Below are 120,334 nucleotides of genomic sequence, written 5' to 3' on the forward strand. Positions count from 1 at the left end.
ATTTGCATTATCCAAAATGTAAAATAGGTTGAATATTTTGCTAAGTTGTGCTGTTAAAATAGCTTACATTATGTTATCAGTTTGCATAAAACTAAATCACTGTAATTACAGAATGTTACCTAGTCAGTTATTCTGCCAGCAATGGCTAGTGTTTGCTAATTAAGTCAATTTCATACACACAAGCAAACTTTTCCATATATGCTGTATTAATATAACGTTCATTTTGGTAGATTTCTCATATATCAATAGATATATATAGGCTAGAGTAAATTTACCTGATCACAATTAAATTGTCTGTCTGCAAAGAGAAATTATGACGCAGACATTGCGAATAAAAGGAGAACAGTGCATGTGTTTGTTTCTATGAGAAAGGAAGAGAGACTTCAACAGCTATAGACTACATTTGTTTATGAATCAATCAATAAATATCACTAAATTGACAGAGTTAATCACTATGTGCTACATTGACAGAATAAATCAATACATTTAATATTTACATTGGCTAATACTGCTACGGCATAGCCTATAATTATTGAATCAATGTGTATTTTTATTTGTTATATCGGTAGAGTCAATCTTTGAACATGGTATGTTAACAGATATATATAAAGTTACTGTGTTTGCAGAACTATTTAATGTATATCATTGACAAAATCACTTTAAACAGCAACATGTATTTTCCATGATAGCTGATAGCTCTGTGGTCTTTTTCCTGACAGAGGAAGTATCATCTTGTGCATTTTATTTTAATTTGGTGGCATTTCCTGTCCTGACAGTGGAGCTGCCTTGAGAGTGGAGCCTGCACCGGAAGTGTCTTCACAGAGGAGACCTGCAGGCAGACTGTCTTGAAAAGTTTGAACCAGAAGACAAAAAGAAGTAGACGTGGAGAGCAGGAACAAGAAGAACTGAAGTAAAAGGAAGAAGAAGAAACCTGCAGGTAGATGATGGAAAGAGTTGTGTCACTGCAGTGAACGCTGGCTCTTGGAGCAGCAGCTGAGGGCTTATTAGACTCCAGTATTTTTGTGGCACAACAATAGGCCCTCAGGGCCAGGCAGGGTCATGTTGTGATAAGAGATGACATGACTGCACAGAGCAGGGATTACCCGAGACCTGCACCTTTTTCAGGCCCTCACTGCAAAGCATAACTGACAAGTCTAATACTACACAGCGATAGGCATACATGCCAGTAAACCATATGCTCAAAAACATGCATACAATGTGCAAGGAGCATAAATCATGCGTGAGCATGGGAAAGCGCGTTAAAGCGTGCAGACATATCTGAACATGAAAATTGCTTGTAAATATATAGCATATTAAATTTCTGACCCATGAACATATCTATTCTGTCATGTGAAAATCACAATTCCAGTTTTGTTTGATTTTGATGTAGAAGACTTCAGTGGATTTGGAAAATTCAAACTCAAACTCTTTGTCATAACAGGATTAAGACACTTCAGCCATGCTAGCATGCTCACAATGACAATACTAACATGCTGATGCTAAGCAGGTGTAATGTTTACCACGTTCAGCATCTTAGTTTAACATGTACATTTAGTAATTAACGCTAAACAAAAAGTCCAGCTGAGGCTAATAGGAATGTCACAAATTTTTTATGAACCTGAGTATTGGACAGAATTTCAACCTGATCATGGCGCTAAATGGAAAGTTATAGGGTCACCAAAGTGATCACAATTCATCCTAAAGGGTACATGAATGCCTATATCAAATTTTAAAGCAACCCATCCTTCAGTTGTAGAGATATATCAGTCTGGATCAAAGTGGTGGACCGACCGACCGCCAAATCAACATTGCCATCCGCACATCACTAGCATGGCTAAAAAACAACAACTTTAAAACACATCACTTTTAAGAGCCACCATTCAAGCCTGAAGGAAGTGAGTATTTGACACTCATTAGCAACAAGTTCTCCAAATTAAATGACAAAATATGTTGTTTGAACGACACATGAACAGATCCGTTTTCTAATCTGACACCCAATAATCTAACGTTGACTACTCTCTCTCACATCTTAAAGTCCGATATTTTGTCTATCTGAATTAAAAAATCCTTGCACTACAGATCAATATAAGCCAAGATAAAGCTCCATGGGACACTGTAACATACAAAATAATTTGTAAACCTTGCACTGACCGTGATAATTACATTTAAGTAAAACAATATTGAGGGTTACTGGGACAAAGACCGATGGGGTATCTTCAGCCAACTGTGGAGGCAGATGCTCAGTCATGGTGCTTTAGGTTTTTGGTGCCACAGGAGAACTCTACCTCATAAACGCTATAAGTTTATAAGTACTATAAATGTTTATTTTCTATATTGGCTGCAATGACCTTGAAAGCTTGAAAGATATTGTGTGTGATGCACAAGGTGATGCAAACTGACACATTTTTATATCAATGCACTGTGAGAAAGAACTGAGTTGTTACCAACAGCACTGGACACCAAGAAAATTTAATATGAGAATGAACACAGCTTTATTTGAAACTCTGCTTTGCTGATTCTCTGCTATGCCATATCTCTCAATGTTGCCAGATTTACCCAAGGGTGCACCCACAGAATCAACACTGTTCTTGAATTTACTTATTCATTTACAGTAAGTATTTATTTGTGACTCAGTGACTAACTGTTCTGCTTAAATTTCTCTTGATGTTCCTTGAGCTCTCTTAGTCCGTCCTTCTCAGCTTTATTGAACAAAGCTCCTCTCTAAACACTTGCTGCGGGGCTTGTTCCCCTTGACCTTTCACCACTCAGCAAGTGACCTTTGACCCTTGGCAGGAATCAGCCATCGCCTGCCTTTTTTATGCCCACTTATAGCAACAATAAAAGGGTGTGTTTGGAGTGTTTTGCTATTTTCAATAACTCATCCTATCCTCTTGTCAGCTTTAATTACTTTGTTCTCGATCATTCTTTTTTCTTGTTTCTCCCTCTCTGCTGTTTTTAATTTTCCCTCCTACTCCTCAATCCAGCCAGCAAGTTTTGGCTTTGAGACATTATTTAAATCTTGCTCATTCTTGGGCTTCCACATTCAACTACCTTGTGATGCACTTATACATGAAAATTCATTTCTAGCGTCTTTATTTTACCTTCCAGTTTTTTTGTTTTTAATTCTTCCCTAATTTCTCCTTCCTTCTTATTTTCTCCCTCCCTCCTTCTGTTTGTTCCTCCCTGCTCTCAGGAAATGTCTGGTAAGCCTCTGGGCTTTTCCCCTCCCCTCATCAAATTGATACCAACTGAGTTATTGAACTGCCACCCCCGTAACAAAGGGCCCTGCTTTATTGATGTTTGTCAGACCAGATGTGAAGCAGGTTTTGACATGACCTGGCAGGAAAGAAGGGGTGGGGAGGGGGCAGGAGGATGAGGAGGAGGAAGAGGAGGAGTACATGTATTTTGACAGCATCAGACATGTTGATTTCTGGTTTGACATTGTGTTTGTTGGGTTTAAGCGGTTTACCGTAGCTAAGGAAACCAGCTAGTCAAAATGAACTGACTCTGTTACAAACTTGCCACCGAAAGGATTTTTAGATTCCAGTTCAGGACCATATATTTAAGCTTCTTGCTGCATTTTTTGGGACTTAAAATATCGGGTGCACGTACAAGAATGAAGTTTATAGTGGAATAGATCATTCCTTTCCAATTTGTTGTTCCTAAACTTAGATAAGGCGCTTTTAAGGAGTAATGTTGGGAAATGAGGAAAAACAAATTACAAACACAACCCTGCTGATTTTTCAAGAATGTTTTAATTTTCATACGCCTTCTCTTGGCTTTGAGTCTGGATTCCAATTTCTTCTCCTTCATTCCTGCTGATCCATTCAAATCTTCTGCCAGTTGAAGCCACATACAACCCTTTTATCTTCCTCTTGGCATTTGCTTTCCTGTCAATCAAAACTGAACCAAAAAAGTCATTAAGTGACAGAGGAAGATGAATCAGGGATTCACAACAGCTGCTGGCAAATCTTATGTCAGATTATTGTCCACATTTTCAGTTATGGATCAAAGGACTGGCACTATTTTTTATTTCCTTGCTAACACTATTGGTTTTCATGTGAATTATTTCAATTAATGGTTAAATCATCTCGCATCTGGTAAGAATCTATTACAGTAGCTTTTAATGTTGGTTTTGGTTACCGCATTTTAATAAAATCCTATTATTGTAATTGTTGCATTCAACTTAATTCAACCATAATGTAAACAACTTGTAGAGGATTTGCATTAAATTCCCAAATTTCAGCATGACCACATATCCCCTTAAAATTCAAACATATGTGCATTTCAAAGAACTTGCATTTTTGACATGACTTACATGAATAGTTTGGTATTTTAGAAAATACACTTCGTTTTCTTGCCAGGAGTCAGATGGGAAGGTTGATACTTCTCTAATATCTGTCCATCAAAAGTATAAAACAGTCAGGAGACTGTTAGCTTAGCTTGGCACAAAGACTGGGAGTAGGGGGAAACAGCTAGTCTGGCTCTGTTCAGGTAAGAGGAAGTCACTGTACCTGGCCAAGAAATAGACAATCACATGTAAAACCACAACTTGTTTTTACACTTCGGTTTTTGTATTGAAATATAAGAGACGAATTATAAGAAATGACACAATAGGTCATAATGTCAGTCGCCAGACAGTGACATATAGTTTCACTTGAGTGACAGATACCATCCAGTGCTGCAGTTGAGATGATCCCATTTCTAACCACAAGTGTCACATTTCCAACTGTGAGTTGGAACAGTTTTTTCAGAAAGAAAAACAAAACACGTAACTACGATCGTCCCCTAAACTTAACCCCCTGGTTATTATTGTAGCCATGACATGGAAGGTCACCTGACTTTAAGGAAGTAACTTTATCCCACATCACGTTCCTTTAACCTTAACAAAGTGATCATTTTAACCAAAACTCAACCCAAAACTTTCCCTAAACCTAACTAAGTGGCTTTTGTGCCTAAACCTAATGAGACCTTAACCATATTCATTATCACATCATAAAACATTTTTACTTTTATTTTTTTTACTTTTACAACTTATTCTTTAACAGTGATTTGTAACAGTTGTAGAAAACACAGACATCTGGTGCTGATAGCGGCACCTAACGCTCCCACAGTATGTGTCATTCTGGAGCGCACATGGTCAAATGACCTATTCTGTCATTTCATTTGGAGGACTTGTTGAAGTATAACGTGTCATTAAGTGAACTTTACATATGCTGGTAGCAGTTTTTTTTTATTCAATTGGCAGGTTGAATGATTGGGCTTCTTGTTTATCCAAGAGGAGAGAAGAGAGGAGAGACTCTGTTCACTCCAATGAACTCTTGTCAGGCTGTTTTACAAGCTTTGGACTTCCCAGGGGCTTCTGAGATGGGGCAGCCATCATAATCCTTATTTGTTTTTAACTCAGGGAGGATTAGCTATGTATTTTCAATGTGGTTTCTGCAACCAAAGTCTGGGTCTGTCTTCTCCAGAGTCACCATTTCCTACTGGAGATGGTTTGGGCTGCTTTTTCATGGCCCTGGTGAGTGGTGTTTAGTGGAGGTGAGGAGGAAGAGGGAAACTGAATGAATGACAATTTGCAAAATCCAGTGGAATACAAAATTAGTTTATGAATCATTCCTCAAAGGGCAGTGAGCAGACGTTTTTGAACTTAACTTTTAGCAAGAGCAGGAAATGTAAGATTTCATATTGGGTGGAGTATGTCTCTTGTCTGCAATATTTCATGTAACCCATATTGTTCCCTGCACATTTATGAGCATTTTCTTTTACTCTTCCTCCTTAAATTTAAAATAGTTTTTAATTTCTCTCCTGTGCAAAAATGACCCCTCCTGCATTAAATCCTCTCATGTTACATTGTATGTTGAAAAGCAGCCAAATAAATTCAGGATGTTTAAACTATCCAAGGAGCGATGTTGAAAACATTAAGAGAGCTGCACCATAATGATAATAAGAGAGCCGCACAATAATGATAATACCATCCACTTTTAATATACGTTTTTTTTTTTTAGAGTTTACATCTGCGCTTCTGTCATGTTTGGCTACTTTGAGCTTGTTGAAGGACAAACACCAGTTCATTTCCTTTCACATAGATAAATCCCCAAGAGCCTCTAAATAAATAAGTGACCTCCACTCTTAGTTATGAGTTTTTCCTCCTCAAACAAAAGACATTGTGTCTCTCTCTATTGAACTCACTGAGTGTGATGAAATGTTTAATTTTGTGAGACTCAGTGAGGAACAGACTTGGTTAGCAGGTGCAGGCGAGGGCACAGTGATTTCACCTTGGAGACGAGACAGACAAGGTCAGCTATGCACCCATTGGGAGAGAAACACACACGGAAAATACAGAATGAAAGCACATACACACACATGTTCATCCTCTACTTTACTTTCTCTGTTACTATATGTTCCCATATATAACCATCAAGCAGGATTCATGCAATCTATTGAAGCACTGAAAAAACACAGCCATTTGCGGGTCTCATAGAAACTAGTTTATTACATAAGTTTATTACAACTTGAGTCTTATTTTTGCAGTTTTGGCAACATTTCTATTATAATCACTACGTTAATTCTTGAGATCTGGGAAATGGAAATATGGCAACATCGCTACAATGAAGTCTGACGAGGCAAGAAACACGAGCAGTATTTACACACTTTACAAGTTGTAAAAATGATTACAGATAAAAATGATTGCCAAAACTTTGAAAATAAGACCCAAGTTGTAATAAACTGCAAATAAACACCAACATGTTTAGAATGTAGGCCTACTGAGTGTCCACACACACACACACACAAGAAAAATGGAGCCTCTCAAAACCTGATGAGTTATGTGAGACATATTGTTGCTGTTAAGTTTTTAAAATATTTCTTTTTGTGGCATTTTTGCCTTTGTTTGATAGGCAGTAGAAACACAGACAGGGAGTGGGAGAGAAAGAGAGAGGGATGACATGCAACAAAGGTCCCAAGCCTGGTTATTTGTTATGTTTATAACCACTTGGCTACTGGACGCTTCGACTGATGTGAAGTTTAAGGTATCCTGTTAAGTATTTGAGCAGAACTAGAAAAAGTATCCCAGAATATGGACAATCCACTGGGCCGATACTACCAAGTACATAATTATTTATATGACAAATATCTTTTATGACACTTTTTATTACATATTTTGTATTGAGTGAAAACAAGCACAAAGATGCTTAAAATGTTATAAAATAGTCATGGATACAAACTCCAAACAAACTCCCCTGAATTTCTCTCTGAGTGCCCTGTGCCAAAGACAACACACTCACACACATACACACACAAACACACACATATGCCCTCCCTGGACAAACTAATCACATTGCAACACTCCCTCCCTCTAACACACAGGGAGATTAGGATTGTGTGGGATCAGCAGTGGGCTGTATGAATACTGAAAAGTTCGCAGGTGGGAGATTGAGTATTAAAACTCAGCGGCAGGCTGTGTGGATGTGTGGAGCCCGCTGATTGGAGATATGAGAGGGTGTCGTACTGAGAAACAACCAGACCGCGTGAAGTGATGGTGAGATCTGTGTGTGTGTGTGGTGATAGGTTGTCCTGGAGAAAACGGTGAGAAAATGTTTGAACCGGGCACGGAGCAACGAAACAGATGTGTGTTTGGGAGAAGAGGAGGGGGGTTTGCGGGTGGATATTGATGCATGCATGCATAAAAGTAGAATTTACTTTGAAACATGTATCCTTTTATGCTTTTATTTGTTGTATGAGACATTTTCCTCATTAAATTTGGGTGAAAACACTCTAAGGTCACATGTTTCTGTTTGTATGACCTTTCATTTCCTCGCTCAAACTGCAGCATCCTGCCAGCCTCATATGAATACAGTTTAATGTCTTAAAGTAAAACCTTTACTGATCTCCAGTGTGTCATTTTCAGTTAGCCAAAGTTGCGTGACTCAGCTCTGGCAATGAAAGAAAACGAAGCAGTCAAACAGGAAAGACAGTAGTGTGTTCCAACAAACAGACGTTAAAACCAGAACTTTGTTGACAACCTAATCTTAAGGCCTATGGCAAAGCTTTGTTGAAATCTGACTCTTCTTCTTTGGTATTCAAACTTTTTGGCAGTGATTTCAACACCAGCAATCCGGTGAGCATGAAGACACGCAACACACGTCTTTCAATACAAAATAGCATCAGTGAAAACAGCTCCTTCCATGATGTTGGTGCCACAGAGTCTCCAGGCTTTGTTAAAGTTTAAAGTTAAAATAAATTTGTTCAGTATTATATTGTTTTCAAGTCTTCAAACCTGTGTTTCATAATGTGAATAATATGAAGAGTATGAATCTGGTGTTTGTCAAATGTAGCACAGTTTTCAGTGTAGTTCTTAGATGAATTTCATGCATAGAAAGCAGTCAAAATACTGTGAGTTTGACAGGAAATTTTAAATCTGGTAAAACTTAAAGTGAGGCGTAAAACAGTGAGTAATGCAAAAACCTGTTCATAACAGTAAGTTCTGGTGAGTCATATTAGAGCTCTTCAAAAGATGATGATGGACATAACAATCTCAACCAAGCTGTTCTGAAGACTCAACGCCCTGTTGGCTATGAATCTTACAACTTAATAGTACTGAACTCTATAAAAGTCATATAATATTGTTGTTTCTTGTTTCACTTTGCCATTTTTCTCCAGGGATAAAAAACAAAACAAAACAAATGTTGCCAGCTGGCCGAGATTTCCAAATCATGTACTGTTGTATAATGGTTAGAAGGTGTGTTATGAAATGTTTTAATTAGGTTTAGAAATTACATTCAGAATAAATGGATTAGCGCTTTAACAAAGGAACATGAGCTAGTGTTACACAAGTCAAGCTAATCAAAACCACTGCTGCAACTGCGATTCCCATGATGCAATCTCCCTAGGTGGAGAGGACTGTTAGATCTTAGTGAATATAATAAATAAAAACTGAACTGACTCGCATGTTTTCTTGTTTTACTGCTCTCTCTTCTATTCCCCCTTTTTTTCTATGACTTGTAGTAATATCTGCTTACTGTTATATTGAATGTCTGACTCAGCAACTCAGTAAAGAAAGAAGCACAAGCCAATAAGGTGCTGACAGACTGATCCACACCCTATCAGCATATCAGCAAGTGTGCTTCACGGTGTTCTTATCATGTAAGAGCTGTTGATTTTCACCAGCAAAGGGCTTTGTATGGAATTCAAAACAACTAACCACAGACAGTAGATTTGGTGTGGTGTTATTCTGAAACTAGGTAGCAGAAACACACACACATGCTGTACCATTGGAAAATGTGGACACATTTTCTCATTCAAGCGAACAGGAAGGCGTGTCCAAACTTTTGACGGCTACTGTACAGCACATTAAACAGTGGAACAATGATTCAACTATATACCCCATTTACATCTGGTATTAGCATGCTATTCTTCTATTTACACCCAGCCAAGATCCGATCACAATACGAGCCAGATCACCTCCAGATGTGGTCTGGCTGTAAGCATTTATACCTGAGTATCTTCCTTAACAAAATACAGGTCATGTGTTAATGCAAAGTGTGAATTTGCTGTAAGTGTTCTCGTTATCTTCATTCTGTTGTTACGCAGAACTGGTGGTCAATAAACCGGACCAAAAGTCAAAGGAGGCAGTGCAGCTGTATGACCTCTAACTTGTTTTTTACTTTGCTGAGGAAGGAGCCTTTTGCCAGGCTCGCAAGAGATATCAGAAAGAGGCAGAGTTAGTTCCAATCATAATGTGTGTCAGACCACCTACAAATGTGGTTGGGCCAATTCGCATTTTAATTGCTGTCTGTGTGAATTTACAGCTGCAAGCACTGGCATGTGTTTTTCCTCATACAGATATCCCAATACGGATCACTGAAAATACCAGGTATAAACTAGTGCAAAGTGACAAAGCTGAGATCAAAATCCTCCCAAAAACCTTAAAAAATATAGTATTTCCTTTATCAGGAGAGAAAAAAAGCAGATTGAACTGATTAAAACCAATGCAAATACCACTTTGAAGTACCGAGGTTCACTTGTTATTGACATTGCAGAGAGCCGATGAAAGTGAAGCCTTCAGGATCTACAGTTTCTGAACAACTAAACAGATTAAAGTCAGTGCTAAAAGTGCTCCAAAAATGGAAATTTGAACATCTAAAATTCCACTGAAAATGGGCAAACTTCATCTGCGGAGGAAGATTTTGTGATATAATCAAAAGCTCTACTTTTTTGTATTTAGATTTTCACCAGAGTCCCTTTTTTTGCCATTCAAACTCATCAATTAGCTTGGTTTAAATTCACCGATGAGATTAATACTCCATGTGAGTAGTGTTCCTGTAGCTGATCTGTTTTTCTCGTTCAGTGTCTCCGTCCTTCCCTTTCTAAAGTACGAGCAGATTGAGTGCTGACTGATGGCCGGAATTAAGAATGTGCAAACACTCTGGCAATGCTCCCTGCAGTACCTCATAAAGTTTAATCAAAACCATGCCCAGCACTTGCCCCCGACTTTCCACTGCAGCTCCTCCAGTATTCTCAAACAGAAATTAAAGTAGTCCCTTTTTTCCTTGTTGATCTTTTTTCATACAGTGGAAAGTTTACACAAAGGAGAGCCTTATCCCTGGAGCCTGCCTTTCCCTCTCCTTTCCAAATACCTGTAGGATGAAATCAAACTCCCTTTTGAAAATTACATTATACGTCTCTCTCTCTCTCTCTCTCTCTCTCTCTCTGTCTTTCCTCTGAGCTCGTCAGATCAGTCCAGCTTTCCCACTCTCCAGGAGAGGATCAGTCATCATTCTGTGGGCGTCAGACGTCGATGCAGGTCTTAATTAATGAAAGGGGGGGGGGGGGGGGTTTCACAGGGGGAAGGCTGCAGCAATGAAGGTTCTGCCAAGAGAAAATACAGGAAGCTGGAACAGGTAAGATATGTTTTAGATGGATGGATGGTGCATTCTTAACATATGATGCATGAAGCTCATCCAAAGTCTCTAGCACCCCTCTGCTCCAGGCCATAAGACCAAAAATGATCAGAGACTACAGTTGAAGAGTTTGTACATCCATTTTCAGGGACAAAAACTGATTAAAACAAATATTAAATGGAGAGTTCAGTTGTACCATTTTGTCTTTGAACCATATGTCTTTCTTTTTCTTGTAAATTAAAAGTAGTCACTGCTTTTGCATGAAACTGACCAATAAAATGACTATGTGCTGTTTTTGTTTTTAGTATGTTGCTGTGTTTGTGTGACCTCGCATGAATCACAGTAAAACCACTGATTTCCTCTCAGTAAAATTTGAAGTGAGTGGAATTTGCTCTGAAAATGAATAAAAGAAAATCTATCTGAGAGCAGGTTTCGTTTTGACGGAGCTAAAATCACATGGAAACATATTATATACAATATTAAGCTTCAATTCACAACTTTCTTTCCTTCATCCTGGGAGGTCAAAGGTCAGGATCAGCTCCTAAGCAACTGGAAGACATTGAGTACAGTTAAGCACAGAAGATAGCTGCCGATTACCAATCCTTTACACACTGAAGTGTAGCCTCTCTACGATTTAAACTTAGTGTAGCATAAAGACTGGAAGCAGCTCACTAATAAACACATACCTAGTTTGATTAGTCTGTATACAAAAAGAAAATGGAGTTATATACTATGAATTTTTTATTTGGACGAACAAAGCATAGCATAGCACATAACTCAATACTCCAGCAAGTCACTGCTCTTAGCATTTATTCACTAAGGATGGTTACAGCACTTAACCCCCTAAAATCACAAATTGTTGTTTTTTGAATTTTTTGTTTGTGCGTGATTTTAACAAAAAAAGATATAATGTGTTAAGTAGTGAGCTTTACAGGTGCTTGCAGGCATATTTACAACTTTTTTGCTTTTTTTGCTTACACAGCAGATCGCAAATGGTGCCAGTGCCCCATTTCACAAATAATTTTCTTACTCGCAAATTGCAGATACATTTGCGAGTCCGAGAGTCCTCTCACATGCTCATGTGTGGGTTACGATTATGGTGTTTCTTTTGATTAGTTAAGGGTGTCGAAATCAACACAATTACAGTATCTTATCTTGCGAGTAACAGCTTGTATGTTGCAAATTTGGTGAAAGGAGCCTTAAGCTAGCTGTTTTCCCCTGCTTCCAGTCTTTATGCTAAGCTAAGCTGATCCTCTGCTGGCTTCAGCTGTGCGGTTAACACAGACACGAGAGTGGCGTTGACCTTCTTCTCTAACTCTTGGGAGGAAAGCAAATAAATGTATTTTCCAAAAAGTTGAACTCTTTACTTTAAACTCACAGCGTCGCCGTCTGAAGACAATCAGACAAAATGGAACATAGGAAAACTGGACTATCTAACAGAAAAGACCACAGATATGTAGACAGTCCTGTCCAAAATCGGTGCTGGATATGTCCAGTATTGAACAGAGAAATGAGGACACCCACAAATTAAATTTTACTCCTAGTAAGCTTTTCTGGACGCCAGCAGGACTGATGAAGACCCATGATTGGCTTAAAATGATGCATGTGGAACTTACTGGGAGCCAGAGTTCCTGTGTCACAGTATGTGTGTGTTATTATTCTTTATTTAGTTAGGGGTTTGGACAAATCATTGAAGAACAAACATGTGTGAGAGCCATGCAAAAGTGAAGGAAGCGGTTAAAACATAAGACGTTCAGGAAACCTTCTGGGATTAATAAAAGAAAAAGAGGGATCATGCTGAACAGTCTTATCGATGGACTGAAGCAGTTTTCCACTGACTGTTCCTGCTGTAAATCTAAGGTGTAAACGCTGAGGGATTTACAGCAGCCCTGCCCAGTGATCCCTGGCTCTTGTCATAATTTGTTCATCTGAATGAAGGTTTTATTCTAAGATGACGAAACAATTCCTGGGTCTGTAGTCTATTCCTGTTAAATTTATACCCCATAATCTAAAACTCATATTTCTATTTCCTTCAAGTTCATATCCATAAGTCTTTTTATGGCTTCTTAGGGCTGGGCGTTTTTCCCTGATGGATTTTTTTCCCCTCCTAAACACTATGGCAACCATTCAAGATAGGAGGGCTCCCTGTAATTCATGTTTTGTGTAGTCAAAAGGAAGCTTTAAAGAAGAGGAGGGGTAAAAAAGATGACAAATTTTCAGCCATGGGCTCTGAATATGAGTCCATGTGTACATGTGCGTGTCTGCTGTTACTCTATATGTAAACATAAACAGCTCTCTACAGGGGAGAGACATCATCTGTCTGTGATTTAAACTGAGAGAGAGAGAGAAAGAGGGGAGGGAAGTCACAGGAACAAATATGAGAAAAGAGCTGAAGACAATAAGGCAAAGTTACTTTCACAAAGCTTCCTCACCCACTCATTTTGACCCATTTCACTTAGGAAAACATGCCGGAGACCAAAATAACCCATTCAACTTTGCAACTCCAAACAGTATCAGTTGACTTTCAGTCAGATTTTACTTCCTCCTTAAACGGTATTTGCATCTAACATATGATACAAAACTTAGCATTTGATCACTGTACCAGTAAACTAAGATATTTCAAATGAATGATGAAACAATTTTAATGTGTATCAATTTCCAGATCTGAATAAAAAACTGATAAAAGATGAAAAAGAGAAAAGACAATTAAAATCAAGAGTGGCAAGGGGGAAGATTAAGAAGGAGAGAGAACTAGAGTCAAATGTGCTAATATATGTGTGTGTGTGTGTGTGTGTGTGTGTGTGTGGTCCAAGTATTCCTCACATTGTGGGGACGTAAATCTGTTTACACAGTCATGTTGTGAGGACTCACCTCCCTTATGGGGACAAAAAGTAGGTCCCCTCAATGTAAAGTCAATATTTTCAGGGTGAGAATTGGTTTAAAGTTAAGGTTAGTTTAGGGTTATGTTAATGTTAGGGTAAAGGTTAGGGTTAGGCATGTGGCGGTCATGGTTGAGATTAGGGTAAGTCTCCAGGAAATGAATGTAAGTGGATGTAATGTCCTCTGAAGTGATGGAAACACGATCGTGTGTGTGTGTAAAAGAGATGTTCATTGCTTGTTTGCCAGGCACTGATTACAGAGGTGTGGATCGATTTCAATCTGCGAGACGGACGCCAGTCCCAGTCAACCCTGTGAAGGCAAACAGCCAGGTCAAGACGTCACATGACCCTGACAACCTGAATCAGACAGGCGGTGTGATAGACAGCCTCCCCCTCACCCCCAAAATTTCTGACAAGACTCCAGCACTGGGCCACCCACTTCAAAGCACCCACCCACATTTCCCCTCATCACCACCTTTCCCGTAGGAGTCAACATGTACTGAATAAAACACATATCATTCGTGTGAGTGTGTGGACGTGTGCGTGTGCCGCCATATATACACAGATACTGTGGTTGGTGACAACAGCACTGAAACCTTGTATGAACATCATAACACAGCACTCAAGAGCAAGGTTCCTGCTGCACAAAACCTAATCAAACCTATTCCAGTTCGACAAAAAATCTTACCTCAAAATGCTCTTTCTACCTTTTTTTTGGAGCTTTTACCAACAACTCATGGTCTTCATCAGAGGATTGTATTTGCAATCCTCTGTACTGTAAAGTACATCAAACAGACAGAAACCGTTTTGTAAAGAAAGTTGGATCGTTGGTTTCAGAAAGTTACAGAAATGGCCCCACACTGCCCCCCCAATGCAATGTCATAAAGGTGTTTGGGGAGGGGGTTTCCAGAGCTACCCAGCTGTCCGACAAGCACGTCTAATGGAGTATACTGGCCCCTTATTTCTATTAGATGAATATTCATCCAAAAGAGATCATCTCATTTGATGTTTTGTTGATAGTATTTAGAGCCCTGTCTTAACATGTGGATCCAAAATTTCCCACAGGTGTTATACATGGTGTGACTGTGAAGGCCATAGCATATGATTCATATCATTGTCCACTTTTATTTGTCACTCATCTTTACATATATTATAGTAACACATTTTTTGAACTGATGGACAGAAAGTAATTGAGTATGATATATATGAGCATGTAACAGTGTGAACGTGAAGCCTGCAGGAGTAGGAACAGAAAAAAATAAACTTTCAAATTTTATTGGTTGCTGTTAATAACGAAGACTCCCACTGCTGTCAGTCCTGTCACGCCTCATCTGCAACACAGAATGTTACTTAACTGCTGCAGGACTGTAACATACTCCCCTTCCCACACACAGGAGGTCATAGGTCTCTCTCTCTCTCTCTCTCAAACACTCGCACCAAACCGCTTCCATCACCATTTTCATCACTCTGTTTTTTTCTGCTCTGTTAATTACACTCACTATTCACACATGAGCATCCTGCCAAAAGACCACCTTTTAGTGAGACAGAAAGAACTGCTCACATCTACAGAACCTCGGCCAGAAACTGAAGCCCAATGTTGATGAGTTCAAATGTTCACACAGTGAACTGACCAGAAAAGCCTGGCTTACTGGCCTATATGGATTTGTCCAAACACCATATATTGTACCTAGCTTGCAAAGTTGGCACATAAATAACTGAGCACTATATGCAACCGTGAACGAAGAATAACACGTTTGGAAGTTAAAGGGTTAGTTCAGATTTTGTGAAGTGGTGTTGTATGAGGTACTTATCCATAGTCCCAGTTTGGAAAAGCAGGCAAGAGTACTGGCACGGAAGCTAAGAAATTTACTGCTGTGGACGAGGGCAACAGCAAAACATAACCTAAAAAAGGCCCACCTAAAAAAGAACAATGTCATTTTAAGTGTATGCTATATTTAGAATATTTTCACTGCTTTACCTTGCCATCAGACAGCCCTTTCCTTTGGTGCTACATTTTCTTAACCATAGAACTTCCCTATTCCTACATATTGTGCACACTGTATTATGCCGCAGATCAGCTGTTTGGGTCAGAGAGCTGATCTGCAGTGTAATACAGTGCACGGCACAGCTGCGCTTATTCTGGTGCAACATTCGTCAGCTGAACAAGATTCCCTTTATTATAAATCTTCATTAAAGGGCCAGCACTGACAACATTATTTACTGTAAAACACACAAATCATCATGCTTTCAGATGGGTTAAGGCACTCATATTCATATGAAATACACCCTGTGTTGTATATTTACACCATATGGCCTAAAGCCGATACAGAGTCTCACAATTTTTTGGGAGATCCGTGGATAAAAAAAGCATGAATTGGCATTTTCATGGGTGTCACATGAAAACACTTAACATTTTTATTTAGAAAGTCTTGCATGAGTTGAGGATTAAACCCACGTCATTGGGGAAAAGGTTTTCCTCAGTGCTTAGGACATCCACCTCATGAACCAAAATATCCTCACTGTCCTCTGTGCAATGATTTTATTGTGGGAAACTGACTTTTTGTTCACACAACATTAATTGTTTGGATGCAAAATCTGCAAAAAATTCCTCTGTGGAGTGTTTCTGTCAGTGACATCTTGACCCTGTAATTCCCCATTAATGATATCATTACATTCTAATCTAGCCCTTGTATCAAGCTTGCAACATATTTCTGTATGTATTTTTAGTCATGCTAGTGGTGTGGCTCTAGGGATGGAAGTATCGGCCTATTGGTCCACCACTTTGGTCTAATAAACATGTTGTGCTGCAAGTCATTGCAGACTTTTTCTGTATTAAACCAAGACCATGATCATTCTCTAACCTTAACCAAGTGCTGCCAGCGCCTTAACATAACCACACAAAGTTTAATGATGCTGTAGTTTCTTCTAGTGGATATTGTACTACAAGATCAGAGTTTTTGGTGGCGAAAGAAAGAGACTACGTTGACCATGAATATTTCACTCATCCATTCAGCATCCACATTTTTGCAGCTTGCCAAATACGTTATCATTTTGTCATTATGTTGAAAGAGAATGTTTTTCAGCCAGCGTTACATTTCTAGCAAATTGTATTTGTTGTTGCAATTTAGAAGTGTATTCGTAATTTCTAGGAGACTGAGTTGGATCAGAAAATACTATATAAAACTCCAGATGGGTGGGAACTGCTACAAAGGAATCAGTAATACTTGATCAGCATGACAGAAAGTAAGCTGACAATCTAAGTGCACAATTGTGATTGTCTAAACGTAATGCTCTCTGTTTGATTGCACCAGGCACTCAACTCCACCCAACTGTCAATGAAGTCAGCTATAAAACATTAAACGTGTTAATGTTTTGACTCAGGTCTAGTATGTGGAAGATATTAAGGTCCATCAGGCTCATTACATTTGCTGTGGTTGTCTTTATGCAGACAGATCGCAAGAGAATCACAGAGGAGACGAAATTCTTTTGAGTCATGTGTTCCATGAAAACTAATCAATTATCTTCAGACTTAATTTTTGGATCTGTCTTTCTCTTCTCTTCTCTTCTCTTCTCTTCTCTTCTCTTCTCTTCTCTTCTCTTCTCTTCTCTTCTCTTCTCAACTAAAACAAGATTTATACATCTCCTACACTACGTGGTGCAGCAATGGAAAAACAAATATTTCTCTTCTTTCTTTTTTTATCTGCTTCAAGCTTGCGCAAGGCACACATTTCAACACCTCATTTTTCATACTAAAAATGAGACCCTCTCTCAATAAAACGTTAAACTGTAAACTCTGCAAAGTAATCATTTAAGACTTTTTTGCCAACTGAGCATGAAGCCTTGACGTACAAGTTAACATGTTTTTTTTTCTCTCTCTGGCAGAGTCATCCTTTAAAACAAATGGCTGTTTGTCTGTGTCACTTCTCCACAGCCTTGAGGAAATATGCTGTGGTGGAAACAGTCATCCTTAGCCTTGCAGGCACCACATTGAACATTACTGCTGCAGAGAACATATTTGAAAATGGTCATTTTCTCTTTCTTGGTTAAACTGATTCTAAAACCCTTTCAACCACTATGTGTGATTTATTAAAGTTACTACAAAGAACTTTCATTTCGTGCTGGTTTTGGCAGCCCCTGTGGATAAAAGCAGTAGTGTTTCCTGGAATGAAGACTGCATTTCCCATGAGCACCACCGCCTCGTGTTGTAAAGATCTTGATCTGGCTAGTGTGTGCATTTTAAATTTAAATTTAACAGTTGTTTGCAGGATGCATAGCGATGACGTAATGTATCTATTTCTGGCTATGTAAGCAATACTTCACCAAATTCACCACCAAATCTGAGGTATGGACGTGTTTATTTGTGCTTTAGAACGTAACTGCAGCGAAACAATCAGAAAATAACGTTTTGTTTCTCTGATTCACTGCTTTTTTCTCACTCCCTCTCTTCATTCACTCTCTAGCTCGCTCAACCACTGCTGCTCTTTCACTCTCTCATGCTCATGCTCTCTCTCTCTCTTTCCCTCCAACTTTACTTTTAAACGAAAAGAAATGTCCTCACCTCGTCCTAGTAACGTCTTTGTACTCCCTCATGCTACAATGCTACATGTAATGTAAACAGGGAATCTGACCCGGTGGCAGACATTTAGAATAACTATATAGAAGAAATAGCCAATCTTCTCACTGATGGTCTTGTTTGCTTATGTATGGTCATATCGAGGCATCAGTATTAAATTGAGACTATTTCATAACCAACTAAAAAACTCCTTGTAGTTGCTTTAAATATGTGATGACAGTGGTTTTATAGACTTTTAGCAAATTTCTTTGGTTTGTAGTCGCTTTAATTTAAAGTCCCCCTCCACTCAAATATGGGTTTTGCTTTTTGTTCCTTCAGTTGTTTGTTTGAGCTTCACTGACAGAATGATGTATGTGCAGGGTTTGACACTAGAAGGCTGTTTTCACATGCATCTGCTGAAGGGGAGAAGTTGCAAATTGCGAATTTGTCATCATAAAGATAGAAGTAAACACACACATGTACATGCTACTGGGCTAATGTGGCTATTGATGAGGCTAAAGTGAGCCTGCAGTTCTCATTAATGTACATTTACTATATGTCACTTACACTCCAGTGCTGATGATTTAGGTACACCTAGCTACAACTAATGCAGTCTAATCCCAGACAGCAAGACTGCTGTGGCTCAGATCCGGACCACACCCGACACTTTCGGCACTTTCATCCGGCCCACATACCGCATGGAATGATGGCACTTGGGCGGTCCGCTTCTGTTTCCCAGATTCAGGCCACAAGCAAGCCATTGCAATGCTGTATGTCAACCAAGAGCAAACCAGATAAACCAGAACTGGCCTACACCCAGTGAGAGCACCACATCTTAACCAAAAAGGGCCTACATTTGATTTGGGATATTTCGGCCATATTTGCTATTTTACATGTGAGCCATTTCAGGTTCACATCCATTTTGTCCGGGGCAGAAGATGTCAGTCTTTGTTAAAACTGTTTTATATAGTTAATATCATGCAACTTTATGGTCAATGTGGAGGCTGCAGTTTGTGATTTGTGAAACGCAAATACTTTGTCCACCCCATTTATACCAATGAGAGAAGACTAAATATTATGCTTCTAATATTATCTGTTGATATAATATTTAGCGTACCATTATTGATATAAATGGAGTGGACAAAGTATAATAAACACCACAACCAGACACACTGAATGACAACAGCACTACAGCATAACAAAGCACAGTGCTGCAGTGATGTGGGTGTGTTGCTACAGAGGATTTAAAAAAAAAGAAGTCAAACTTAAAGTCCTGTTAAATGCCAAGACGCCACATGGTTGTATTTTGAGGTAGGATTTCCCAATCAGAAAGTATTCAGTCCCACATATTTCACATATACAGTATTTCATACCAAACCATCTCAATCCATCTGTAACTTCTACCAACAGCTGAAAGGTCAAAGCCACACCACCTGCAGGGTTATCTCTGCCATATTTCTTGGTTGCTTTAAAAAAAGGATCAAACAGGGAGGGTGGAGGTTTGGTGGTAGTCTTTTTGTCTACACTTAGAATGATCAGGAAAAAAACAGCATTCCTCTATTTTTATCTCGGAAAACAAACTGGAGCAGCAGAGCAGCAGATCTGTTTTCATGGAAAAACGCTTTCAGAAACATCAATCTGACAAGCCCGTCAACCTTCATACTCCCTAACCATCGTCTGATCTCATCTGCCGCACGGCTGCAAAAACAATACAGCTCCTAAAATTAGGTTGAACACAGTAAATTGGCAACATTACTGCAATGGCCCCGAAAATTAGGACCATTTTGTAGGAATAGTCAGAGCTAAAATTGCTTAATGACAACAATGATTTTGCCATTTGCGTCTGAACCGTTTTGTTTTGATTTATGTGCTTTATGTCACACAAGAAACTGGAGATAAACAGAGAATTAAAGCAATCATCATTGAGATCAGTGACAAGTATTTTTAAAATGACTTATTTATTATGTCACATTTTATGCTTATTTGGACGAGTAACAACTTGCAGAAGAAAACAAATACATAAGAAAGGCATTACACATCATGTCATCATGCAAAAATATTTTGCTGTTTCTGAAAAAGTGATAATATACTTTATATCAAACAGATGTAGATGAGAACTATCAACGGTATGAATAAACGCAATGATTTTATGGCTTTCCTTGGCCCAGAATTTACATCATAAAAGTTTTTTGAAACATAACATGGTCTTTAATGCGAGCAAAAACATGACAGGGATACCTTCAGGAAGACCCAACACAGACCTAACAGACATCCCTACAACAGCTTTAGCTCATTAGTGTTTATGAACAGGATGGGAGAGAACGAAGGAATGATGACAGCTTTTGTTTCATCTTCATTCTTTCTCTCATCCATGGTCACTTCTTTATTGGTTTGAAGTGTCAACACTTCAGTGTGATTTAACATACAGGCCAGAGGGGTTCAAGGAAGAGCACGGGAACAGGCATGTAAGGTCGGATGGGAAAAATGAAGAAAAGTATGATAAGAAACATGGACGGGGTTTAATGTGGTCAGATGGATGGAAAGAAGAACAGAGGTAAAGAAAGATGGGAGGAAATTATAGCAGACTTAATGTCTCTGAAAAAAAATGGAAAGAAAAGAAAAAGCCAATTCATGAGGGGAAGAGCAAGATTAAGATAAGTATTTAATGAAAGACAAGGAAATGGGAAAGTGGATGAGAGAGAAAAATCAGACATATTTTTCAGCCTCTCCTGGCCCCCTCCTATAACCACTTTCCAGCATAGGAATCTTTTTAGGAAATAAATTTGTGTTTTGACCAGAGGAAAATGAAATTTTGCTCCCAAGCTGTAGTTTCTGGCCCACAAAGAATCCCTACTTCAGGAATATTACTCTCTGATGAACGTACAGTAGCTGACTGGTCAAACAAAAACCTTGCTGCTGCTGCTACACATTTATTGATGCAAATTCCCAACTTGTCTACAAAAGAACAATAAGAGTGAGAGCATCATTTGAGAGAATGAGGGAGTGAGCAAGAGAAACAAAACGTTATTTGCTGGTTGTTTCAATTCCACTATTACACAAAGAAGCTGAAAAATGACCAGATGGTAATGGAAAAACAGGTATCATCAGTCTCAATTTAAACATCTGCATAACTGTATAACAAAGCCATTGCTTTGACAGTGAATCTAATCTAGTCTAATTTGACTAATCTTCACGGTTGAAAATGCAGAAAATGCACAGAAATGTGCCGAAAGGGATATTAAAGCCTCTATTCACTCAAAAAATTGTTCTGCTTATTGTTCCTTCACTTGGATGTTTGAGCTTTACTGTGTAGAATGATGAATGTGCAGAGTTTGACTCTTAAAGGCTGTTTTCACATTCATCTGCTGAAGGGGGAAAGTTTATCTGTGCTCACCATAAATCTGCGTTTAGGGTGTGTACTTACGGGCATGATTTGTGACATCACAACTAGTTTGGAGCCAGTCGTGGTCTAGAGTGCAACTTGAAGCCTCCAGTCCACAAACACTGAGAATCAACTTTTCAGTCAAGTGGGAGACGTCTTGGGTACATCAGTTAAACTTTTGAAATTAAAAATATGTTTTTCAACAAGTGGGAAGAAGTAGATGTTATTAAAAAAACAAAATCCGACTGGGTTATTGAACTTTTTTGAGAAGTCATGTTTTAAGATACATGAAAATACTCTGCTTTGAAAAATAAGTTGTGTCTGATATGGCTTTAAGTTCCCGATTTGGCTCTTGAGTTTAATTCCCAGTGGTCCTCAGCTCCTGGGACTATTTTCTCGAATCTTTCTTGATTTCCCTGCTTGTGCATTGCTTCTGTAGCTGCTCTTTATCTTTATTGATATTACCCACAGCTAAATGTGATCCACTTCCATTCCCTGGGAGCTATCAAAATGCATCAGTGGAAATGTAGTAACTAGTCATTACATGCAATAAGGCCTACACAGTGTTAATTCAGAAAGACAACACAAGTGCTGCTGAGCTCCGGATCAGCTGATATGTTAGTTGAGGGTCTCTGTCTCTGCATGTCACCTCGCCATCAAAATATCATCCACTTGAGGTCTGTTTCCTCACAGATTCCCCTCATCAAACTTTTGGTCCAATTTGGTCATATCAAACTGTGAGTCAAAAACATAATCTATACTTAATTTGCCTTTAGCTTGCCTGAAAATGCTCCTAATCAATATGTAAATGCACTGGCAGAAGTCTCTATAGAGGCAAGTTGAAAGAAAATAAGAAAAAGTACTATATCTCACAAAGGAAGAGTATATGAGATTTTAATGAGGATGAAAACAGTATCTTTGTCGTTTCCTTTGTGCAGCTCAGATGAAACGTCCTTCATACACTGACAGTAGATGAACGTTATCTGCCACCATCTCCTGCTGTGTTCTTTACTTCTACACAGAGATTTGTAAATAAATTGCAGCTTCGGGGCATCACAGTAGGTCAGGTTTCTTTCATCTCTGCAGTGGAATGAAACAAGTATGTTTTTTTCCCACATTCGGGACAAAAAGGAAAGACCACCAATGTTGTTTAACTTGGCGTCCATTCAATATGCCATGCAGTCTTCTACAAAGCCTTTTTTTATATATTTTCAGATCTGTGTGTGTGACTGGCGTACAGGACACTGAGAAGTTTACAGTGACAGCCGGATAATACATACAACGGCCAAAGATTCAAATTTGTTGAGAGACATTTTCTCTGGTGAATCTGCTTTGAATGGAGAACTGTGGTTTGTGGCTGAAGTACAGATGGTTCTGAATAGTTTCACATTTTTGATAACAGCACATTGTACCAGATTGTGTACAATTATGCCAACAGCCACATACTTAGAACTGCATGAGTCAAATTATAGTAAACTCACATGGAACCACAGAGAATTCTGGGTATAGAGGATGGCACTAAGATTGTAGGGTTGAAGGTTTGATTCCCACTAGAGAGTTGCTTAAAGTGTATGCAGTCACTGAACTTTGGTCAAAAGCAATTGCTACATGATTTACAGTGTATACATTCTGTGCTTGCATCAAGCGGCAACTACCACGGCTTGAGGCTGAATCCAATGCAGAAGTCCCATAAAGTGCAATGTACCGTAAAGCGCAACAGCCACTAGATGCTGGCTCCAAAAAATCCTTGGCTCCAACTGACTACCATTCAAAAAGGGCTCATTTCTCTCTGAAAAAACTTAAGTCAGTCGTTCTTTCAAAGAGTCATCATGGTTTCAATTGCTACATTCAGGACCTCTAATAAGTGTGCTGGTGGTCATTTTGGTAGTTATTGCATCGTTAATAAGATTTGAAGACTTATAGTAGCTTTGATGTCTGCTGTGTGGACTTTGATTGACAGCTGTGATTGACAGTTGGCTCAGCTGCTTCTCTCCCTGGCTCTGGGACTCACACTGAGTTTGACTGTTGTCGCAATAAATTCAGTAAATTTAATGTTACTTGATTATGAGACCTGCCCAGTAAGCAGAATCTAGCTAAAGTAGCTAACATTAGTGTATGCACTACTAGGTGTTCCCAGTAAGCTAGCATTTGCTTCAGTCTGAGGTAGCAGGGCGTGAAAGTTTCCAGGGCATGAAAGGCAACACCCCGCACTCCTTATTTGGGAGATCCTGGCTTCGAACGGAAATCACGGTGCAGACAATAGGCTGCAACTCTGGGCTTCAAACTGGCTCAATTGTAAACCAATGTGTGATGTCACACCTCGCTATGTTCATCTTTATATATAAAAATATACACATGCATGCAATAAACCAAGCTAATAAAATCTTATATATTGAATAATAGAAATATTCAGTGTAGGTGACTTTTTAGCAAAAGGGGCACAAAGACAGCACAGACATTTCAGCCTCAAGCCTTTTTCAGTGTGCTATCATGTCTAGCAATTTGCATTCAAATGGTATGACTGCCAGCCTCTTCACAGCTGCTGGCCCTCAATCGTTTGGTGATTCAATTAGATGATACAAAAGGTCAAAACAGCAAAATTACTGCATCATACATGATGAATATAGAACAAGGAACAATATTCTCATTCACTGAGGGTAGAAAACCATTGAATTGCATGTTAACTCAATTGTAGTCAAACATATGACAAACATTATAAGGTACTTATAGCCATATGTTGATGCATACATGAGGGTGGGGCTATCATAATCGCAACACTTCCAGTAAACAACCGATAAGTACAAAGAACCAAAGTCAGACGTTGTAGTGTCCTGTGACCTATAAAACTAAAAGGTTAAGTTCTTAATTAAGACAAACAGGGCTCATAGCAGACAATTCATTTTCATCTTGAAGTTTCTCATTGCAAATATGTCCACTTTATATCATCTCTTCTGCCATGTCTGTGCTGTCTTTGCTTTCCCTTTCTAATAAATATCAAAGGTAACTGGAGCCCCTTGGACCAGTTTGATGAGTGTGGAGTTTCCTTAATAACCACAAAACAGTTCCTGCCTTTTTGTATTTTCTTTATTTTTTTACCTCTTTCCAATGCTTTCACATATTCTTTTCTCTGTGTTCTTTGTCACCATCTCTCTCCCTCTGTATCTCTTCCATCTTCTCATACAGTCTCTATCAACAAACCTGGTATATTTTTCTGACTCAGCTCAGTCTCTGCTCGGCTCTCTTCAGTCAGACTCAGTGTCCTGAGGTTGTTGACGTTGACTGGTAATGGCTTCTCCAGAATGAGCATTATTCTCAATGTGCTGTGAAACCACTGGCCAAAGACAACAACGGGCCCCACAAGCTTCCCAAATAATCACTTTGATCATTTCGAGAGCCGGTCTTAATGGCCATTAAATGCTGTGGTGTGGAAAACTTTTGGCATCCAGCCAACAGTTTGAACCTAACAGGAGCGAAGGGCCTGGATATTTTGGATTGAGGAGCAAATTGTGGTGTTGTGACCCTGTTCTTTAGCTTTATTTTTTCCAGGAACAGTTTTTGCTAAGTGTGCATGCTTGTTTTAACACCATACTGCTTCATACAGTTAGATGAACACTTGGAAGCTGCCCAGTGCAACCACAGTTCTCTACTGTTGGTTGTTGAACTGCTTCCCTGGAGAAACTGGAGGATAAAGGGAATATTCCACCACCAGAGAAGTCGTATATCATTGATTCTAATAGCTACTTTGTGAAACTTGAAATCAACCGTTCTACCTACTTTCCAACCTGCCTCATCTGTTTCCACTTAAGGTTGTGATTTCATATATCTTCCAGAATATATTGAACACACTGGGATGTGAATTTACTGAAATTAGCTGTTGATTACCTGTAATTGGAAAGGGCAGTGGGTGTTTTCCCAGTTGATGCCATGTATTCAAACCAAGGGTCTTATGGCTGCATTGCATTCTGGGCCATTAAAGCTACTTTTGGCAAATACATTTGTGTAAAGAGTTTATTTTCTACAATTGTAGAATACCAATATGTGTATGGCACATGAGATGCAAGTTCACTTGATGAACAAACCTAAAAAGCAAGACATGAAACATGCTGTACACTTCATACAGAAACTTTTACTTCTACACCAAAGAAATTGTTGTAACAGCTTCTCCTACAATGGATTGTTGTTGTTAAACTGGTGGGTGTACAAAGATACCCTTGCTTGTTGGTTCTGAGTGGCTGAAACCACAAACTAATGTTTACTGATGATGATTTTAACCCATTTTAGTCTTATTGCTATGTTGAAAATGCAACACAATTGCAGGGCTTTGCTAATACCAGTTTTTTTTTTTATTTCTATGATGCTTCTTTTTCATTTAAACATGCATTAATTGATTTTGGCCACTTGTGGCAGTGCAACAACATGTAAACACAACACTGACATAAAGTTGTGGTAAATGTGTTAATGGCCTGTCTACCCATCAGGCAGACAGTGGTGTTTGGAGTCATGTTTATGTCCACCTGACAAATGTTAAGTCCAGCATTCACTCTCCTTTTAGCTCTCTTTTGGTCTCCATCAAGAAAAATATCTGTCTATCTGCTAGCTGCCAAATGATCCATTATGTTCACCAGCTAGTTGCTAACTTTATCTGCTGTGTAGTCCAGGGCAGGTAGCGTATAGTGGGTTTTTGCTGAAAACATCTGCTTTCCTGAGGTTAATGAGAGTGGTGAGAGTGAACCAAAACAGTAAAGCCGCGGGACGGAAAACTAAAGCAATGAGTTAAAAATTTGCTAAAATGCTTGATAGATCCAAGGGGAGCTAGGTTCAGTGGAAAAATCCTCACCATGAGCGACACCTGAGACATTGCATGTAATCACTGTATCCAATGTTCATATAAAAATATTGCTACATGTGCTGTAGCTTTGAGTGTTTTACTCAGTTGACACCCAGTGGTGCAGTAACCTTCCATTAACAAACCCTCCCTCCCTATTTACCTTTCAGCTAACCTGAAAGCTGAAAAGAAATGTGTATTTCTTGGATTAGCCCAATGAATGCAGCACAGACAGATGTTGATCAGCTTCAGATCGCATGCAATGTGAAATTGTTACCCTCAGTGAGAAGTGGACATCTTGAGCCAGCAGTGGACATATGTGAGTGCTTAAATTGCTTTTGGCAGCTCTTTGAGTGCAGTGACTGAAAACAAAACAGCAGAGCTGCAAGCGAGAGACTTCATAAAAAAGTGCTGAGTAAGCCCAAGGAGCAGTGGGTTGTAAAAGATGAGAAATGAAAGGGGGATTGGATAGCCAAGTGCAAACTGACAAGTGAGAAATGTTTTATTTATACTGGAATTCATTTGGGTCTTTGTGGATTATTTGTTTTAATAGCACCAGTGAAGCAGAGAAGTGATGCAGAGGCTTTGTCTTCATTGTACGCTCTTTTTCTCCACATCTCTCCTGCATCCTGCTTGAAAATACTACATCCAGTTTGTATGTGTTATCCTCTCTACCAGTCCTCTAACACTCAGAATATTCAAAAGGAAACGATGATAGGAATGAGTATCTAGAGGCTGGGAAGTGGTATGTATTTTACCCTCCCTTCTCCTCAGCCACATAACAGGGAAAGACTTGCATTTAAATGTGCATTTTGTGGTAAAAAGGCTTATTTTGTCCGTCCATCCATCCATCCATCTATCTATCCATCCATCCATCAATTTCTAAGGGTTAGGGTTAGGGCTATCAAAGTGTGCGGTTGCGGTCAATCCGCAACCTTGCAGCAGGCTTAACAAAGTCTCTCAGATGTGCTTCTCCCTCGCCGCATCCTCCAGTGCTTCCTGGGGAATCCCAAGGCTTTCTCAGGCCATATAGGACGTGTGTACCCTCCAGCATGTTCTGGCATCTACTCATGGTCACCTCCCACTTGAGGATTGGGGTTGGGCATCTAGCATTTATGGTTAGGTTAGGGTAAACCTTCAGGGAATGAATGTGAGAAAATACAATGTCCCACGACTGTAATAGTTCTTGTTAAATGTCAGAGAATTTATCCTTAAGTTTTATTAGAGTTTGAGATATTTGGACTTGTTTTCCCTTCAAAAGAAGCATGAAAAGCACAATAAAACAAATCCCACAGGGTATGATAACCATTACAGACTATTTATCCTTACACTCTTCAACTGTTAAACACCTGACATCACCATTTTTGGATGTTATGATTACTATAAACCTTTTAAAAAAGGAAACCTGTTGCCTTGTCAAATCTAGCAGTTTATTTTGAGCTATTTCTAAATCTTTTGGGATTGTGGAAATGGAAACTAGATGTACAAGAGTAAAAAGACATTATGGCTAAACTTTTAAAACTTTCAGTACTTTCATATGGAAATGCCACTACATCTATATCTTCTTATTGTCTGTCCAGGATAAAGCACAAAGTCAAAGTTCTGCTTCTGATCGTGTGCGGTTTGTTTTCCCAGCTACTCCCATCTGATGAGGTCATCACTCTGCGTCAGGTTGGCGGCGCGCTGGGTGCCGTCCTGCAGCTGTGGAGCATCAAGCTGGAAATCCCCTCATCCTCAGTCCTGGGCCTCCAAGTGTGTGTACATATGAACATGAGCATACAGAATCTGGGGAGCAGTATATGTGTGTATGTGTGTGTGTGTGTGTGTGTGTGTGTGTGTGTGTGTGTGAGGCCGGCTGTCCCTGTTGAGCTTGGCTGCCAGTGTGTGTATTTAGGTGCAGGCTTTTTGTATTTGTAGATAAGGGATTTTGTAAGTGTTTCATTTTGTGTGTTTGTGAGACTGTGTGTGTGTGTGTGTGTGTGTGTGTGTGTGTGTGTCAGCATGTTTGTGTGTGTGGGTGGATGGTTTGAATTCTGGATTCTTGCTGCACATGTGGGCCCAGCATGTGGTTGTGTGTGGCCTACTGAGAGGAGGCGTGTGGCACTGTGAGTGTGTGTTTGTGTGCGTTAGAAAGATAGAAAGAGAGAGAGAAATTGGATCGAAAGAGTACAAAGCCAGCTTGTGTTAACTTTCATAACTGTGTTATCTTTTTCTACCTCCTGTGTGTGTATGTGTGAGATAGAGAGAGAGAGAGAGAGAGAGAGAGAGGAGTAGACAGAGAGAGAGAAAATGAGGACAAGGCCTGTTTGCATAATAAACTTTCCTTACTTATTTTTTCTGCTTCCCTCCATCATCCTTGTCGTTCTCGATTTCGCCCTGGCGCCCCCGCACACTTTCATACACTGGCTTAATGTTTACAGAGCCAGATTTCCCTCTCTTTCTCTCTCTCTCACCTCCTAATCACTCTCCCCGCTGCACTCCCTCTCTCTGCAACCTCCTATTCCTTCACTTTTGCCCTTGTTTTCTCTTCTCCTCCTAAACTTCCATACACTCCCCTGGAAAGTTGTTGCACTCCCCTCGAGCTGCGACGCCCACGCTTTCCCCACTGCTCGTTCACACAGAAACTCTCCAACACACATGACAAACACCGTTTGTCTCTGCTGTGTTTTTTGCTCCTCTCGACCACCTCTCTCTCTCTCTCTCTCTCTGATTCGAACAAGTGAGTGAATGGTGGAGAGTGACTGTGAAAAGGACAGATAAAATTAAGGGTTTCTATAGGATGTCGTCTTTCAAATTCAAATCTGTCTTTAAAGTGGCGATCCATTATAGCCTTGTTTTTTTTTGTTATTTCATCCCCATCTTTGGTGCCAGAGTCGCTTTGCTTTGGCACTGCACTTCCCATCAGTCATCCACCAGTCAATCAAACAGTGTGGGTGGTAATGGGACAAGTTCGAATGTCTGTCTTTTTGTGTACTTAACCCACTCGCACAGTGGACATGTATATTATTCAAAATGAACAGCTGTGTGAAAATATTGTGGATTAATAGTTTATTTTTTTAATGCACAATGTTTTAAAACCCTTTGAACCCTATGATCTTCTTGCTCAATGTTTCTCCATCCATTTACAATCTCAGTCATAGGAATGTCTTAGTTTGACACTATTATTTTCAGAGAAAAGTTAGTTTACCCATGAATGTCTTTATTTGCCATATCAATGGTACTACACATGTATAGGACAGCAAAAATTGATTGGGTTGCTTGTGTGCCATTACCACCCCCCCCCCCCCCCCAACACTCCTATATTGTTTTTCCTCCTTATTTTAGATTGATTGCTTTATTGCCATGTCAGCATAGTTGATAAGAAGTTGGTTTGGTGAGCTCATACAAAACAAACAAACAAACAAACAAACAAAAAAATCATTAAAACAAGGGTTCCCATACAGATACAATCAGTACCACAAACCAGCTAAGATGTATATCATTGAATACATACCCTTAACGTGTCTTATAGACAAAATATAAACAGTACATTCATGAATTAGGACTTGAGGGCATGGATGGCCTCTGGGTAAGTGCTGTTGTAGAACCTGGTTGTCCTGGTTCTTTTAAAAGAGGGGAGGAAGTAAAAAAGATAGGTAGTAGGATGAGAGGAGTCATGAAGGATCTTGTGTCCCTTTTCCATAGTCTAATCGTGTAGATTTCAGCAAGGGACGGTACCTCCTGGTCTATCATTTTTAATGCATCAAAAATCATATCTCAGATTGATATGTGTTGGGTTTTGACACTACAATTCCCAGCGTGCATGCCTTGGGTAAAAATTTGAAATTTGTAATTTGACAAAAATAATCCTAACACAATGTCCACTTACTATTTCCAAGCTCAACAATGAATTTCATGCTGAAGGAAATGTAATGTTGGTATGTAATGAGTGAGTTAAAAAATGTTGCTCAGTTGTAGCTGTAGGCCTTTTTTATGCTGTATATCTTATTATTAAAAAGTAAAGCTGAATTAGGCAGTGGTGTTGCTGTTTGCACTGTAATTGGATGTGCAAACAATCAACTTACTTTTGATACTGAAGAAAAACATCATGATTATGAGGCATAAAGAGCAATTTTCTTTTATACTTGTAAGTAAATGTGTGCATATTTATCCTCAATGGACATTGGAGAATCTGCTCTTATTAGAAAGATTGCATTTATTCCAGCAGTACATATGTTCAAGTATTTTGACTCTGATAATGGGGTGTGATCTTTGATGCAAAATGCCTAAAATCAAGTGTTAAGGATTCAAGTGTATAATGCAATATCTAATATAGTTGACAGCCAACTACATTTTTCAGCATGTGAACAATAAAAGCATGTTATAGATTGAGTTCTCTAACTTGGAAACCCTGTGTAGATAGGAATCTATATGCACACCGTACGCTTCAGTCATTCATTTCCTCTCTCGGTCTCCCTTTAATTGGAAACAGCGCTCCACTCTCTCCGTCTCATTTATCCCTCATTCCTCTCCTCATTATTTCAATCTCTGTCTCAGTTCTCACCTCTACACCTCTGCCCAGAGTTTCCTGCTCAAATCCCTGTTGCCAAGCATCATAGGTTACTTTTGATGAAAGCTACTTCTCCCTGCAAGAAAAAATTGCCTTTTTGCTCGCACACCTCACACAGGGCGGTCAAACCTTTGGGTGAGATGGATCCAATACCTTCAGCAGGGTGGTGTGTTGTTGTCAAGGCTGCTGGATAGCTCTGTTTAATTGTAGAAGGTCTCCTTACTCAATAAGCCACCCTGGAGCCAATACCTGACCCCCTAAAATACGATACTATTAAGTTTACCCTCCGCAGTGCTGAGCTGCCTCTTGTAGAGGAACACACTGGAGAGTAACAGTATGTGAGTGGAAACTGACTGATGAACTTCAGCAGGGTCACGGCTGAGCAGTTAAAGAAAGCCGTCTTCCTGCCTTTCCTCCTGACTCCCTGCAGTGTTTGGGGAGAAACATGTTAAAGTATTGAATCTAATTAGTTTTTTCTTCTTTCATGTTGTTTCTGTTTTAGTATTTTAAATGTACAACACACATCTGGTGGCTGACAACGAGCTGGTACTATGAAAATTACTTTAACAGAGTCATTTTTAGAAAGAAAAAGTTGGTTATATAACTTGTACAAGTAGTACAGTAGCTAACTTACTTATACTTACTTACTTACCTTATACTTACCTCATTTAGATGCTGAGAATTTGTATGTAAGTATGTTTGTATTTTGTATTAAAAGTGGTTAATATGCAGTCAGTATAAAACAGATATGCAGCATACCTACATACATACATATGAAGAGACAATTCACACGAATGACAATAAAGACACAATGAGAGTGAGGGTCTCCCTCCTTAACTGTATCTAAATATAGCATTGATGGTGACTTGAGCATTTTGTTCTGTTATATCTTGAATTGGTTTATTTATCTTATCTTACTTTTTTTATCTATTTGTTTTTGTTTTCAGGCAGGAGTATCTTCCCACGATCTGGCTGGAATGGAGCCAGAGAGACGGAGAGCCACGGCTGTCAGAGGGGAGGAGACAGGAGGACGAGTGTCGCTAATACTCGCCTCCTTTCACCCCTAATCCCACACATACACACACATACACACACACACACACACACACACACACACACACACACACACACACACACATGCTGGCTCCAACTCATCATTCCTCCACTTACGACCAATAACATTTCAACTGTATAAAAAAATACTGGTCTACACATCATATTTCATATAACACATGACATGATATATGACATACCCCTGTGCAGCTGCTCAACAGCAAACACAGTGATGACATGATGGTGATATGATATGATGTAATAATTTTGAATAAAACGTCTATTTCTCAGACTTCTACTTCTCAGATTTCCAATACAACTCGGAGTCCTGTCATCTGCAGAAATTTTCAGATGAGTCTGCAGTTGTGTGGTGTGGTGGACAGGAGACTGAGAACAGGGAAGTGGTGGACCGCTTTGTGGTATGGCGTGGGAACGACCACCTCTTTTTAAATGTGACCAAGACAAAGGAGATGGTTGGGGATTTTAGGAGGACCAGGACTATGCTTAACATTATTTTCATCCTGGGAGAAGAGGTTGAGATGGTGAAGGTCTACAGATACCTGGGCGTTCACCTTGACAACAGACTGGACTGGAAATGTAACCCTGAGGCTGACTACAGGAAGGGACAGAGAAGACTTTACTTCTTGAGGAAGCTTAAAGGTACTTCAATATGCGCAGCAAGATGTTGCATATCTTCTACACACACCCTAGACAACCTTCTGGTCAGACAACAGAGTGTCTTCAGTTGGAGGCTCCTTCAGCTCCACTGCAATAAGGACTAGGGATGTGCAGAGGGCCCAGTATTTGTATTTGTATCTCTATTTGTTGAGACAGCAAAATTATTTGTATTTGTATTCGAATAAAAGTGGAATGAGGCTTAAAAATCCTGTTTTTGTTTTTATTACGCCTCTAATTTTATAAAAATTAAAGTGTTCATTTGACATGTTTTTTTTTATCCTGAAAACAAATCATTTTTAAAATATTTGTCTGAATGAAATATTCGTATAAAACCCACTATTTGTGCTTTGCCGAATGATCGATCGATCTATCTATCTATCTGTCTTCCATCCATACAGTATGCAGATGTAGGTAAGTACAGGAGTAGGTAGGATTTTACTTTAAAGGAATAGTATGTACATTTCACTTGATCTGGTCACATTTCACTTTTCTATATTTTTCTTATTGTCAACAAATCTCATGTGCAGATCCAAATCAACAATGATCTGACCCACTTAAAAGTGTTGTGTGTCTATCCAAAGCCTGATATATCTGATTCTTCTGTGCCGTAGACCTCTGTCTACTATTAAAACTATTAAAAATCAGTCACACCGCTGCACTGGATGACATGTTCCTTTGCCATGAAGAGTTCGGGTACATTAGGTTGTTTAGAGACAGCTCCAAAGAATAATAACAGTGATCTCATTTTCAGTCTCTGGAGTATAGTTCAGTGGTTCCGTATACATATCACAACCTCTTGACTTTATACTACATTTTAAATTTCTCAAAGAACTTAAATACAAAGTCAAGAGGTTGTGATATGTGAGTTAGAGTACGTTAAGTTTTTGGACATCAATGGAGGTCAATAGAGGAATAAGCTATATCAGGCTTTGGATACACAATACTTGTAAGTAGGTTCATTGTTGGTTTGGCTCTGCACATGAGATTTGTGTACCTTCATCCTTCAAAACTAGAAAATAGACAAAAACTTTTGTAAGACAATACTCATTTAACCTCAGTTATCAGATAATGTTAACCCTTGATTAGACAGTGTCTAAGCAAGGGTTGATGGCAGGAGCATCTTTATCAATCAAAAGGAAAGTTGATTACTGTATAAAGGGATCAAACCATGTAGCTGCAACCACTTGGTTGCTTACAGTATGTTTAGTTCATATGGAATTAAGTGTGCTGCAAAAGTGAATAAGGTCTAAGCCGTCGACTTGCTCATCACCACCACTGATTTCATTAAAATGTGTGAAGATTCCTGGTCACTTCTGTGCTATTTTCAGATACAGTACAATAACATGACAGCTGTCTATTGGGTGCCATACAATTCTGCTGCACAATATAAGTTAAGCCAGAGTTTATTTGCCTTGCAGCAGACCTCAGGGCGACTTTCAGCTTCTTACTGTTGTGCTAGAGTCCATAGAGGAAACACTTGGATATTTACTGAGTCAGACAGGTTAAGTGCTTCTTGCTGTCCAGTAGCTAAAGTGGAACTGATTGAGAGGGCTGAGACGCAAAACCACTGGAAACTAACTTTCCCTGTAAATTGTTGCTTTTGGAAGAACCCACAGCTTGTGGGCTGAAGTGCAGGAGTGAAGAATATTTCGTATTTAAGTTAGTAAGTTAGTTATAGTTCAGAGGGAAGCTGATGATTTCATCAGTAGTCACAAAACAGGAGGGGCTGACATTTTCTTTTTTCAAACTGGAGATATTTTAAGTGTGAATGAAACCCTTTCAAACACATGCTGGGCAGAGACGCACGGAGAGAAATTGTCTTGAAATTTTACTGTGCTGACCTTACTGTCCAAGCCTGAAATTAAAATGACAACTATTAATATTTAGTGGGGAGCATGAACTATATTTGATAGCGTATACTGGAACCACTTGTTTACCAGACATCTATTACGCCTTTGGGCGAGTCAGGCTGTACATCTATTGTTCATAGATTTAACCCCAGATAATACATGACCTGTTAGGGAAAAATAATGTTAAAAGGGGAGAAGATGGGTGGAGAGGGTTGCGTTGGTGAAAGGAGGGAGATTTCCAGAGGGAGATTTATCATAAACCAGGATGGCGTTTGGAACGAAGGAGGATGAGGAAAAGTCCCGAAAGGTGGAGATGAAGAAAGAGAGGCAGGCAGGAAGGAGTGAGTCAAGGCCTGGCCTTGTTATTGTTGGAAAATGAGAAGTTTGAGAAGGAGACGAGGGAGAGACTATGAGCAAAGTGTGTGTTTCAGACTGTGTGTGTGTTCATGCATCTGTATGCTGTCTAACTGACTGCCAATTTACCTGATACAATCTACACTTTCCTGGTGGTGTAATTCCCAGACATCTACTTCAAGCTGGAAGCAAGAAAACATCTGCAATTAGACACCAAACACTGGAAGAGAAACAGAGAATAATCAGTGGAATTATCACTTTGGATCGTTTCCTCTGTGACAATCACTTCTGCTCCTACTCTGCCTGGTCTGGTTGTCTTCTCTCCTCCCCTGTCAGGAAGTAGCCAGCACAGGATATGGAGGTCTTCAGTGGGAGGAAGTTCACCTGGGTTGCTGGTTGGGAGAGCTTAAATAGCTGGCTAGCTCAGTCTACTATCCTCTCTCTCAGCTCCCACATGGTCTCCTGGTTTTGTTTTATTTGATTTGTCATTTCTTTCAGCATCCAACTTTCCCGCATTATTTTCCACTCACCCATGCACCCACGTAGATCACTGATTTTACGGATTTTGTCGCACCTTATTTCATTGACCTCTAACCTTCTGCGTGCTCCCTCTCACAAGTTCATGACACCACCATGGAATAATCTTTTGGCAAAGATATAGCCGGCATGTCAGACGTTTTGATTGGCAATGTTGCTGTTTGACCAGTTCCAATTTCACACATGGCTGCTGTTAAAAGAGCCATTCTAAACTGCAGTGAGCTTGTTTTAATATTATTAAAGATATATTTTACCTACTCTTATTACTAGACTGCACTGAGAAAATAAAAACGACTATATTCTCCACGTCTTCCCAGCCTGCGACCATCTGTGGGTCCGTTTCATTCACAGTAATCACACAAAGTAATGCTGCCTCTTTCTTTTTGTCAACATTGGAATTGTAAATGGACCGATCCGTAATGTGTGACCATACTAATCATATATTTTGGGCATGCAGAAAGGGTGATTATGTAGTGTGAATTAACCTAACATACAAGATTGCCCAGCGTTAGACATACATGCAGTTGTGCTCATGAAACCATAATACACAATTTTGGTCTCATCACTCCAAATAACTTTGTTCCAGAAGTTTTGAGGCTTGTCTAGGTGCTGTTTGGCATATTGTAAGCGGGCTGTTTTGTGGCATTGGCACAGTAACGGCATTTTCTGGCAACTTGACCACACAGCCCATTTTTCTTCAAGTAGCTCCTTATTGTGCATCTTGAAACAACCACATGCAGGTTTTTTCTTTGCAATCTGAGCAATTTTCCTGGCAATTGTGGCTGAAATCTTTGTTTGTCTACCTGACCATGGCTTGGTATCAACAGAACCCTTAATTTTCCATTTCCTCATCAGAGCTTGAACACTACTGATTGGCATTTTCAAATCTTTGGATATCTTTTTATATCCTTTTCCTGATTTATAAAGTCCAACTACATTTTCTCACAGGCCCTTTGGCAGTTCTTTTGCTTTCTCCATGGCTCAGTATCCAGTAAAGTCAGAGCAGCCCTGGATGAAATGTGCAGGGTCTCTCAAGAGCTAAGAAACTCATTGACTATTAATACACAGACACCAATTACAATCAAACAAGTCACAGGTGTTGAAACTTACCCTTCATAGCCATTTAAACCTGTGTGTGTCAACTTGTGTGTTTATTATCAGGCCAAACTTTTCACAAATTCTACCAGGGTATGTAAACTTATGAGCACAACTGTATATTTAGAATAAACAAACAAAAAGTCTGTAAGTCTACCAGCTTCTACTCTGCATAAATTATGTGTCATCATGATGGACTTTGGAGGAAAAATGCTGTATTCATTTTCACTACAGAGAAGGACTCATTCATGCCACAACAAAGGGGTTTTTATTCTTCAGGTAAGTTAATTCTAGTCTACTTCAATGCATTTTTGTTTTTAGTATTAGCTGATTTCAGCTGTATTTGTTCTCCAAAACAAACTAATTTTGTGATGCAAAGAGAAAAGTCTGGTAACAAAATACTCTTTGTTGCAGGAAGTTAGAGGTGATGAGAGAGTTTATGGAAAATGTGGTCTTTATTTTTCCAAACTACACATTCACAGGTGTCAGATGTAACTGACTATTACACTTAAGTTTGACTTGGCTTTGAAAGACTCGTGGTGTTAAACTTGAATCGCTATAGTACTCTTGTGTGATACTGCTTGAATATAAAACAAGCATTATATCAAATGTTTTATGTAAAAAAAAAAAAAAAGTAAAGAGAGAAAAAAGCAGTTTAATAAATTCCAAGTGTGTGTGTGTGTGTGTGTGTGTGTGAGAGAGAGAGAGAGACGGAAGAGAGGGAAGCCAGGGAACAACGTTGAGCAATCAAGGGAGCTGAGGTAAGATCCAGGCCGTATTTCTTCCTAAGCTGCTAAAAATACCTGTTCGTATGAGAGCGGGCGGTCTAGCGGAGGCGGGTGGTCTGTGCTGCTGATACGGCGGCCGTGCCAGAACTGCTTTCTCACCGGTGTTGTTTTTCAACAGTTGGCACAGAGCCCCGGAGTTGACCCCCCGATCTCATACTGCTGAGTCACTGCAGCGCTGTCAAATGCCTCCTTTTTCCTCGTCACAGCACTGATCTCACTGGAGACGTGTGAGTGTGTCGAGATCTGTGTGGAACATCTTAACGACAGATGAAAACACCGGTGAAAACAACTTCACTTATCCCTTCAGTGTAAGTGTGTGTGCGTGTTTGTGGGACATGGTGAGAGCAACAAACTCATAAAATTGGCCAGTTCGTCATCCCACTTTGTGAGTCATAAGAAGATATACATAGACTGTGATTCATGACATTTAAATAAGCAACAGAAGATAAAATTAATTGATTTATTTGATCACAAGTGTTTCCACAGATTAATTTTGATTAAGATTCAAATTTGAACCTTTTTAAATATAGTTAAGAAAATATACGGATATTAAGGTCGTCAGAATACCCGACTGTGTTATTCCTTGGTAAACTAAATCAGATTGCTACAGAAATGAGAAAATGCAGACTGTTGACTTATCACAAAACATTCGGGAGGGAAATTACAGCAGATTTAAGTCTCTATGTGATTTGACTGTGGCAAACAAACGACTTCCACCACCACCACAGAATCTGATCCAGGACATGAAGAATGAAGGACTGAAAACCTTTAAATTAACTGCTCCTAGCCAGTGCTACCACAGCTTCCATGAGGATGGAAAATTAAATGGATGGGCTGGATAGATCGCTCGCCACTGACTATCCATCTATCCAACCCATCCATGTTCTGCCACTTATCCGGGACCGGGTTGCGGTGGCATCAGACTGTGTAAAGGAAACCCAGACATCCTTCACCCCGGCATCCTCCTGGGGGATCCTGAGGCTTTCCCAGGCCAGAAGAGAGATGTAGTCCCTCCAGCGTGTTCTGGGTCTGCCCCGAATGAGCAGCGGCTCCACTCCGAGTTCCTCCCGGATGTCCAAGCACCTCACCCTATCTCTAAGGCTGAGCTCTCCAAAGGAATCTCATTTCGGCCACTTCTTATCTGCGATCTCATTCTTCCAGTCACTACCCAAAGCTCGTGACCATAGGTGAGTGATGGGATGTAGACCAACTGGTAAATTGAGAGCTTTGCCTTCTGGCTCAACTCTTTCTTCACCACAATGGTCCGGTACAACGTCCGCATTACTGCTGATGCTGCACCGATCTGCCTGTCAATCTTATGCTCCAGTGATCTAGTGAATAAGACCCTGAGATACTTGAATTCCTCCATTTAGGGCAGCAACTCAGCCCCCCAACCTAGACTAGTTAGGGAAAAACAAAGGGAAATAACTACCCTAATATAAACATCATGCCAGGCTGAATGACTGAAGTGAAATTAAATGGCAATCATAGCTCGCTGTGATAACACACAGTAAGAGCTCCATATTGAGGGTGTCAAGAAGAGATTTGAAGGCAACAAGATGAGCCAAAAGGCGTTGATTTCTAACTAGCATATATCAAACCAGAATCTTGGTGCATTTACAGTCCCACAGACTGATTACTCCTCTACACCGCACCACAGAGGAGCATGAGAACTGTGGGATGTGTGGAGCCACATGAAGAGGGACTGAGGGAGGACTCTTGTGAGGAAAAGTGTGGGAGAAATATCTATTAACCTCCCTGAGAGCAGGCAGAAAGGGGGGTGGGGGGGGGGGGGGGGGGATTGAATGAGGGATTGAAATGAGAGACCGTGGATATATCTGTATTTGTGTGTTCTTTTGCTTCTGTCCTGGTGAGACCCGGTTTGAACTTTACACTTTTGGAATGAGGATTTATTTTTTCAGTTTTGTTTTTACTTTTTAAAAAATGTAATTATTTACTGTAAGTTTTGAGAAAATGTTATATCAACCATAAACCAAAATTCTGAGCTAAGATTGAAGGTTGGTTTGTGTGAGAATGAAGCTCAAGCATGTGTTAGTGTGAGTTAAGGTAAGGGTTAGGGGTACAATTTTGTCGTTTATAGCTCCTCTGTAATTGAATAAGTTACACGTCACCAAATCTCACGTTTCCAGAGCAACATCAGATCAGACCAGTGAGGAGGAAACAGGTAACATTGAGAGAAAAACACATGGAGGAAGGAGAGAGAAAAGGAACAGAAAGAAAGCACTAAAGAGAATTAAAGCAATTAGGAGCTGAAGTGAGAGGAAGGGTGATCTTAAGTTTGAAACCACTAAACATGACCTCAGCAAGATCCAAATGGGCATTAAAACATATAAAAGTCATTAGAGGTCTTACAGCTCTTTGTAAAGGAGACCACTGACCACCACTGGGGATATAAACAGCGCTGCTGGCATGCTGTTCATTATGTGATTAAATGGCATACAAACAAGACTCAATGATTTGTAGATACTTTTTTGGTGAAACCACTAATTGAACCATGCAAGCTTGTTGCATTTAGCCTTAATTTATCAAGCAGATTTTTCTTTTTCTTTTTTTTTTTTTTTGAGAAAACTTTCCCAGCAACATCATACTTTATGTGTGTACAGTTCATATGTCACTTGAACAGTTGCACACATTCGCTCCTGGGAGCTGCAGCAGCAGGACTTATTTATCTCACATTCCCACAGTTGTCATCGCGGAGGCAGAAGTCTCCTATACTGTGAACAAGATGATCAACAAGTCACTGGAGCTCCATTCATTTCCTCCAGTGAGCAACCTGGGAAACTTGTCCCATGTGTGGACAGAGACAAGTCATGTCGTCATTAGGAGTCATTTAGATTTAAAGACTTTTTCTCCCAATGTCAGTGTGTTTCATTAACACTCTCTCTACATGAGATATGGATTACAGTATCTCCAAGCTTCATTTATGATTTACAGTGTATTTTATAGTCTACATGAGTAAGAAGCCACAAAACAATGATTTGAGAACAGTTACATTCTGTGTTGGGGGTGATGGTTAGCTTCCAGTTCACTATCTTTAGGAGTTATGATTATAATGGACAATTCTGCACCACACAATTTATGTCAAGTGGCAAAGTACATTGCCAGTACAATGCATCAGAGTGCTCTTGATGTAGCAAAGTGGGCGTCAAAGTGGTGAATGGGTGCGTGGCACATCCAGAGAGACCAGCAATCAATCCTGTAATTAACCATAACAGATCTTTCTTCAACCTCAAGTGTTTTAGTCTCCTTACCCAAGTCATATCTTAACCATAGTTAACCATATATTTCTTATTAAGTTTATTTCTATAACACCTTTCAATAACAAGGCAATTCAAAGAGCTTCAAATAAAACATAAAGGCATTACAAAAAGAAACGCAATGCAAATTAAAAAGACAATTAAACAAAGACATAAAAATGGTATTTAAAAGCAGTAAAATAAAATAGAAGATAAAATAAAGTAAAAAAGTATAAAACAGGTTAAACAGGAGAGCAAAAATTACAACAATATCTCCTCAGCCTAAATCATACATTAACTATTCTGGAGTGGCCATACCTGGATATGATGGTTAGAAATAAATCATTTTAATCTTTTCAAAAAGAGCGCTGGTATTGGAAGTTAATAAATGTTTGCAGAATTGTCCAATATTGATGTTCTGTGTGGATTGTAGAATCTGATGAGCTCGAATTTCCACTACCCAGTCCATACAGCATATGTTATATGACATTTTAGTGCCATTTTAAAGTTTATATGTAGTTTAAGAAACAATAACTAAATTGTGCCGTGTGCTAGTCAGTAGCACCAATAGTCTAGCTTGCATACACTTGCACCTCAACTGTGTAAATGTGTGTGCTTGTGTGTATGTGAATAGTGTAGCGTTGGATGTTTTAAAGCATGGAAACCAAAAGCCAAATAAAAATCAGAAGGGGAGTTCCCAGGGCAGGTAAGGGCAACATCTAAGCTGATTGCTAAGGCTTATTGTATATATCCCAAAAAGCGCTAGGTATTTAGTTTGCCACCTCCATCCAATCAAGGCTCTTCCACAGAATACACACACCAACAGTTAGTGTACACACACGAGCAAGACTGAGCCTTCACAGGTTTTAGTCTGGAAAACATCTGCAGAACTACTTCGGTTTATTCAGAAACTGATTTAAGCAGATACATTTGACAACATAAACATTTCTAGAGCTGCCTCCATTTTTTTCCCAGTTTAAAACTGTTATATAAGACCCTGCCATATTTAAAGTAGTATTATTCTTTTGTTTATAAATGCTTTCATTTGGTACGTAACCATGAAAGAACGATGTAATGCATTTAGAATTCATTTCTAAACAAAAGCCATCCCTTTCTTATTAAGTGTAACTTCATCTTCGCCGATGTGGAAGCAGTGACCCCATGCAATTATCATGATAAGGATGTGTATATTCTGTAAGTGTATGGATAGGGATGTGACATAATGTATAAACACACACACACACACACACATATGCACAGACCGCATGTTTAAAGTAGACACACACACGATAAGCCCACACCCGTCAGATGACAGATGATGAGTCTTTGTGGAGAGGAAATGAGCTGGATCAGTCGTAGCAACAGGCCTGTTACCACGTGAACGCCCAGTGTAAACACACCAGCACCATGCACACACACACACACACACACACACACACACATGCACACATATATGCAGACACACAACACATACTCCAAGTCTGTAATCAAAATCTGATGCCAGAAGTTCTACACGTGGGTCACTGACACACTCTCCTCATTACCCATTACTGAACCATGATATGCATATTTTTGTGTGGTTTGTGCCTGCAAATGTGTGTATGTGCACACGCTCATATAATCTTATATATTCATGTGTCTGTCATGAACCATATGAGAATGATTGAACTTGGCAGGAAAGTTTAACATGAGGAAAAGGTGATGAAAGAGTGAAAGTCGAAGAAGGTTTACCAAAGAAGGGAAGAAAGATGGGCTGAGAGAGAGACGAACAGCGGAGAGGGGCAACGGTCACATCTGGCCAGAGTTAGTGTTTAAGAGTGGAATGGATGGACCAACAGGAGATCTCACACACACACACACACATACTCAAAGACACGTTTTTATTACAGTTCTTGCATAAAGGTTCTTTCTTTTCCAAAATATTCTGATGGGCACACACATATGTTGACATTCAGCCTTGTCATATACAATATATCCTGAAAAACACTATATTCAGCATTCAATCCAAACTCTATTGCAGTGAGTGATGGAAATGAGCATGCTGTAACTGTAATACCCTCATCATTTGGTCCAGTATTCTCAAAGAGATTCACAGAGGATTTTTCGATTCAGCAGGAGTTCAGAGAGAGATCAGGGTCAAGTCTTTGTATATTCCATTATACGTTAAAGCCGACCCCCAAATTAGTTGCCACTCATTTTTTGAGCTCTTCACACCAGTCGTTACGTCATTGTGGTTGCATAGGTCCTGTTTTGGTTTTCATTGGTGTGTAAAGATCTGAAGCCACGTGAAAGGTTTTATTAAGGAAGTTCTTGCACTCCCTTTAACCCAAAGATCTATCTGACTGCATCACATACAGTATAATTCCTGTATCATCTTATTGCAGCTCTTCCTTGAAGCTCAATGATGTATACACTGAGGGAGATACTTAAAATCCATGACTGTGTTTTTATGGCCGTACCATTCAATCAAATGTAAAATATTCTAAATGCGCAATATTTCATAACCCTCTCCCCCAAATTTCAGTGTAACACATTTGGTATCTTTGGAATCTCCAGGATCCCTACCAGGGTTTAGAATAAAATTATGTGTGTTTGAACAATGCTTGACAGCACAACACGAGTTTGTAATGACTCACTGGTTGGGCAAGTGAGTTTTGAGAGGTTAAAGCTACACTGAGTGATTTTTAAGAGCCCAAAAGCAGCTTCCAGATCCCCAAATTTCCTCCCAGATACTCATGATGTTTTGAACTTCAAGTTAAATTAAATCAAGAGTGAGCTGAGGTTTGGGAACTCAAGGGTGCTCTTATGCACAATAAAACATCAGGGAGTATCATCAACACTAATTAATAGAATAAATTTCAAGCTATGTATAATACTTTAAAATATAGTAGCCAATTTTTTGGTTGAACAAACAATAAAATGTCAAAAACCTGGATATTTATTCGCTGGATGATGTCACCTTGTGGTAAAAGTTGCCGCTGGACCGCCCCCATTCAAATGAATGAGAGTGTGAATGAATGTCTACAGACATGCTAGCAGCTCTGTGGCTCTCTGAGTGTGCCTTGAGCTAAGTGCTAATGCTAGCATGGCAACATGCTCACAAAGAAAATGCTAACATGCTTGTGTTAGGCAGGTACAACGTTTACCATATTCATTATATTAATTTGGCGTGATGATGGCACTAGAGGAAAAGAATCACTGAGTTTATTACAATTCATACTGTGGAGAATTTCTGAACCATATTTAATCACAATCCTCATGACGTGAAATCATTTCATTTAAATACAAATGCACAGTGGTGCTACAGGTAAAGTCAGAAGATCATCAAAGTCATTGGGATTCATTCTCTGGGTACCATGAGTGTCTAAATAAATGTGGACTGATCAAACAGTCCATGATGCGGCAAGTTTGGCTAAAACTCTAAGAGATAAAAATTTTCTATACGTTTGGCTATATACAGAAGTACTGGTATTGACTAGAGAATGACCTGCTGTAGCAATGTGAGAAACCATTGAGACTTTAAAAAAATTATAAAATGGATACATGTTAGAAAAACAAAAATATGATCCTCCACCTACTTTGAAGCACTGAACCAGACATTCCCCCAGTGCCAACATAAAGATCCCCCACAGCTCTGAACACGTTCGGCTCATTTCATTTCAAAGTTTCTTTTAACTAGTTCCTCTTTCAGACACAGACAATCCCACCTGTTAATGGACCATCAGCCTGCCTCAGTCTTTCCATTCATATGTACCTGTAAATCCATGCAAAGCTTTACAATCCCCAGACAAAACACCTGCAAATCCTCTGAAGGGAATCATAAAATGTCATCGGCAAACACAGACACTTGAGATAGGCACTGTTAAGGCAACGTCATTCATCCTACTTTGCGTGTGGTCTGGCATCAAATGAAACCAGGATTATTTGGGCAAAGCAAACAAAACGATGGCTTGGTAAACAGTAGACGGAGGTGTTGTAAACTCTTGGGTACGCTCATCTCTCGTTAAATCTGTGAGAACTGTTGTTTCCTGGTGTTTATAGCTGGCTGGAAAGAGGAAGGACAGACGTTCATGTCACAAACAGGAGGACAAGGTGAGTTGTAAATCTGTTTGTTACAGTCACTATGGCAACAAGGACTGCTGAGCTATGTCTGTGGAAGACATTGTGCAGCCTTCTTTTTTTAGTAGAATGCCCAAAATTGGTCACATTAAAAACAGATGTTATTTTTAAAAAGCATATGAGTAAAAAGAAAAACAGCTTAGTCCCAACTTGTTAAAAAAAAAAACCCATCTAGCTAAGTTGTGTGAGTGCTGGTTCACACTAATCCATCACTTGGTGCTGTCAAAGCAGAATTATAGGTACTTGTGGTTGGAGCTTTACATTTCTCAACTGAGACGAGGTAGAAGTGTAAGAACAGGGACTATTTTTACAACCTTTATAACACACAAATGTTTCTCATTATAGAAGATGAACTGGGTCTTGTAAGCACGATGATGCATGAAGCAGCAGGAGATTTGGAACGGCAAAATATACTAGAGTCAGCGTTAACTATAGTAGAAGAAAAAAATGTCCATCATGGGCCAAATCTCCTGTTGCTTTCCAAAAGTGGAAAGGTACTGCGTGTCCAAAGATCTGTGTTATGACTTCAGGGAGACAAGAGTCCAACTGAATCTCACATTCACATCTCTTGATTGCAGCAACAAACCTTTATCCAAGTTGATTCAAGGCAGAACTTGGCAACAGTTCCTGCAGTCTGAGCTGGAACTGTACCGAGCGTAAAGGTTGTTCAGCCCTCAGGACGGAGAAGTGAGAAAGCCTTGAAAGTCCAAAGATCTGTGTTGTGACTTCAGAGAGACAAGAGTCCAACCAAATCTCGCATTCACATCTCTTGATTACAGTAACAAACTTTTATCCAAGTTGATTCAAGGCAGAACTTGGCAACAGTCCCTGCAGTCTGAGCTGGAACTGAACCGAATGTAAAGGTTGTTCAGCCCTCAGGACAGAGAAGTAAAAAAGCCTTGTCAGCTTTTTCTTAAGGGTCAGCGTTTGAGTGTGCAGATGTAGTTTGGGGAGTTGATTCTGGGTTTGTTTGATTCTTACTTTCTTTCTTTCTTTCTTTTATTTGTTTCTTTCTTTCAGCCTTTCCTGGATCTTGGTGAGTAATTAACATGTAGCCTTTGCACACTCCATTTAGAGAGCCAAAATCATCCACTGCTGGGAGTTGGTGGAATGTGCACCGTATAAACATCAAATTACACCGTGTGTGTGTGTGTGTGTGTGTGTGTGTGTTTCTGTCTGTGTCTGTGTGTGTATATGTGTTTCCCCTCCCTCCCTATATGCAATCATGATAATCAGCACTTCTATCACATAAAGGCCCAGTGCAGTGATATAATACTTAGTGATGACTTTCTCTCTGCATGGCCACAGCTGTTACAACAAAAGAGGAAAATAAACCCACTCTGTGTCCAGTATGCAATGCATATTTTTCTCCTCTCTCATCCTCATGTTTTCCTTTCTTTCTTTCTGTAAATCTCTACATCTACATCTGTTATTTACTTTTGTGTATGCTTTTTGTTCAAGACATGCATTCAGTTGTGTTGTTGTGTCTTACATAACAGGTACAGGCAATATGTGCATAGAGGCGTGCATTTACACATTTTCTATCTATCTATCTATCTATCTATCTATCTATCTATCTTAATTCAAACACAACCCACATATAATCCTAAACTATGTTGTAGAATTGACATTCTGTTCATTCACCGTGCCTCCGCTGCCTCACAAGTGACAACCTAATGTCACTGTTAGTTACAGTTGCATTACAACATCAGCAAATAACTTTATTACCTTTGTTTTTCCATTTATGGTGTCAAATCCAAAATTCACATTGTCAACAGCATGACTCGCAAGTTTCTGTCATGTTGTGTTAGCAAAGAGAACAATAGCCTAGTTTACTAAGGAAAACACTTCCTCAGATGGAATAGTTAGACATTTTGGAAAATATGACTATTCGCTTTCTTGCCAAAAGTTAGATGAGAAGGTCGATACCTCTGTCATTTCTGTTCAGTAAATATTAAGCTAACGCCCGCAGCTGCTTACCTCAATTTAGCTAGCCAAGAAATAGTCCCACACATAATTTCCCATAAAACCACGATATGTCATGTGTATGCTTGATTTTTCTACAAAGGAGACAAACAAGATACAAAAAAGTGTTAATTAGTGAACTTTAGATGTGCTCGTAGGTGGATTTTATTATCTTTGGACACAGCCAGGTTAGCCATAGCCCCCTGTTTCCAGTCTTTGTGCCAAGCTAAGCTGGCGGTAGTTTCATATTTACAGACAGATATATCATCTCATATCATATCATCAAACTCTCGCCCAGAAAGTGAATAAGCTCATTTCCCAGAATGTTGAACTGTTGCTTTAACATCCATGTGAAGTTTTGGTTTTACAGGGCCAATCCACTGAACTGTTGGCTATAATGGCTTCAGTGCTTGTTAAAGTTAGAAGTAAAAAAAAAAAAATATGCCTGTTGATGTAATCAGGGTAGTCTCAGCTTGGGTTTGAGATTTCATATTTTAAACAGAAGGCCTGTGTTACAATCTGGAAGTGAGGGGGTTTGAAAGAAGTGGGCATTTAGCAGACTAATGGAACACGCTATTGAGTTTCATTAACTCCATAGCGTGTATTACTAAGAGACCTTTTAGCAAGGACTAAGAGTTAGGATATCTTGGCCGTTTGCTGCTTTGATTTTGACTCTGTTTCTTGTGAGTCCCTCAACTTTATGGGAGACCAAAACTAAATAGCTGAAATACCCCTTTAACTTCAGAAGTATTTGGAGAAATAAGTCTATAAGAAACCTTTTTTGGAACACATTATTTTTGTAACCTACCAGAACACACAAATTTACAAAAAATGAAATAAATGAAACCGAGTTACTATCCAACTCGGTGCAAGAATACATATATACACATATGCCTGCAACATGAACTCTTGTTCTGATGCCTAAGTTTTTTCTCTCAACTCTGTTCTGTGAAGGAAATAGAGATGGATGTTGTAATCAGTACCACTGCTCTCTCCAAACACCACAACACTTGCCTGATTTTTCTCTCATTCTTACTCACTCACTTACTCATCTCACTCAGTTACTCAATCAGTCACTCATGCATTCCCACTCACTGTTTCTGCCTCTTTGTCTTTCCTTACCCCCTCCTCCACCTTCTTGTATTTCACTTAACAAGCCCCAAAGCAGAGCGGCAGAGGCGGTGGAGAAATGTCGAAATCTTGGGCCAGGTTTCAGAACTTATTCCCCGGCTGCCTCCCTCCTCCCACCCTCTGTCCTCCACCACAGGCCCTGTCTCTCCTGCCAACACACAGCTCTGAACAGTGTTTCCAGCCAGTGTAATTTAACCACGTACGCACACACTGCAGCTAATTAAGTTCTCGGTGATACGGCCATGCATGTAAAGACTAATTTGTGGTCATTTGATGTGTTGACAATACACACAAAAGCACACACATGCTCATGTAAAAGAGGCACTCAAGCACACACACGACAGACGCGAGCCTTCTTCCTCCCCCCGCTGAAATAGCAGTGCTCTGAGTTCACCTTTTCCGGCCAAGACCGGCTGCACGTCTGGAACTTCACAGCCCAACAGGACAGACCAAAGCCTGGGGAGAGAGAGCACAGACCGTGGGCGTCCAGTGGAGAAGCGAGACAAAAACATTTTATACAAATTGTTCTCAACCATATAATGTCACAGATCAGAAGCTGACTGGTTTTCACCAAAACCAAACACTACAGCAGCTACTTTCATCCATTAGAAAATTCAGACATAAGAGAGTGAAGTAAGTAATGAAATCAGCTGCTAATATTTGCTGAAAATGAAAACTTGCAGATACCTGAACTTCAATATCTCGTGACTAAGAGCTGCTGTTGTGGATAAAGAGGAAAACTGAAAACGAGGCCACACCACAATATTTCTGAGACATTTCTCTTTTCTATAAACAAATTTAACTACTGCCTCTGCCATCTTGTCCGCTGCATTTCGTAAGATCTGTTGTGTTGCTTTATGGCACTGACTTTCAACCTGAGGGTCAAGACACCCACAATGGGCCTAAGAATCTAAGAGGTTTTGAAATGGTTACTGGGTTAGGAAATAGGAAAATATTAACGGTTGTCACATTATTTTCTCTAACTTGTGAAATACAATGTATTTTTACATCTTCAACCTCTAAAAAATTGCAAATTAAACAATCTTTGATTAAACTGCCCACAACTTGACATGTAACACGTAATCAAGGGATTACAAGAAGAAGTGGGTTCATTATTATTACTATATATAATTATAGTAATATAAGAGACTGCTGTTCTTCCAGGGAGTGAGGGTTTTAATTTCTTGTAGTGACAGATGGTGGGATGGATGTGAAGCCAGAGGAAAAATAACTTATTCCACTTCAGAGGATAAACATTGTCAAATGTAAACATCATCAAGGAAGAAGATGGGAAAGGAAAGCATCATCTATGTGACAAGAAGCAATATGATTTATGAAAAGCTTGGTTCTAATTCAAAGAGACACTTAACAGTACCACTTGTGTCAGATAAAATCAACTACTTGTCTTCAGAGTGGTCTTTTAATGTGCTACTTGTAGCATGATGTTTGTTTACATACAGCGATGATGATTCCAACATTTCCACATTATGTATGACACAACAATACAACAATAAAAATTGATGAAACGGTTCTGTCCTCCAATGCAATAACACCTCTAACACAATAACACAAATGTCAAGTAGAGCCAAGAAAATGTAAACTTTTCCCCTTCAAGGTGTTCCATAATTGACTGCTTATTTCATCCATTTGGAAAAGGCTAGTAGGCACTTGGTTGCCCATTTCCACATCATCAGTACCACACTCATTACTCTCTGGGTTTTTAGTGCTTTCACTTGACTTTCCACGGCTGTAAAGTGGCCACAAGGAGGAAAGAGTAGGGAGTGAGAGAAAAAGCATTGCTCTCTGTTCATTGCTATGATCTTTCTGTTCTGCAATTGTTGTTTTTTGAGACTTTGTAAAAAAAAAAAGTTAGTTTTATAAGAGAGAGAGATTACATCATGCTGGTGAGACAGAAAGAGACAAGGACATTTAAGTAGAAGTAAAAGTGTTGAAGTGATGGTGATGGGGGTGAAAGAAGGAGGGAAAAAAAGGTGGTGATAGGGAGAATTAGAAGAATATGAATATAAAGGATAAAGATCAAGTCTAATTGATCATTTAAAGTTGCACCTCGATATTTTTACATTAACAATGGATCAAATATGTAATGTGGAAGGGGTTGTTCATAGAGAAAAACCTTGTGAAAATTAAGCAGTTCTCAGCTTTATGAGGCATTTTAGCGTCTTTCAGCTTTGTTTTGCTTTTGCAGCACAATTTTACTGTTTTGCTAATGAGCTGAGAGTGAATATTGGACTTACTGTTTGCAAATACCATATCAACTTTATAAGGTGATAATATGTCAGTGTTGTTTTTACAGCTTGTCGTGCTGCCCCCAAGTTGCCAAGAAATGTATTAATGCAGGATTAACTTCCAAACTCTCCATTGTCTCAACAGCTACAATCAGGTTGCCCTTAAAATACACTCAACACTAAACTGGTCCAGTGGAGCAGCTCAGTAGTAAACTGACAGTAGTAAAGTAGCTCCCAGGTGTAATACTGTATGTGATGCTGTAAATGTGAATGCAGCAAAGAAAGTCAGCATCTGTGCTCAGTCAGCTTGAATCAGACCGCCTGTTGTCTTGCATATTGCACCTCCCTGACACGACCACCTCTGGACCCCTAGTCCAGTTGTGTTTACACTGCGGTGTCAACATCTGTGTACATTTCACTTAAACAAACACTGCGCTGAGCACTCCGCAGAGCCGAGATGAAGGCAGGCGTCTGCTGTAAAAGTGACAGCAGAGGAGAGAGAGAGCAGGACCCTCTTAACCTCAACTCATACAGCTTCTATAGACACTCGCATACTCACACATACACACACACACACACACACAAATACACTTTGATCACGTCAACAGTGGGAAGCCTGCAAGCTTGGAACACTCACACCCTCCATTTGCACCAGTGACATTTAGATTGGTCTAGAGGAAGAAACCAACACACATACACACAATGCCCACACAGGCATGCACACACTGAATGGTAAACAATAAAACCACAAGTGCTTGGAGTGTTTATGTTTTCTGTGCCGTAGTTACTAAAGAGGCCATAGTGGACTGGTAGTCACACCACAGTCTAAACATTATGGTCATGGAAGGCAGACGAGGATGCCCGCTCAGTCATTATGCCTCCAAGATGCCTTGGAATTGAAAATGTTTTAAATGTTACTGACATTCTGTACTCTTAAGTGTTGTATAGCAAAGGGAGGTAGGTAAGTAAGCCGATTCTCAAGTTTAAAAAGTATGTACTGTATATTTATACTTTGATATGAGTGTGTCAAGTAGGTTTTAAAAATATATTTACTTTTTTAAAGTATTCAAACTTAAGTAAACTTGTATTAAATATCAACTTAAAGGACCAGTGTGTAGGATTTAGGGGGACATATTGGCAGAAATGCAATATAATACTCATAAACTAAGAATCATTGTGTTTTTGTTACCTTAGAATGAGCCCTTTATATGCACATAGGGAGGGGGTCGCCGTTTTTCACAAGTTTTGTGGCCACTGTAGGTTCTCCTACATGCTTGAAAGGGGAGGGTGAGGGGAGGGGTATTCATTTGGTTGTAATCTGCAACTTCACTGCTAGATGCCACTAAATCCTACACACTGGTCCTTTAAGTTAACACCAGTGAATAATGGACAAAGCAGGCTAAAACAGCTAATTATATTGGATCAAAACAATGGGAATAGGGACGGGATCTTCTTTAAGATTTATTAAGTTGTCTGAGATTTGACTCTCCTACACTTTTAGAAAACAATAACATATATAAAGAGATATGATATGGTTGTGGATGAATACCAATGAGTCAAACATTATTTTGATAAGTGTGCAGAATTTTGAGCCCTCAAAATCTCATTTCAACTGCTCATCAAGGGAGCGGCAGAGTTTTAAAAGAAATGTAATGAAGAGGCAACATGTCACAATACATAACAATACTGCTTTTTTGTTTTGTTTGCTTTTTTTGGCTTGAGAAATAGGTAACACTTACACAATATAGCACACAGGAATGAGTGAGGAATCAATCAGTAACAATCTGATCATTGATGGCTCACTAATAAGTAGATCCTGAATTACTCTGAATTGAGGACTATAAAGTAGATAATGATGAGTGATTAGAGAGCAGACTTAAAGTTGCTATATTAATGAATCATCATGTACTAATTAGTTCATAGATATTTGATTTCTTCATGAATGGTTCCTGATTAACTCAGAATCAACTGTTAAGCAGCACAAATCTAGTTACTACTCATTAATTACTAATTACTTCAACATGTGTTACTCTTTTTGTGTATCCTCAGGTAAAGCGACACTGAGAAGTAACTAAGTAATCCCTCGTTACTTACATTCTTACCATTACTTACCCTTTTTGTAAGTTGAGGTACTGTATGTTCTAAATCAATTTAAAAAAACAAATTGATTATTTGATTATGGAGTATTATGGAATCAAAATCCATCCAAGCAACATTTTTGTAGCTATATTAAATACACAATCTCACACATTACTGTGCCATTAATGGCGATAACCAAGCACAACAATGATGTTAATATTTTGATGATGTAAGTTGTAACCAGTAACACAACCTCAACCATCCACAGTAGTTTTGCTGACACAGACTTAAAGTCTGAGTCTTTGCTGCGTGTGAATTTCAGTTGGCTTCAGTTAAAATATTGTTTTAGAGTTCATGCACACATTAGTTTAATGATAAAACTGAAATCACTGGCGCCCCTCAAAGTGACTAATGTGTGTTGGTGGGTTCGGTTTTTCCCAGTAACTGGGAATGTGATGTATGATCGTTCAGGACACAGCAAGTCGGAGGTGAAGAGTCATTTGTAGGGTTACAAGGTTGTTCAAGGCCACACTTTTCTGTACAGCTAGTGTATTTCCCACGCCCAGAGACACTGTGTTTATTCAAAATGACCCAAAATGTAACTTTGGTGAGGAAAAATAACTTAAATTCAAAACATCAACACAACCAGTTTTTTCTACAGTACATGAAGAGGCAGCATAGTAGTGTGGTGAGACAGTGTCAAGAAGAGTAGCAGGACATGGATACAAATGCAGGACACAGGAAGTGAAGAATAACTCTTTATTCACAGTAAATCAGTCATAGCAGAACTGAACTGAACTGAACTGAACTGAACTGAACTGAACTGAACTGAACTGAACTGAACTGAACTGAACTGAACTGAACTGAACAACACAGAGCAGACTGAACAAAGGATCCAACAAAGACTGAACTGAAAACAGGACTTAAATACAGACAGAACTAATGAGGGAATAGGGAACAGGTGACTTGGCAGAAGACTGGCAAGGATTCCTGGGAACAGGGCAAGGCTAATGAAGCTGATGCAGGGCAGGTGTGGAGGGAAAAGCAGCACAGTGACACAGGAGGAAACAAACAGAGCAAACAGAAAAGCAAAAACCCTGAAAACACAGTGAGACAGATAACGGTGCTTGTAGTGATATATGTGTGACAAGGCTCTAAGCACAGTCAGAGTAGCTATACATAAGCATTCACTCTCGCCTACACTGCTCTGAAAAACAGACCAAAACCAAATAACAAATGCAAAAACACTTGTGTGTGTAGTAACCTACAACTGTCAGTGCACAAATAGTTTACATCATGTAGCAACCCAGCTTCTTAACTTGTCCCCTTAGTGCCAGCAAACCGTGGAAGAAAAGTCTGAGGGCATCTGGTGGACTGGTGGATAATGGCAGCTAAGAACACAGAGCCAGACTGTGACAGAACCATGACAGACAGATTATAATCATTCAACTGATACAAGCCTCCATTCCAGCCAATATCTGCATACTGAAGTGTCCCTGAGAAAGTAGACACTTTTCTATAGGCAGTCTGTACCTCTAGTCTCCTGGTGGCCAACAGAAAAAGAAGACAGTTGATCTACAGGAATCAATAAAATACAAACTCTTATGGGTAGTTAATTAATTGGAGAAACAGGAATGAATTGTGAGCATTTTAAGAATCCTGAAAGGTGGCGAACAAGAGGACATTTGGTCACATTACAAGCTAGAAGATGGACATTTCTCTAAACTGTGTTGACAAGTTTTGTGGCCCTGCAACTTAAACATTTATACATGTCTGACCGCCAAATAACAGAGTTCAGATACCAAAATGAGAAACTAAGAGGACCGTATTTTTACTGGGCATTCTGACACATTTGTTTTAAATAATCCATTCGGAATAACACAAAGTGACTCTATTTCCATTCCAAGTAATTATAGACCCTCGTCTCTCTCTGTTCCTGTAATTAAAGACAAAGCAGGGGCAAAATCAGGAAGATTCCCATCCGTTCTGAATGCGTTGCCGCAAACCGTTGGTTAGACTGGCACATTCATTATGAGTCCAGTAATTATCACTAGAAAATGGAGGGAAGCCCAAAACACAACGATGGAGTTACTAAAATAGATAGAAACTTCTTTCTTTTTTTGAAAAACATGATAATAACTTTTTTGGGGGCGTGAGAGTTTTTTTCCAGGACCAATTCTGTTTTTGAGAAATGCAGGCTTCACATTAATATCCAAATCCCAGCTCAAGACTTACTCAACAGTACATCTTTTTACTCACTCATTTTCTTTGGCCAAAGTTTTCCAGGCTCTCTGTGGAGTTCAGCCAGCAATCTGTTTGTCAAATGATCCTTCAGATGACATTTGGCTACACGTTATAGTTTACACAGGAAAGGTACAGATGCAGCTGGATGACTCTTATCTGCTGGAGACAATAATAATAATCAGTGTTGGGCAGTGATACATAACTTGATAATGCAATAATGGCACTAGTTTTTCAGAAATGAGTAGTCCAAGGGATAACAACCTGAAATTCAGCAATTGCATAACAGTTACTGTTTCCAATAACATATTGTTACCTCAGCAATTTGGTTGTTGACTTGTTAATCTTACTGAGATTTTGATGGAGGGTTAATATCAGTTTGGTCTTTTTGTACTCAGTTCATAGACTGATCTGAGATGTGTTAGCTTGTAGTGGGTGGGAGGTTAGCCTGTGAGCCTGAGAAGAAATGTCCCTCCTGCTATTTCCAAAGTTTTCCTATTGTGTCTGTTTAGCTAGCCTGCTATCGCTAGCCTCATTTTCTACAAGTTTTCTATTTCTACATGTGTTAAATACAGTAGATGTGACATGTTGTGTGGAGGATTTGGTTGTTTAAAGGCACCTTTGTTAGAGCTAGAAAGAGTGAGGCAAGTAATGTAACAAGTGATGTAACTACTAAAATGAATTTTAAACAAAACAAATTAATGTCACTGTTGAGTAATTACTAAAGTAATGACATTTTTAAATGAGTAATTGACATTTTTCAAGTAACTATAACTGCACTTATGATAATAACGTGATGGCTCATTTAACTGAAGGTCTTTCTGCCTCAGTGGAAAAAGCAGCAGGAACACGGAATACGGATGAAACAAAAAGGCATTTTGTCATTAATATCTGTGTCCCAAAGCACTAAAATACAGAACACACGGTAATAGGTTTTTCTGTCCCATCCTGCCAAAGTTCCACACAGTTAAAAACTCCCTTTGGTCACTTTTCATTCCAGTTCGCTGCTTTCAGTGACTGCAGTGAGTTTCAAAAATATCATAAAGACCAAAATGGACGATTTCGCCCCGTTCCCATCTTTTAAACAGTCTATTGAAGACATTTCCATGCACACATGTGTTGTACTGTCATGTCTTTCATTTTATTTCACAGAATCTTTGTGGATGGTGTTATTCTTTTTCTGTCTGAATGTCCAAATGTGTCTGCTCAGTTTCAGACTTTCTCTACAAACTGTTATTCTTTTAACTATTTTCGTTGTCCCCTTTTCCTAAATCCTCCAGCAGGAGTAATTTTTCTTCTTGTTAGACTACCATTATATGTAATTAGTTCTTAATTTAATGTCCTGGTTAAATAAAGGTTAAACAATTATTTTAAAAAACAGACCAGTGGGATTGGACCAGAACCACACCTGCAGTTTGGGAACAATCAGACGGGGTTGGGTTGTGTTCCTGACCCAACAGAACAGTTCTGGCTTGTTGCAGGGATGATAAATCAGACAGACCCCACCCAATCAGTGAGCTACAAGTTTTTTTGCACTTTGTCTTCCCCTTTGTCTGGCAGAGAGAGCTGCCAGAAGACATCCAGGCCACTCAGTTTTGGAAATCTGTGATTACAGTGTCTATCTGCTAGAAAGAAGATATTTTTAATGCAACCAGAGCAATAAAAAAAAGATTATATTGTATTCCTGTTGCAGCATACTGACAGCTTCCAGAGTTTCATACAGCATAAATAATAGTTAAAAGACGCAATAATAGTCATGGGAGATGTGCAGTCCAGATTGGCTATACAATGTGCATTTATTTTTTGAACAGTTGGTGTAACTGCGTCATCATTTTTCAACACATGTAAAACCATTTAAAAAGGGTATTTCCCTACAAAATGAATAAACAATGCAAAAAAAGATTATCTTGTATTCCTGTTGCAGCATACTGACAGCTTCCAGAGTTTCATAGAGCATAAATAATAGTTAAAAGACGCAATAATAGTCATGGGAGATGTGCAGTCCAGATTGGCTATACAATGTGCATTTATTTTTGAACAGTTGGCGTAACTGCGTCATCATTTTTTCAACACATCTAAAACCATTTAAAAAGGGTATTTCCCTACAAAATGAATAAACAATGCATAAGTTGTTGACAAAAGACTTTTATTTTAAGGTTCATTTAGTAGCTGCTCTGGTGCTTTTGATCACATCACATGATCTTTATCAGTAGATAATCTACTACTAATACAACCCACAATTATTTTATTTTAGCTTAAGTTAACATAAATGTCACTTTTAGAAACTTTATTCATGTGTGATTCCGTTTCTTGTCACTGACTCTGGGCCCGTTCATGACCAGTGTCTGTACGGTAAATATGAAGCTGGAGCCAGCTCTCGCTTAGTTTGCTTAGCACAAAAAGACTGGAAACAGCGGGGAACTCTTGGCAAGAAAGTGAAGGGCATTTTCCAGAATGGCGAACTTTTCCTGTGCGTGAGCTACCAAGCAGGATAATTCACCACAAAATGTATAATAATATAAAATAATGTGCTTCACAGATGCAAAATGTTATTAGTCTCATCATAGATTATGTTTTACTGCAGCCCATTATGTGTTGTAAAATAACAACATTTTGTAGACAGTAGACACTACATTTCAATCTGTACTTACTGTACTTTTCCAGTTGTCTAAAACTACATCTATGTGGAGCAACACTAAAATTTGAACCCCTCACCTTTTCACACGGTTTCACATACACACATATACAGTATGCACACACTTCATCCTCCTAAATACCCCCATCCCACCTTTAAATAGCAGTGAAATTTACCATAAGTGGCTGCACAGTTAGTAATAATGCTCCACGCTGTGCTTGTTGCTGACCATGCTGCTAACACTGTGTGATTTATAGCGGGGGTTGTTTGCCGTGAGGCCGACAAAACCCACAGAGGAGACTGGCTGGGGGACCGAGTGGGTGGGAGAGACGGCAGGGGAGATTTTCCTTTACTGAATGATTAGTGTGTGCAGTGCAGTCTGTTCAGTTTCTTTCAAGGACAGTAAGCCTGACACATGCAGAGGTACAGATAGGATCATCGATGTACATGGGTATGCATTTAAATAAGCAAACACCTAATAAATCCACATGTAATTTTGCACAAAAGTATACAGAACTTTAAAACCTCTGGCCTGTTGGTCAGTGCACCCCTGCTGGTTCCAGACTTAAATATCTCTACATCTATCTGATGGATTGCCATGACATTTATACAGACATTCATGGTCCTCAGAGGATAAATCCTACTGACTTTGGTGAAGCTTAGATGTTTCCAGTAGTGCCGTCCACTGGTCAAATTGCTCAGTAGTCTTTTGAAATATTTCAACATCTACTGCTGTGGATTGATTGCCATGAAATTTGGCACAGACACACATCATTCTCAGTGGATGAAGCCTGCTGACTTTGGCAATCCCTTGGTTTTTCCTCTAACGTCATCACAAGGTTGACATTTGAGGTTTTGTGTGAAAGGTCTCAATAACTATTAGACGGATTGCCATGAAATTTGGTACACACATTCACGTCCACCTCAAGATGAATTGTAACCACTTTGGTGGACCCTTAACATTTCCTCTAGTGCCATTGCCAGGTTAAAATTTCATTTTTCCAATACTTTGCTTTATGACCAAAAGCTTTAAAAACAGTGACATTCCCACCAGCCTCGGTTTTGTGTTTAGTGCTAATTAGCAAATGTTAGCATGCTAACATACTAAACTAAGACGGTAAACATAGTCAACATCCTACCTGCTGAACATCAGCCTGTTAGCATTGTCAATGTGGGCACGTTAGCATGCTGATGTTAGCATTTAGCTCAGATCACCACTGTGCCTATAGCTTCACAGAGCCACTTGCATGGCTGTAGACTTACAGTAGTCTTGTTTAAATGTCCTTTCTCCATGTCACTCAACTAATTTAAAGTATCTGTTATCATAATGTATTATTACAGGACCAGTGCTTTTGCATGTTTTAGTTTATTTACTAATTTACTACAAAGTGCCTGCTGTATAGGCACTTTCCATCACAACTGACTTGAGATTTTTGCAAACCATGCCGTTGTGTTAAATTAATTAAAAAATCAAATTAAAAATTTGAATTTATTCGGTGTCTGTTCCAAGCATCCAATGATTTCCATTTACTACATAGTATGAACATGTATTAGCAGACTTTTAAAACTTGCTTGAATTAAGTAATGCATCACAGCAAACTTTTTTTTTTTTTGTAGTGCAGATTTTCAACCTAATCTGCACTGCAATGATAATGTAAAACTGACAAAAAGCAAAGAAGTTCACTGTTATGAATTATGCAACTCAAACCGTACAGAAATTCCTGGAATCCAGTGGTTGCCTGGATGGGTGGGATAAATGATAAATATATACTGTAGCATGCATTTTAAAATAGTCAACTAAAATGTAAACTTTATATAATTTGTAGTTATATAGCACAAACTTGCTCACACACTGGTATTATCATTTAAGTAACAAAAACAGTTACATCATTTTTTTTATTTAGAATAAATTACAGGTATAAAACTCTGATGTAATGGACATACAGAACATTTCGACACACGCAGCTTCCCCAGTCCAATTCCAAATAATTTCAGCACATTTTGTTTTTGGCTAAACTGATGGTCGCCAAGAGGTTATTTGCATATGGGCCACTGGTTTTATATAATAAGCATCCAACCACTGGAACCCGTGATTTCACCCTGATATTTCTTCTTCTATAGCAGAACGATAAATCAACCAAGAACCTCAAAATATTTTTGAGGCAAGCAAATTGGTAGCTAGGCTGAAGGCGAACAAGCTACAGTCAGCGTTACAAATCTAAGGGAAATGTCTGAAAAACATTACCAGGCATCTGCTTGTGTGCTATATATCATTGTGTTTCTGGAGTTGGGTGAGAGCAGGAGGACTGGGGCCAGGCCAAAACATCAGCCCAGGCTGCCTGGATTGATATGGAGAGACCATATGGAAAACATTTGGCAATCTGGTAATCTGATACGAAATCTGGGGTCAGTCTTTTAATAGTTGGTGAGGCAAGGAACATCTCCTTGACCCCTTGAGATGGACATAAATATACATATGTGCACACACTCTTACAAACACACACACTCACACACACACAGTGCTGTTGGCCCAAATGCATGTGGCAGTGATCTGGAACCCTAATTAGCTGAGAATGGGGGTGGAAGGACAGGGAGGGTGAAATTGGACGAGAGGTTTCTCTGATTGAGGGGAAATGGGAAACAGGCTGGAACCAATGTTACCCATCAGCCGCACACACACACACACACACATTCGTACACACACATACACACATACACACACTCCCAGTGAATGATGTTTACTGGATCAGTAATGAAATATCTCTGAGTTGGCCCACTGCTTGGTGCAGATCTATCCCCTGTGATTATGGCCTCTAGTCCCTGGATGCCAATATCCGTTGGTCCGAAAAAATGTGAGTTTGGAGGCTGTGATTACAGAATGAATCACCGACTAATCTGATTTGGATTACTCACTCTTGCCTTTCTTTCTGTGTTGTGCAGTGTCAAAGCACTCAGATGACTAACTTAATAAGACAAATTCTAAGCCCTTTTATAGAATATAGGTGCTGACACTTTTATCTAGATAAATTACAACAAAAATGGAGGTAGAGGTCAGACCAAGAGGCAGCCTTGTGGTTAGGTGGATGAGAATAACCATGTTTAAACCCAATGTAAGCAAGGATCTGCCTTACTGAAGTGTCCTTAAGCATTTCAGTGAAGGCTACCAGCTCCAGGGATGCTGTTCTGCAGCCTGTCATGCATTTTTACAGAATTGTTATAAAGGTTTAAAATCAAGAGAATAGAATAGAGTTGAACTTTAACTTTAGCTCATCAACGCATAAAACTGGATCATAAATATATAGCATACTGTGTAGATAAATAATAACAGAATAAAAGAAAATAATGCATCACATGGTTGTAGGGATTGAACCTAAAGGAATATTTTGACATTTTGAGAAGTATGCTTGTCTTGCTGAGTGTTAGATGAGAAGATTGATACCACTCTCATGTCTGTACATTAAATATAAGGCTACAGGCAGCAGCTGGTTGGTTTAGCTTATCAAGACTGGAGGCAGGAACAAGCTCTGCTCAACAAATCCATCTGAAACTCACTAATGAACACATTCTATCTAATTTGTTTAATTTGCACAAAAAACAAACAGTAAAAACAACACGTTGTGCTTTTACAGAGGTTGCAATGACTTAAACTCATAGTGATGACAAGACTCAGGGAAGTTTTCAGCACTAGATTTTTTATTAATGTTTCTTTAAGGGTTCGATATGCTTCAAATGATGCTTGTGGAAAGTTTCTTCCAAACTTGTCCAAAGGCAAAAGTGTGGCCACACCTGAAGTTGGAGCGAAAACCCTGCTGTTACAGAGAGGAGCAAGATGTGATGAATCAAATAGGAACAGTGGCGCATCGTGTTAAGAAATTTAAAAGAACTTGAGAGAGCAGTTCAAATCTTTTCTTCCTGTCTCACATCTGCACATCTGGCAAATCGCTGCAGGAAGTGGGCAAGTGGTTTGTCAGTATTGGAACTGTCGGACATTGCAGTCCCAATTCCAATGTCAGATAAAGCGTGCAAAGTACTTTGTTTAACACATATTAATGCCTTTAGCACCAAGAGCGTTGTTATAAGAAGAGAAAAACATAATTTCTGAGTTACATCCAACTAAACTACTATATTTTGATTTTGATAAACAAAACAAATATCTGATAAAGACTAAGACCACTTCCAAGTCCACATGTAAGTTATTTGTTAATGTGGGTTGCCCCAGAGGATATGAGACCCTTAACTCTGGTCATGAATTGTGCAGCTGGATGGAAGCACACATTGTCAGTGCACAGCAGCTCACACCTGCACGGAAAGAGATAAAATAAAATCCTCCTGACTTGTGTATGTGATCTGTACATCCACATAAAACTGCTGGGCTTTCAAAGTTCCTGTGTGTTTCTAATTTGAGGGTGATTAAATGGTTAACAGGATTATTCACCATCCAAGTCTCCTCCCCTGCCTCAATTCCTTCCAAGGATGGAAAGCTTTAGGCTCCATCTATAACTTCGAGTGTCCTCCTCAAGACCCAGTGAGCCCACTGGGAACAAAGCAGACAAATCCCAGGCTTAGTGCTCTTCACATAAAACAAACCCCTTTTCCCCAGTGGACCAGACCAGCAGCACCAGTGAATAATCCTGGTAAACCAGGCTCAGGATGGGTTCCTTCCAGGCATGGAGGGCACTAAATCTCACACACTGTCACCAGCTGTGATACATTCATGCTCTCTGAGGCAGACAGTGTTTCCTCACAAAGAGGAAACTATAATGTGCACTCAAAGTTTCAGTCAATCACTGGCTTTTTGTTTGCATTCTTAAGCACAAAATATAATTATCCAGTACAACATAAAAGCACCCTACGACTCCAATTACCCTCCTCACTCTGCTTTTGACCTTTTTGTGCTGCCCTGTGAGACCATGAGTACTGTATTGCTAAAGGGAAAACTCTATTATCACTCCCCATGATGCCTTCTTACGTTTCCCAGTTACTCACAGCAACCACCTGTCTGTCCACACATGATTGGCAGACAAACACTTTTATCTGTTTGTATAGCTGAAGGTCTATATAGCTTTCTGCCTTTATGGCTAGACGAAGTCAAATAATGTCTTTGAGTTGGTAGTTCCGTCCTACATTTAATTGCCTTACATTGACTTTGGTTAAAGTCTGCCTGTCTGGGAAAAAACTCACATAATGATGTTGTAAATGTCTTTGTTGTCTGTCGCTTCCCACTCAGCATTTACCATAATGTATAGCTGTGCATTTGCATATTGCTCTGCTGAATGCAGGAACTTGTTTTTAGCTTGGCACCAATCTTTGACACGGTTCAATTTGGTTTTGAAAGGGTTTCATTTGGGTTTCATAAGCCCCAAAAAAAGCCCAAAGAATAAGTGTACCTTTTAGAGGAACGTGTACTCAATTAAAGGAAACTAAAGGTTAAGATAAGGAAATAATTAAAATTAGGGTTACAGCCTTTTCCCACGACAACAGCTTTATAAAAAGCTTCAAGCTTGTATAATTTCTATGGAAAAAAATGTGAACACCACACCAATCAAAATTCACACAGCAGAATATCTAGCTTGTGTGAGCAATTGAAAGTTTATTTTCCATTATTTCGTGGAAAAAAATAACTTAATATATGCAAAAAGCTGTAACTGTATATCACTGGTGTAATTATAAACTGTAAGCAAATTCTGAGCATATGGAACTCATTTTACATTATTATGAACCTAATAGATGTTAAGATTATAGAGTATTTAACTCAAGCACACAGGAGGAGTGCTCACTGAATGTCTTCCATTCTTCTACTTTGATACATAACATATGGATGTCGCTATCAAAATGCAGAATCAACCTAAAAACCTTAATAACTAACAGGCAGCACAGGGTGTGGAAAATGTAAGCAGTCCAAGAAAGTCTGGATGGGTGGACAATGGATATATTTTAGTTTCTTTAATAAAATTCGAGAAAGCTTTTGATTGTATAAACCACAGCCTTCTCAGTTTCAGGCTAAAACCTGGTGTTATTGCAAAAATTATTTCCTAATGCTTTGAAAGCTCTTTGCCAAGTCTCAGTGTTCTGTGTTCAGGTTGTTCACCATAGAACTCAAAGTGATACACTTGCAAAATAAAACTAGTATGTGTTGTTTTGTGGATGTGCATTAAATGGTCCCAAACCTGCAGTATATGGTGACATAGGATGGGTGCCATGTGAAATACGGCATAAGGGCAGTGGAAAAAATATTAAATTTACATACAATTTCACATAATTTTACACACATTTCACGTTTGAATAATATTGTCGAGTGTCTGTAAATGTACGGTTAATGGCTGTTTTAACATTTTCTGCAATCAATTTACAATTAAACTCCATGATTTTCCAAAACAGTCAATATTTCTTTGTAAAAGGGTAAATACTTGTTATACTACACCATGACTGTAATGTTACAAGGTTTTGTTTGTGAAAACACACCAAGAAATTAATTTTACATTCAAATTTCATAATGAAAAAAGCAAGGCTTTCTGTTATATATTGGGTCAACACTTGTGCTCATACAACATGAATGTATTCTTACAAGGTTGTGTTCGTAAAAATACTTGAAAAAATTAATTTTACGAGTAAATCCTTATAAATACTGCCACAAAAGTGGCAAGTCTTTTAAAAATAATGTGAAATGATGGTGATTCTACAACATAGGTGTACTTTTTTTTACAAGGTTGTGTTATTCACATGAGATGAGGGGCTGATTTATTGGAATAATGCAAAAATGGTACAAAGTAGCCCAAATTATCACAATCTGCCCAAAGACACAACCAATTACATAAAAGCAGAAATTGGCAACACTGTTGTCTACTGTTTAAATAACTATCAGGAAAATTATACAGAGAAATGGTTAGAAGGAACCTTACATATACTGAAACTGAGAATGTCAAGTCTTATTAATCAAATTTAGCATCCAGAGCATTATGTCACCTTTAATACTGCATCCAACCTCTGGCTGCAGAAACTGGACAGCTCCATTAAAGGTGTAGTGTGTAGAATTTAGTGGCATCTAGCAGAATGGACTTGGCAGAAATAGATATAATATTCATAAGTATGTTTTAATTAGTGTATAATCACATGAAAATAAAAATTGTTGTGTTTTCGTCACCTTAGAGGGACTTTAGTGAGTTTCTACATGCTTGGAAGGGGACGATGAGGAGGAGGGGAATTCATTTGGATGCAATCTGCAGCCTCACCAATAGATGCCACTAAATCTTGTACATAGGTCCTTTAAGTTCCAGAGGCGGGTAGGAAATACCACCTGTTCCTGTTACATTTTATATTCTACAGTCCATTTAAACATGATCATGGAGTAAAATGTTTCCTAAAATTTGTTTGTAGTGGGTTTTTTACATGACCAGCGACTGCAGGTGTAAAAATGTGTCACTTAATTGAGTTTTTGTTAAAAGTCCATGACAGTGTTGTATTTTTTATTTATAATTGGTATGCTACATATGACATGTTGTGATATTATGGGTGTTATTACTGATTTTTATGGATATATGTATTTGCTGTCTCTTTTTGAAAGTGGCTTCTGGGCATCTTTTGATGAAAGACACTGAATACAAGTTTTTTTTCATACATACTGGTGTAATATACATGTTTTCACAGCCTCATAAACACACATATGGGGTGCTCAGTATATGTGCTTAGCAGACAGGACAGACTCGCTTTAGTTTCACAATCTTATTTTGAATATACAACAGCCTTTTCATTGTTCATTTGTTCTCCTCCTTCTTTCTCTCATTTTCCTGCAACCACAGGATGATGAATAAAGGGGAACATCAGTTTTGGCCGCCCCTACAAACCAAGCACCCTCAAAGTACTTAGAGGACTGAGGAGGATGGAATTTGCAACCCACTCATCATGACATAATGAGTAAGCAAGGGTGATTTACAAATATATGATGATATCATAATAACTGGGAATGGTGGTGATTTATAGCATCTCAAAATCCTAGAAAGGGAAGTGCAGGCTACCTCACACGAAATTTACATTGAACATGTCATCAAGACTCATGAAGTAAGTGTTTTTTAAAAGCTTTATGTATTCAGGTTTTTTTTTTTTTTTTTTTTAAACACTCAGCTGCCTATCTCCACTATCTATCAGCCACTGAACAGTGTCTTCATGCAGGGTTTTCCATTGTGGGGGAGCAGAGGAAGAGTTACTCATTCAATTTCACTTTCGGTATTTTTCCAGACCATCTAAAGCTTTTACCCTTTTGGTCACAAGCTGCCTTCATATGGTATACCTGTTATCCATGGATAGTTTATCTAGAGTTTGATGTAGATTAGACCTCACTTTCCATGTAGAAAATGCCCACTTCAGTAGAGGAAAAAGTGAAGTCCAAACATCAGCCATTATCAGCTTGGGCTCTTTTAATGTTATCTGCTGATTAACAGTATATACCAGCATGTAATCACACAAAACTGGACTTGAAATTGTGGGATCTACTTCCTGTTGCAAGTCCTGTATGGCCCAGTCATTCCATTATTTGTGAGCACTTGTTACCCATGAAATATTTACAATACATTGCACATTATAGTGTTTAATGTGTTTATCCTGGCACCAGTGCAACAAATACAAACCCTTGTGCACTTACTTGACAAATTAAGAGATTTTTCATGTCACTAAGAAACCTGTTTCGCTCGCTTCAATGGTTTTACATACTGTCCATACAGTCTTAGTAGCTGGTCCTGATTTGGCAAGTACTATACAAGCCTAGCAAAGGAAGCTACTGTCAGTAGTATTTATATAAACATGCATTTGTCTTATTAATCCATTACATTTGTGTCCAGAAATTTTGGGGAGGATGGAGCAAATGGGTAAACAGAGAAGAAGTAAATGAATGAGGCTGTGAGATTCGTGAGAAATGTCTTCAAACATCTTGTTTTTCCTGAGACAAACATAAGAAGTGTTCAGATATACTTAGCCTTTTACACCAGTGTTATACTTAGAAACGCAGTGCTTTGTGTTTTCTTTTTTGAGAAAGTACACAGTTGTAACTATATCCTTTTTTAGAATTTATGAACCACATGTTAAGAACAGAAAATATTCTGTGGCGATATATGTAAAAGCACAGCCACCGGCTTGTTCTTCATGTAACTGTGACTTCATATTAAATCATAAAACTCCCTTGGGAGGCACCGCAAGTTCTGTTTGTGAAGGCTGACCACTTTGAGCCTCAGTTAAGTTGGAAAACCCCGGTCTGAAGCGAATGCTCTCGATGACCCTCACAAAAGCTTCTGTTCAGACGCTGCACGCGGTGATGAGGTGGGTGGTTGAACGTATGAAACAGTCAAACAGCTGGAGTTTGAGTGTGTGTTAATGAAAGTTGTATAGTGTTGGACTGAACACAGGCAATCATGGCATTATTGACTCAACACCACCATCTATTGTTGAGTTTCAGTATTACAATCTAAATCAGCTAAAAAAAAAACTCACTACTGAATAAATGAAAGCTTAAACAATAACTTTTAATTATTCTACATTTTATTTAAATATTTATCTGCACAGTTGTGTTGCGACACACATACAGGTACAACCAATTATACCAGATGACAAATATTTAACGGTTCACGTTTTCCACTTTCTTTCTTTCCAAAATCTTTCCATCTCAGCACATTTCACAGAATATGATTATGTTTAGTAAGCTTTATGTAGAGAAAAACAAATCTATTTTATCTATTTGTACCTTTTATTCTCTTAGGCAAGTTGTTTGGTGGATGAACACCAACATTTTTGTGCGGGTCATAACAGCGTCCTATTGTATGTAGTCAATGGTAGTACAATTTGAAGTTGACCTTGTCTGTACAGCACTTTGTGACTCAATAAATAGTGCAGTTTCATATAGTAAGTAGGGAGGAGAGTTAAACCACAATAGTCCTCAGTTAGTTACCATCTTGTTTCTCTTCCAGCAGTTCTTGAGTTTCTCGGTCCAGCACCTGTCTATGGTGAGGGGCCAGTGGGTGTGTGGGTGGACATGGCGTCTACATGGCCTGTTTGCCAACCGCAGCTTCAACAATGTGCGACTGTGTCAACACAAATACCACTCTGCCTCTCTCTTCAGTCTCCTTGCTCAATTCCCAAAGCAGGAAGAGACAGCATGGAGGCCCAGTCAGTGGATGTCTTTTCTTCCTTTACCATGTTGTGTTTTTCTACCTGAAGGGAAAAGAACAGGATTAAAATAGAATAATTGAAGCTGTTTCGACTAGAGAGATATGACTACAGGTGTGCTAGAAAAAGTTTACAGCGACCCTACAGATAATGACTTAGTGTACTATTTAAAGGACCAGTGTGTAAGATTTAGTGGCATCTAATGGTGAGGTTGCAGATTGCAACTCACCCCCTCACCCTCCCCATCCAAACAGAAAGGGACAGAACTACGACAGCCGTCAAAAACACGAAAGGGATACTGTACAAACATGGTGGTGCAACATGGCGGCCTCTGTGGAAGAGGACTCGCTCCCTATGTAGATATAAAGGGCTCATTCTAATCCAACAAAAACACAGTGATTCTTAGTTTCATGGGATTATACACTAATTAAAACATACTCATGAATATTGTATTCCATTTCTACTAAGTCTGTTCCACTAGATGCCACTAAATTCTGCACACTGCACCTTTAAGTTTATTCAGAAGATTATTTGATTCAAATGTGTGTGTCAGTGATGAAGTCAGTTTTGTTACTGTTGAAGCTCCCACCTGCAGCTTTAGTGTCAGCTAAACATTTTCTTTAGTTTAGAGAAGAAGCCTCCCTCTTCCTTCTGCTGCTGTTTGTCTTGTCCCCCCTCTGAGCTGGTCGACTTCGCACCTGAAGTGCTGCTGCCCCCTCCTGGACACAAACACATACTGCATCAGCTCAACTACTGCTGAGACTGACTTGACTATCCGTGTCTGTGAGTCTCTGCATACTAGGGTGGACTGATGCTTTGATTGAATGGTTGAATTAAAGTCCAACTCTGACCTGCGGAAGGTGTGACACCGTTGACAGACCCCTGAACATCCGTCTCTTCTTCAGCATAACTAAGCATCAGAGAGCGCTGCTTTCGCGTCAACTTCCTGCAAAAACAAGAGACCAGAAATACAATGAAATGACACAAAACCAAACAATGTACGACTGTTACCAATTCACAGTGTTGATGCCCTATACTGTCTAACCTTTTTTTGTATAATTGCATCATTGCGTTACATGCAAGATTCTAGATATTTTGCATGTATTTGAATACAAACTTCCTGGTAATTTACCACTAATTATTTTTCTATTTTTTCTTCATCATTTGCAATAAAGTTTCATCAGAGCTCTGTTGATCTGAACAATACTTGACTGAGCAACATGCTGTTGTAATAATGATTTTGTGAGATAAAATAGCAAAATCTGCAATTAATCATTTTTTGATCTAAAATACAAATTCTGTAGTCAGATAATGTTTTGACTACAATAACAGAGTGAAAATAGTGTCATAAGCAGGCTCTCATACTAATTTAGTACAACCAGGCTTATCTAGCAGTATGAAAACAAACAAACAATCAGAATATGTCTGTGTGGCTCTTACTTGGGCACTCTGATCTTGATGTGAACATAGTGATCTCCATAGCTGTAGCTGTTCATCCTCCGAATGCCTTTACCCTGCAGCTGGATCACCTGATCAGCTTGGCAACTGGAAGGAATCTGAAAACATAGATGATAAACTTTATAACAGAAAAGAGACGAGAGAGTTCTGCTGTACTGAAAAACTAAAATGGTACAAGGAATGTGGTCCTCATTCAGGAGAGGGATGGACCACCACGTTATTGGCTTTAATATGATAATATACAGTGGAATATTTAAGGAAAAACTGAAAGTTTCAGGTAAAATCAGATCCACTAATCTAACTAAAGACACATATTTTATTATTCCAAGGGAAAACTTGGGGAGTCATGCTGTATATTGTCTATAAGCTACAACACTGCCATTTGCTCACCACTATACTGATGGTTTCGTAGAGGCCCTGTGTTGTGGCTGTGCCCCCAAGGATGGCTTGAGCCACAGAGATCAACACGTCTGAGTGGATGTCTATCCCGCTACGCCTGAACACAGGGCTACTCTGGACCTGTACAGAGACATTTCAAAAACAACACATCAAATACATTTACCATCAAACTCCAGTGCTACTCCAATACATTGATAGAATGTGAAATGTACTCCGAAATGCTTCATAAAGTAACAAAACTCACCCTAAATGTAATGAGGATTTCCCTTTTTCCAACTTGCATGCGCACTGTCTGACCGTTTTCCACTCCTGTAAGAAAATATCACAGAATGTTAGCATTTGTCATTATATAAAATCTTCCAAATCAGAGTCAACAGCAGTCAAAGCAGGTTTACATTCATTCACAATTTAGCATAAGATTAAATATGCTGAGAATCTGAGGATCATTAGGTTCGGCAGCAGCTGATAAACACATAAAAAAAACAGGTGTAAATTTGTTTCCATATTTGTTCCATCTTTCACTTATGAGATTACAGGATGGAAACCTACCAGCAGGTACAGGCACAGTGACTGTCTGCCTCTTCTTGGTCTGACCTGAACCTCGGCAAAGTGCGCAGGGCGTGGTTATGATGGAGCCCTTCCCCCCGCAGCGCCGACATGTGCTGCGCATCATGAAGGGACCCGTGTTGATCGACTCCTGCAGGGGGCGTAGCAGACAATAAAATACTGTATAGTGGCGGACTGATAGCACAGTGTGGTAAAGTCCTGAGATGAAATCCTACTAAAGGAAAACTTGGAGCCTGAAGAGCTTGAAGATACTCCCCAAGTTAAAGCGATCTGATGCTCACCATGCCAGTGCCGTTGCAGTAGTGACAGTGCGACACCTTGGTGCCGGGCTCACTGCCCTTGCCATCACACCTCGGACAGGCGTCGTCCATGTTTACAGACAATTCCTTATTTGCGCCCTTCGCTGCCTCAGCAAACGTAAGCTCCATCACAAACTGTAGAAAGACAGAAAAAATACTTCAGTGCAATTAAACTAACGTTCACACTTGCTGAATTCCTACCTGTTACAGTTACTACATGTACTGTATGCTTTAAAGAGTAAATTAAACAACTTAACAAGGTGTACATAATAAAAAAAATACACAACCTAGATGCAAAAGTACATCTTAAAGTTAAATAATGAAACATGTTGATGCTGCAGTTTTGGGAGTTCTCACCTCAGGCCTTTGTTCAAACATGCTGTTGAGGTCTCCGAAGCCCATGCCTCCAGTAAAATCTCCAAAGATCTTCCTGAAGAGCTCCTCGGGGTCTAAAGTGGCTCCACCAGCTCTGTAGTACTGCTGCTGGCCGGCTCCAGCACGGTTTGGGTCGAAGCCTGCTGCTCCGTACGTGTCATATTGTTTCCTCTTCACCTCGTCACTCAGCACCTACACATCGAAACAACAGGAATTTGGGGTTTATTGTGCAGGTCCAATACACTTTTACATAGCTGAGGAGGGTATTCAAATATATTTGACAGATTTATGTCATTTGCAGACCTGCCAACGCTGCCACAAATTTTTTGAGTACCACTTCTTAGATGAATCAGATGCGAATCACTGCTGTTCACACAATGAATTATTGTACATAATTTGCATACATACACATAACAGTACGTCATTTGCATACATGCAGCAGTCAAACAGACAAAAAAGTGAAGGAAGCACTGAATGAAAAGACACACAACCGTCCTCACTTGAGAAACCAGCCAGCAGGAGTCAGGAGGGGGAACGAATGGGATAAAATCGATGTCATGTTGCTGTCGATTTACAGTCTTTTGAATGATGTTACACATTTATCAATCATGATCATCCCCGCTTCATATTTGGGTGAAGGCAGGAGGAATGAACCCAGTGTTATGATTGGCCAAACTCATCTTTTTCTTTTCGGCAGGCTAGACGCTGCTGCCTCTTGCTATTAGAGTTGAATACTGCATGTACAAAATTGAACTCAAAAGCGTCACCAGCTTTTTGCATAGTTTAGAGTGACAAATTTTACAGGCGTACTTTGATTTCAAAATGCGTACTTGTTACGCAAAATACATACAGGTTGGCAGGTCTGCATTTGTATTGTACCTCATAGGCTTCAGCCAGCTTGGCAAACTTCTCTTTGGCCTCTGGATCATCTGGGTTGGTGTCTGGGTGGTACTTTTTTGCCAACTGTATAGGGACAATAAGAGATAAATGAAGACAGATCAAAAAGTTAAACAATTTAAACCTCTCTCAAAAGGCGTCCAAACTAAATCCTAAGATTCAAAGTATTGAGCCTCACAATCCTGGAGATATTTTCACATCTTGCGCAATAACAATCTTTTTAACCACTTTCTATTTCTTTTCACACTTACTAAAAGTGTGGTTTGTGTAGTGCTACGTCTCATTGAAAGTGTTGCTCTGACCTGGTAATATGCCTTTTTGATGTCCTTCTGTGTGGCAGTGCGGGAGACACCCAAGATTTCATACAAGTCTTGCTTGTTTGCAAATCTACTGCTGGTGTGGAACGAGTGGCAGGTCACGCCTACAGAGAAAAGGATACAAATAGGACATTTTGAAGAGTAACTCAACAGTTTCACCTCTGACAACACCTAAAATCACATGAGTGCGGTTTGAAGTGTGCTTTGTTGGACCTATACCCACGATAATATCACTACGTCCTGGAATACACTTGTACATCACTGCAGCAAGGTGATCAATTAAATCACCAGGGGTCAGAAACAAATATTAATACGTTGTTTTTATCAGGGGGAGGTCTACAATCAGGAATTAGTGTGATATCTGCAGAAGTTAATAATGAAGAGTCTGTTTTTGTGCACAGCACCAAAAGAAGAAGCATAAAGAATCTATCAAGCCATGAATGTCTATAATATGTCAGCAAGTTATACAAAATAAAATTACATCCAAGTTCCCTATTTAACCTGTATGGCATCACTGGGGTGTATTCACAGCACATTAACAGTGAACTCAACACTGTTACGTGAATTATGCACTACTCTACAGTAATAACATTCTGAACGTGGCCATGAAAAATCATATGATGCTGAGCAGTAGTGGAAGAAGTATTCAAATCCTTTGCTTAAGTAGAAGTACCAAACCAGAAATGTAAAAATACTCCATTACAAGTTGAAGTCCTGCATGAAAAATTCTACTTAAGTAAAAGTACAAAAGTATTAGCAGTAAAATGTAGTTGAAGTATTGCAGTAAAAGTAGTGGTTTGGTGCCTCTTACTGATATATTATCATATCTGACATCATTAGATTATTAATAGTGAAGCATCAGTGTTAGAGCAGCATGTTACTGTTATAGCTGCTGGAGGTGGAGATAGTTTCAACTACTTTATATACAGTTAGATAGTTTAGTCCAGTGGTTCCCAACCTAGGGGTCGGGCCCCTTCAAAGGGTCACCAGATAAATCTAAAGGGTCGTGAGAGATAATTAATGGGAGAAGAAAAAAGAAAAAACAAAGTTCTGATACACACATCTGTTTTCAGTTTTCTCTTATCTTTGATTTTTGGTGAAATATTGGATACTACTCTATTTGGTGGAGCTGTTATTAACTCATAGACATCTGATATGTGACCCCGACTACACACTGCTTTTTGACAAGACATCATCTTTAAAAATGTATTGTATTTTAAGAACTAGTTAGCCTATATTATCTAAATCTTCATCTGAAAAGTAACTAAAGCTGTCATGAATGTAGTGGAGTAGAAAGTGCAATGTATCCCTCTGAAATGTAATGAATGAGAAATAGGCTATAAGGTAGCATCAAATGGAAATACTTCAGTAAAGTACAAGTACCTCAAAACTGTACTTAAGTAAATGTACTTAGTTACTTTCCACCACTGATGCTGACACACAATAAGGTCAGTGTGTGCCGACTGTTACTGATGTAATCACACAACAAAACACCATCAGACAGCAGTTACATCATACTTTCACCAAGGCTAACGTTAGTTCGCTTTGGCAGCATTTTTAGCTAGCTGTATTCTCTGACGTTAACACTTCAACTCACAAAGCATGAACTGGGCTCTGGACATTTAAACAGACAGCTGGCGTTACAGAAAATGATAGTATGCCACTGTAATAACAAACTCTGGAGTTGTATGCTAACTGTTAGCTATCTCACCTGTCAGTCCTTTCAATGTCACGCCATGTCCGTGTCTCCGGGAGCTCGGGTTAACCGCTATCCCTGCCCGGTGAGTCTGCGATATCGTCGCTGAACAAACTCCTGCATGTCTGACGGAGATAACCAGAAAACGACCATGACGGTGTACAGAAGAAAACGATGCTGCTAACAAGCGTGTAGTAAACCGGCCAGCGGAGGACGCCATTTTCACGTCACTACCGGTGGCTTTGGGTCAGCAGCGGTCTGCGCATGTGCAGTTTATAAAATTGACCAGATCAAAAGTAGTAAACGGCAGTGATAAAATGTGTACGTTCAGCAATTAAGTATTCTCATGCTACTTTATACTTACTTTTCAGAGGGAAATATACTTTTACTACTCTGCCAAACAAAGTAGTTACAAGTGAGAAAAAATATCTGGTGTTTAAATTGTTTTCTCCCGTGTTTATGAGTTAAGAACATGTGAAAAAAAGGATTTGCCAGGATAATCTTTCGAAGTTCCTTACTTTTTTTTCAACTGTGAAACAAGTGGGGGAAACAATTGGGTAACAATATAACTATTAATAACAATTAGTAACAATATAAGTATTGTTATTCAAATCTTTATCATTCTTTTTCTTCCATACATTTTTTACTGGCTAACTACTTTCATTTACAGAATCCATTCATATATCAATATGTTCAGCTCTTCAAGGACATATATGCTATTACTTTTTATTTTTGTAACTTTTGTATTTTTTAAGATATTAAGATACACACAGATGGGTACAAATTAAAGGAAAAACTGGTACAGGTCTGAATGCTTGACCCCTACAGTGAGGGGATCCGGTGGCTCTCTTATGCTGAGGGTGGCATTTTACTGGCATGATTTGGGTCCACTTGTCTCCTTAGTGGGAAGGGTCACTAAAAATCAATACAAAGTTGTTCTGAGTCATCACCTTTATCCTATGATGAAACATTTATATCCTGATGGGAGTGGTCTCATCCAGGATTACAATGTCCCAATTCAAAGGACACAAGGGGTCACTGAATGGTTTGATGAGTATGAAAATGAATGAATCACATGCTATGGCCTTCACAGTCACCAGATCTCAACCCACTTTAAGAGCTGTGGGAGATTTTAGACTGATGTGTTAGTGCTCTCCACCACCATCATCAAAACACCAAATGAGGGAATATCTTTGGGAACAATGGTGTTCATCCCTCCAATAGAGTTCAGAGACTGTAGAGTCAATGCCAAGGCTGAGGAACACCATTCTTCAAAAATGCTGATTCAACTGATATAGGCCACACCCATTTGCGCCTGGAAAAATTTTCCGCCATTTAGGAGTTTTTGCTTCTGTTGGCACATATTTCATCTTAGATGACCCCGGACAAAACTTATGAGTTCATTTCTGGGTATCACGTTTTGTCTGCAATTGGTTGCCAAACTTTTGAAGGCGTGGATGATGACCTTAACGGGCAGAACTCTTCAATGCTAAATTGGATTGCAACCAAATTTGTGAATGTTGTACATAAATCATTCTATACACAGTAAAGTAACATTAAAACGTGATATTTCTGCAATTCTGTTGTCTTTAATAAAATGAAACTTGGTACACAAGTTCTCCATGAGAATCTGCAAGACATACTGAATCATGGCACCAATAGCCCCAACCTGTGGTCATGAGGAAAACACCACCATGCTACTTATTAACTGCCATATCTCCTAAATGTAATCTATCATGTTAACCAAATTCTGCAAAGGTGTACAGATGGAGATGCTGAACAAGTATGTTGTATTTGCATCAGTGCTTTGCAAGTTATTTCAGCCGTCAGCATTCACACGCATTTTCAGCAGGAAATGCATTCCTAGTTTCTCCATGCACTCTAAACATAAGGGATATATATTATGTGTTAATTATGTAACATTACTCTCCAGACCCCACTGTCAGAACCAATAACATAGACCAATCTAAATCACCCTTGAGGTCAGTCAGCTTATTTTTGTTTGTTTATAGTCCACAGGGAAGTCCAACATTTGACTTGTGGGTCCAACATAACATAACATAACATAACATAACATAACATAACATAACATAACATAACATAACATAACATAACTTGCTAACAAATAATATATGTACCTTGCACACCTGCACAGGTGTTTTCAATTCATTTGACTGATTAGACCTCTAGTTATAGGTATAAAATGGGTGGAGCTATGCTTGGAATTACATGATGTCACCAAATTCTATAGATGTATTCCAGAACCAACCAGCACAGTACAGTTTGTGCAGTTTGAGCAGTTTCCACTCCATTTGAATTTGCACCATGCCTATTTGTGTTTCCCTCTCGTTAAAACTATGTTTCCTGTAGCACCTACAGTACTGTATCTCCGTGGCTGAGGTTCGGACTAAGGTAAGTTATGGTTAGGCGTATTAGAGATAACTGTTTGGTTTTAAGGTTTGGTTGGGGTCAGGTTAAACATCACAGAAGATGAGTGGTTGGGGAGATAAGTTGGGTTCAGGTAAAGGTAAGGGGAAACATACTTTGAATGGGAAACAGTCTTTGACATAATGTTAGCTTAAATTGACGGCTGTGCAGCATGTAAGCAAACTACCTAGGCCTATATACACTGGCCTCTATCATCTGATAGAGATTCAACCTAAGGCCTCGTGTGCTGCAGCTGCAGCTGAGCACAGCCACTATGTGGGCTGCTAATAAGAATGATAAAAGTGTAAGTTGTCCTGCCCTAACAGGTACAACAAAACCAACAGCAGCAGAATAATCCCAACCTTGACAAATGCTGGTTACTTTAATGCATTGGCTGTAACAAATCAATAATATATATTTCTAAAAAAAAATTAACACCGACAGAGTCCAATCTGCAAAATCAAAAGTACTTTTGCTTTTGATATTTAAAGGATAAGTTCATACTTTTTCAAGTCTGTCTTAAAACAAGTCAGGTGCCCAAATGAACACATAAAGAGGGTTTCCTCACTTTAATCGTTCCTCCTGTTCATACTGGCTATTAAAAGATCCCCTTCAAATGTGCTTACAAGTGAAGGGGCCAAAATCTCGTGTCCACATATAAGTTTATCTGAAGCTTATATGAGGCTTCAGCAGTCTGAGTTAGTCATATCAAGTGGATATCTGCCACATTTACAATTATTTGTCTTTTTAGCATTAAATTCCCTCTTTGTGTTTCCTGGGACAGTGTTTCCCTGTTGAGCTGTGGTGGAAGTATAGTAACAACACTGTAACATTGAAAGATATCTACTTGATTTAAATAATCTGGACAGCAGAAGCTTCATATTAGCTTCAGATAAACTTTTAAATACATTTTTACACAGAGAGAGGACTGTGGATTTTGTCCCTTACACTTACATTGTAAGTGCATAATGAAGGGATCTTCTAATGGTCAGTATGAACAGGAGGAATGATTACAGCATGAAAAACCTATTTCAATTTTTATTTAAGGTACATTTTTCTGATAATACAAACTACTACCACTTACTATATTGAATACAGGACTTTTTCTTGTAACAGAGTATTTTTACACCATGACATTGTTATTTTTACTTTAGTAAAGCATGTGAATACTTCTTTCAACACTGGTTAATGGTGCAAAACAAATATACTGTGGGTATAAGATGTAATAACTAACTTTAAATAAAACAAGGCAACACATCTTTCTCTCGAGCACAATAAAAATCTCTTTGGCATTCCTCCATGGAGGTTAACCAGAACAACATAGTAGTGGATATTTCTTTTACTTATAAAGAGTAAGTTTCTCACCATTTCATAAAATGTAGATACAGAAATAAGTTGCAGACATATTTGTGCAATATGAGATGGATTCTGATCTGTATGACATCTGATCTGTATTTATTTGAACAAAAATTTGATTTGATTTAATAGACCACAATACAATTGTAGGCCACTGCTGCTATAGAGACTATTTTTTAAAAGACCATTACTCGTATGTCATACAGTAGATGGCGTCCCTGAGCTGTGAATGACAGACTCACACTGCAGTTAAATGTACTAACTAGATCTAATTCTGATATTTACTTGTATTCATAAGTGCTTATACAATAGATGATGGTAATATTTGTTTTTTTTAATCTGTAAAATAATAATAATAATAATAATGACATATTCCAGGGGTTACTGGTTCCCTGACGCAGCAGCAGCCAAACAAATTCTAATCTAATGATCTCAAGATTGAGATGGGACATTGACCTTTGAGTCCCCGGGTGAGGATTCAAAGGTCACTGAAGGGGTGGTGGGGTGAGAACAATGTTCCTCTGTTTCAGTCAGATGTCAAGACCGGGTCACACATATTTTGAACAGCTTAACCATAGAAAATGACAAAATATAACTTTTTTGTCCGCAAAAATCATCACCTCCTACACATTCATTCATTTTCTCTACAATTAAAGTTATATTTTTAAGCACTTACACATCAAACAAAAAGTCACATGACAATTTCCATGATAAACACAATAGAGTAAAATAAAAATATCTTACAAAATGTAGATTCCAGTGGCTCCAGTAAGAAATGAAGAAGACAGATGCTGTCTTGCTTCCCAACACAGTCATGAAGTTTAATTTCTTTAAGTTATATAGCTATATAATACTAGAAACCCATAACTATTCCTCATATACTTAACAAGGCAGACAAAAGCCGGGGAGAAGATCAAGACTTTCATGTCTGGGGTTATGTCAGGGTTTTTATGAGGAGGACATGTTGAATGGATGTCAGTGTGTGTGACCTGATGAAAGAGACGCTCACGCTCCCTTTCACTTTCCCCTCCTTCTTCCCTGCCATCTCTTGCTCATTCCCCGCCGTCTCCAAGGCGACCTGCAAAACAGCATCCCAGCTGTGTGTGTCTGTTTGGAATGTATTACCAGTGGAGGCTGACATTTGCCACTCAGTAATGTAAATATCCCTATGAGCAACAATCCTTATCTCAATAAAGATTATCTGACACCCAGCATCTCAGCTGGTTAATATCCAGATATACTATATTGGTGTGTACATGCAATCTTGACAGGCCAAATCATTGGATTTTGTTCAAAATTTTGGGGTTATTTGACTCATCACGTGTGACTGAATTGTCTGAGCCGTTACTGCTTATCCTCTGGTCATTCTTTGCTTTTTAATTTCTCCAGCTATGGAGATGGAGGGTCTGAGGTCAAGTCATCAGATCAGTGGGAGGTGCGGCAGGGGTGTCAATCTTCACCCAACTCCTATACGCCCCTACCCCTCCACCTCTATACACACACATACACACACACACACGCACACACACACACACACAAAACCCCATCATGCTGTTATAAAGTTCAAAGCAACAGAAGAACTCCCAAGTGCTCATTGCAAGTCTGTGGTTGTAATTAGTGGGTTGAGGTTATGAATGATGGTAATAGAGCTCCATATATCAGCCTCGCTGTCTGACACCAGGACAGCTATACTTCATACCTCAGGCCAAAACAGACACACGGACTGACCCAGATCTTGAGCAAATGTTGACCACCACAAAGTAAAGTGAGGCCTAAAACCTGATGCACTCTGCTGATGGAGGTTTACATGTGGACACTGATACTGGACATATAACTTTGGTCTTTGGTCAAACAGTTCAAGAACGAGAAAATAACCCTGATGATGTCACCAGGGCTGAGGCGCCTTTAGACTGTGCAGTGACGAGTTTTTTTTGTGAGTTTATTGCATGTCACAATGTGCGAGACGCCTGTAATAAAATCTCCGTCTGTGTCAGACTGCACAATATCAATTTGGAATGCATGGTAAATCGTAACACTACGATGTAAATAGAATAAAATACATAAAAGCAGCAAAGTCGCACAAACTTCTTTACGTTTCATCTTTATCATTTTCCATCTGCGGTGGATGTGACAAGCGTGTTTTTCCCCCTAAAATTTATTCAACCAGCACTTACGAAATGTCACGCCGGCCAGTGTATTCTGCGTCATTTCATTTCGTATTCTGATTGGTTTATTCGTAGATGTGGGCCGTAGCAGCAGTCACATTGTGAGAATTTAGTCCTAAATTTCTGACACTGTCAGAATTTTGCCTCAGGCTTTCCATTTTGGTTGTTGTGTCTCTCACAGTGTGATCTACGACCACCGTTTTGAGCTGACAACCAGAGATTTCCACACATTTCTCTTTCGATTGTCAACTTTCATCACAGGCAGCTCAAAATCGCACAGTACAAAGGGGCCTTTAGGCTTCAAGACTAAAATTTTTACAAAACTAACAGACAAAAAAGTCTGTGTTATGAACTGTGTGTGTTGAATTTAATAATATGGGTACAGGGAGGATCTAACAAATGAAACTGTCATGTTGTGTAATAGGAAATGTAGGATCCAGCACTTTTGGAGCTTGCTATAGACTAAAAGTCAAGATATCTCAACCTCTGCTACACAAGATTTGACCATTCTTTTTTTTTTTTCTTCCAAATCTGTATCTTGTGAGTCCTGCATCCTGGAGTAATCTATTAAGATTTTCTTCCTGCCAGTAGCTTTAACAGGGAGCCAGCCATTGTTATGATCCTATGTGTATTTAATGCACAGGATAAGAGAAGCTGGATCCCTGCACTCGGCTCTCTAATTGGTTCTATTTTTCTATATCTCTAGTGCAGTATGTCTATACATATACGTGTGTGTTATTGTGTTGATTGGTATCATTGTCATCTTTTTCAATGGGCATACACTATAAACAATTTTCTTCTTGGGACCAAAAAATATACCCTGTTAACTAAATTTAAGTCCATGTAACAAATTCAAGAATGTTCTCTGCAGTTTTTTGCCTCTACCACCCTCCGTCCGTTCTTCCTCCTACTGGTTGTTTTGACTAAAGAGGTGGGAATCATGAGATTGCCCCCCAGTGATGTTTCATCCTCTCCCCCACAGCCACTGTGACATTCTCATGCCACAAATAAACATCAGAGAGTGAAGCAGGAAGAGAGGTTTTCTTTTTTTTTTTTTTTTTTTTTAAAGGGAGAGGTTGATTTCATAACCTTTTGAACATAATTAATTTATGCTCTGCTACTCGAGGGCGTGCGTGTCCAGATCGTGACAACAAAGCGATCTCACAGCCAGAGGAAACCGAACATTTCACATTCATCTTTCAGACACACACAGCTGCTGATATCGCTTGAGGGCAGATCACGTATCAACAGCAAGAGAGAGAGAGAAGAGCAGAAGTCAAACCATGTCCAGGATGACACTCCACACTCCTCTCTGTTGTGGAGATGATGCGGCTGTTATGGTTACAGCTGTGCTACTGAGTGGTGTCACAGCATCTATATGTGTGTGTGTGTGTGTGTGTGAGAGAGAGAGCAGTGTCTGTTTTAGTATTGAACGTGAGAAAAATGAGTCAAATTGTTATCTCCTTCTCTACAGAGATGGATTGCTACCATTTACGTAACAGAAATTGTGTGTGAATTTTTTAAAACTTATGTTTAACTGTGGTCATTGTAACTTTTTCTCTTTAAAGCAGTGACAGACTCACTTTTGAAAGCTCAATGTCTTCCTTTGTGAAGTTTTGCCGGTCAATGCAGTAACACATTGTTCAGATTTTTTTTCAACAATTCGCCACTTGTCTCCTCGTCTTTTTGCACTGATGCACTTTGCCCTTTCTCTCAAGGGTTAAAACACTTCTTTTCATTTCAGCTTTCAATCTGCTACTCTGTGCAACCCCTCTCTGCAGCATTTACTCCTGCAAAGAATTTCTAGACTACTGTATGGGAACATCATCTACTGTATTTTCTAAAGGCATATTTTGACAGTTTTTGCAGGAATTAAACACTCAACATATAATATGTTACAGTAAGTAGTAGAGAGTTTACTGTAAGAGGTGCTGGCAAAGCTAGGCTATCATGTGCTATGCTAAAAATAACTGGCTGCTAGCTCCAAATACATATTTAACAGATAAACATGAGAGTAGCATAAATCTACTCGTCTCTGCAAGAAAGCAAATAAGCACTAAATGTCAACCTATTCCTTTAATGTGAGCAACTAACATTTTCACCTGTTAGGAAGGGGTGTTGCCGTTGGCGTCGATTTCCAAAGGAACATGAGAGATTTTTATTTGAATGTTGTGTGTAATGTAGAGAACTGTGCAAAAAAGTGTGATTTAAAGCAGAAATTGTGTTGCAATTTGGCAGACTTGGTTTAGGGATTTAGTACATGAGTTTCAGGTTTCATTTATTGCATTTCAGGATCCAGTTTTAGTGTCTTAACAATTGTGAAAAACTTAGTTCTGTTGCTTTAACGACTGCAGCTTGAAATGATTCTGCTCAAACTTTTCCCTCCTCCTCCTCCTTCTTATCTATCTACAGAGGGAGTGTTCGGCGCTTGAAATACAGATATTGGGTGGAATATTACTTTAAAGTCTAAAATCATGATTTCTGTCTCATCATGTGCCAACACTTTTCTCTGACCGATTGAAAGCTGTTACATGCTGACAGTTGGATGAGATATTGTAACTCCCAGCTGCATGCGGGTGGCCCACTCCTTCATAACTACATCGATATAAGTCCAGGTCCCTTGAGGAATACTTGCATTAAATTGTCATTTTCTGGCCCTCTGTCTTTCTCTTAATTTTCATCCAGCTGCCTAAGCCGAGAATAAAATGCCAATCAAACAGTGATGACCTCATGTGATGAATCATAACATCAACTTGCAGGATGTGCTGAACCCAAGTATGTGAAAGCACAGACTGTGAAAAATTGGGGCTTATATACATGGCTTGGGGTTGATGTTTTGTCCTTCACCAGTATGGTTGCTCCAAATGTTGTTCCATTTGTTTTTGGTGCAACAGTAACGTTGTCAGCCGTGGTCTGGTCAAGGATTTTTGCTTGCAACATATGACTGAAGACTTGAGATAATAAGTGACAAGTTAAAGCCAAATTACAGTGTAACTCTGACACTGAAAAAAAAAAAGTTAGACATGTGATTAAAACATTTAATCAAGACATGTCTATATGGTTTTGTAATTCAGTGGAATAAGTCAGAGTAGTCTTGCACATCTACAAAACCTCAGTGGGATAGTTGCTGGACACAAAAATAAATCAAACTGCAATACAAGCAATACCTACTTCACACAAAATCAAAGCTCCCACTACTTTTATGATGTCTCAACCAGCTACTGGTTTTTTCCAGTAGCTGGTCAAGACCTGCAGTTTGTAATTCAGTGTCACTGAAGTGAAACTGGTCTTTGTATGCATGTTGTCTGAAGCAAGGCAGAGGGATGCCCTGAATTTTGGGCAGGTTTTTAAAACATGATACTAATAACAGCAAATGAACTAACCTAAACAAGAAGTAGCTTGCCTGTGGGCCAGTCATTACAAACTCATGCTGTTCAGCCAAACATTTTTCAAACCAACATTTTAAAATCTATGTGATCTCAAAGTTTCCAAAAATATCAAAGGCTGAATTTTGGGGGAAAACGTCTATAAAATGATCCACGTCATAGAGAATATTTTCATTTTATATGCAGCCATAAAAAAAAACAAAAAAAAACATGGAGTCTTATGTTGATGTGGGATCTTTAAATCGCTCTCAGAGGAAAGACGGAGAATTACTGTCTGAATGAAGAGGTGACAAAGTTCGGCTACAGCTTCGTCAAGCTGGTCAGCACGATTGTTTTGAGCGTAACTGAACCCAAACAAAAGGGGTCTGTTTTCTATTGTTATTTCATGCTAAAGCAACCAGCTGCACCGCTCAGACTGTAGCTCGTGCTTACATCGCATTAAGAATTTTCAGGTGACCCACTCCAGCAAACAAAGACATGTAAAATTGATCTTGCATAGCTCGAAGCGTGCATGTACACATACTTGAATGGAGCATGTTTCTGGCACATTTATTTAATATCATATGTATTGATAGTTATGGTGTCTCAAAAGTGCTGAGCTGTCCTTTACCAGTTGTATGGATGTTTGAGCTTCTATGTGTTTATCTGCCGCTGCTATGAGAAAAGACATTGTAGTTTATATATATACATTTTCAGAAAAAACAAATTTAAAAGTTTTGTGTGATTTTAAGACAACATAAAGAAACTCTTTGCCTTGAGGCTGCAAAGTGTCTTAAAAGCCCTGCCATCAACAGTTTGGCAGATTTGCTCTACACCACAATCTGTTTTGCCACTTAATTATCTGAACAGGCTGTATGATGAAGACTGGGATAATAGCAGCACAACTTTACTATGTGGAAAACAGTGAAAACAGGCTCGTGTCCTATCTGGCATCTCTTTCAGATTACGTCATCATGAGGGACTGATTTTCACACTTGCTTTTGAATGGGCTCTGCATATTTATTTCATTATACTCTTTTATGTCCTTTGTTTAAGTTGAACAAACTGTGCAGTGGAGCTACTACAGTGAGAGTGGGAGTAAAAGAAAATAGATTATATAACCACTGTGGTTGCTGTGCTGCTCCTTCTTCAGCATATTCCCTGAGTGCAGAAGAGAGAAAGGCAGCCTTTGTGTGGTTATATTAAGGCACTAATCTGCAGAGTCAACAGACGGAGGGTTTCTCTGTCCCTGTGGTTCTGTGGCAGCGGCCCTGTTGGGGTGATGGCTGCCATGGGACTGCTCGTAAATGTCTTTGTGGTTGCCTTTAATTCTCTTCTTCCCAAGCCCAGGCCAGGGTGACTGCGTGTGTGTGCGTGTGTGTGTGTGTGTGTCTGATGGCTATCTTCTGCTCCAAATGAAAGGGTCTCTCGACTGGTAGAACTTTGAGGTTTTGGCCCACAGCAAATTATTGCCACCAATATACTGAGGCAGTATTGTGTGTGAGAGAGAAAGAGACTGAAACTTATGTGCAATGTCGCTTTTGGACATCAGCTTATTTCTTGAGTGAAATTGATAGATTAGTGATTAAAAATAAACTCCACTGTGAGGTCAGAATTGCATCCAATACGGCAATATAACTCCAATATATGTCATACCTGATTACATCATACAGTACGTCTGATAGAGAATGAAACCGTAACCATCTAACATGACTGATTAGAAAACCAGCTCCAGCTGTTCTCATAGAGAAATACTGTATGATCATTATATATCCTAAATAAAAATAGTTCAAAGCTACAATAAATGAGAATCCTTGTGACATTTTTGTTAAATCATTATCTTTCTGTTGAAAATCCCTTCACTCTTGTTTCTGTTTTTATCCCTCTATCACTCCACCAACCCTTATCCCTCTCTCAATCTCAGCTCTAAAGCCTTTTAAATGGCGCTGTGACGTCTTATGGTTGATTGTTCAAATCGTTTGCCAGTTGGGCTCCCAGTTTGAGGAGAATTTTTGCGGTTAGCCAATTGGTGGTTTCCACAGGGAAAACATTTTCATATTAACTGATAAAAGCTCTCAATACGTGGAACACACTGTATTTTTTTTGTCTGTGTTGCCTGCCAGTGTATGTTCATGTGTAAAGTAGATGCATGGCATATGAAACCATGTGCGGATTTGGAAGAGGCCACCCACTCAGAAACTGTGGACTGGGCTGTTCCCAGGACTCCTACCCAGGCCAGACTTATCCCGGCCAATTTGGAAGACTCCATCCTGATCCTGGGAACATGCTGTACCTGCACTAATGAACATTAATGTGTTTTCTCAAGCTGTTTTTTAAGAACTCCCAATGCTAGTTAGTTATGGACTTCATCAAATCATGTTGGCACCATGTTTGTTTTCAGCTTCACATTCATACATTTTCACATCATGGAGCTACAGAACAGTCACTCAACTCATTTGTGGTTGCTGTTCGTCTCTCCTTTCCTCACTGAGATTTCTACCTGCAAAATGAACCCTAACAAAGTACATTTCCTTCATTTGGAATGAAAGGTAAGCTCTTATTGAATCTATTATTTTGTTCACATAAAAGTAATTACTAGGATCATTGCTAACCTACCCCTGGCCTCCGGTTGTGATGGAGACTTAAAGGGAATATAGACTTGTGACTGCTTAAAATGCAGTATGTATTTTGCAAGAGCTGCAAGAGACTTTATTTAATTGTCTGACATTTTGGCAACAAATAGTGTCATTAAACAGCTGGAGAATCAAGGAAATTCAGTTAAAAAATAATAATAAAATGATTAAAGTATCAGCAAAGAAACATCAAACATATTTTAGAACAGAGGTTTTTCTGTGCGCCTCTGTGGTCATTCAGGAAACGCAATCCCGAGATCAATCTACATGATAATCAGCTCAATAACGGCCTGAACCCACAGACATGGGTCTCGAGTGTAGTGTGCCATAGTGGAAGACTTCTAATACATGTTCTGTGATGATGATGAATGACGTTTTATTTCATCACCTTCAGGTCAGGAGCATTAGACCAACTTCACTCACCTTCTTACTGACTGGAAAGAAAAAAGACTAACTGTCAAGTGATTGAGTGCGTTTACATGTGGACTAGTATTCTGGTTATCTTTTATGTATTTAAATACCACATCCTAGTTTCAGAAACCTGGATAAAGTCTTATCTCGGTTTTGAGAAACCTAGATATGCTACCTGGAGTACTCCAATAGAAACCAGGATACTGTTGCATGTAAACAGGTTAAACAGGTTTCTGAATATTCTTTGTTAGTTCAAAATATAGCAAGTGAGATGGTAAGAAATCAAGATACAACTGCACACAGATGATCAGGAACCTGGATGCTGTTGGGATCATGTATACAGGAAGATGAATAATCAGGTTTCTCATGTTCCATGTAAACGCCATATCCCGAATATGATTAAAAGCAGGATAAGGTTCGACACCGGGATACTAGTGTGCATGTAAATGCACTCAATGAATGGTTCCAGGTTCACTTTAATTCATAAAACTGGTGTACACGCTCCTGGTGTAGAGAAGTCAGTCCCTGGCAGAGAGACGGTGAGCTATGATTGGTCAGCATCTAACATGTAATCTGCCAATATCTCTCAGCCGAGTCATGTCAAGATTTAATGACTATGATTTCCTAATCTGACACAGTGATCATTTCAAAAGATCATATCATAAAGCCTAAATCTGACATTCATGGTTGTCGATAGTTTTCTTCATGAGGCCCCAGTGTTGGCTTGACCCACTTCCTTCTGAGTCACTGCAGCCATCAGTGTTATCTGAGAGTCAACTACTACCACGCTCTCTAATTTGTACAACTGTTTGCTCAAGAAGACCTCTCCCATACTTCTAACCAGCTATTTCCAGTCTCTATCTGCCAGATCAGCTCTCTAACAAAGAGTCTTGCTGGTTGTTCACACCAAAGGCCTGGCAGAGGCCCGGGGGCTCTGTGGCTGTTCATCAGCCCGCACTGCCCATCGCTTCTGACCTACCCTTCCCTCAGGTGACAGTTGAACCATGCAGGCGGTGGCCGACCTGAGTGCAGCCTCTGGCTATAGGTCAATGACCACCTCATTGTTGACTGAGGAGGACCTCACTCAGGTCATGTCAGCTTTGTTATACCTTATTACAAAGAACAGAGCAAAAAAGTTTTAGGAAAAAAATTAAAAACAAAGAGACAAATTGCAACAAATCCCAGGTCCACGTATGCAAGTGCTCTCAGGGTATTAGTGTGGTGTCTTCTCTTCCCTTTCTTTTATTCTGCCCCCTTCACCTCTCAACTGGGACCACCAAGGCTTCTTTTTATCTCTGGGAAAGGCATCTGACTTTGACAAGTTCACTTAAGTCTCATACCGAATCGAGCAAGGCTCCATTAGGGAGGGAGTTTGAGTGGGATGAAAGATGTGTGCTGAGGGGAGGAAGCTGGGGGGAGCAAACACGGCTGAAAACACAGAACTTGGCAGGATGTTACTTTCTCTGAGCTGTTTTGTCAACAGGTGAAGATGTAATTGCACACTTGACTTGTATGGCTCTTGTTGAAGTCTTCTCATTGCTCCACAGCCACTGTGAGGAGCGGAAATTTAAAGAGAAAAGAAAAAGAGGTTGTCAAGCCAGCCGATTGTGTGTTGACGTGACAACACTTTCCCCCCTGTCAATTTGAATTGTTTTTCTGACATGGGTCAAACAAAAGTTATACCCTTAATTCCTCCTGTTTGGCCAAGTGTGTAAATGAGAAACAGAGACTTATTTCCATTTCCAGAGTCACAGAGCAACTGGAGGCTTTTAATAAAACACACTGAAACACAATTTCACAAAGTCTTCTTCATTTTTAGAAAAGTTCCATTTTGAAACTGTTGTAGCAGATTCATCTTTCTCTTCTGCTTTGGTAATGAAGCCCTTTGGTATCAGTTGCAAGAGCAAAGCGTTGCACAATTTTTGCTGTTTTTAAACCTGCATTGACAAAGACATACAGTAAATTGCTGAATATGTTAGCAAACAGTTGCCTTTTTTTACACATCTAGCACAGAGCAACATGAACATTCATTTGAGGTCATATTTCTGGCCACCTGGTGAATGTAAGTCCAATATTCATTCTGCTTTTAGTTTTCGTCTCCACCCCATATTGGGAAATCCCTGGCTCTTTAGCTGCTCAAATATGTTAGCTAACTTTCTTGCTAAGTTGCTAATTTTTTCTGTAGTTTGGTGATGGCAGGTAGTGTACAGTTGATTTATCGGAGCTTTTACACTGAAAACAACTGCCAGATGTGTCTGGAAATGACACATTTGAGAGCAGTGAGCGTTAACCAAAACACTAAAGTTTCTGGTCGTAAAATCAAACATAAGCTTAAAGATGTTAAAAATCTAAAACCGTTTCTCTCTCATTTGAGGGTGAATGTCATCAAGTCCTCTGCTTGCTCTATATTCCTCTAAGAGATTTATGACTCAGTGCCTTAATAGTTATTTCTGTGCATATTTGCATATGTGATCCAATACAAAGTCAATGGAAACACAAGTAGACACAAATTCGTTCGGGGCTGTGCAAATTAAAAATGTTTTAATTTGAGCAAAACATTTTTGTGTATCCTGGTGCTTTAGGAATCTGCTTTATAAACATACAGAGACGAGAGGAAAATGGAGAGAGAACACAATGAGTGAACTCAATTACAGACACGCTCCCACAGATGCGGTCAGCACGTCCGTTGCTAGCTAGTTTATAGCTAACGTACAGTTTATATTTTGGCTGTTCGGGACAAATGAACACAAATGTTCCACCAGTCAAATGCATGCAAATGACGCAAGGGGAAAATTTGCTTCACATTTTGTCTGAATACAACATTAGAGGAAGATATTAGTTTATAAGTGACTTTCTTTTAGCATGAGATTAAAATAAAGTACAAATGCAGTCAAAGCAGAGGAGTACATGATGGAGTACACCATGGCTCAAATTTTGGAAAGAGAAATGTGTGAAGTCTGAAATTATGACCTCTGCTTTACAATCTGTGCTCTCTACTAGTTATTGCTTACTGTGTGTATAAGAGTATGAATTGTTTTTTGATGTTACAACATAAGGTTTTTTAGTAACATACTGTAAGCAGATTTATAGAGGTTTTTTTTCACATTTTGAAAGTAAAGTGAGGTGATGATGCTCGTCTTTGGCTATAGCATTTGAACTTGTGGGCCCCTGGCCTCAATCTGCTTACAAGACGAATTACGTAGAAATTGTCCTCTAATTTAAAATGCTTTACAGAAATATAGCCTTAATAAATTCAAATTGTCAAGGCACCCCCAAAATGGCAACAGATGTTTGAAAGTGGAGAGGTAGAGCGGAGATGAGATAGGAATCGTGGTGATGATAAAAAAGATAAAGAGTAATTGTGGAAGGAGGTGAGGAAGATGTGAGGATCAAGAGTTCAATGAATGTCAGAGATGAGAGGAGATCAGTGGGTGAGAAAGGTAACATCATGGAGAGGTGAAGATGAAGACTAAAGAGGATTGTAATCATCAACATATGAATTGTCAGTGTATACATCAAGGTACCTTTTTTTCAGCTGGATGATAACATGTCTCTGTATTAGTCCACTGATTGATAAAGATACAAATTCACACACCAGGCAACCAAAAAATGTTTTCCTGAATGAAAAGTTGAAACTTGTTGGAGACTCATTTTTATCCAACAGCAAAACAGTTACTTAAGATAAAGCCATGCACGCACCTTGCACATATGCTTCTTTTCAAAGAGGTCAGAGCAAAGGATTCCCCACACCACCGGGCCCCTGCAGCTGGATACTTTGGCGATCATGATAGATGTAACACCAGCCACCCTCCGACTCACAGCTGGAATAAAATTTCCTGTCCGTGACCCTCCACTTATCAGCGTACCTCTGCACCTGTAGGCCATTCTGCCACTGCAGAGAAAGAAGAAGAATGGGTAGTCAAGTACAGATAGGGAGTCTTTAGTATGGCTCAGATCCCAGCTTCACATCTGTTGAGGACTTACTGTGCCAGGCACGGTAGCATCTGCATGCATGACAAGTCATAACCCGGCATCATCATCTTTCACTGACACAGACCACTGGAAATCCCTGCAAAGCCTTCCATAAAATGACATCTTCACATAACATCATCTGCTTTCTATGTATTTGGCTAAACCCCCTCCATGTTCATTTATCTGGTATCTGTTTTTCTTCATTTATATCACGTGTTTCTTTTGTATGTTCTGTCACAATCATTTTCAGGAATAATCCACTTCACACGCTACATGCAAAAGAAATGTGAATGTGGTTTCATGTTCATGCTTATTGTCATTCATGCATCTGATAAACTAGAATATGATGCTATACATTACAGCAGGTCAGATCAGTTAATGATGATGATAAAAATATAATTATTAAGAATAGCTTTTTGGGTTTTATCAAAATTTTTTATCGCAGACATAGGTAATCTGAAACTTTTAGCAGCAGAGTGTGAATGCTACGAGATATTAGTGTTAAATCAACTGTTAAGCTGTGTTGAGAATTTACGCAAAATCAATTTTAGAGGCCACACAGTTGCATACAAAGTCAATGGAAAGACACAAATACACACGAATTCACTCCTGGCAGCACAAATTGAGGCAAAAAAACATGCCAAGGGGTGTTGCCTTCCACACTCTGGAAACACGTGCTAACAGGTATCATAATCAGGTAAGATTAAACTTATTTAAATATTGCGACAATAGTCCAACTCAGTGTGAGTCCCGGAGCAAACTGTCAATCACAGCTGTCAATCAACATCCACACGGCAGTGTCTTCAAATCTTATTAACGTAGTGATTATTTCCAAAATGACCACCCGCACACTTATTAGAGGGCCGAAATTTAGCAAGTGAGACCATAATGATTCATTGAAAAAGATTATTTACTTAGTATTTGTAGAGAGAAGTTGACACTTTTTGAATGGGAGTCAATTGGAGCCAGCATATAGAGGCCTTTGGTGACATTGCACTTTAAGGTGCTTCCACACTGGTTTCAGCCTCAAGCCATCATAATTGCTGCTTGGGTCGGTGTAGCATTTTGCTAGCTAGCTAATGTCTGTACAGTCAGTGTATTTCCTGTTTGGGACAAATCAAAAATTAAACTGCATGTAATTGGAAAATGTGCTTCACATTCAGTCTGATGTTGAGTTTTTATTTTGAGATGCTGCTCTAAAGACGCATCAGTTCTACGAGCTGATAAAGCACTTCTCAACTCTAAATCTTGAATCTCATGATGCCCTTCTTCTTCTCCCTTTTTCTTTTTTTCTTCACCACTGTCCCAATCGTCCCTCTCCTCCTCTCTTTATGTCCTGCAGGCATGAACACACTTTATGACTGTTCCTCAGAAGTCTCCTGGCCTTAATCCTCCCCGGCTTAGGAGACAGAGAGACACTTTGCTCCTTACTTCCCCACCGTTTGATCCCACATATTGTGCTCTTCTGGACAGCAGGGAAGAAAAGGGCAGGGCCGGGTGAGAGAGCAAGGTGGAGAAAGAAGTAGATGCAAGGCGGAGGGGGACAAAGAACAAAGCAGAGGAGAGAGAAAGTGTGCTGCGACTTTGCCAATATGAAAACAAGACGTAAATTCAACATTGCCAAGATGGATATCTTTTGTTTTTGAAGTCAGGGATGATTCAACTCAATCCCTGGATTGAAGTTTTGATGCTGTTATTATGTATCGCGTTGAGAGAAGGATGAAGAACAGAAGGAGGGGAGGAGGAGGAGGAGGAGGAGGAGGGATGTATGATATGAATTCCTGTTGAGGAGGACAGTCATATCAAAGCCAGTGGGCAAACATGATTTGTGGTGGAACCTTGCAAGATATTCATAAAGAATGATATCTCTGCATGAGAGAGGTACCACTTTGATCTCAGTCAGGAGTGGCTGACAAGATGCCCACAAGATGTTACAAATCAAAGAGGAGGGGAAGAGGGAGGCGGAAATATTTCATATTTTCCTCAGAATGTTTTGATGTTTTTGTCTGAAGCATATCTGAAATTCTCTGGAAATCACCTCATCATGCCAGGAGAGAAATGTGAAATCTGATGGGAGAAAGGAAAGTATTGTGTGTGCGGCATCTTTGTGTGTGAAGTTTTCTTCATAGGGTATGGACATGGGAGTGTGATTTTTCTTTCTTTGTCCAGGAAAGACAATACCAGACCCCCTCGGGTGTGAGCATCTTGAAGGAATCTCGATCCCTGTGGAAAGCAAGCTGGCACCTGATGGCTGGACAAAGCCGGGGTCAAGAGGTTGCGAGTCAAAGGTCGGGGAAGGAGCCCCGATGTGGACGCAGAAGAAAGACCGGTGAATCACCTCAGATTAACTGTCTAGCTTTTTGGGAGGCAAGAGAGCAGCTGTTTCTTTCTTTTTTGGTGGGACAAATTTTGCTGATTGATGCAGCGGCCTCTGGCTTTCACCGTGGAGAGAATTCAGTTTTATGTTGCATTTTCTGTATTTTTCCTCTCGCTCTGTTTGGGACATTTTTTTCCTTTGTTGTCAGTTTAAATCTATCTCCATTCAATATGTTTTTCAAATTGTGAGCTGCTGCACATATCAGTGCCTACAAATCACAAGCAGGACTTGACCAAAACTTTTTGAATGATCTCCATAACGTCTGCACACAGCACTCAAATTCACTGAAACAGGTGGATATTTTATAACTATAAAGATTAAAACAATCTAGTAAAGAGTAAAATCCATATTTCTTTCCTTTATTTGTTTTTTAGTCTTGAAAAAATATTTGGACATTTTGGGAAATATTTTTATTTGCTTGCTGACTCTGGAAGTGTTTTTCTCTACTCTGTATTCCCATTTCTTCTTCTAAAGATATCCTCAATTTAACTGAGCATAGAAACACAGACTCATCTGACTAATGTAACAATCCCATAGGTTTATGTCATGGACACTAGCTTCAATTATTTTTAAATTTAATTTAATTTCGGAGAAATTAAGTTTTGTCTATCATTTCGGCATATCAGACAGCTAAAAATACTACAATACCCATGTGCCTCAGGTGCAATTGCCATACAGAGGAAGCCAGTCAGGACTGTTAAGGAAATACAGCAGCATAGTTGCTGAATTCATCCACAGTTTGCCCAAAATAAAAAAAATAAAAAATGCACCACCTGCTGTTAGCCAATATGACAGAATATTGACCCTAATATACTGTTCAGGTTGAATTTGACCCATTTTTACATTTGAGAGCACTAAAACCACCCTAAACAAAAATTTAAATATTCAGTATATATCGGTTTTCCCGGTTAAATTTGACATATTTATTTAAAAAAAAAAATCATGAATCAACCTTCCAAAATATTTATTGTATTCTTCACATTCAATAATATTCATTGAACCATAATATAGTGTGATTGTGAATGTTTTTTCTTCATAAACAGTGTAAAGAATACACTCTCTCTGCTCTCTGAAAGCTTCATTAAAGATTCATCACCTATTTATTAATGACTGATGACTGTTGAATGAATGAAAAATGGATTTGTGGTTCAGAAGTTTGGTAAAGGGGATACCGTGACGGGCCAGAATATGCGCTTGGTCGTTGTATGTATCTTGCTGAAAAGCACGTTGGGAGTTAACGCCTGCCTCAAAGTTTTTATGTAAACAGTCTTGTACTGACTGACTTCAACTTTTTAAAGAACCAGATATTTTCTAACACAGTTGTTCATCATTTGCGTACCGATGACTTAACTGGGAGAATTTCATGCCGATCCAAGCCATAAATTGCTCCAACTGTGAGTCATGTAATACTGTCTGTGGGAAAAATGAATGGGAATTTTACTTTTGGAACCAAGAGCACCCAAAATAGCTCATCGCCCTAAAGAAACAGCAAGCCTTTATGCTAGGCTCATCGTCTGCTGCCTGTAGCTTCATATTTAACGGACAGACATAACAGTGTAATCGGTCTTGTCATGTAACTCTTTCTCAAGAAATTTGCTGCTGCCCATTTCCAGAAAAACATCCTTAACTGACACACAAATATCTCTTCAGCTGAAATCTACAGATTCTCATAGGGGAGTGGTGATCTCAGCAGGAAGTTATACTTAGTCATTTGTACTGATGGTATAAATGTACTACTGAGAAATCTTGCCCAATGCAGCTACAAATACCCATTCCTCCCACAGATACATGTATTCTCAGCGTCACTCTCAGTGAAGTTTCCTGAAACTTCAACCACTATGCAGACAGAAAAGATTTCAAAAGAAGCTGTCTTGTTTCTTTTTTCTTGTTTCCTGTTTCATTTTTTTTTTCTATTTCTATTTGTCAAATGTCACTTTTTTAAGTCCTGCAAGGAAACCAGGCCTGAAAAAAGCGAGACAGTTGGTTGGTGTTGGAGCCCAAATGGTGAAAGATCAGTGTAGAAAGTTGTTGGTTTAAAGGAAGTGTTTTTCTTTTAGTCAACAAATCCCATGAAAAGACCAAAACCAGCATTTTGCTTGTCTGTTACGCAGTACTTTCTGACTTCCCCTTCCTCTCCATGGAACCAAATCTTATTTTGCAAGAAGGAGTCAGAACTCCTGATGATTCACTCTAAAAAACATGTTTGGAGCATTTTTCAAACTTGAGTGTTTCTTTTCTGTGAGAACTTGTCTCATTTTTAAAGAATATATATGAATATATGAGCAAAAATGAATTACAGTATAGATGCTAAGTTGAAAAGTAACACATGATGCAAACACAAACATTATAAGTGACAGATGATTTTACAAGTGTAGTTAAAGTCCTTCCGTCCCCACATTCAGAGGATTGAAAAGGATGGTTTATGGGTAATAAAAAGGGAAGTCATTGTAGTCCTTTAATGAGTCACTGCGCGGCTTCTTCTCTGAAGTCAGACCCCCTTTATGCAGACATGAATGAGGCACATTTACTGGCTTTGGCCATGTGATGGTCATCTATTTCTTTTATGTTGGGTGCATGTCTTCCAGAGTCAACAAAAAACAAGCCGCTGTAGTCGCAGGATCTCGCTCTTCCTCCTGTGCTGGAGAGAGTTCTTTGCTGTCTTGAAATATTGATATGTGTTTATTTTAAACGTGAATGAATTCATGAGCGAGATCTAAAGTCCTGCTGCTGTCCTGGTTTCCTTTGAAGATGAGATTCTTGATCTAAGTGGGACTAAAAAAAAAAAAAAAAAAAAAAAAAAGAAAAATGATTAACTTGCCTGTTAGTGGTGTGGCAAATCATCAAGCTGTCAGACTGCAGAATGATTTTAAGCTCAATCTTCTGAAAAACCCCGCTGGTCTATTCACTGAAGCATGTGCCTGCTCTCTAAATGTCCATTCAGTAATAAAACCAGATTTACTATCTGGCCCCCATCCACCCCGCTTCTATATCCACCTCTCCATGAGCCCCCCCCACCCCCCCACCCCCTTTCCCTCTTTCAGCCTATTGATGTCTTTCTCTCTTTTTCCACTGCTGACATGAGTTTTAGTATCTACTCCGGGAGCTCCATAATTCAATTGAGATCAATTGAAAGTGAAGTGAAAAAAACAGGTTTTACCATACAGCGCAACAGTTTTATCTCAATAATAGATAGTTGTTAACAACTGAGGAAAATACTGATTTATTACAACTTTTCTTATTCTGTTTTGTTCATCATTTCATTGTTCTCAGGTTGAAGTATAAGGCTGGAGATTTTCAATATTTTTCTAATTGTCTTCTTCATTCTTATATGTGCAGATCCAAAACAACAATGAACTGATCCTCCTTACACGTATTGTGTGTGTATCCAAAGCCTGATATATCTTATTCCTCTGTTGTCCATAAACTATTAAAGACACGTCAATGGGCCACATCATTGCACTGGGTGACATCTTCCTCCACCACATAGTTTACTGTCATGGTAGTTTGTTTAGAAACGGTTCCAAAAACCATTACCAGCGATCACGTTTTCAGTCTCTGGAGAGTAGTTCTGTGTAGCGTAGTGTAATGTTCCCTAGTGCGTGGGAACTCAATTGGAAGAGGTTTGTTCATTCATCATGAAAAGGCTCAGTAAGTATGGAAATTAAAAAGTGGTATTAAGAATAAACTTTCACACTTAACCTCAAATATATTAAGGATGAATAATTTAGCATCTGGTTAATAAAATAATTAGATTTATTTTTTTTTAGAAATAAACACTAGATTCCTTGTGCGGAGATGATTGATCAACTGTAACCGTGGCACCTGCTGCGGAACAGCTTTAATTCGTTAAACTTCCTGTCAACTTTATGTCTTCGGCTCACCATAATTCCCAAGATTATAATCTCTTGAGCCACACAGAGTTCATAAACTGACCTCATTCCTGCATGCAAACACCAGCTAATCCCCAGCAGGGAATGGATTACATCTGGTTCTTTTTTTCTTTTTCTTTTTTCAAATTGTATTAAAGAGTATACAGTAAATTGTTTAATTAGTAGTATTTCCTGCAAATTAAAGCTCTCTTTGGAGTCGGGATACACAAGCAAACACGGGGGGGGGGGGTCAATCTTGCAAAGTTTGGCTCTCCTATAAATGTGGGGATTAATAAAACCTCTTAGTTCTGCAGTGAACATAAATGTTTAGATGAGAGGGGAAAACCTTTGACTTAATGATCCTTTTCCCTAAATAAAAGTGCAAAAGTGCAAAAATAAACCTTAATTAGACAAATACTATGCTAATACATTGCAAAGGTCACGGGAATTAAACGAAAAAAAATGCTATGGCCTTCTTAATGGAGTGCCCACAGTAACGGCTAAATATGCAGCCTGCATAAATGTATTGCATATGAAAGGGATAAAGAGAGCTCAGAGTCTCACATGTACAGTATTCATCCACAAAATATTCCAAAGGATCTAAATATTATGCTCCATGGATGCTGTTGCTCTCCTTTGGCATCACAATGGCTCTTAATGGCTTTGTGGTAAATGAGAACGCAACCACAGAGGGATTAAAGAGAGAGAACATGCTAGACTGACATAAAAATAACTACGATAGACAGACTTTGCTTACCACTACATGTGACATCGGGCTTAATCTCCACGCACAGCCGCACTCCTGCAAAATAGGTTAGTGGAAAGTCACAGCTCTGGAAGGCTTGTTTGGGAGCCAAAGATGTTTTATGTTATGTGACTTAATGTTGTGTCATATTACAGTGTTTAAATCAGCTTGGGTTTACTGTGTACGCACTCAAACACACACACACACCTTTATCCTTTAACAATCCAACTCCTTCCTCCAGTGAGTCCATCGAAAAGCACTTAACCCCCCTTCCAAGCTCATTCCCGTCTGTTTTCACACTGCAGCTTTTCTCTTTGTGTCTCTACAAACACTCAGTGGCAGCAGCAGGCCTTTTGCTCAGCCCGGCCAAAGACAATGGCGGAGCTGCAGGAGATGGAGACGCCGACGACGATAGAGGAGGGGGTCACTTTGTCGAGTGATTTGAAGTGGCTGACAGCAGGACGGCTTTTTTTTTTTTGTTGTGTTTTGTGTGTGGAAGAGGCTTATGACTTTTAAAAGCTAACAAATAGTGAATAGCAGAGCAGGAGATGTGTGGTTGAGTGGTGGAGGGTGTTTCCAGGAATATTTGATAGTGATCAGCAGCTGTTTCCCCCGAGGGAACAGTGTGATGCAGTTTCAGTGCTTGCTTCGTGTTTCATGTGGGAACAAACGCAAAGTTATAATCATGCAGTTTTAAATACAGCTGAAAGTGATGCAATACACCACCTAAATGTACGTCAGGATTGGTTGATTTGAGGTGTGTGCTTGTCTATTTTATTTTCTCAGTAGGGACAGTGGAGACCTGGATTTTCCAAAACCTAACATACTGGACAGGTGCACAGTCGGTGCTAGTGCTGGAGTCAGCGTTGAACCAAATCCTGAATATTTCCACTAAAAAATAAATGAAGAAAATATGAGGGACCAGAGAGTAAAAGCATCTCAACTATGGAATGATATACCCGATGAACTTTGCAAAATCCTCTTTTAGATCACATTGGAAAAAGGCTTTTTTTTTTATACCTTGACTTAATCTGGGTGATATGTCAAGTATGTATGCATTTATGTGTGTATATGTGTATGTTGGTGTGTATAACATACAGTATATATTGTGAGTTTATGACCTGATTTATTTCTTTTCTTTTACTTTTTGCAAAACACTTTGTAATATTTGGTTTCAATATGTGCTATATGAATAAACTTTATCATTATCATCATAAAAAGTAATGGTTAAAGATGAAAAGATGCACAAAGCAGGTTCTCCAGAACAACAGAGCACCACAGGTGATGTTGAACAGTTTCATTATTGTCAATCAATTTTTTTACTAACTTGTTGAGACTTGAAACAGATTTTTTTGGCTGCTTGGGTGCTGCATTATCAAGCTGTGGACACAACACTTTTAAGTTGATACGGTGAACTTGTTAGAAAACAGTTGCTTATTTTCAAATCCAGCAGACACAGAGCAACGTTAACATTCATTTGTGTTTCTGGCCACCTGTAAGCCCGATATTCACGCTCCTTTTAGCTCTGTTTTGGTCTCCACTAACTTCTGGGAGAAATATAGCTACTCAGGGGTTAAATTTGTGTTGCAATGCAATGTTCATTAGCTAACGGCTAACTTTGTCTGTCTGTTGCCAAGGCTGATAATATACAGCTTTTGGAGCTTTTTGATGAAAACAGCTGCCTTCTGCAGCTGGTAACAGTGCTATAAGAGTGGTGAGACTGAACTAAAACAGCGAGCTGAAAGACAATGTAAAACTCCATAGAGCTGATGGGAGCTGCAGAGTCTGGTGATAATGGTGAGTTCATCACTACAAGTGAACCCTTTCACCTACAAATAGTAGGAGTGTGATTCATTGTTAACATAAAAATATTGATTATAGCCACTTGATTGATGGATCCACCACAGTGGTTGTTAAACATTTATTGCTTTGGAACTCATATTGTTATGTAATTGTTCAGCTCTTAGCTGACAGCCTTCGTCTGTGTCTCCACTTCATAAGCTGAGCTCAGAAACCATCTGTCTACATAATATTCTACCACATGTGAGCATGAAGGTGCATCAAATACAATTCACTTGTCATCACTGTCAGTCTTGCAGCATACAGTAACACTTGCCTGAAAATAATATAATCATGTTAAGGTATGCTAACCATTGTTGAAGTTAGGCTGACAACTACCTAGTAAATAATCATTTTTAAATGAAATTGTTGTATTTTTTTACTCAAATTCCTTTCTTTCTCCATCTCTTCATCAGGCTCTCTTTCCACGCCGGGCATTTTTAGAAGTTTGCCATTATGTGTACAAAGGAAAAAGAGCGTAAGCATCAAATTATTACTCTCTCGTAAACTTGAAGGTTTGTCATGCAGGTTTTGTATCCTGTGATTAATGATTTCCTCATCTCAATATTTGTGTTTATACATATCTGCATATCTGCCATCTTATAATTTCCTATGGATGCACAATATTGTGCAATAAGTGTACCGGTGGCCATTTTGTAAATTATTGCTCCGATGATACGATTTGAAGACTTATAGTAGCTTTGATGTCTGCCGTGTGGGTGTTGACTGACAGCTATGAATGACAGTCTGCTCAACATCTGCACTCACATTGAGTCAAACTGTTGTTGCAATATTTGGGTAAGTTTAATGTTACTTGATTACAATACCCGCACTCTTAGCACAATTTAGCTAAAGTAGCTAAAGTTTGCCGCTTGGTGTTCCCAGTAGCCTTCGCTTCAGTCCAAGGTAGCGGGGCGCGAAAGGCAACATCCCCCCACTCCTTGTTTGGAAGGTCCCGGCTCCGAACAGAAAAGATTCACCAACCATAAGCACCAACTATGGGCTTTAAAATGGGTCCAATGCAAACCAATGGGTGACGTCACACCTCGTTGTGTCCATCTTTACCATATAAGGCCTGTGGTGTGCACTCATGTGTTTCTCTGTGCAAGTTTGTGTTTGTCATATGTTGTGGGTGTGTGTTTGTTTCTGAGAAGAGCCTGGCACTGATGGTAGCTTTACCTGAAGGCCCTGGGGGAGGAAAACAAGGACGAGGAAATAGACAAACAGAGGAAATGGTTTTGACCAACATGCAGGAATGGATTTGTTACACTGCGTTACAACAAGAGCATACTGCCATGTCTTGCCACATAAAATGACATAGAAAACAAGGACTTTGAACCTGGAGGGTAACTGAAAGCTGCTCTTCATTATAAACATGTGGGCAACAGCTATAGGGATATTTGAAATGTAGTATTATGGTATAGCAGGTAATAGCATGGAAGAGTTCAGGAATTGCTTTTTCAGCCCGTTACCTCCCGTTGCCTCTTCTTGCTCCATCTAAAGTTTTTAATTTTGGGCAAGAAATGCATCACTATTCACTGGAAATGAATCTAACATCAACACAGGATCCAGCACCAAAATATCAGCCTCAACGGCACAGCAGCAAATCTTCATCCAACGATGCCAAACCTCACTGTTCCCCATCCCTGAATCTAGTGGTGGGAACAAGCTTGATGGTGGGAGGTAGACATGTTTATCTAGTCAGATGAGTCTTCATAAAGCGGCTTTGTGAGACAGTTGGAAAGAAAAGGAGATCAGGGAGGAGAGGAGATAGAAAAAGATCATTAACTTTCAGTCAAATGGGAGGACAAGAGGTATTGAGGGTGCTTTTCAATGAGGGAGTTGTTTTGTATATATATTAAGATGTCTGGAAGGGATCTTTAAAAGTAAAATATCAGTCAGTGAAAGTGTTGTCCATTACCAATTTGAAAATGGTTCATCTCTGGCTACAGCTACAGTAAGACCTCACAATGGTGAAACAATAACTCCACAGTTGAATAGGACACTATTGGTGGTTTGCACACATCACCAGAAGCTGACAATAACACAATGAGTCTATCAGCTCCTGATAGATTTTATAGTGTTGACTACTAGAAGCTGATATTGGTAATAACCTCCAAAAACCCACATTGCTTGAATCGTGTGTATATCTGTTTATAAGAGTTATTAAAAACAATATTGACTAAAGGTACAGGTATGGTAGACATCTTCGATGTGGAAACAGTATTCCTACATTTATCATATCTGAGTTTCAGATAATTTCGCAGTTTTTCAAATCTTTCTTAAAAGACTTGCATGCCAGTTGAATCTGCAGTCAATGTTCTGTGTAAAAAATAAAGTTAAAATGAGGCTTCAGCAGTCTGAGTTGGTCAAATCAAGTGGGTATTATTCAGAGGTACAGTCTATTTAATATGAACTTGTGTGCTAAAAAGACTTTGGAAGAAACCCACTTGTCTGACTCAGACTGCTGAACTGCAGCTTTGGCTGATGTTTAGAAACCATTTTTTGTATAGAACGAGCTGAGGACTGTGATTTTTTTTTCCTCATCAGTGGACATGGGAATCACAATTAAGATCTAAACAGGGAGAGCAGGGACAGTCAAAGGTTACCAAAACAGTTTGGGCATGTGAGTATTGCTTTAAGACAGTCTTGAAATTTTTGAACTTGTCCTTTAAGCAGCTGTAATAAAGGTTATGGTTCAGCTTGTTGGCAAGGTTAAAAAAGAGCAAAGCGTTCAGAGCAAGTTGAAGCCTGGACTTTTGGCTTGCAGGGAGCATTTCTGCATACGTTAACCTCAGGTTTTGGAACTTTGACCACGTTTAACATAGATATCTGACATCATAACAGCATATAAATAACAGTAAATCACAAAGAGTTTAATATGTCCTCTTTAAGGTTTTTGCTGTTTTTTTATGAGAAACTGGTGACAAATCAAAGAAAAAAACTGAATAAATAAGTGGATTAACATATCAAATACAGCTGCTGTGATGCTATGGAAGGATCACTGAATGGTTTGATGAGTAGATCATATATTATGACCTTCAGAGTCACCAGATCTCAATCCAATTGAACACTTATGGGAGAATACCGATGTATTAGACAGTGCTCTCCATCACCATTATCAAAATATCAAATTAAATGAATGATGTTAAATTTAACATGCAGCATTAGTGGAACTGAGAAAGTGAAAGGTGACTGGAGAATCTTCAGACAAGTAAGACTCCATACTTTGAGCAAAAATAACAATATTGCATTACGTGTTTGTCATCATTATTTCCACATTCAGTCAACAGGGTTTGAAATAGAAATAGATCTCTGGCAGGGATGTTTTGTGTCCAGAGGAGGTGATTCCAAAAATGTAGATAGATTCAGGTTGAAGAGTAAGATGGAAATTGTGGTTAATGATTTTTATTCAAAATCTTTCAAGCTATTTGTTGTTTGGCAATAAATAGCTTAAAGAAAGTGTTCTAAATTAAAAGATGAGAAGAGTCTCACAGTGATGTGATCTAGAGGTGTTTATGCAGAAAAACCCGCTGACCCAGAATCAGATGTACTTTCAGCTTCTTAATGGCTGAGGTTACAAATACTGAGGTTAGGTAATCTGATCTGAGATATGTAGCCGAAGGGGGTGAGTTCAACTTCCATCTGCTTATATCAGGTTGTACTTGACCTGCAGAGCATTCAGCATTTTAGCTAGCATGTTGTTAATCTGCTTAACTGAGCTTTACAGAGATGGAGTTTCTCTCTCTATTTCAAACACACAAGCCCACTTTCATCCCATGTCACACACAAAGACACACTTTCACAGTCTCTCTGTTTCACATGCACACACACACACACACTCACACACGTACAATGTCTGTTTTCCTCCCTCTCACCTTTCAGACTCTGTTACACAGTCTTATCCCCATCTGTCTCTTCTCTCTCTTTGCCCCCTCTCTTACAAACAACTGGTTATATCCACATGATCCTTTTTCTTTTGTATGTTTACATGTTGGGTATTTAGCTGCATCCTGAGAACACAACGGATCAAAGTGCAACATGAGAGAGACTCGCTGCTGAACCAAAACCTTTTTTTTTTTTTTTTTAATTAAATCTTTAAACACAGTGTCGTCTTTGTGCAGCTCACATAGAACCACTCAATTATGAAATGTATGTATTTACACTAACTACCCACTTTGGTCACAGCATTGGCCAATGTCTACACATGGTTTACACCAGCTCCTCCAAGAACAATATGCCAGCAAAGTGAGTTACGCAAATCAACCTCAAACTTGCAAAGTCTTCCCTGTCTGCTCTTTCACCACTGCAACCAATAAACATTTGTTTTGTCCTCTGTTTGTTATAAATGCAGTCAGCTGTTTAAGCATGCCCTAATAAGTGTGAGACATCTGAAACATAAAGAGCTATTTGAGGCGTCTGCAAGCTGCAGGAACCGCAGTGTAATAGTCCAAACAGCAGGTCTGTGGGATGCCAGCGAGGGTTGGAATGGCCTCATGGGTACGATGTTCAGCTCCGTGGCTTTGGGTTTGGATGAGGAAAGGAAAAACATCACGTCTTCACCACCAAAAAAACAAACTCTACAGTGTACTCTCTATTTTTCTGTTTACTAATTGGCTGTTTCTCCCAAACCAGAGTAGTTGTTGCATAAAAAAATGTTTTACTATTACAGAGTGAAACAAAGCAGTTATTGTTCTGGTGTAAACATTTTGGAACAGTGTTATTTATGTTGGAGTGTACTATATATTTGCATCTGAATGGTGATGACACCTGAGCAAGTTCAATTTGCTGAAGAGGGCTGTGGTGATATGGCCGAAAGCTTCTGAAAAAAGCATGGAAGTGAACCGTTTAAAACATTTCATCACAGGCATGTGTTTCATTGTCCTTCACAAGGAAATAGATAAAAGTTTCATGCACGCTCGCTTTGAGGATGTTTTTTTTTTCTTTCAGAACCTTCACTAAACTGCCAGGTTTGCAAACCAAATTTTAATGTGCATTTAAACAAGTCTAACTGGGAATTCACATCAAAAGTAAGATGTGAGAGGCACATAAGCACTATGGAAGCGTTCTGTCCAATCAACACCGACTCTGACCTCCATTCAGCGTCACTCTCCACAGAACCAACTTACTGTTGGCAGCAGCTTCTAGTGAGCTGGGAAGACAGCAGCCCAATAAACTGTCTGCACCAGGCTGACTGACAGCAGAAATTTCCAGAACAAAAACAGTTTTCATGTAGGCTCCATGGGATGTATTTATTGATTCATTGATATTATTTTCCCGCCCGCCGTAGGGAGTGAAAGGAATCTGCCTGTAGTGAACCCGGCAAACTCATAGCCATGCCGGGAGCTGTGATCAATATACTATTAATAAGAACAGAACATATAAAAACAGGAGATTCATGTGACTTTAATATAGACTGAACAGAAAGATGGACGTAGAGAGGTGTAATTAATATCACCCATTAGTTTCCATTGGAGCTGATTTGAGTTGCTGTTTACAGTCGGCACCATCTTTTCCATTTGGAGCCAGGACCTGCTACCTTGGACCCAAGCTAATGCTAACTTACCGGTAACACTGCACAGTGGAGACCTGTGCTAACAAACTAACATGGCAGGTATCGTTATCAAGTAACGTTAAACTTACCAAAATACTGTGACAATAATACGACTCAGTGAGTCCCAGAGCCGGAGAGAGCAGCAGGTGAGCCAACTGCCAGTCATAACTGTCAATCAATGCCACACGGCACACATCAAGTCTACTATTCATCTTTATATCTTATTAAAGGAACAATAATTTCCAAAATGACCACCAGCACACTTATAAGAGGCCCAAATTTAGTGATTGAGACCATTATGACTTGTTGAAAAAATGTATTGATTCAGTATTTCATGACAGAAGTTGATACTTTTTGAATGGGAGTCTATTGGAGCCAGAGACTTTCTGGAGCCAGCACCAAGTGGCCGTCAGTGGTACTGCACTAAAAGATACTTCAAGCGGTGGTTTTTGCCGCTTGGATTTAAACAGCTGCTGTTGAGATTATGCTTCACTCAGAGCGTAAAAAAATGTCCCAGGTTGGTCAGTGTGTATCGATACATTTAATAGGAAAAAAAAAGTTTACAGCTATGCTAGCGGCTCAGTGAGGCTACTTGTTGGCACAGCAGTGGTTTGAGCTAAATGCTAATGTCAGCATGCTAATATGCTCACAATGACAATACTAACATGCTGATGTTAAGCAGGTATGGCGTTTACCAGGTTCACCATCTTGGTTTAGTGTGTTAACATGCATTTGCTAGGCCTATGTCATTAGTTTTGCAGGTATTTGTTTCATTCTTTCATAAACGAAAGAATTGGACATACAAAATTTGACCTGATGATGGCATTAGATGAAAAGTCAGGGAATCACCAAAGTTATTACAATTCATCCTGAGGAGGACATGAATCTACGTACCAAATTTCACAACAATCCATTCGATAGTTGTTGAGATTCACTCAGAACTACAAATACCAATCAGAGGGTGGCACTACAGGAAAAGTCAGAGTATCACTGCATCAACCAAAACTGACATTGCCATCCCCAGAGCAACACTGCTAGTGTGGCTAAAAAGTGTATTTAATTGTTGCTTTACATGTAATATTTGTCGTTCTTTAATCTTTGATTTCTTACGTCAATGATCTATGTGGGATTACAACTAACTTTTAGGGTTTTTTGTTCATTTCTACTTGCTTATCACTACAATTTGTTGTCATGATCACGTCAATCTGAGCCCCCCTCCTCCTATGAGAATATTACAGGAATTACAGCAATACTACTACAAGCCTATTGTGCATCATTGTGATTTTGTCAATTGTGGAGTCCATGTATGTTTTTGTTTTTTTTTTGTGAAAAAGTGAGGGAAAAACAGCAAGAGAGAAAGAGCCCCTCATAACTCTCACACACACACACTAATGAGAGTAGACACTGAACAAGCAGCTGAAGGATGTGTCGTGTTTTGATATGAGGTCAGCTTCTCCTCCACGTCGTCCAGAGTTTGCAAGTCATGGGATGAGGTCACTTCTGAAAATATTTACCTTCCTCTTTAGTCAGACAATTGTCATTTTCTCAATCTCAGTTGGAATAACACTAGCAACTCTGTCACAACACTGAAAAAAAAATCCCCTGTTAGCTGTTAGTTATTCCACTGTGTTAACAGTGTAGTCATTTCTACCATTCTTCTCTTTGTTGGCAGGGTTTTATGTGTGTGTTATTCTCAGTTACAAATTCACAGGGGTTTTAGCTTCAGTATTATGATCCTCCAGATAATCTCTCTCTCACACACACCAGCCTTTCCGGCTCCTCTTTCTGTTTTAAATGAATTCAGTCGCTTTTTGTGACAAATCTGTTTTGATATAAATCTGTTTGCCATCACCACACTCACTTTGTTTACATATAAATAGTTTATTAGTATCGGTAACATGTCAGGGGGTTCTTTTCCCCTCCATTCTTTATGTGGATAACATACCAGAAATACAAACAGACAGCGATAGAAAATGAAAGGTTATAAAAATAAGAGGATATATGTGCATGTGTGCTTGTGTGTATGAGTGTGTTTTGCTGAGGAAGACTAAATCTTGGAATACAAAAACCTAATCCCAGTCACTGTTTCTAGAAAGGATTCCACCCAGTTTATAATCCGAGTCACTGAGCGGTTTATATTCTGGAGAGGAACAAGATTCAGACAATAAGTCCTCCAGCATCCCAGAATCCACCTCACTCCTGCCAGTGTTTTGTTTTTCTTCCTCTTATCGCCTCTTTTCTCCATCGAGGAATCAAGGCGAACAAACTGTCAGCCTGTTTGTGGTTTGTTTCTGTGTCTGGAAGTTTGATGCACTTAGTTTTTGGCAGTTGAGATCCACATGAGTCAAGTATCCATTAAACCTCCCAAAAAGTAAAAGAAAGCAGGCCATTTTATGCAACATAGCTCCATCAAACCTTCCATAGTAACTTGCTGGCAGGTGGTATGGTGAGGATGTTAGAGGCTAAAGGTGCTTGTCCTTGTTTTACTTCAGGCCGTCCTCTTCTTCCTCTCCTCCACTCCTCTGTCTGTCCACCACTCTTCACCTGATTCCTGATGGGAGGAATGTTGAGTGAATATGAATCAAGAGAAACTCAGAACACTTTCACCACATGAGCAACTCTCAAGTGCTTTGTTGGAAGCCAGTTGAGTTTTATGCAAGTCATGCTATGATTGACATCTCAAAGTCATGTATTCTTCTCTTCTGTTTTTATATGCTAAGCCAAAAAATACAACTCATTGATGTATTTAACAGGTGAAATCAATTAGAAAGCTTGTAGATGGGCCATGTCAGTCTATTTGATGAGAAACTTCAAAACCTCAGGAAGAACTTTAAGGTTGAAAGGTGTCACATTTTATGAGCCCTTGCATGTGTTTTTGATGATACAGTAGGTTTACTGTCCTGTCACATCATGTCACGTCATGTATATGCAGGTTAGAGTAAAACCTTATTTCTGGACATCAAGAACACTTCATATCATTTATGGGCTGTTCACACATACGGACTCAAACACTGGGACAGCGACGGCTGCTATTCATTGTGAATGCGACCTGACTCTGCAGCCCAGTTCCCCCCCGCTGAGCTAGAGAGATTCAGAAAGTGCTGAGCGACACTACAGTGGAAAGTTGAGAAAAGCTCAACTTTATGCAAATGTCCTCTGACGCAGAGCAAGCAACAACTAGTGAGAGCCAATCACACTCCTGTGGAAATTGAAGTTGAGTTGTTTACTACTCCATTCCACTATGTGAAAAGCTGATCGTTGCGGTCTCGGGTTTTTCTGCAACGTGTATTTAACGAGTTACCGGGACTGTTAAAAGAAGGACGACATGGGGTGCCCTGGTAGTCGAATGGTTACAGTGCATGCCACATAACCACACCGTCCCTAGTTCGACCCTTGTTGCATGTCATACCCCTCTCTCTCCCCTTGTTTCCTGTCTGCTTCTCCACTATCAGAAAATACAAATCGCCGACATTGCTGGTTCGTTGGTGAGGCGGCTACATCAGAAAACAACCGTCCAGTCAGAGCTGTGTGTGTAAATTACATGCTAAACGCAGCACACATACAGAACTCCAGATTCATGAGAGGCCAGATACTATTTTGCATGCATATGTGCGAACGCACTGTTACAGTTGGCACCAATAACCATATTTACAAGTCACGAAGTCCAAAAGCCTTAAGTCAATCTTAAAGTTACAGTGAGTAAAGTCAAGTTTGGAGATCCCAAACTCTAACTCTTTTAAATGGTTACTATGCAAATGTATGAGTAAAAGAGAACCTACATATTTTATGAGAAACGGCATTTTAACATTCAGTCAGCAGGTAGCAGGAAGATTGACCCTATGACCTTCTGATTACAGGATGGTTTAACTGCAAACCCTCCAGTGCAAAATGAACTGGCTTACTCCCATTTATTATGTAATTTACAGTCAAATTTAGTGTAAAAATTATTATTATTACGATTAATTGATTTTACAGTTTTTTGCATTTTATTCACAGTGACTTCCAGTGAGTAGACAAGTTTGTTAGTTAATGCCACATACGTACGTCAAGTGGCAGACACATCTCTGGGTATAAAAAGATCATTAAGTTACTGGCCATGCTACACAGACTTTAACACACACACAACCAAATACACACGATACAATTACGAATCCATCTCCATTAGTTCAGGAGAGAGATTTGGATAACGGGAAGTGCGGTCCTTGAAGAAAAGGAGAGTATGTGTTTGGGAGGGTGTGTATATACTTTCTGTATATATGAGTGTGTGTGTGAGCGAGTGCTGCCCTGAGGGGGGACTAATTCAAGCAGAGAGGAAGAGCACTGTAAATACCTTAGATCTGTTATCAGCTCTATTTGGTGCCAAGAGACACATTCAGACAACACATGCATACATGTGTACATATATAACCGCACACAGCAGTGAACTCACCGTTGTCTGTGTCTGAGCTTGGGCTGATGTGGCGTCTGCTGGTGCACATGCACTCCAGGTGATCCTCCAGCCTCACCTGCACCTCCCTCAGCTTGGGCCGCCTTCTCACGTACTCTACTTTCGCCACCTGGAGAGAGAAGTAGAAAGATGAGATGAGATAAAGGAGATAGAAGAAGAAGGAATTTCCTGTGTGGGGAAAGTGCTTGCTCAAATTTCATCTGTGGAGATTTGTCAGATTGTATTATTATCATTGTCATCATCATTATTATCATTATCATTATTATTATTATTATTATTATTATTATTTAGTCAAAATACTTTCTCAGATTTTGTTTAAACTTTAAACTGCAAAGTAGGTGATACTGATTTAAAGGATGATATTTTAGATTTTTATTGTCAACAAATTCCATGAAAAGCCAAAACCAGCAATGAATTGATCCTGCTGTGTATCCAAAGCCTGATATATCTATCACATACACTGCAATGTTTTGCTGCCGTAGTAAGTACTTGAGCACAAAATGTGTATTAATCTGCAACTCAAATAGTCCCCAACAAATTCACTATTCACTCCTGTTTGACTAGTGTTTACTAAAAACAACAGTGCCCAGTTCTTTTGGAAGACACCTACTATTTTCAAAAAACTGAAACAATATATTTGTGACCTGTTTTTGAAGAGTTACCTCTTCAGTAGGCACAAATAGGTTTGGGGTTGAGTGCCTAAGACATGCTGAGACTAACATTGGTTTTCATCTTTTCATAGGATGTGTTGGCGATAACAAAAATATAGAATATTGCCATGCTTTAAAGATAGTGATAACTGGTATATCAGCACCTTTAAATTAACCTCTTTGCACACCGAAATTACATATGTTCTGGGTCTGTATGTAAGACTTTTCAAAATTAAACCTGACACGTTTTGTGACCTTAAAGATCCCCTCCAGACATGTTTTAAGACATAATAACTTGTGTCTAATATGTACTGTATTTTTCCACAAAAAAGCTCAGTTACCTTGTTAAAATCCTTTAAATTGCTTCTACTCTTTCTTCCTCATTGAAAAATCCAGATGTCTCCGACTTCACTGAAAAGTCAATTCTCAGTGTATGTGCACTGGAGGTTTCAAGTTTCCACATCACACTTGTATAAGTTGAATATTGGACCACAATTGGCTCCAAACTAGTTGTGAAGTCACAAATCATGCTCGTAGATAAGCGTCTTAAACTCAGATCTTAGAACTTTCCACTTTCATCAGATGGAGGGGGGGACTTTAAAACCTTTACTAGAGTTAAAAATTAATAAACAAAACTTTGTTGCACAACATGAGTGAGTTAAACCAAATTTATTGGTCCCTAAAAACTGCAATAAACTTCTAACGGAGCACCTAATTCAGAAGAGCATTTCAAGTAGAATGCTACTGTAAATTTGTAACACAAGTGCTACAGATAAAATGCCTTTCTTTAGCTAGTTATTTGCAAATGACAGCCATGTTTCTACCGTACCTGTGTAAACACACAGGTGTGTCTGCTCTTGTTTGGACAAATGAAAAGAGTATTAACTCTGCCAGGAATTCACTGACGCTAAGTGATGCATGTTCTGCTTTGTGTCAACACACGTCACTTGCTGCTACTGTAACGCTGAATGTCTGAGTCTGGTTACTAAAACGTCTTACTCTTAGTTTTACTCATACCCACAACCCACAGATATATATAAACACCCATAAGCATATGCATCTATATACACGGCAAACTATAAACATACAGAAAGAATTACACACACACATAGACACACTACATGTTCATGTTCACGTCCCGGACACGCAGCTGAGGCTGAGCAGCTCCAGGTCTGATTGCACAAGCATCTCTGCTTCAAGTCTGAACAGACTAAGACATCGCTGAGGTGAAACTTTAAACAACAGCAAACCCGGGAGGTTCAGCTGAGGTTAGGAGCAACGCTGCTCGAGCACCCATCAGGATTCTGCTGAAGGGGTGAGCTCCCTGACTCCCTGTGAAGAGCTGCTCATCTGAGATCTCATTCTCTCAAAACCTAAAATCCAACCCAGTCACAACCCATGTTAATACACTGCTTTGCAAAGAGGACCCAACGTGTGCTGCCTGGATTATGTTCTCTAGCAGCATTTCTCCAACTCAGTAACTGTAACATCATTATGCTACTAAGAAGTCGTTGGGAGGAGGTTATGGTGGATGGTTATTCGTACAAAGTGCAGGACTTTGACACACGACCTTTTCCCACATCTGATTGGGTTTAGGCCACTAAAGCACTTAATAATGGGAAGATAGTGGTTTTGGTTAAATACTTGAAAAAGTCAGTGTATCCCATCTCATGCTTCAAGTCAGCATTGATTTTGTCAAGATTTAACCGAGACCGCAATGTTCCCTTCACTTTGCCAAAGTGATTCAAGTTGGCTAAACATAACAATAAAGTTGTCATGTTACATAATAACAATAAGTTAGCAGATACATTCAACAGACTAAATGTTATAAAAAAACAAAAATTTTTTGTATTGTTTTGTTTTTTGTATAGTTGTATTTTTCAGGTGGATGAAAACTTGAAGGATCACCAAAGTGATCACAATTCATCTTGAAGGGGACATGAATGTCTGCACTAAATTTTGAGGGAATCCATCCAATAACTGTAAAAAACATTTCACTCAGAATCACAACAGTAAACCTCATGGTGGTGCTAGAGGAAAAGCCAGAGGATCTGGACAATATGAATATCTGTACAAAATTTTTGTGGCAATCCATTCAATAGCTATTGAGATATTACAGTCTGGGCCAATATGGTGGACCGCCCGACCCACACTGCCATCCCTCAAGCAACACCGCTAGCATGTCTGAAAATCATGACCATATGTGAGGATCGGAATGTAGATCGACTGGTCGATCACGCTCACTTTTCACCACAATGATCAAGTACAACACCTGCATCACTGCCAGCACCCTCACACACCAACCTACCATCACCAGCTGGAGGTCGTGGTCTCTGTTTGTCTCACACATGGACACACCACCTAAACCTCAGCCCTGCCACATCCCCTCTGGCTGTGTGTGTGTGTGTGCATCTTGCACTCGTGACCGTTTACCCTCTGAACGCTGGATCTCAGCACATGTGAGTGACTTTATTTTTGATTTCCTCTGTAGGCAGACAAAGAGCGAGTCCTTTCATCTCATATTGAGTATCAGCAGGCCAAAGCACTCAGAATCAAACTCACCCTCTCCTCCTCCTCTTTCTCCTACTCCACCTCCTGATACACACACTTGTACCCGTCCTCATCTTTTCTCCATGTTTCACTCGTCTTATTTCCCAGTCACTCACTCTCAGTGCCTACTTTTTAAATCCTACTTGTTTTTTACATTTTCATCTTTGCATGTAGGTCCAGTTTTTGTGTAATTTAACATCCGTAACACACATCAAAACTGCTTTTGGATTAGCAATAATTGGAAATATTGTAATTATGAGTCCATACATCAACTTATACATTTAACATGCAACAAATGTTCATATTCACACCCTGAATATCAATATCAAGTATCAAGTCAATATTCTTATTCTTGCTAATTTTAAAGTGCATTTTTGATCCCTTTCCCATGCACACACACACACACACACACACACACACACACACACACACACACACACACACACACACACACATTCTTTGAGCTCCCAGTTGGTGTGACAGTGAACCTGTTGGGCTTTACTGAGTCTTATTTCCAGCTCTGGCAGAGATCAAAAGGAAGCTATTATGTTCATGAACAAACTCACTGCCAGACTCTCAATCACCAACACACCCACACACACACAAACACACAAACACACGCACACACACACACACACACACACACACACACACACACACACACACAAACACACACACTCACTCTCACCATGGGGAGCTGGAGAGAGTAATTGTTTTGGCAGGTGTATAGTGTATACCTCAAGTAAGTAAAGTGGTGGAGCATGTGTGTGTGTGTGTGTGTGTGTGTGTGTGTGTGTGTGTGTGTTTACATGCTTGGTGCCATCATTAATTTTGTGTGGTGCCACCAAAAGACAAAGACAGATGCCTTTTACAAAATGTTTGTAGAGTGATTACTGGTGTTTACAGACTAGCTAACATGTTGGTATGATGAGAATGAAAGTTTGCTCGCTGCAATCATTCTTCTTGTTGGGCACTTGAATATCATTTTAGGACAGACTTGAAAAATTGTGAACCTATTCTTTAAGAAAGTTATTGTTTTGCCCTTTCTGCTGCCTTTTTGTGTATTTTTGTTTACTGCTTTTCTCACTTTCTTTAGTTTCACACAGTTTTATCAGATTCTTCTCCTCAATTTTACCTGAAAGGCTTCTTTTAGACAGAATGATTATTATAAGCATGCATGATTTATGTAATGTAATATAGAGGCTTCAGTATTATGTTGATGATATGATGCAAAATGTTGTATTTCCTTTTCCTTTGCTCTATGCTGTTGCTATTTGTAGTGACTCTTCTTCTCCACAAATATATTTAAGACTTCATCTAATCAAACCTTAAAGAGAAAATGTATTAAAAGGCTCTTTAAAGCACAGGAAAACTACTATTTTCCATATCTAAAGGCACATTTTCAGGTATCATATTCAGCACAATAGTGTTTTTTCTTGTGTACCTTGACGGTGCGGTGGTGCTTGCGGGCCGGCTGGCACATCATGTTGCTGGTGTTGCAGCAGCCGGTGCAGCGCTTCACCTCAACGCAGGGCGGCCAGATGATGAAGTTGGCTGAGGTGGGATCCACTTGGCTCCTGGGGATCTCATAGATCACTGTCCGCACCTTACACACTGCTGGCAAGGCCTCCTCCACCACTGCAGGGGGATAAAGAGGTCAAAGGTTACAGAAAACCTGCAGCAATAAGCACTTTTTTAGATATACAAATCTTGCATATTAACATTTTATTATATAGAAATAGTGCCATGGTAAAATAAACAGTTTTATGCATATCCATATATCTAGCCTGGTGTGAGTGTGTGTGTGTGTGTGTGTGTGTGTGTGTGTCTTACCAGTGCTCCTCCTGTGTCTGGTGTGTGTGTGTGCTTTCTTCAAGTCGGGGAAGCTGTGAGAGAAGTCCTTGTAGTAACTGTGTTTTGTCTCCTCGATCACCTCGTTCTCTGAACAGAGACAAAACAACACATGCACATTCAGATGTCACACACTCTCACTGTTACTCTAAGATTCTTGCATCAAACACAAACATACACACTATTTGAAGGATAAAACAGTCATGAAACAGAGTTTCATTTTCTGGGAAGCAGGAATGTTTGTAATACATGTCATGGCTTTTTACTCATTAGTAAGGTGGACAATAAAGTTGTTTTGATTTAATTTGATTTTTGATTAACTGGCTTTTCCTTGTGTGCAATATTAAAATTTGATCTGATGAAAAGTAATGGGGTCATGAGAAACATTCATATCCATGTGAAATTCATTCATTCTCAAGATTCATAAGAGGAAATCTCTATGAATCATCAACCAGGGACCATAAATCTAGTTCTCAAGATATCTTGATGATTGACCAACTGACCGAAAACAAACAAAAAAACGTGAAAGCAGTCAGATGTTTACATGCTGCAGTAAATTGTTTATTAAGGATATCATTACCGAGCCTGCCCTGATCAGAGCATGAGCTTAACGAGGTTATTCTAACTCAATTATGATGTTAATTTGTATCAACCGGTTATTGAGTTCTTCGCATGTAAATATGCCCTGAGAGAAACACTGCCGGTACATCAGATACATTCTTAATCCAATTCTCATACTGCACATACACGCACTGCATCATTCATTTTGAGGTCACTTGACTCAACTCGACTGAGAAAATGCTGTTTTGTTGAAACCATAAAACAACATGCGAGGACGCTGATCTGAGGGCCATCAGATCACAAGCAAACTTTTGATTGCTGATAGAGAATTCGACTGAATTTTATGTGAGTTTGATGCTTCTTCTTGCTTATCCGCATGGTTGGATGTCGTCTGTCCATCTTTTTGTGTCTAAATAACTTGACTGTATATCCATATTTTGATTATATATCAGATTATTATACAGCTACACCAGATAAATGTTGATCTGAGGCCATTTCACCTCTGAAGTGAGCTGGTCAGCAGACCTGAAACTGTTTTAATGAGTGAAGGATTGTGAGGCTGCTACTTACAACTTACAACTTACTTACACTTGTTCACAGTATGTGAGGGCAGACCGACAGAAAAGGGATTAAGTTTTTCTTCCTTGTAAGAATGAAATTCTAAGGGTAAAACTGCAGTCTTTAAATTTTTGACCCATTTTTGGATTTTGAATTTTGGCACAAAATATACTGGTGAATTTGGCCAACTGGAAGCAGTATCGGCCTCAAAACTGATGCAGACCATTAAAGACCTTTTTTTTTATAATCTAAGTATGTCAACTTCTGAATACCGAGGATAAGACTCCACTTATAAAACTATGTTAAAACATGTTCAGATAAAACACTCAGTTTGTGTCATTGTGTGGTACATTGTGTGGTACAAGGTTATTTTACTCACTCAGTTAAAAATTGACCCAGTGTGGGTCAATATAGCACTGATTTAACACTGGATTAACTTAACCCAGTACTCATGAGTAGCAAAACACCTAAGACGAGGGTTGTTTTGATCCAGTAACCCAGCAGTAACATAGAAAATAACACTAACACTGGCTCAAAACAACCCATTGGTACGTGTGTGTAAGTGTATGTGTGATGACTTTTCAAATTCTGTACTAAGAAAACAGTTGTCGCGCAGTCACATTATGGGGACTCATCACCCGTATGGAGACAAAAAACTGATCCCTGAGGTTAACCATTTCATTCAAAGGCGTAGTTTTAGGGTGATGGGTGGAATTACCCTCAGGTTAATTTAAGGGTCCTGTTTTGATGTTAGATGTGACAGATGTGTACATGTACATTTCCAGGGAATGAAGACAATGTCTTCACAAGTGACGAGTAAGATGTGTGAGCAATCGTGCATAAATTTGATATAAGTCAACATCAAAACAACATCACAGCATCGTACAGTAATGACCCTCTTTGGACGGGTCTGCTTGGCCTCTGCCTTCAGAAGTTTGTGGGCACAGTTGATGGTTGGCGAGGGAATTCAGCTCATCTGACTGACTGCTTGATAAGCTCATGTCTTCCTGGTTTCCAACTTATTAGCTTGGTTGCCTTTGGATTTCTTTTAGCAGGTAAAATGAATCTGTTTTAAGATACGTTTCTTGTCCTACATTGAACCAGGCTGCAACAAAACTTGCAGAGTGCAGCTAATGATTATCTTTTGAAATTAGTGACAGTCAGTACACATACAAACGTATAAATCACGATAAGATGATGTATGATCGAAGTGGATGTTTATTTTTAGTTAACTGTTGATTTAAAAGCATGCAAACTAATGCAGGGGGGGTGACTGTACACTGACAAGCTGTTTTTTATACTGAGCTCTGCCTTTGTGTGTGTGTGTGTGTGGTGTGTGTGGATCATGAGATGCTGTGAAAATCAATCAAGTGTTTCTAAATAGTTCACAGTTTCATCTAACCATTTCGGCACTCAGCACTGCCAAACCACAGGATATCCACAGACTTGTTCGTAGACAATAAATTCTGAGTTAAGATTGTGTGTGTAGTGTGGATTTGTGTGTGTAACTGAGAGGGAAAGAAAGAAAGAAAGATTCCCAGAAATCAGTATAAATGATGTCTGGGCAGGACTGTTTTAATTTGATTCTGAATACCAAACCTCACACTTCTTTGTGTGTGTGTGTGTTTGTGTGTGTGTGTGAGAGAGAGAGAGAGAGAGAGAGAGAGCGCCCGTCACTCTTATTTTCTTGCAGAACTTGTGCAAGTAGTCACGCACGCACGCCTGCCTATATACACAATGTGCTTCTGAAACACAACAAAGTCCACCTCCGACATCTCCCTCCTTCTCTCTCTCTCTCTCTCTCTCTCTCTCTCTCTCGCCCTGACATGCAGGAATTTCAGCATGAATTATACATAGCAACACAGCAGCCTTCCAGCGGGCCCTGCTCTCAAACCAATAATGGGCAGCATGACAACAGCATAATGAAGTGAGCCACTTGACCCCCACCGAGCCGGGGAGCCGTCACACCCGACATTTGCATCTCAATGATGCCAGGATTAATGGTGGCACCGCTCGGTGCAACAGACATGAAAAATGAATTAACTGTTTTTTTTTTTTTTTCACAGAAGTTCAGAGCAGAGGAAAGTTTGTGTGGCAGGAATCTGGAGTCTGACTCGAGGCATAAATGCAATAAAGCCTGTTTTATGTCACAGTTATTTCCTCCTGTCTCTCCTCACTGATTCAGTCAGCTCTGATTTATTACCTGGATAATGAGAACTGGCATCAACTGTGTTTATTGAATGCGAACAGCGGTGTCATTTAGACTCGCAGACAGTTTACTTTTATGTAATGTTTACTTGTTTGTTGTTTTTAAAAGCACAAAAATTAATTTATTTTTTCTTCAGCTGCTGCAGCTTGAATTGAATTGCTTTTCCAGCTAACAAATATGTAATAAAAAGGAAGACACAGTTATGTTTTTCGGGTGAAAAAGGTTTTTTAAAGGGATTATTTCCTGATGCAGAGACTTAGATTTCCTCCTCTGAGTTTCAGGTGATGTCTACACTCATATGGAAACTTTTTGATTGATGAAACACAAACTTTGACTCAATCAGATTACTGTTTCTTACATTTTAAGGGAAAGAATGGCAATAAATGGGTTCCTCTGTTTGAGAGAAATGAGCCAATTTCTCCAAATATTCTAAATCCTTGGAGACACCAGCAGGGAATTTGGAAACAGAAGGATAACCAAGTATTTCAGAGATTTAGTGTTTCACTTCTATGAAGTTGGAGGACTTGCGAGAGACAGATTTTTAAAAAAAAAAATAAAATATTGGTCAAGATCAGCAGCAGAAGGTGAGATATCCCAACTTTAAGTCTATGGGGCGAGCTCCAAAAACACTGAATCCTACACTTCCCATAATGCAACTGAATAACATCTCTTAGATCTTCTGTGCCTGGTAAAGTTTATGTCTTTCCACACCCTCTGCAGTTTTGTAAGACCGGTTTCTCATCAAAATCTTTCAGTGTCCAAGCCAAAGACAAAATACCCATGCCCTCTGACATCACTGTGACATCATCTGGAGGGTTTTTTTTCAGACAAAGACAAAGACAAAGCTCTTCAGCCTTTTCACACAGGCTGACTTGTGCTCTTCGTGGCCAGTTAACTGATTTTAATGTATAAAATCAATTGAGGTGCCCCATTAAACAAACATTTTCTTTCCAAATCTACTTCTAGATCTCCTTCTCTTCTAAATCTCCTTCCTAGTTAACATTGGCAGTGAAAAGCACAACATTAAGTCTGTCTCAGAGTTCATGAAGGGTGTAAAGAGCAAGAAGGGGCCACTGGTCACCTAGCAACATCCGGTGTGGCATTCCAGTTTGAGATGAGAGGACAGCATCCTCTTCCTGTGCAATAAACCACATGCAATAATACCCCAATTCAGTCTTTCAAACACAGAGACTGGGAGGGAAGCAGCAGCCCAGACTGGCACATGCAAACCTGTTGGTGGCTGATGTTTGTCAGCCAGAAACTCTGAGTAAAGACACATTCAGGTGCTGATCTACCTTCATTATTTGTTGTTCTTTCAGGCTGCTGTTGATGAACTGAATTTGATGCAACCACTGATTCTAATTTGAGAAGTTTACACACATTTTATCCATACAATAAGCTTTTACTACAGCTGAGTAGGTATTTGTGCATTATGGTGCTCATACCACGAGCGTCATATGAACTGCATTTTCTATTAGCGTGCTCACTGAATAACCTCATTTTGCAGTAAAGCTCAGTAATCCAGCTTGCAGGGGTGAGAGAGGCTATATTATTATAATAAAGCGCTTTACCTACGGAGTCTATCTCTAGCAGCCGCTGGAGGTCGCTGATGCTCCGGATCTCGCTGCGGGAGAGCCGCTCCAACAGCTCCCGGGGGAGAGGAGACTCCTGTGGGAAGAAGGTCAACAGAAAGCATGAAACGGAGCAGATTCAGGCAAGCGTCACTTTTCTGCAAACAGACTCAGTACCAGATCATGAAAGCCAACTTGTGTTATTTATTTTAAAAACTGGCAGCCCTAATGCCAAACTGTGCCAAGGAAAGAGTAAACATTTGTGCGTAATTACGCAGACGTGTCAATTTAATCTATCGCATGTACCGCAGTTGTTTTGCTATGAGTTGCAACTTGCAATAAACTCACTACAGGCAACAGCCAACATGAACCACAACCTACTTCTGTGCGGTTTACCTCAGCTGCGGTGCGTAACAGGCAGAGGCAGCCGGCGAGGAGGTGGTAGACCGCGGCTCTCATCTCCTCTCAGGTCCGCTGTATAGGCACCAGGATGGGGCAAGGGTCCAGTGAAGGAGCCGGGATGTCGCTCCCTGGTCTCGGGAGCCCAGAACCATCCCTCGGGAGAACTGGCAACCTCCACGACCCCAATGAGAGAACGAGTTAGGAGTGTGTAAAACTTCAAAAGGTCTTTAAGCTCCTGAATCAAAGTCGGTTAAAGTAGAGAACCAAGTTCTGCTCCTGCATTCAGTGTAAGTCACTGTATGTGAGAGTGGGGTTGATTGCCAAAATAATATATAAACTGACCGTAAGAGTTGCAGGGTGAAATCACAGATGATCAGTCTTTTGTACAGTAGTTTGAAGCATTAAATAATCAAACCTAATTAAGGTCAAGTTGATGTTCAGCTGCTCTTTGTTTTGACATCCAAAGAACAGGTGTCCAATGCAAATGTAAAAACGTTTCTTTTACATTCACAGACCCATCAACATCCATCATTTCATCCTCAGTATAATCCATCCAAAATCACAGACACATTTGTGCATCCTGCGGTGGTGGAGCATCTTGGCACTCGATGTGAGCAAATCTTTAAAAAAATTGGTTAAATCCTTTACACTTAAACTCCCAAAAATAATCAGTTTTGTCCCGTTTATGGAGACGAAGATGCGTAAACAAACGAAACAAGAAAAAAACTCTCCGCTCTGCGCTCCAGCGGAGTTTGATGTCAGCTCCCAGCGGTCCTGTGATCTCCGGGGTGAATGAAGTAGGGATGCTTTCAGTCACAGGATAGGCTATAGCTGGGCATGCGCGTGCCCGGGGCACTAAACTGCGAACGCGCTTTTCGTAAGAGGCTGTGGGACATTACAGGAGCGCTGGATTTAACCCAGGCAGCAAACAGGAACGAAGAGGCGTTTATTCAAGAGCATCACTTTCTACCAAACTTACAACACCAGTCTTTCTAAATAATTTATTGGAAACAGGTGAAGCGATGTCTGTAGATTATAAGTGTATCAGAATGCTGATGTTATATATTATATTAAAATACATCTATATCATTTTAGTTCGTTTTTTGTTTTTCATAATGAATAAAGCAACAGATCAGATTTGGATGACTGTACTTTGTCACAACAAACTGATGGACACAAAGGCTGAGCCAGTCAGTGATAATTAACTGTCTTTATAGAGGCTAATTTATAACCTGACTAAAAACACTAGTGAATAAGTTGCTCTGAAAGTCGTTGTTCCACTTCTCCCCCCAATTATCTCTCTCTCTCTCTCTCTCTCTCTCTCTCTCTCTCTCTCTCTCTCTCTCTCTCTCTCTCTCTCTCGCTCTCTCTCTCTCTCTCCCTCTGTGTGTGTGTGTGTGTGTGTGTGTGTGTGTGTGTGTGTGTGTGTGTGTGGATAATGAGATGCTGTAAAAGTCAGTCAAGTGTTTAAAGTGTTAATGAGTGGGACAGACTGGTGACCGTGTGGGTGTTTAATTTCTGTGTAATAAAGCTCATTAATGAGTGTCCA

At 39.4% G+C, this 120,334-nt stretch overlaps 2 protein-coding genes across 5 annotated transcripts; both read right to left on the bottom strand.

Annotated features, from left to right (window-relative positions):
- Nucleotides 1-66,616: 66,616 nt before the first annotated feature.
- LOC137180104 (dnaJ homolog subfamily A member 3, mitochondrial-like) lies at nt 66,617-73,530 on the bottom strand. Of its 2 annotated transcripts, none has more exons than XM_067585327.1 (11): nt 73,289-73,530; nt 71,563-71,681; nt 71,243-71,326; nt 70,346-70,555; nt 69,971-70,123; nt 69,672-69,819; nt 69,367-69,431; nt 69,114-69,242; nt 68,706-68,821; nt 68,117-68,211; nt 66,617-67,310 (listed from the first exon to the last, which is right to left on the bottom strand). In XM_067585327.1, the coding sequence occupies exons 1-11, from the start codon at nt 73,491-73,493 to the stop codon at nt 67,267-67,269; spliced, it is 1,368 nt and encodes a 455-aa protein (XP_067441428.1). In that variant the 5' UTR covers nt 73,494-73,530; the 3' UTR covers nt 66,617-67,266. The 2 variants fall into 2 exon arrangements, with proteins under 2 accessions (XP_067441428.1, XP_067441427.1); XM_067585326.1 differs by lacking the exon at nt 66,617-67,310 and adding an exon at nt 67,853-67,984.
- A 14,203-nt stretch (nt 73,531-87,733) lies between these two features.
- On the bottom strand, nt 87,734-119,596 carry LOC137180105 (platelet-derived growth factor subunit A-like). 3 transcript variants are annotated; one of them, XM_067585328.1, is made up of 6 exons: nt 118,765-119,596; nt 118,384-118,480; nt 113,467-113,574; nt 113,078-113,271; nt 108,416-108,542; nt 87,734-89,522 (listed from the first exon to the last, which is right to left on the bottom strand). In XM_067585328.1, the coding sequence occupies exons 1-6, from the start codon at nt 118,840-118,842 to the stop codon at nt 89,488-89,490; spliced, it is 639 nt and encodes a 212-aa protein (XP_067441429.1). In that variant the 5' UTR covers nt 118,843-119,596; the 3' UTR covers nt 87,734-89,487. The 3 variants fall into 3 exon arrangements, with proteins under 3 accessions (XP_067441429.1, XP_067441430.1, XP_067441431.1); XM_067585329.1 differs by having other exon boundaries at nt 118,780-119,591; XM_067585330.1 differs by lacking the exon at nt 87,734-89,522 and adding an exon at nt 102,354-106,537 and having other exon boundaries at nt 118,765-119,590.
- Between the last annotated feature and the right edge of the window lie 738 nt (nt 119,597-120,334).

This window comes from Thunnus thynnus, chromosome 3 (genome assembly GCF_963924715.1).
Source record: "Thunnus thynnus chromosome 3, fThuThy2.1, whole genome shotgun sequence".
NCBI lineage: Eukaryota > Metazoa > Chordata > Actinopteri > Scombriformes > Scombridae > Thunnus > Thunnus thynnus.

Bases quoted from the DNA above. Each gene is read 5' to 3' on its own strand.
- LOC137180104 (XM_067585326.1), bottom strand. From the start codon at position 73,493: ATGGCGTCCTCCGCTGGCCGGTTTACTACACGCTTGTTAGCAGCATCG. The intron at 70,124-70,345 runs GTGAGAACTCCC...GTCTTTCTACAG, and splicing joins TGTTTGAACAAAGGCCTGAG to TTTGTGATGGAGCTTACGTT. The intron at 69,243-69,366 runs GTGAGTTTTGTT...GTCTCTGTACAG, and splicing joins AAATCCTCATTACATTTAGG to GTCCAGAGTAGCCCTGTGTT.
- LOC137180105 (XM_067585328.1), bottom strand. From the start codon at position 118,842: ATGAGAGCCGCGGTCTACCACCTCCTCGCCGGCTGCCTCTGCCTGTTA. The intron at 113,575-118,383 runs GTAAAGCGCTTT...GTCTCTGTTCAG, and splicing joins GCTAGAGATAGACTCCGTAG to AGAACGAGGTGATCGAGGAG. The intron at 108,543-113,077 runs GTACACAAGAAA...TTCTCTCTCCAG, and splicing joins AGCACCACCGCACCGTCAAG to GTGGCGAAAGTAGAGTACGT.